Raw genomic sequence first — 110,695 nt, 5'->3', positions numbered from 1 at the left:
AAAGGATCCGCATTACAATCAGATAATACATCAGCATGAAATCGTGTTTTTGGGCTTTATATTGTTGGGCTTGGTTGTGCAATATTTTGACCGGGCTTTGACTTCAACACTTCTGAATTCGCCAACGGTGGCTTTCATTTGAAATTTGAAAGTTGAAAGTGGAAGCCATTGGATAATGGATAGCATTGTCCTGTGCTCTTGCCAGGGTGCGCACATAAATAATAGGACCCTATGCCCACAATGAACCTTCCCGATTGATGTATGCCATCTGATTTCCACCAGTCTTCATTTCATTTAGTCCATCTTCCATCCTCATCTTCATAAATTTTCACCAACGCCATCACATCAGTCTGTATTCTATAATTTATGGTTTTTATGGTGGTCACTCTGGAAAAACCCATGCAAAGGAGCAACAGGAGGAAACAGAGCTACGGCACGTGACATTTTCCACTCATGCATCGTCCGCTAGAGACTCTTTCCAGACAAAGCACGTGAAAATCACAGATGGTTACCCCAACCCAATGGCTGCTTGCAGCCTGGGAAGGAAGGCTTTGCAAGCTTTTTCATCTGGTAGTCACTGCATTGCCAATTCTTAATTGAATTACAGCTAAATGTGCGTAAACCAGTAGGACGAACAAGGGTGGCCGCAAGTGTGTCTCCAAAAGTACTGGGCTCGCAAAAACCCAGGCAACATGTCTTAATCATACTTCTCTGCACTAACCAAATTAAACCGGTAGTTTCAAAATTCAAGGTACACGTGTTCATCTCCAAAGGCACTACGAAAAGCTAAATAGGATCAAGTTTCAAGCATAATCAGCTTTTTGTTTTTTCTCTTGGGTTTCCTAGACTTGAATGAAACTCTAGCAGAGATTAGATAGGAAAGGTGAGGCCAATAAAGACACTGTACATATTGAAGTCTTTGCTTCCAAGTTAAGTTATATGCACAGCACTGAAATCTCAAGTTCCGTATTTACAGCTCAGGGTTCTATGGATTTAATGCAGAAGGATACAGTGACATTGTTTTTTCTCTAGCAAGTTATCTTCCTTTCAGTTCGGGACAGTAAAAACAAGTGTTAACTGTGAATAAGTGATTTGATGTCGTATGACAAAAATATATGGACTATTTTTGTTTCATAGAGCATAAAAATATTTTTCTAGAGTGCCCAAACTGGTCCTGAACAAGTCTGGAAAAGAAAAGGTCAAAAAAATGCATTTTACCATTTTTGTTTACTTGATTTAGGCTTAGTTTTTTTTTTGGTTGGGTCAGAAAGGTTCGGGCTCAGTTAAACATGTCAATTTAAATTTTGTACGGCCCGTGTTAAAATAGGAGGTAGCAAGTGGCCCAAGGTTTTCAAAAATAAGGGGCGAAAACAAACGAAACATGGGCCGAAAACTGGAAAGGACGAGGAGGGAGAGGAGTGACTTAAAATTTTAAGTGTGCCGAGCAGCCCGCCCGCAGACACAGCTGATAAGGACAAGATTGCTTTCAATTTTTCTAATTTTAAAAATGAGCAGGCTGCACATAAATGAGGTACCATTGTTGATTCGTTTTTGAAATTGAAACAATTGTTAATTTGGGGTTCCCTTCTCTTCCGTTCAAACTTCAAATCAACTTCTACCTATTTTCAAATGTTGCCAATCTTGACCATACTTAATGCCCACCAGTTTCAGATTCTGTCTCCTTCTTTCACCCGTTAGCTTTTTCTATCCAATCATTTAATACTTCGTTTTTAATATATAGAGCATCCTCTATGGCTTCCTCTTCTTTCTTATTCATTTTATTAAAGGCAAACACGTCACTATCACAATTTATCTAGTCTCAACTTCTCCCTCATTGATTATTCTGTCATGCCAGAACAATCCTGGCTCCTAGAACATCCACCATCTTCCAGCAAAACATAAATAGTCAATCGGTCTACAACCCATCACACGGTCAAAACCAGCACTTTCAAATTTCAATCACCCCAATGCTGGCTGCTGAGATGACAGACCCCACTCGAGTTTGGATCATATCAAGCGTTAACTCATGAAAAACGAAAATCACCCGAAGCGAATCTTAGCTCACAAATATTACTTCATAAATGATATAGGGGGAAGAAAGAAGAAGAGGAGGAAGAAGAAGAACACCATGTCATTAACAGTGCTATCAGAGTTCCACTTCCAACTGAATTGTTTTCGAAGGTACAACACGTTATATCGTGAGTGGACCAATTAATTGGTCGATATGGATGAGAAGCAGCCAAATTGTTGATTTGAATCACGACCCATCAGCTTTTTATGTAAACAAATAGAGGTAATTCGACTAGTAATATACCGCAGATTAACAATGACTTGCAAAGGAAAGCGGAAGAACAAATTTGAAGCTTGATAAGTATAAAAGTTATGTAATTTAATATGCACATATCAAGGGTAGCAGCGAAAATATGACTGGAAAGGAATATGAACAAGCTGCCCTCATACTTTCATCGTATTGTTCTGGTGAGCATACATTTAGAAATCAAGAGGCTAGTGGAGTAATTGAGACTGCACATTTTCAAGAACTCGGTAGACATCTGCTTCAACACTGGGTTGCAACCACTCTGAATCACAAGCAGAAGCTTGGGTGCCAAACCTGCCTCCACCGCCTGTGATGCACATTCTTCAGGGGCAAGCTTGTAGATAGCCCACAATATTGACAAAGCGAATTGAGTGCTGCTCTCTGATACTCTCATCATTAACTTCACCACATTGGGTATGATGTTCGGGCACTCTTTCAATGCCAGTCTTCCCTCTGGAAGAGTTGACAATACCTCTAGAATGTACAGGGCTATCTCTAGGCATTCGTGGCTTAAACTTGGAAGAAGCTCAATCAACTGAGCCACTGCTCCTAGGCTTACCATGGAGCTTCTGACTGATTCGTGGGAACAGATTGTCTTCAGTAACATGAGTCCAGTTAAGACCCCAGTTGGGTGTTTCTTATCCCTCACTAACCTCAGTAATCCGACCAAAAGACTCAGGCTTGACAAAATCTCCGTCTCCGACTCATTCACTTCCATCAACAATGCTTCAATCAATTTTGCACAGTTCATCTTTGTCTCAATCGTTCCTTCGTTCATAACATCGACCAACAAAGATATCTTGGCTGGATGCATCAGATTTCTCTTCGACTCTGAATTCAAATCCAGGTTCACTAGAATTCCTATTGCTTCCGACCCAACTGCGTGGGAAGTGAAAGGACCCAGTAAAGAAGAAATTAAAGACAGCCCACCATTTTCCACGACTCTCTTCCTTGTGGACGCATGGGCGGTGACAAGCTGCCTAAGATCCCGAAGAGCATGAACTCTGGCTTGACCCTTCACCTTCTTGAGTGTCCCTAAGAGCTCCAGAGCTCCTCCTTGCACATCCTGGAACTGCTTCCTCAATGAGAGGTACTTCTGCGAGAACCAACTATGGATTAATTGGCTGAGAGTCCTGTTCAGCGTCACTGAATCGTCCCAGAGCTCCTGCATCGTCGTGGGGCAGGTATTATGACCCAGAGCGAACCATTTGAGAATGTTGGATCTGTCGTAGGTCTGACCCGTGCAAAGAGTCACAGGCTCTCGCATAGGCTCCAACGAGATTGGACAGATGAACACCGACGGCACATCAACTGAGTCAAGCTCTTCAATCAACACCTTCAGATCTATTTTATCACCATCGCCGCAGCCACCACCAGGCAGCGCAGCTTTGCCGTCCAAAACCCCGCCTTTGACAGCAGTTTCTAGATCGAGCACCTCGGCGCCACCACCTGAAGACGACCGATGCAGAGGCATTTCTATCAGAGTTCCGGAAGTGACTGAGAGGAAAGTTGCAACAGAGCGGAAAATAAAATACGAGGCGAAGGCCCCTCAAATCCGCAGGATAAGAAGCGTGTGAGAAAGAAACAAGAAAGGTAGAGAGGAGGAAAGTCGGGGTTCAACTCTCAAGCAACAATGCAATGCCCGTCAAAGAGGCGCCTTTTTCCCCACACTTGTCTTTTTCCCTCTTTAACTGAGCCCTTTCAATGGTCAAAAAAGTATTTTACCCATTTGGCCAGTTCATTCATCATCGCCATGAACGATATGATTGACTCATAATTTCCTTCCCTGATGCCAAAGCCCTCTTCATTTAGCGGGTAGCCTTCCCTTAGCTTAGGCGTTAGACTCGGAGTTCGGAAATATGAAAATGCTTGCTTTTTCGAAAAAACAATATATATATATATATATATATATATTATATATATCCAGTAGTATCATTATTCTACTCAGTTAAGCAGCGGCGCTCTGTTCAACCGGCTCATCGTGGAGCGTCTTCCATCTTCAAGAGGCGACCGTGCACCACACGTGCAGTCATAATTTTGGCGGGGACCACATCTGTTTTGCTCTGTTAGTGAATGCTATACCCTCTCCCGTTTTAAATATAACGCCTTATAAAATTTAAAAATTGTAGTTAAAATATTATTTATAATTAATATATAAAAAATTGGTTATATTTAATTATTAGAAATATTGAATAAATATAAAAATGATCCATAAATAAGAATGTCATTACAAAAAATAATATGGAAGATAAAAATAAAGTATTCATATTTAAAATCAAATGAAAATTTTTAAAATATTTTATCTTTAAGAGTAGTGGGGGGGTGTTACAAGCAAGTGTTTAGAGTGTAAAGAAAACCAAAAAAGTTTGATTCTGTATAGAAGAGATGTGGGGTTTGTGGTCCTGAGGAGGGACAATCTTGAAGTTGAAGACGCAACCTGGGACAGATAGTCAAAAAGGGTAACAGATGCCACCAAATTTAAAGTAATTAAATACGGCACCTTTGATGCGGACTATCGATGACCACACCCAACGGCGTCGTCCCCTGTGACGCTGCTTTTTTTGGTCCAACCCCACAAGGTCACCTCCCTCTGTTCTCCCTTTTTGAGAACCAAAATTTCATGCTAAACGCAGCCGTGAGGAATCTGTAATATGAAGTACTCAATTTGAGTGAATGGAGAAGTAATACAGCATCGTTCTCCTATTTTAACTTGTAAGATTATTGAATTCAGAAAAAATTGCTGAAAACTCCTCATTTTAATTTTTTTTTTTCTTTCTAAAAAGGGTCTGGATTCGTTTTAAGGAACTAGTTGCTTCAAAGATTTTAATGTTAAATGTCCAAATTGCCCAAGGGGAAAAATTGCGCTTAGGACAAAATTCCAGATTTAAATTGCTTTTTGTTTTGGGCGGGGGGTGGGATGAGAGAGAAAGTTAAAATAAGTGAGGGAATAGTTTGGTTTGGGGAATAAAATAGTAAAAACTAAAAAGGAGAAAAGGAGTGGGCACAAAATTAGAGGCAGAAAAGCGATGAACCCAGACGTGGAAGGCAAATTTATAAAAGAACCAATAAAGGGTTGGGCAGTGCACGAGGGCTGGCTGGCTCCTTCTTTCGAGTAGAAGTGGAAAAAGGCGGACTCGCCACTCAAATCCCAAAACTAACCCAACCCCACAACGGATGAGTATCAAATATCAAACAGGGGAATGGTTATGGACATAAGGGGCCCAATGGCATGGGAGGATCAATCCGTCAATGCAGATGAAGGGGGGATCAGGCTGGGCCTCTGAGACTCCGGGCGAAACCATGAGTGGATCATATTCCTTACACCTGATTTCACTTCTATTCAGCCCAGCCCAACCCCAAACATCCCCTCACAAAACAAAATCAAGAATAACAGCACAGTCATAGATGACAGAGAGTCAGAAAGCAACCAGCGAACTTGACTAGAATAAAATTATTAATAATATATTTTTTACCAACATAATTAATAATACATAAGATAATATAATTAATAGATAATTAATATGTATATATATTTATAAAATATAAGATTAAATATGTTTATAAAAAAAATAACAAGATACATATCTTATAGGCTCTTACATTCTCCCCCTTTTTTCTCCAAAAGCAAAAAAATTTTGCTTTTTCCAAAACCATGGTTTTAGTTTTTGGGTGGGTGTTTGGATGATTTATTCCCCAAACCATGGTTTGGGGTGTCACCCAAACACAGCCTTACCAAACAGGAAAAGAAATTGACAAACCATGGTTTTAAATCAAAATCATGGTTTAGAGCTCAAAACTATGATTTCAGAAGAAGTGAACTCATTCTGCTTCTGGTTCAAATTAGAGAGTATAATTGTGCTTATTAGAATAGATCTTAATAATAATATGACTTTAACATCCCTCAATTATTTTTTTTATAAACATATTTAATCTCATATCTTATAAATATATATACATATATTAATTAATTATTAATTATATTATCTTATGTGTTATTAATTATGTTGGTAAAAAATATATTATTAATAATTTTATTCCTTCAAATTAAAATATATCATAAAATCTATTTTTTATGTAATTATCATATTAACTTATGCTTTTTTTAGTAATTTGTATATATAAAAGGTGCTTCTGGTAACAACTGTCCAAATACTCTCACTTCTCATAATCACTTTTTTAGAAAATCTATTATTCACAAAATCTATTCTCCCTATAATCTATTCTCCAAACCATGGTTTGGTTTCATCCAAACATCCCCTAATTCTTTACATGTTCGAATTCCCATTAAAAGAGGTGTCCACATTTAATACCTGATAGCGTCTTAAATAGAATTATTGGAAACTTGACTATTTCTTTACATGTTCGAATCCCTGTTGAAAGAAGTGTCTATGTTTACCTAATAATGTCTTTTAGATAGGATTATTAGAAAAGAACATGCCTATAGTTGTGATTTCTTTTTTTGACCAGCCTACACTCGTGATTATCCCCCACTCCATACGGCATCTTCCTCAAATGTTTTTTTTTTTCCCGCTCATATTTATATTGATTCGGTGCAGTTAGTCCACTTCGTTGCTTGTCATTGTCTCTGTTTTTTTGAATTAATGTGCGTCGGCTGTCTCTATTACCCCAAAATGCCGCATGCGAATAAATATTTTGCTACAGAATTATATTTCACATTTGTAAATTAACAACATTTGCTCGATCAAGCTCAAAATGTCTTGCTCAAAAAATATAACGCTGTAATTAATGGTAAACTGACTTAATTGAATAAAAATTAAATTGGGTAATGTAATTTATGTCTGGATTGAATTTTATAGAAGTTAGTTTATAAAAGTTAAATTAGATAAAAAGTTATTTAGATTATGATTAAATTCTTCCATCTGTTTCCTGTACATGCATACGTAAATTTGTCCCTTTACATTTACAATTGAAAACAAGAAATTCAAATCTTTTTTGGTCCCATGACTTTGTGTGTTTTTGGTCATTCCTCCTGGAGGGAGAAGCCCCCCCGGGGGGGCGGGGGAGGGGTTAATGACTTAATATTGATGGTGGACTGTGGAGAGGACAGACGTCGCTGTGAAATAGACATGATTAAATACAAGCATAAGTAAGGAAGGAGCAGCTTTTAAAAAGGTCAGATTCAAACGAACTTTTAGCCCTTAAATCATATGAACCAAACATTTCGTCAACCAGAACAATCAAAACCCAAGCATGCTCGACACTATAAAAGCCACTTATTTTGGATCCAATTGTGGATCCAAACACACATAATATCGTTTTGCGTGAGACTGGTGTCTGTGCATCAAGCTCAGAACATACCTTGCGTTTGTTATTCGGTAAAATTTGAACATGCCCCAAAAAAGCTCAAAATTCAGAGCCTGCATTTAACGAATCATAACCATTCTTCACTATGATCATTGTATATTGACCTTTGTCCCTCGTGATGAAGCTTATTCCTGTTTGGTTGGCTGATTTTTATTTTGACCAATAGTTAGCTAAAATACAAAGCGCGTAGCCTGATTAGATCTGTATGGACTAATTCATCAATACATATAAGGCAATTAAACTGCATGTGATTTCTCCCGGGAGTGAGCATGTTATGGAGTTCCTAATTGACCCGATAAAAATGTCAAATGATTTTTAATAAAGGAAGTTCATCATCAGGAACTCCAAATAACTGTAATAAATAATGATACGCGGTCAGTGTAACTAAGCGTCGACTAATTCGATGTTTTGTGAGATGAATCTAGTCCTCGCTGTGCTCCGGAGAAAAGTGATTCAAAAGAAAGCACTTTTTTACACCGCAAAACTGGATTACTACAAAATGTGATCGCCGACATTTTTTCTCCCGCGGCATGTTCACGCGACCATGTGACTTTTATCCAGCCCCAAAAAAATCTACTATCTGTTGCCAGCACGAGAAAGCTTTCTATAAATCTGATATATTCAACATATAAATAATGCTGTGTGTTTGTGTTGGTCATAATTATTTGTGAGGGGAGCCAGCTGGCCTGGAGAGCGATGCTAATGCGTACTCCCAACAAGAAGCAGTTAGCAGCTGACATTCAATATGATGCATCCAAGTATATTAAATTCGATAAATATAAAAAAAATTAATTAAGTTAATTATTTGTAATAAATATATATTGACTTTTTAAAAATATTTTTATTAATTATATGCATTGAAAGTACTCTAAACTATTTAACATGTACAATTATTATAAGGATTATTTGAAATAAAATAAATAAATATAGAAGATAAGGTGAATTAAGATCTTATATTTATGATCAATTTGAAATTTTTAACTGATTTTTATATTAAGGACAAAATGTGGTCATGACCTTTTTTTTCCTTCAAAACCACTATTTCATTTTCAAGATAATATAGCTTCCTTTCCACTGTGATTTTGTATTATTTGAAGCAACTTGGCACGAACTAAAGAGGAAGATGCTTAGTGTGACGTCTTGTTATGATGGTTTTTATATTTATGGTAGAAGGGAAAAAAAAAAAAAAGGAACATATATCGAAGACGGGAGAAAGTGTATATTTTATCTTCAACTGAAATTTCCCATGGACTGTCCTCGATCTATAACTGTTCATCAAATAATAACACTGTGACAACAATCTGTATGGGTTCCTGTGCCTTTAAAATTACCTTTCCCACCCTAGTCTCTAAAAGCCTTTGGATGACTTCGACTAGTCAAGAACATGTTTAGTTTCATATTAAAAGTCAACAAAATCATAGCTTTGAAGATTTCAAAATCTAATCTGAATATAACATAAAATACGTATGCACTGTCACTGAAACACAAAACAGTATGCAAGTATCATCTGAACCATTCCCAAAGATCGATGAAATCTGAGTAATTCCATGGAGTTTATTATACTCCTCTGATCCTAAATATAAAATTTTTATACACATTGGGGTTTTATATTTAGGATCGGAGGAGTAGATAGATTAATTGTTCTTACCACAGCCACGCCAATAATTAATCATTTATACGGAAACATTCCAACGGCATGTTTACCATGTTTCTTAAGTATTGAATGATCAGCTTTTTTGACATCAGCCGGTCGAGGGGATCATTTTTCTTATTTCCTTTAAATAATGCTAGAATCTTGATGTGTAGGTAGAATAACTCAATCACAATACCTATTGATCGTCATCAAAAAAATAATCAATTAAACTAACTATTCCGATCTCAACATCACCTCTTAATCTTTATTACTACCTACGATCCTAATTATAAGAATTAATTGATTAATTTGAGGAGATTAAAAAAAGAAGTTAAATTAATTATTTGTCATAAATAGATGTTGTATTTCATAAAATATCTTTGCTAATTAAGTATATTGGCTAGAACTACCATTGTTAGAAGGATTATCTTGAAAAAAAATACATAAATATTAGAGACAAAGTAGATTTGAGTCTTATATTTAGAATCAAAATAAAAATTAAATGAAGTCTTATATTAAGAACAGGAAGTAGTATTATTATTGTTGTTGTTTTTTTAAGGTAGCGTTTGAACTGTCCCTTGCTACGCAAATGTTTCCACGTAAGGGTAAACTCGGTTCGACCCAACTAAATTGACCTGGGGAAATTTCAGACTAATTTAAGGGATAGCACGTATGGCCCAATTCAATTTAGTCACGCATTTAATGAGAAATTTATTTGAATTTGTTTTTATAAAAAAAAAAATATCCGATCCGTTTTCAATAACAACTATTTTATACGGATGAATAAATAATTATGCTTTCAATTTAAGTTAAATTAAAAGAACGAAAAAGACGCTGTCAACCTTTTTGGTTGGACCAGAACAGAGTCGAATTTGTATTTTTAAATTTTTTCTGCAAATCGAATTCCGGACTTAGTAAAACTCAACACAATATAAATATATATGGGCTAATTAGTTACAAATTGGCATATTTAATTATAAACACGCCATCTCCGACTTTTATAATTTCATCTTTTTGTCGCCGTAATAATTGGTTCCCCTATTTCTGTGTCATCATGTAGGACGTGGCTCCTATTTTAAACCGCATTATTTGGAGTTGGAATTGGTTGAGAAGGAGATTGACCAATACGTAGTTACGTCCATCACGTTTCATTCACCGCCAGAGGGAAACAAAAAGTAGAAGTCACAACACAAAGCCGGTCGGGACGACCGAGTGAGGATCATTATTATTGTACATTTATTAGAACAAGTCACAAACTGAGTTGAAACTTGTGAGAGTAGTGAAACAGTCCGTTTAATCAGCCAAATTATTAAAAAGTCCCAAGGATCCATTCTTATCTTTAATTTCCCTGATTAATTTAATCAGGGCTTGTCTGAAAAAGTCCACGAGGAGCTTCACTTTTATACCCTCTTCCCTCTCCCACTACTCCTCCTCCACCCACTAGCATCAAAATCACTTTCTTATCATCTGGCCCCTCATATTTTCTGCAAATATCATTCACCTGCGAGCTTTTGATAGGATTTTTTTCTCGTTCCTTAATCTTCCCGGGGCAGCAATATATAGAGAGAGGATGAAGAACAAGCAGAGACAAAGCCAGAACATGGTGGTGAGGATAATTACTTCGCCTTTGAGAGTTCTGGGGAAAGCGAAGGACTTTTACATCAGAAGCATCACCAACTGCGGCAACAGCATGAACTACAGCAACCCCATGGATGTTGCCGGACGGTTCGAAGCTTTGCCAAGAAGCTACAGTGCGGCCACGACGAAGCTGGACGACCGGGAGGATTTTGCAGAGCTAATGAGAGCAGCTTCTGATAGGACGTTGATGGAGAAATTGGACATGGATTTAGTTCTGAAAAAAAAGGAGGCGTCTAAAGTTTTGCCCAAGTCTGTGAGTGCTGGGATGGGTAAGATTGACGAAGACAGTCCCTGTGATTTTGGAGACACGCCTCTTCCTGCTGTTCCTGACTTGTACCCCAGAAGTAGAAGCTATGCTGTTACAAGGACAGCCGTTGCTGTTTTCTGAAATCCCCCTTTTGCTTCTCCCAGACAAAAGCTTGTTCCTTTTTAATGGCCGTTAGATTTGCTAACTGGGTTGCTCGAGTTTATCTTCCTGTTTTACGTACAACCATAGCACTACCATTGTTGTGTTCTCTTTTTGGGTGGTTTTTATAATTCAGTAAATATGGAGCTAGATCGATCTCGGTGTGCCTGCCCAGAATTGGGAGTAACATTTATAAACATGAACTGCGCAGGTGAAACAAACTGTAATAACGACAACAGTTGCACAGTACACAATGTAGATTTATTTGTCAATCTGGAAGAAGTGAATTTGATCGGTCGTAGCATTTGGGAATTAGGCCTAAGAAGCCGCCCGTTAACGTCGGTCCTGTTGAGAATTGTATATGTAAGAAATCCGAATAGGGATGAAGTGGCACATTTTAAAATTGTTCATCAAATTTAGGAGAGTGATCATTTGCTGTAAAAAGGGGAATGAGTGCGTCACAAGTTCAATCAATGGCTACATGGAAACCGATTAATTAAAAAGTAAGTGAGGACAAATGATTAATAAAATGCTGACGAAATGCATTGCTTGAGGCTCATCCCAGCTGCCCCAGTTGATGTAAAGAAAAGAGAACAGAAAGCTATTTGATGGAGGCGTATTAACAGATGCTGTTGATTCAGTCTGAATTATTAAGAAGTTTTTTTTATGAAAAATTGTGATAATAATGTTTAATTGAAGTGTCATCAGTCAGTCACACCCGTCAGTCAAGAAAACACATTGCCTGAGCAGGTAAACGTCTCCTCAGGGCATCATTTACTTTTCGATGCCATACGCGCGGGGTAACTTGATTTTTTTTTTTTCTCCCAAAAACATTTAGTTGAGTTAGGTTCTGAGACTTATTAGGATTAGGACATATCTATAGATTTAGAGAGCATTTATAAAAATATTTATAAATCGCCTATTAATAACATTCTTATATCGGGATACGAACTTATGATTTTATGAGTTATGTACCGACTTCTTATCAACTGAACAAATTTTTGTCAGTAGGGTAGCTTGATCATAAGCCTTCACTTTTCGTCCTACCCTCTCCACGTGCTTCCTCAAGTGCTGCGCGGGCCCAATTCATAGCATCACTCTAAGACTCTACGCATAGAATAAAACATTACTTATGTATTCATACATATAAACAGGCCATATATAACAAATAAATATTAGTCCAGGTATAAAAGATGTCGGCACTGTAAACATTATATTCTAGGTTTGATCTTTAGAGTGGTATGTATGAAAAAAAATATTGTTAGGAGGATATTAACCTCTTAAATTTAAACCATTAAAACTATATTTAAATGGTATAAATTTTATTATAATGACCATCAAAACTGGTTTAAGAGAGTAATTGGATATTCCCTTTTGTTGGAGTCAGTCTAGCTCTGTTTTTGGAGATATTTGAGTAGAAACAAAACCATAGTTCTAAAAATATTTTTATAATATACAAAAAAGAAAAGAAAAAAAAGCTTTTAAAACGTAATTTTTCAATAATCCAAATACTGTTTTTTGTCTCCGATGCATCATTTCCAGAATATAATGAGGCCCGCACTATGAAGCCTTCAATGGGCTGAAGCACGGCAATAAAGGCCTTGTAAATGAACGACAAAGGAGCCAATATTAAGAAATTTTTTTTTGGCTATTAATGTATTTTCGTGGAGTACTGTAAATATAATAATTTAATGGAAATGAAAAGAAAACTACGTCGAAATTACTTAAATATCCTTAGTTACCGGGTAAAATGACAATATTAACCACAAGGCAGCGAGTTGGTCCCCCCAGTGCCTCAGTGGCATATACGGAGTGCTTCACCGGAACGGGATATATATCTTGCACAGTGACGGTCCCGCCACAGAGCTACGGGCACATCCACGCTTTTGGGCATACTTTCAGGACTCCCGTGGAAGAATAGGGGCTGTGTTAGTTGCCGTTTGCTGTCGTGGGCGACTGATCGGAGGGTGAAGCCATGGGGGCTGAGAAAGCCACGGACGTGTCGGACTTTGAGGACGAGGATGACCTCGACGAAGAACCCGGGGAAGTGATCGAATCGGCGCCTCCGCAGAAGGTTGGTGAAGAGAGAGAACTGAATAACTCCCGCCTCAAGAAGAAACTTCTCAAGCGCGGGCATGGGTGGGAGACCCCTGAATTCAATGACGAAGTAACCGGTACTCATCTCTCTGACATTTTGCTTTATACTGAAAGGCAATGATACAAACAACGTAAAATGCAGTTTTTTTGGCAAACTAGATGAGACGTAGACACTGTTCGTCTCGTAAAATATAAGGACAACGATGGTGTTGTTGAATGCAGTTCACTACGTGGGGACTTTGCTTGACGGGACAAAGTTCGATTCCACCAGAGATAGGGGTGAACCTGTTACATTTACAGTCGGTCAAGGTGAGTTTCAGACCTCTGGTTGACATTTGACCTGGAGTTGCTTTTAGAAATGCATGATAAAATTTTTAAGGGGCTGTTTGATTATTGGGTTGCTCATATATTGATGCCTTGATGGGCTTGGCAGCTCAAGTGGCTGCTGGGTTAGATCACGGGATTATCACCATGAAAATGGGAGAGGTCGCATTATTCACATTGCCTGCTGAGTCAAGCAATGAAGTTGGGAATTCCGGAAGTATTCCACCCAACTCAGTTGTCCAGTTTGAGGTTGAACTCATTTCGTGGATCAAAGTGGTTGATGTTTGCAAAGATGGCGGGATTATCAAGAAAATTATGGAGAAGGGAAACAGGAATGAGAGACCCTGTGATCTAGATGAAGTTCTAGGTATTGTGACACCGCATATATTTTTTACTTCCCTTTCTGTTGAACATATCAGTTAGATGATTTGTATCCATCCAGTGTTTTCTTTTGCTGATTTCCTGTATCTCTTTTGGTCGGTTTTACTTTTTTTTCGGGGCTGGTTCAATAATTTCTGATTCTTTTACTGTTGCAGTGAAGTACCGGGTGACATTAATTGACGGCATTACTGTTGCAGAGACATCAGAAGAGGGATTTGAATTCCGTATGGATGATGGTATCTGTACACTTGTTTTCCTTATCGGGAAGAAAATTGAGTCTATCTTCTTACCATGTGTCTGACCATTATCATACTTCTTGAAGGTCATCTGTTTCCAGGATTACCAAAAGTAATTATGACTATGGAGAGGGGAGAGAAGGCGAAGTTAATTGTTCAACCTCAGTGTATGTCTTCTGTTCTGTACTTCTGTTAGTCCTCCGAACAGTTCTGTGTTGTATGTTCATGTATTTACTATCTTGAGTCTTGTTGGGATGGAAGAACCTTGGCCAGTATTAACTCTTATAGCACTTTGATTTCAATGAAATAATTGGTCTGACTAAAAGAAGTCAGCTCATGGGACCAGGAGTTCATATGCATCCGTCATGAGAAGCCAAATGATGAATTGACAAATGAAAGTTAAGACTGATCTAGGCATAGCTATGTTTGTGAGTTAAGGTTCCATTTTCAAATCCTCTTAGCTATGTTTGTGAATTAAGATTCCATTTTCAAATCCTCTTAATCTCAGTGATTTTTACAGCTTCATCAGCTATTCTATATGTGGATGCCAGTTTTTAATTTCTGTTGTCTTCCTTAGCTTTGGGGATCATGTGGTCCAATGTCTGATATTATTTTGAACTTTGAAATTATGATATTTTTGTTTCCTGCAGATGCCTTTGGAGAGAAGGGGGGAGAAGCAGAAAGCAGGCTGGATTCAATCCCGCCAAATTCAGTATTGCATGTCGATATTGAATTGGTGTCCTTCAAGCCTGTCATTAATGTTACTGGAGACTCCAAAGTTCTAAAGAAGATACTGAGAGAAGGGGAAGGCTCCGTAACAGCCAATGAGGGTGCCATTGTTACGAGTAAGAAAATAATGACCAATTCATTATTTAAACTGAACAAGTGCTAATTTTATGTGTTATCTTACCTGACAAGCTTTAATAAGACTTGTAACATCAGCAGCATCAGTATATAAGGACTCAGAAAAGCATCTGTTAGATCTGCTCTGTGATGTACTAATGTTACTCTTTTTGTGAAGTTAGAAAGTGAACTGAGAATGGTGTAACTCATAAATTATGCAAGTCATATCTCTTCTATCCATTAATAGTCTGTAACAAAATTTCATCTATAACATACACAGATTCAGTGCCACTTTATGTCTTTGACAGATAATCATCCACAAATTTCTATTGGATCTGGGGAAAATTTTAAATTACTCACATAGTGTTGAAGGTATTGTTGTCAAAGGCGAAAGCCGCATTCAAGGAGCAACTGAATAGATATGTGTCTGGCAATGCATCATATGCTTCTATGAAATGTAGTGTTTAAATATATTAAATATCATAGTTTATGTCTCACCAGATAAACACTGATACAACACAAAACAGAACCGATACTTTGTGTTAGAAACTAGAAGATTAAGGATGGGAAATTTATGATACTTACTTTCTTTTCTTGGCTCACAACAAAGAATCACCTCTTAATCGTGATATGGTGAACAATATTAGCAGATTTTGAGTATGCAACTGATAAGTATAAGGACATTTTTCCCTTTTACCCGTATCCTTTTAATGGTATATGCAAGTTATATGATATAATTCGAACTATTTTTCATTGCACATCTCAATCATTTCTTGATCCACGGCTTGATTACCATGCAGTTAGTTATGTAGCTAAGGTGGAAGATGGCCCAATATTTGAGAAGAAAGGCATTGATGAAACAAAGCCTTTGGAATTCATAACTGATGAAGGCATGTTTATCCCTGCTGTTGCTTAACTTTGCTTTTTCCTTCATTGATTTATAGTTTGAGGCATCTAAGAAGCAATTATACTATTTTTTGTACGTTACTTCCTGTAGAACAAGTCATTGTTGGTCTAGATCGAGCAGTAGCTACAATGAAGAAGGGTGAGAAGGCCATTGTAAGTATACATCCTGATTATGCATTTGGAAGCATTGAAGCAAGATTTGATTTGGCTACTGTTCCCCCGGGGTCTAGTGTTGTCTATGAAGTTGACATGGTGGACTTTATTAAGGTAACATTTGCTTATTTTCCACTGAGGAAATATAGATTTCGGCTTCATTCTATTGATTATGAAGGAATCTTATTTCTTAGAGAAATGGGAAACAGAATTATAGTTTGCTTGCATATTCATTTATGTTTTGGCCTTCCCCCCCCCCCCCATTAAAAGGAGAAAGGACCATGGGAATTAAATAATAGTGAGAAAATTGAGGCAGCTGGGAAGAAGAAAGAAGAAGGAAATCTGTTATTTAAAAATGGCAAGTTTCAGAGAGCAGGGAAAAAGTACGACAAGGTACGTCTTGTTTTGAAGTGGCTTTGGTTGTTTGAAATTTCATTAAGGTACTTGTAGTGTTGCTAATTCCGTGTTCCCCTGTCTTCTCTTAGGCTGTTGATTATGTTAGTGAAGATGGATCCTTTGGGGATGATGAGCAAAAGCTGGCTAAGGCACTGAGAGTGTCATGCTGGTTGAATGGTGCAGCATGTAGCCTCAAACTTGATAACTTTTCAGAAGCAATCAAGTTATGCTCTCAGGTAAAAAGTCCATCAAGTATTGCATAAGATTTGAAGCAGCCACTTCAATGAGCACATTTTCTCGATAATATAACATTTTTGTGAAAACGAAGAGTGACAAGTTATACGCTTTAGGTCAAAGTACTTGGTAAATAAAAAGAAACACACTAGTTCTCATCAGAGTACTAGTCAGTTGTTAAGATTTTATTGAGATCTCTGATCAGCATTCATTTTCCAGCTAAATTGTTTCATGAACATCAGCTGTATTGATGGCCTCAAATGTAGATGGTGAGAAGGGACTTCAAAGTTGGTTGTGTTGAGATTCTTCTTTCCTGAATTTAACTTTTTATTCTTTTCAGGGGGTATTTTGTGCTAAAGGCACTGTTGACGCAATGTGATTATTGTCTGGAAAGAAATAACATTGAGTCCTGAGCGTCAAGAGAAATTGTTGTCTAACGTTTCATACTTTCTGCACCAGGTGCTTGATGTTGAGTTCCGTAATGTGAAAGCATTGTACAGACGAGCACAAGCATGTATAGAAACTGGGGACTATATTTTGGCAGATGTAGACATAAAGCAAGCTCTTGAGGCAGACCCACAGAACAGGTACGTGATAAATATAATCCTCAAACAAAGGGAACTACTTAGGTTGACTGTTTGAGTTTCTCAATGCTGGAACAAATTGGTCTGTTCATTTTCCAGGGAAGTAAAGCAGCTTCAGAGGAAATTGAAGCAACTTCAACTTGAGAGTGACAAAAGAGATGCTAAACTCTATGCAAATATGTTTGCACATAAAGAGAAAGACTCGCCTGTAGTAACAAAGGTGATCAATGCCAGAACTTGATTACTTTTTTCTGCTCGTGTTGGAAGTTTTTTATGTCTTCCCCTAAGTCCCACTCACGAAATATTTTGGGGGAATAGGTGCACATTTAACTCGCAATTTTAAGCTAGGACCTGGTGTGTAGAATCATTGATGTTGTGACAGAATCGATCCAATCTCACTCCTTTTAACTGGAGAGTGGTTCTGTGGCTGATGTGTAGATTATTGGGTTAGAAGAGCCAGAATGCTTGTAGATGAACTTGTGGTTTGTTCCTCTAGGAGTCCAAGCATTAAAGAGGAGAGTGGGTATGAGATTCTTAGTTTTGCTTTTGCATCTGTCAAATGGGGAGATTTGGGGCGTCTAACATTTGTCTTGGAATGCTTATTGATATTTGAACCTTATTTGGGTGCTGCTTGGAGGAGTTTATCTGCTCAGGTCGATGCCTTGATTGTTATAAGTCTCCCAATAAAATCATTGCATATGGGAAGCTTGGGAAAGGCCCAACCATGCTGTGCGAAGTTGTTACGGGACATTACATATTTTTTGCTTCTTTTTTCCCCAAACTGCACTTAGATTTTTCCCTAATTTGTCACTTTAGGTTTGGGAGTCGTATATTATTTGCTGAGGTTCCCAAAAATTACATTGGTCTCCTTTCGGCTTGCAAAAATCCACTTATTTCTGGTTTCGGAATTTCACTAATCTTCATTGTTCCAATGTAATTTTGGGAAAAATAACTGTTAGTATATTTTAGGAAAATCTAGGACCTGTGATTCTGTGAACATGACACTGATTTACTTCCTGAGATTTTTATGTTAGTAAGTTCTGTTCATTTCTGGGTTGCGACATTATTTGGTTACAAATTATTTCGCTGTAGTGTAAATTGTATATGTAACACAAACTCCTGCGTTACAGAGATTGAAGGTTGAGAAAAGCAATGATGAAAGGAAAGATGAAGAGGTCACTAGAATGGAAGAGGACAAAGTGGCTGACAGTGCCGCTCCCCCTGATGATGTAATTAACGATTGATCAATCCGTAGAACCTGTGCAATACAGAATAGCAAAGGGCAATGCTCAAAATTAAATGAAAGAGATTTTCGTGTCCAAATGCAAGCATCTTGGGATAATTTATGCTTCGGTTAGAGCCTCGTGGCTGGGGAAAGAGAATACATTTTGAAGTCATGGAATTGGATCAAATTCAAGGTGGCAAACCCTTAGCAATGTTAAACTTGATTTAGCTGGCGGAAAAATGATTGATCATTTTTGGGTGAAATCAAACCGTTCAATTCAACTTTAAAAGTTCAAATCTGCCGGTAATAATTGTTTTTTTTTATAAAGGGCAAAAAGGAAAGTTTTAATCCTTGAAACGCCAAACTCAAAGGCTTGTTCGGTTTTTTTTCTTGGTTGGTTATACGACGGAAAATAATTTTTGTATTTGTTTTTATTAAGTGTTTACTAGTATTTGCATGTAGCTTATGTTTATAAATCATGATTGAAAAATCATTTTTAAAGGCTTTGTCATTCAAGAAGCTCTGAATCGATTAACAGTTTAAACGTGCCTCTCTTACATCAGATGCTTTATTAATTAAAATAAATAAATACATGTTTATGCAATGAGTTTAGTTATTTGTTTTTATTTACTATTTTTGGGAACTTTTCTCCTAACATTTTCTATTATTTTCTAATTTTCTTTACATTCAAACATAATGTAAAATATAAAAAATTTTCTTTGTTTTTTGCCAACAAACTATAAAAAAATTATCCATGGATGCTTGTAACCATTTTTAAGCAAGGTGCATTGGGAACTAATGAAGATTTAAATACAGCGCTGATTAACTTATTTTAAATGGTTACTGTGAAAAAACGACAAGCCCTCGTGTCCTCTAAAATTTTTCATGTGCATTTCTAATTTATTCACCGCAAACCAGCTTGGAAAAATTGGAGTGCCGTTATCCAATGTAAATTGTGAAAATCTTAAAAAAAAATACTTGTAAAATTTTAAAATTTCCAATTAGTAATACTTGCAAAAATATGTTGTCATTTAATTTTCAGATGTTATCAATTATTATTGAAGTGTAATAAACAAAACTGATTTGAAATTTTAAAATTCTTCCATGTAAATTCGACATAACCATAATTATAAATAGTGATACTTTCTAAATATTCACAGACATAATAATGTGTATATTTTTAATCATTCTTTGTAACTCCAAGATGCGTTTAATGAGGCTGGTCAACAAAAAAAAAGATGCGTTTAATGAGATTAAATAAATCATCTTTATCTCATTTATTAATTTTCCTTAAAATAGAATGTTGTTCGAGTAATAAAAAAAGTTTTAATTAACTTACACTATGTTTGGTATGTGGTTTTCGGAAAGAAGGGGAAGGAAGTTGCTTCCCTCTCCTTGTTTGGCTCCTTGTTTGGCTGGTGCAATTTTTTAGAAGAGGAGAGGAGTAACTCTTCTCCCCTTTGGTTAAGATATTTTTTAAAGAGGGAATGGGTTCTTCTCCTTTTCTCTTCCTTTCTAGCCTCCTTTCTAAAAGTGGAGTTTTTTAGAGGGAAGATGAGAGATAATATTTTAACTCATCATATACCTTTTTGATTTGTTAACCTCCGTCGTAAACATTTCTACATAAGAGAGTTCTTTTGAACATTTAGCAAGAAGTTGTTGAGATAATGGTCTCCAAAATTAGTGAGCATTTGTAAATCTTTTTTTCCCCTTCTTCTTCCAATTCCAAAAAGGTTGTTGGTATTTTCTTTTACGTTCAAGGTCTTTTCTTTAATTAAAATCTATTACTCATGACTTTTTATCTTGATATTTTATAAGCGTGTGATTGTGTCTTGTAAATTAAAATTGGTGAATTGTATATTATATATAGTTATATCTTAACAAAATAAATAAGTGAGAAAATTCATTTAAATTTTATTAAGTTAAAATAGTCAATTTTTTATTAGAACAAAATAAGGTATTATTAAAATTGATCCCTCTCCTCCCCTCTGTAGCTACCCTCTCTTTTCCTCCCCTCCCCTCCCCTCCTCTTAATTAAAATCCCTCTCATCTTCTTTCTTCTGTCGAGTCAAACACACTGTAAGTATCAGGAATATATATGGTACTCTTCCATTGTTTCTTATAAAATGCTTTTAATTACTTCACATAAATTAGGAAATAACAGTTAATTTATTAAATCTATCTTAATAAATTTTTTCAACTTTATGAGGTTATGAATGAAAAAGAAAAATATAAACAAGTACATTTAAGAATTAATCAGAATGAAATTAATACGTGAGTATTAATTACTTTCTAAGAAAATTATATTAAAGTAGTTGGAGTTTAAAAAATGAAAAAAAAAAAAAAAACTCTACACCGGTCAACACGTGAAAACTTGAGCTGGAGAATTCTAACCGTTACATCATATAGATACTGCTGTAAATTTTAATGCAAATCAAGCACCGCTCTCGTTTGCTTTTGTTCATGTACGTACCTGACACTATCACCTCTGCGGAAATGTCAGGGAACAGCTCCGATCATCTTAGCTGCCATTATGATCAACGACCCTTTCGACACCTCGTAAAAATGCACATCATACTAACATCCATTCATCATTCCTTTCCCAAGTTAAATCCATTCTTTCGGACCATCCACCGCAGTTTGCAGGCGGTGCTCCTCGCATTTCCTGATCAGTTCCATAACCCAAACAAGTGAGCAGGATAGCACTCCGAATCCCGCAAATGGCTGATGCGTCTTCAATTTCCCCATCTTCTTCATCATTCCGAGTATCTCTGCTTCTTCTTCTTCTTCTTCTATCTTCACAGGCTTGCTTCACTTCAGCACACGCTCGCTCAGCTGTTAAGTTTCTTCCTGGGTTTCAAGGGCCTCTTCCTTTCCATCTTGAAACTGGGTATGTTCCCTTCCAAAGATTCTCTGTGAAAGCAGAAACCATACTTTGTGGCGTTTGTCGTTTTCTCTTTAACTATCAATGGCATTTAACAATGCATGGCGGACACAAAATACTGTTGAAGGTATGTGGGAGTTGGAGAATCAGAGGATGTGCAGCTCTTCTACTACTTTGTCAAGTCAGAGCGGAAACCCAAACAAGACCCTTTGATGCTCTGGCTAACTGGGGGCCCTGGTTGCTCTGCTTTATCTTCCCTTCTCTTTGAAATAGGTAATACAGGGATGCTCTTGTCTATTTGTCTCGGAACTTCATCGTTTTAAGATTATTACTTTTCTAACCCCACCAAATGGAGTTTAAGGTCCACTTCATTTTCGGATGGAGGAATACAATGGTACTCTGCCTACACTTGATTTAAATCCGGACTCATGGACGAAGGTTATTTCAAAACTTTTACTAACTTGTAGCCACTCTTCAATTTATAATTTCTATACTGGTTCATAGATGTTTTGCTTGCTGGTGATTGTTGTCAGGTTTCCAGCATAATTTTTATAGATTTACCTGCTCATACTGGATTCTCCTATACAACACTCCCCATTGCTCCTCAGCGGAGTGACTCCAAACAAATTCAACACGAGTACTTACCATCATTCTTTCCGTTTGCCTTTTTAGCATATCGATGCCTTTTGTTTTGAGTTCTAAATTTGCTTGGAGGTGTCTTTCTAGAGGACGATTTCCAGGATGAACTACCTTCCATTATTTTTTTGAAATAAAAAGGCCTGGGCAATTCGGGGTAGCGGACCCGCCTGTTAACCAGAGTTGTTGAGGCTGAGTTTCACTACTTGACCAATTTTTGACTTATTTAAGGGGGTCCATATTCTTCTTCTTCTTGCTCTTTTTTTTTTTGTTGGATACTAGAGGTATTGTCAGCATACTACATGTGAACACTTCTCTCTCAGAAGTTTTAGGTTTTTCTTGTTAGCCTCATATTTGTAATGACTATGACTCATATTTTTGCCCGTTTTCTCCATTTTCAACCAACATTTTTTACCCCTCCTCAAGCGAACAACATCAAGCTGTCGAACAATATTTGTACTCATTTTTATTTTTATTTTTAAAATTTTAAATTGTTGGTCAAGGATGACAAATTATTCTTAATACTTCCTTTACTTTCAAGTATAAGATGTAAATACCCCCGTTGAATGATTAAAAAATCTGGTTAAAATTATATACGTTTTTAATTAAATTGTATTACCCTTGGATATAATTTTCCTGTGTTTTTTTATATAAATTTTGTTTACCTACATAAATATCTCTGTTTAATTCGTTGGGGAGAGGAGAAAGTAAAAAGGGGCAAAGGGCATTAAGAAAACAAAATAAATAAATATGTGAGATCAATTGGAGAGGTTCTTAAAATATTCACTTAGCAGGTCTCTGAAGAGCTACAGTAAAGTAGTGTCGTGTAATTTCTCTCCAATAAACTGAGTGCGAAACTTTAATGAGAGGTCAACTTATAAAATAAATCTTTCCTAAAGTATCTTATGTTCCCCACAGAAGGCATCAGGTATAAGATTTATGCCGTTGATCTGCTACATTTTTTTAATTCCCGCCTTGATCCGCTTCATGCGCGTTTTTAATATTTTCGAAACAATACTACTTTTTGGGGAAAAAATTTGGATACTCACAACTCTGAAACAAAAACTTTGAAAATAAAATTGGACCTTAATCCTTTTGAAAAATTATTACGTTGAGGTTCATGTTTCAATTTTGATGATAATGTTCTTATTGTTTGATTAGTTGATCAGTCTTCATCATTGAAAACAATAATTTCTTTAAATTTTTATGTTAAATATTAAATTTGAATGTGTCCTTTTCTATTTGGGGTGAGGAGGATTCTCTGTTACACTACGGGTGTGTTTGGATAGAAACCAAACCATGGTTTCAGAAGTGCTTTTACGGATTACGAAGTAAATATGTGGATGAGATTATCTCGTTTTGCGGAAAAGTGCTTATGAAACTACGGTTTTGGGATACCCAAACAGGCCCGTACATCACATATATCTACTGGGCACACCAATTTGTGTAATTATTATATAAAATTATAAAAAATTGAAATAAATTAACATGATATAACGAATAATTAGGCAAGGTCATCGGGTGTGGCATCTAATTGAATCAAGACGGTGTTCCTGCTATTTTATAATTGCAATAGCTTTATGATTTAGCTTTTTTCATTTTGTGATCCAGCGGTTTGTTCTAAAAAAGCATTTTTAAATTTAGGCCCAATCATAATCACATGCAGGGAGGTGAGGAGGCGAGGCGGATTTCCATGACCGATGCGTATTATTATTATTATTATTATTATTATTATTATTATTATTAGTTACCAATATTAAATTGTTTGCTAACTCGTTTAATTTCACAGTATGAATATGTGATTGTGAAGGGGGATCTGAAATGTTTTACCTAAACTACTACACTTTTATCAAGTGTGGTGGCTATTTGCTTATTTTTTTAAAAAAAAAATAAAGGAAAAACACAAGTCCACGCTAGAAGAGACACACTGGTATATGATGTTTATATTTATTTTTAAATTTTAAATGTTCTTTTATGTGCTTTTATAATTTATTCACTGCAAATTTTGTCTAAACGCAAATCAACTCCGAAGGCTGTGGAGTGCCATCATCCAATCCAATCTAAATCTAATCTAAACTCGGTTCAATATAACCATATTTATAAAGAGCAAGACATTTAGATCCACGTGGATAGCGTGCGTGCGGATTGATACTGTTGGCGCCTAAACTCCAGTCGCCAAGTGAACGCGAACCGGAGAATTCCAGTGCTCGCATCACACAGACGTTGCTGTAAATGGTGACCAGTCCTTTCCAATTTTCGCCTCTTATTCATTTACGGATCTGACGCTATCACCTCCACCGAGCTCCGATCATCCTATGACCACAGACCCTTTCCGAAGTTAAGCTCAGAGTCCCGAATCCATTCTTTCGAAACACCGATCGCGGGCTTGTCGCTCTTGACTCTCAACTTGGATAATCGTTCTAACTTCTAACATTTCCTGGTCAACTCCGTAACCCAAACAAGTCAGCAGGATAGCAATACGAATCCCCCAAATGGTTGCTACGTCCTCAGTTTCCCCATCTTCGTCAGCATTCCCAGTCTCTCTGCTTCTTCTTCTTCTTCTGTCTTCACAGGCTTGCTTCACTTTTGCGCACGCTCGCACAACTGTTAAGTTTCTTCCGGGGTTTCAAGGCCCTCTTCCTTTCCATCTCGAAACAGGGTACGTTCCCTTTCAAAGATTCTCTCCGAAAGTAGAAACCAAACTCTGTGACGTTTGTCGTTTTCTCTCTAACCATCAATGGGATTTAACATTGCATGGGGAAACAATATACTGTTGAAGGTATGTGGGAGTTGGAGAATCAGAGGATGTGCAGCTCTTCTACTACTTCGTCGAGTCAGAGCGAAGTCCGAAACAAGACCCTTTGGTGCTCTGGCTAACTGGAGGCCCTGGTTGCTCTGCTTTATCTTCCCTTCTCTTTGAAATAGGTAACACAGCGGTCGTGGTGCTCTTGTCTATTTTGTTCCAGAGCTTCATGTTTTTAGCATTATTTACTTTTCTAATCCCATCAAATGGACTTTAAGGTCCAATTCATTTTCGGATCGAGGAATACAATGGTACTCTGCCTACGCTTGATCTAAATCCGGACTCATGGACGAAGGTTATTTCAAAACTTTGACTAACTTGTGGCCACTCTTCAATTTATAATTTCTATGCTGGTTCACAGCTGCTTTGCTTGCTGGTGATTGATGTCAGGTTTCCAGCATAATTTTTATAGATTTACCTGCTCATACTGGATTCTCCTATACAACACTCCCCATTGCTCCTCAGCGGAGTGACTCTAAACAAATCCAACACGCCGTTCAATTCTTCTGGAAGGTACCTTATACAAGTACCATGCATAACCTTTCCTTTTTTCCTTTTTACAACACACACATACTCACACGGAGAGGGACAACTACCTCTGCTGTACTTGGTATCTGGAAGTGTTCAACTATTGTTTCTTGTCCAGTGGTTGACTATTCACTCGGAATTCCGCTCCAACCCGATATACGTTGGCGGGACTCATATTCTGGATTGATTGTCCCTGCTGTTGCCCTTGAAATCTCGAAAGGTAAGCCAGCTTCTCATCTCCTTCACACGTAACGCCAAGACAATCATCGTTAATTTTCCATAAGACTCTGCACATGATCACCGGATGAAGTGTGGAACATTGTGTTAGATGTAAGATTGTACGTGCACCAGCTGAGTTCTTTCTTTTTAGAATGTTGAGACGTGATAAAAAATTAAGATGGCGAAGTTTTTGAATGCTGTGATTTTGCAGGATATGAGAACAGTATAGATACTGCAATTAATTTCCAGGTTGGTAATTAGTTTTATTCCTAAATTTCCTTCCCGAGACATAGGTTCCTTCACTGTGTCCGACATTTAGCTGATAATGACCTGGTTATAATCAAGGGATATTTGCTAGGAAACCCCGGAACAGACGGTGCTATAGATGACAACCATAAGATCCCGTTTGCTCATGGTATGGGGCTTATTTCTGATGAACTCTATGAGGTAATTTATTTTTAAAGACATCAATGGGCTGAATTTAATGATGAAATGCTGATTACTAATCAAATAAATCAAAAAGTCCTTCAGTCATTGAAAAGCAGTTGCGGGGGAGAGTATCAAAATGTAGATCCTAGTAATAAAAAGTGTGCCGGATATATTGCAGCCTATGAAAAGGTAGGCAATGATAATAAGTTGGTGTGTACTTGGGTAATCGTTTTTCTCTTAGTGATCTATGTAGTAATAATTATCTGCCAATTTTAAATTTCAGTGTGTCTCAGGAATAAATACTGCACATGTTTTGGAACGCAAATGTTCCTTTGTCTCCCCAAAACCACAAAAGTTCTCTGACAGAAGATCTCTCGACGAGATGCCTGAAACCTTACTCGCCTCATACTCTCAACCATCACTTCCTGATGTAACATGTCGAGTAATTCCACAATCTGCCATGCCTTAATTAACATGACAAGAAAAGATGCAGCTTCTGTTTAAGCACTCGTTTGGTAACTTGAATCATGAGTTGATTCGTAAGTGATGTTTACGTGCATGTAGACTTACGAAGGTTTGCTAGCTCAGCATTGGGCGAATGATGGTGCTGTTCGCAAGGCCCTTGGCATCCGTCAGGTATGAGAATGATAATATTCCTTCAGCAGTTGACCTTCACATTTTCATAATGATCAAGACGCAAGAAAACGCGTTTGTGATTGTAGTTTTGATGTAAAAACAGGGAAGCATAGGGAAATGGGTGCGATGTATTAGGACGCCTTATACTAAAGAAATTGGAAGCAGTGTTCCATATCATTTGGATTTGAGCGCTAAGGGTTACCGGGCGCTCATATACAGGTGAAGCAATTGGTCATACATGACTTGCATGTTCTGCCTCTGGAAAATTATTGGTGATCACTTCAAATTCATTTTCTGTCATTTGGTTTTTCATGGCAGTGGAGATCATGACTTTATTGTCCCGTTTACGGGAACTCAAGCATGGATAAGATATTTAAATTATTCCATCGTAGATGAGTGGAGGCCATGGCTAGTCCGGGGCCAAGTCGCTGGGTAAGCATTCATGCAAAAGCAACATTCTTTGTTTTATTCTGAATCCAAAAAGACGTAACTTGGAGCTGCTACTTGTTGTGCAGTTACACGAGGACATATTCAAATGGGATGACGTTTGCAACTATCAAGGCAAGAAACATCTTTTCGGTTTCACTTGAAAGAATCATGGTTCAGAACTGGGAAGTTCGTATTCATGTCATGTGTTCAAATAAATATGCAGGGTGGAGGCCACACTGCTCCTGAGTACAAACCTGAAGAGTGCTATGCAATGTTTGAGAGGTGGATTTCTCAAAAACCATTGTAATCTTTGAAGGACTGATCTGCTGAAAGTTCAAGCTCATCAATCTCTCCCAGCTTGTCATACTGCCCATTTCTTTATCAAGCAAACCCATTTGAAGGACATCAATCTGTCAGTTAATTTGAAAGTTCCTGAATCACTGAACAGCTTTATGTTTGCTTTTCTTTCTTTTCCGCAAAATTTGATCCCCCCACCATCTTCTCTATTTAAATCATTTTACAAGTTGACTTCGAATAATTATAAATGTGACATCCAATGCGCCCACTCTTGTTTTGGTTTAGAGGCTAGATTATTGTTGCTGACCTTTTCCTATGCGGAATTAGAAGATTGGCGGTCTTCATATTTCTACTTTGGTATTTACCATCATTCTTTTCCTTTGCCTTTTTGGTACGTCGATACTTATTCTTATATAGTCCTAAATTTGCTTGAAGGTGTCTTTCTAAAGAAGGATTTCTAAGATTATGTGGTCAATGGCTTTTGAGAGATAGCTGCTCGGCCCCGGATTTTTGGAGTTCCGTCCTTCAGACTTCAGTGCACTATCCGTTATCCGTTATATATACCAGCATTGCACTTTGAGCTGGCTCTGCGACTTTAGGATGAACTACCTTCCATTGTCCATTAAACCATAATTGAAAAAAAAACCCTATCAATTAGGGCTAACGTACCGACCCGTTAGCTGAAATGGTTAGGTTGGATTTCACAGGCTTTTTTGTGTGTTTGGACTTGTTTGGGTCAGTCCAAATAAACACAGCTCATTCCAATTACAAATAATTAATTTAACTAATTTTTTAATATTTATAATTAGCTATCTAGTTTTTTTTAGTAGGGATTGAAGATATATTTTGGACCAACATTTCCCCCCCTCAAATGCATGCAATCAAGCTGAAAGGGTCGAATAATGTTTGTACATGTTTTTATTTTATTTATTTTTAAAAATTAAATTATTGCAAAAAATGACAAGTTATTGTTAACACTTTCTTTACTTTCAAGTATAAGATATAAATAACAACTTCAGATATGTTAGATTGTTGGGTAAAGTTATTTTTAATCAGGCGAACCCGTTTGAAGGATGAAATACATTGCTATTGCATCAGTCTATCAGTTAATTTGTAAGTTCCTGAATCACTGAAGAACCTTATGTCTGTTTTTTGCCCCCGCAAAAAAAGATCTTCCACCATCTTCTCTGTCTAAATTATTTTACAACCTGACTTCTAAGAATCATACACGTGACATCCAATGCATCCAACGTTTGTTTTGTTTATAGGGTAAATGATTGTTGCCATGACCTTTTCCTCTGTATAATTAGAATATACTGCGAGTACTTCCCATCATTCTTTCTGTTTGCCTTTTTAGCATATCGATGCTTATTCTTTTGAGTCCTAAATTTGCTTAGAGGTGTCTTTCTAAAGGAGGATTTCTAGGATGAACTACCTTCCATTATTTTCTGAAATAAAAAGGCCTGGTCAATTCGGGGTGACGGACCGGCCCCTTAGCTAAAATTGCTATGGCTGAAGTTCACTATTTGACCAATTTGAGTGGATCTATATTAGGGGTACTGCTATCTTATCATATACTAAATGTGAGTATTTTTTTTAATAGAAATTTTTAGATTTCTCCTGTTAGCCTCATATTTGCAGTGACTATGACTCGTATTTTTGCTTGTTTTCTCTATTTTTGACCAACGTTTTTTACCCCTCCTCAAGTGCACAAAATCAACCTGCCGAATAATGGTTGTACTCATTTTTATTTATTTTTAAAATTTTATGGTAAAGGATGACAAATTATTCTTAATACTTCCTTTACTTTCAAATATAAGATGTAAATACCAACTTCACGTATTATTTTACTTGTTAAATTAAGCATCAGAAGACAGTTATTTCTTATATTTGTTCCTGTTGAATGATTAAAAAATCTGGTTAAAATTATGTACGTTTTAAAATTTAATTTGCATAAAATTTTAATACGTTTTTTATATTACCCATGGATATTAAATTTTTGTTTTCCTGTATTTTTTCACATAAATTTTGTTTACCAACATAAATAGCTCTGTTTAATTCGTTAGGGAGAGGAGAAAATAAAAGGGGGCAAAGGGCAATTAGAAAATTAAAAAAATAAATATTTGAGATCAATCGGAGAGGTTCTACCGTACAGTAGTGCTACCCTTATTAAGGTCTCATTTTATTTTTATTTTAGTTCTAAATATAAGACTCAAATATATTTTGTTTCCCATATTTATATAACTTTTTTCAAGGTATACGTAATTTCTCTCCTATAAACTGAATGTGAAATTTTAATGAGAGGTAAAATTATAAAATAAATCTTACTTTTTAATATTTTCGAAACAATACTACTTTTTGGGGAAAAAAATTGGATACCCACAACTCTGAAACAAAAGCTTTGAAAATAAAATTGGACCTTAATCTTTTTGAAAAAGTATTACTAAATTATCTAACGTTGAGGTTCATTTTTAAATTTTGATGATAATGTTCTTATTGTTTGACTAGTTGAGCAGTCTTCATCATTGAAAACAATAATTCTTTAAATTTTTATGTTGACTATCAAATAAATATGATGTTTATATTTGTTTTTAAATTTTAAATGGTTTTTATGTGCTTTTATAATTCATTCACTGCAAATTTTGTCTAAACGCAAATCAACTCTGAGGACTTGGAGTGCCGTCATCCAAAATCTAAGCTCAATTCAATGTAACAATAAGAAAAAAAAGACACTAAGATACTCTTAAAAATATTAAATAACAAATAAAGGTATCTAAATTTCAAAATCCTAATCTAAACCCTAAGTACTTTGTTGGAATTTTTAAATCTTATAAAATCACACAAATACCTTTTATTATTTTTTTTACTTTTTTTTAAAATACTGCCACCTCAGTAATTTCGGTTGCCTACGGGCCAACGGAACTCTGGCGATCGGTCATGGAAACTCCGATAACTACTTTTTCTTATATATTGACTACTCTTTTTTAACTATTGGCTACATTTATTTTTAAACTCTGATGACATGTGACTGGAAATCCGGTGACTGGTCACCGGAGCTCCAATAACTACTCTTTTTTATATAGTGACTATTTTTTTAGCTATTGAATACATTTACTTTTAAACTTTGATGACTACTTTTGTTAAGTTATTAACTACTCTAGTAATGCGATTTACTATTTTTACGTAGTCAATAACTATATAAAAGTAGTTACCATAACTTTGAAAACAAAAGTAATTAATAGTTAAAATAGAGTAGTTAATAGTTATATATAAGTAATCACCGACAGTAAGGACAATGTTGTCATTTTACAAGATTTGAAAATTCTAAAATGGTACCTGAGGTTTCAATTGAAATTTTAAAATTTATTCACTCTAACTTGTCATTTAGTAATTTTGAGGATGTTTTACTTTTTTTTTTCCTAACAATAATTATAAACAGTAAGACTTTTTTTTAATTATTATTTGTACTCAAAAGGCGTGGCCAGTGGGATTAAAAGAGTCAACTTTATCTCATTTTCAATCAATATAGCGTCGCGTGGATTGTTACAAATGGCGCCAAAACCCCAGCCGCCAAGTGAACGCGAACTGGAGAATTCCAATGCTCGCATCACACAGACGTTGCTATGAATTTTGACCACACCTTTCCAATTTTGATGCAAATCAGGAACGGCTCTTATCTCCCGCCACAAAAAAAGCACCTCTTATTCATTTACGTCTCTGACGCGATCACCTCCGCCGAGCTCCGATCATCTTATGATCACAGACCCTTTCCGAAGTTAACATCAGAGTCCCGAATCCATTCTTTTGAACCACCGATCGCGGGCTAGTCGCTCTTAACTCTCAACTTGGATAATTGTTCTAACATTTCCTGGTCAACTCCATAACCCACACAAGTCAGCAGGATAGCAATACGAATCCCCCAAATGGTTGCTACGTCCTCAGTTTCCCCATCTTCGTCATCATTCCCAGTCTCTCTGCTCTTTCTTCTTCTTCTGTCTTCACAGGCTTGCTTCACTTTTGCGCACGCTCGCACAACTGTTAAGTTTCTTCCGGGGTTTCAAGGCCCTCTTCCTTTCCATCTCGAAACAGGGTACGTTTCCTTTCAAAGATTCTGTGAAAGTGGAAACCAAACTCTGCGACGTTTGTCATTTTCTCTCTAACCATCAATGGGATTTAACATTGCATGGGGGAAACAATATACTGTTGAAGGTATGTGGGAGTTGGAGAATCGGAGGATGTGCAGCTCTTCTACTACTTCGTCGAGTCAGAGCGAAGTCCGAAACAAGACCCTTTGGTGCTCTGGCTAACTGGAGGCCCTGGTTGCTCTGCTTTATCTTCCCTTCTCTTTGAAATAGGTAACACAGCGGTCGTGGTGCTCTTGTCTATTTTGTTTCAGAGCTTCATGGTTTTAGCATTATTTACTTTTCTAATCCCATCAAATGGACTTTAAGGTCCAATTCATTTTCGGATTGAGGAATACAATGGTACTCTGCCTACGCTTGATTTAAATCCGGACTCATGGACGAAGGTTATTTCAAAACTTTGACTAACTTGTGGCCACTCTTCAATTTATAATTTCTATGCTGGTTCACAGCTGCTTTGCTTGCTGGTGATTGATGTCAGGTTTCCAGCATAATTTTTATAGATTTACCTGCTCATACTGGATTCTCCTATACAACACTCCCCATTGCTCCTCAGCGGAGTGACTCTAAACAAATCCAACACGCCGTTCAATTCTTCTGGAAGGTACCTTATACAAGTACCATGCATAACCTTTCCTTTTTTCCTTTTTACAACACACACATACTCACACGGAGAGGGACAACTACCTCTGCTGTACTTGGTATCTGGAAGTGTTCAACTATTGTTTCTTGTCCAGTGGTTGACTATTCACTCGGAATTCCGCTCCAACCCGATATACGTTGGCGGGGACTCATATTCTGGATTGATTGTCCCTGCTGTTGCCCTTGAAATCTCGAAAGGTAAGCCAGCTTCTCATCTCCTTCACACGTAACGCCAAGACAATCATCGTTAATTTTCCATAAGACTCTGCACATGATCACCGGATGAAGTGTGGAACATTGTGTTAGATGTAAGATTGTACGTGCACCAGCTGAGTTCTTTCTTTTTAGAATGTTGAGACGTGATAAAAAAATTAAGATGGCGAAGTTTTTGAATGCTGTGATTTTGCAGGATATGAGAACAGTATAGATACTGCAATTAATTTCCAGGTTGGTAATTAGTTTTATTCCTAAATTTCCTTCCCGAGACATAGGGTTCCTTCACTGTGTCCGACATTTAGCTGATAATGACCTGGTTATAATCAAGGGATATTTGCTAGGAAACCCCGGAACAGACGGTGCTATAGATGACAACCATAAGATCCCATTTGCTCATGGTATGGGGCTTATTTCTGACGAACTCTACGAGGTAATTTATTTTTAAAGACATCAATGGGCTGAATTTAAGGATGGAATGTTCATTACTAATCAAATAAATCAAACCGTCCTTCAGTCATTGAAAAGCAGTTGCGGTGGAGAGTATCAAAATGTAGATCCTAGTAATAAAATGTGTGCCGGTATATTGCAGCCTATGAAAAGGTAGGCAATGATAATAAGTTGGTGCGTACGTGGGTAATTGTTTTTGTCTTAGTGATCTATGTAGTAATAATTATCTGCCAATTTTAAATTTCAGTGTGTCTCAGGAATAAATACTGCACATATTTTGGAACGCAAATGTTCCTTTGTTCTCCCCAAAACCACAAAAGTTCTCTGACAGAAGATCTCTCGACGAGATGCCTGAAACCTTACTCGCCTCACACTCTCAACCATCACTTCCTGATGTAACATGTCGAGTAATTCCACAATCTGCCATGCCTTAATTAACATGACAAGAAAAGATGCTGCTTCTGTTTAAGCACTCGTTTGGTAACTTGAATTATGAGTTGACTCGTAAGTGATGTTTATTTGCATGTAGACTTACGAAGGTTTGCTAGCTCAGTATTGGGCGAATGATGGTGGTGTTCGCAAGGCCCTTGGCGTCCGTCAGGTATGAGAATGATAATGTTCCTTCACCAGTTTGACCTTCACATTTTCATAATGATCAAGACGCAAGAAAACGCATTTGTGATTGTAGTTTGGATGTAAAAACAGGGAAGCATAGGGAAATGGGTGCGATGTATTAAGACGCCTTATACTAAAGAAATTGGAAGCAGTGTTCCATATCATTTGAATTTGAGCGCTAAAGGTTACCGGGCGCTCATATACAGGTGAAGTAACTGGTCACACATGACTTGCATGTTCTGCCTCTGGAAAATTATTGGTGATCACTTCAAATTCATTTGCTGTCATTTGGTTTTTCATGGCAGTGGAGATCATGACTTTATTATCCCGTTTAGGGGAACTCAAGCGTGGATAAGATGTTTAAATTATTCAATTGTGGACGAGTGGAGGCCATGGTTAGTCCAAGGCCAAGTCGCTGGGTAAGCATTCATGCAAAAGCAACATTCTTGTTTTATTCTGAATCCAAAAAGACATAACTTGGAGCTACTGGTTGTTGTGCAGTTACACGAGGACATATTCGAATGGGATGACGTTTGCAACTATTAAGGCAAGAAACATCTTTTCGGTTTCACATGAAAGAATCATGATTCAGACCTGGAAGTTCATATTCATGTCATGTGTTTAAATAAATATGCAGGGTGGAGGGCACACTGCTCCCGAGTACAAACCTGAAGAATGCTATGCAATGTTTGAGAGGTGGATTTCTCAAAAACCATTGTAATCTTTGAAGGATTGATCTGCTGAAAGTTCAAGCTCATCAATCTCTCCCAGCTCGTCCACATTGCTTTACCAAGCAAACCCATTTGAAGGATATCAATCTGTTTGTTAATTTGAAAGTTCCTGAATCACTGAACAGCTTTATGTTTGCTTTTCTTTCTTTTCCGCAAAATTTGATTCCTCACCATCTTCTCTATTTAAATCATTTTACAAGCTGACTTCGAATAATTATTAATGTGACATCCAATGCGCCCAACGTTGTTTTGGTTTAGAGGCTAAATTATTGTTGCTGCCCTTTTCCTATGTGGAATTAGAAGATTGACGTTATTCATATTTTTATTTTAGTACTACAGTTCTTAATATAAGATTTAATTGACTAATTTAAGTAAATTAGAAAAGTTTGTTAAATTAGTTATTTATAATAAATAAGTATTGTCTTTTTTAGAATACTTTTACTAACTATATATATTATTTATAACTACTATTTTATTGAATATTTAACATGTACAACTACTATAGACAAAGTGAATTGAGGTTTTATATTTAAGATCAAATTAAAAGTCAAACTAACTCTTATACTAACTCTGGTTCTTAATAAAAAAAATTAGTTGACTAATTTGAGTAGATTAAAAAAACTAATTAAGTTAGTTATTTGTAATAAATAAGTGTTATCCTTTTTAAAATATCTTTGCTAATCAAATATATTAGTTAGAATTACTATTATTGCAAAAAGTATTTTGGAAACAAATGGATAAATATGAGAGATGAAGTGAATCAAGATTTTATATTTAAGATCAAAATAAAAAAAAATACTCTTATATTGAGGACGAAAGGTAGTATTAAGGACCCGGGCTAGTATTTACCATCGTTCTTATCCTTTGCCTTTTTGGCATATCGATACTTATTCTTTAAGAGTCCTAAATTTGCTTGAAGGTGTCTTTCTAAGAAGCATTTCTAAGATTTTGTGGTCAATAGCTTTTGAGAGATAACCGCTTGGTCCCCTTTTTTCGGAGTTCCGTCCTTCACACTTCAGTGCACTATCCGTTATCCGTTATACACTTTGAGCTGGTACTGCTACTTTAGGATGAACCACCTTCCATGGTCCATTAAACCATAATTGAAAAAAGCCGTACCAGTTTGGGCTAACGTACGGACCCGTTAAATGGTTAACCGTCCTCTGTAAGACTCTTTCAGGTCTTTATTATCAAGATTTTTTGACAAATTCACTTGTGTATATTGAGTACTACCTCCTATGTTTAATATAAAATTTTATTTGATTTTTATTTTGGTTTTAAATATAAAACTCTAATCTACTTTATCTCTTATATTTATCCATTTTTTTAAGATAGTCTTTTAATAATAGTAGTTATAGATAATAAACTTGATTAGCAAGGATATTTTAAAAAAAAACAACGTCTATTTATTATAAATAACTAACTTAAATAAATTTCTTAATCTCTCCAAATTAGTCAATTGGATGAGGTAATATATTTAAGTTGGTGTTTTTGCGAAGCATAACAAAAGACATATTAAGTACTCCTCCGGTGCTAAATATAAGATCCTTATACTAGTGTATATGGTTTTATATTTAGGATTGGAGGAGTGTGTTTTAAATTTGTACAAGATTCCAACAAGTTTTTAATATTACCCTTGAAGTTATTTAAACTTTTGTTCACCCCTATTAGTATCTCTCTACTTAATTGGCATACAAAATTTGTTTTTATTCGCATTTATAATTTAACATATAATAACAACAAATGTTATTGTAAACAGTGAGACTTTCTAAATATTCATAGACATAGTCATGTTTATTTTTAATATTTTATCTACTGAAAGATATGTCTAAGTTCCAATGAGATTGAAAAACAATATTTTATTTTATTTAGCATGATAAACTAAAATTTTGATAAAGTTTAGCTGTTAAGTTAACAATCAAATCTAAATAATCGTGTGGGCACACGCTGTCAAACACAGATAATTCGATGAGGTTACCACTGCACGGCACAGTTGAACTGCAGAAATTCGAATGGTTACATCATACACACTGCTATGAAGTCTAATGCCAAGTAAGCAAGGCTCGTTTTATTCGTCTCTGACGCAACCTTCAAAGAAAATGCCAGGGATTATATAGCTATTTAACGGCTACTAACTCCCAGTAAGCTGATCACTTTCATGACGATTCACGATTGACATTTTCTGGTCATAACAAGATTCGTTCGGGATTGCGTGCCTGCCTTTGCCTCTCCCAGGTTAAGCTCATTTAAGCCCCTGATCCATTCTTCCGGGCAACCGTTCGTCCATCTTAACTCTTTTACCACACAATCGTTCTCACATTTCCAGAGCAAATGAAGCAAATGGCTACTGCGTCTTCAACTTCTCAATCTTCTTCATCCTTCTGCGCATCACTGCTTCTTCTTCTTCTTCTATCTCCTCAGGCTTGCTTCACTTTTGCCCTCTCTCGCTCGACTGTTAAGTTTCTTCCTGGCTTTCAAGGCCCTCTCCTTTCCATCTTGAAACTGGGTAAGCATGTTCAAAAATTCTCTGAGAAGCTATAAACCATACTTTGTGATGTCTGTCATCTTCAGTAATCAGTGTAACTGTTAATAACATTTAACATTTCATGGCGAAAACAAAATACTATTGAAGGTATGTGGGAGTTGGAGAATCAGAGGATGTGCAGCTCTTCTACTACTTCGTCAAGTCAGATCGAAATCCGAAACAAGACCCTTTGATGCTCTGGCTAACTGGGGGCCCTGGTTGCTCCGCTTTATCTTCCCTTTTCTTCGAAATAGGTAACACAGGAATCCTAATGCTCTTGTCTATTTTGTTCCAGAACCTTAACGTTTTAAGGATTACTTACTTTTCTAACCCCAGTAAATGGACTTTAAGGTCCAATTCATTTTCGGATTGAGGAATACAATGGTACTCTGCCTATGCTTGTTTTAAACCCAGACTCATGGACTAAGGTCATTTCAAAACTTGGACCAACTTGTAGCGACTCTTCAATTTAAAATTTCTATACTGGTTCATGGCATTTTATCTTGCTCGTGCTTGATGTCAGGTTTCCAGCATAATTTTTATAGATTTACCTGCTCATACTGGATTCTCCTATACAACACTCCCCATTGCTCCTCAGCGTACTGACTCTAAACAAATCCAACATGCCGTTCAATTTCTCAGGAAGGTACCTACGACACACACACACGGGGTGATTCATGGGCAATAGTCCAAAGTCCAAAAGATATTATTTAATATGCATAACACGGGGGTATGGGAAACCTCTGCTATCCTTAGTCTTATAAATGTCTGACTATTGTTTCCTGTGCAGTGGTTGACTGTTCACCCGGAATTCCACTCGAACCCAATATACATAGGTGGGGACTCATATTCTGGATATATTGTCCCTGCAATTGCCCTTGAAATCTCAATAGGTGAGCCTGATTCTCATCCTTCATACACATAACACTAAGACAGTCATATTTAATTTTGAAATTAGTTTTAGTGCTTATCATATTAATAAGCATCTTAAACACATCAGACCTTAACTATTGAGATTTCATTTGAATGGTTCATATTTTAAATTTTTAGTTAATTATTTTTAAATAGAAAAAATTATTTTTTTGAAAAAAATGATGGTTAAAAGATTATCTTTATTTTATGTTCTATATCTATTAAAACAATTATCTTAAAAAAAATAAATAAAAAAGAAATTAAATCTGAACCATTTAAATGAAATTTAGATAATCTAAATCTGATGAGTTTAAGATGTTTATCCGTAACTGGTTCTGTTAATTTTCCTTAAGACTTTGCATATGATCAAAGGATGAAATGTAGAACGTTGTGTTAGATGTAAGATTGTACAATGTTGAAAGGTGATTACGAAATTAAGATAGCAAATTTTTTGAATTTTGTGATCTTGCAGGAAATGAGAATAGTATAGAGCCTTCAGTTAATTTCCAGGTTGTTAACTATTTATGTTCTTAAATTTCCTTCCCTAGACATAGGGTTTCCTTCATTGCCTCCAAGTTTTAGCTGATAATGAGCTGGTTATAACCAGGGATATTTGCTAGGAAACCCCTCAACAGATGATGTTATAGATAACAACCATAAGATCCCATTTGCCCATGGCATGGGGCTTATTTCTGATGAACTCTATGAGGTAATTTATTTCTAAAGACATCAAAGGGCTGCATTTAAGGATGAAATGTTCATTACTAATCAAATAAATCAATCCGTCCCTGCAGTCATTGAAAAGCAGTTGCGGGGGAGAGTATCAATATGTTGATCCTTTTAATAAAATGTGTGCCAGATATATTGCAGCATATGAAAAGGTAGGCAACGATAGTAAGTTGGTGCGTACTTGGATGATCATTTTTCCTCCTCATGATATATGTAGTAATACTTATCTGCCAATTTTAAATTTCAGTGTGTTTCAGGAATAAATTCTGCACATATTTTGGAACCCTTATGTCCCTTTGCTTCCCCAAAACCTCAAAAGTTCTCTGACAGAAGATCTCTCCATGAGATGCCTGAAACCTTACTCACCTCAGACTCTCAACCATCACTTCCTGATATAACATGTCGAGTAATTCTACAATCTGCTCCCCTGTCATTTCGTTTCTGATCCTATATCATAACTTCATTAACATGACAAGAAAAGATGCAGCTCCTGTTTAAGCACTTGTTTAATGGCTTGAATTATGAGTTGATTCATAAGTGATGTTTATTTTCATGTAGAATTACGAAGGTTTGCTGGCTCAGGATTGGGCAAACGATGGTTCTGTTCGCAAGGACCTTGGCATCCGTCAGGTATGAGAATTTTCATATTCCTTCACCTTCACATTTTCATAGTTATCATCTGTGAGTGTAATTTGGGTGCAAAAACAGGGAAGCATAGGGAAATGGGTGAGATGTATTATGAAACCTTATACTAAAGATATTGAAAGCAGTGTTCCATATCATTTGAAGTTGAGCGCTAAAGGTTACCGTGCGCTCATATACAGGTGAAGTAACTGGTCATACATGAATTAAGTGTTCTGCCTTTGGAAAATTATTGGTGATTACTTCAAATTCATGTGCTATCATTTGGTTTTTCATGGCAGTGGAGATCATGACTTTATCGTCCCGCTTTGGGGGACTCAAGCATGGATAAGATCTTTAAATTATTCCATTGTACATGAGTGGAGACAGTGGTTTGTGCAAGGCCAAGTCGCAGGGTAAGCTTTTAGTCAAAGGCAACATTATTCTTTTTGATGTTGAATCCAAAACTTGCAATAAGGAACTTGGAGTTGCTACTTGTTGTGTAGTTACACAAGGACATATTCAAATGAGATGACGTATGCGACTATTAAGGCAAGAAACATATTTTCAGTTTCACTTCAAAGAATCATGCTCCAGAGCTGGGAAATTCAGATTCAATGTTATTTGTTTGAATTAATTTGCAGGGTGGAGGGCACACAGCTCCTGAGTACAAACCTAGAGAATGCTTTGCAATGTTTGAGCGGTGGATTTCTCGAAAACCATTGTAATCTTTGAAGAATTGGTCCGCAGAAAAATGATCCTTCAAAGTTGTGCGCTACCACATTCATCTTTTAAAGGGATCAAATTTGATGCTAGGATATGGGTTTATCAGATAATTTGAAAGTTCCTTAATTGTTAAACAGCTTTATGTTTTTCCTTTGCTTTCTTTTCTGAAAAAAATTAATTTTTCACCATCTTTTCTATGTAAATTTTTTTACCTACTGACTTCTAGTAGTCGTAGTTGTGACTTCCAAGGCTTTCCCCCCCCCCCCCGGGGCTAAGTGATTGCTGGCATGACTTTTTCCTAATTCTGCATGGACGTGTCTTTGTAAAGAATGATTTGTAAGATTGTGCGGTGAAATATTTGAAGCTTGCCCTGAGTTCTGCGCAGCTATGTATGAGCATTGCACTTTGAGCTGGTTTTGCTAGTCTAGGGTGTTTGGAAGATCCAGAAGCACTTAAAAAACGTACTTTTATTCAAATTAAAAAATTCTTGTAGCGTATTTATTTTGGAATATGTAAAATCATTTTCAATTCCAAGAAATTGGATGCGGGGATGTGTCAATGATCATGGCGAGCTTCATGCATAGTACGGGTCGCTAGACAAAGCTTTCGAAAGCCATCTGTCAACTCGTGAAATCAAAAGCAAAATATCGATTTGTGTCTCCGCATATTGGCGAAAGGCCCCTTAGACAGCAAGAGGAAAATAGCTTCTTTAATTTGCGCTTACAGTTGCAGACAAGTTCGCAGTGGAACGACTTGGCGCTATCAGCTATGCAAACGCCAACTAACTTCTATGAAAAGGTGGACTATTAAATGCCTTTTACTTAAATCTTTACCGGCAAATAGTGTAATAATGCGCATTGATGCTATTTAATATTCATCTGATTCTTAATATAAAATCTAATTGTTAAGTTGATTTTGATTTTAAATGTAAGATATATTTTTTATATTTATCAATTCTTTCTAAATTACTCTTAGTGATATTCCCTCAATCATAAACAAGTAAGAAGGGAAGGAGAGATATTAAGGAAGATGATTATAATATTTTAAAAAAACATGTTATATTTTTTATAATTAAGTAATTTATCTAACTTTTTTAATCAATTAAGTTACTTAAATGGATCTTACATTAAGTACTGGAATATAAAATAAAAGGCTAATATAAAAAAATAAAATATTTGCAATGATTAAAATCATTATTTACACTTTATATAATTAATTTTAGTATTTCTAAGTTACTGTTGAGTTTTTTCAAAAAAAATAATAATACGTTTTAAATATTTTTCAGATTTGGATCCCATAGCTTCTATTCGAAGCTTCTTAGCCCCGTTATGGTCCGAACATACGACATGGGCCTCGAGTATATAAGACCAATCCAAGCCTTCGAATGGTAGTCCATGTGCTAAGTGACGCGTTACTAGAGGTACTTGTTTCTTAGTACCCAAAAAAAAAAAAATTACAATCAAGTCTCATAGAAGAAAAATAATAACAAAATAAGTTTAGAAGTTGTTATTCTTCACTGTAGGACTTGTCATTATAGACTGCTTAGATTGTTATTGGGACTTTTTAGTACTTATTTGTCTTCTGTGGGATTTGATTGTAATTCTCCCAAAAGAAAAATAAGAGGTACTTGTTTCATTCTTAAATACTACCTTCGATCCTTAATATAAGATATTGTTTGATTTTTATTTTTGTTCTAAATATAAGACTATAATCTTTTTTGTCTCTAATATTTGTGTATTTTTTTTCAAGGTAATCCTTCTAATAATAGTAATTCTAGTTAATACACTTGATTAGCAAGAATATTTTAGGAAAGACAATACCTATTTATTACAAATAACCAATTTAACTTATTTTTTTAATCTCTTTAAATTAGTCAACTAACTCTTATAATTAGAACATGAAGTAGTAGTACAGACCATTCCCTTCTAACATCGGACTCTCGCAACCTTCTGGTAATTCTACTTCATAATTCGGATTTTCGGGAACCTAGTTTTCTTTCCCTCAAGATTTTCAAACATTCTAGAATCTTTCATTCATATACGGTACGTAACTGCCTTTTGTTGGTTTTCAAGTTATACGTTAAGCTAAGGAATAGAGTACTTCAAGGGGGTGGGTGGGGATGAAACAAAGTTAAAATCTCCACACGGATCATGTGACGCAAAGTGATCTTGTTACGCCAAAAAGCACAAAAAACTCACGAAGCTGTCCATTTCAGTTTCAGCGGTCCAATTTGCTTAACAGAGACATATCCCACAAGGCGTGAATAATTAATTTCCTTGTCTTTTCCGTATATTATGAAACTTAGACATTGTGACTTATCACCCATACTCTAATTATGAGCACGGGATAAACCCTTCAATGAGAACCACACACCCCTCAGTTCCCCTGACGTGTTCTGCAGCGATTCCGTCTCCTCCATGCTGCAGTGCACCCTGCCGGCTCCTTTTATTCGGTATATACTATTTATGTAAAGTATTGAGCTTGATGCGAGGTAGCATTTGAAATGGGAAAACTCAGTTGTAATTATTACCTGAATGAGATTCTTCTTCTCCTTACTGTCCTCCTGTTCCACTTTTCGTCTCAGCCTGCAACATGCGGCTTCATAGTCAAATGTCTTCCTGGCTTCCAGGGACCACTCCCTTTTGTTTTAGAGACAGGGTAGGTCGGAGTTGATTAAACTGCGGTCTCCGAGATTTAGATGATTAGTGCTTCGTGTTGAATTTTGGTCAGGTATGTTGGAGTTGGCGAAACAGAGGATACGCAGCTGTTTTACTATTTTATTGAGTCAGAGAACAATCCCAGAGATGACCCTCTCGTGCTCTGGCTAACTGGCGGACCTGGTTGCTCTGCACTTTCCGGTCTCGTCTTTGAAATCGGTAAATTGTTGAAACACGCACCCTTACTCAGCAACTGCTAGCCACTTAATTTTGGAAGTGCCCGGCTGGTTCATGGCGAGTCATGTTTCCTTGGGCTTTAATAATCACTTTTGCAGGTCCACTTGGATTTCAGAGCCAGGAATACAATGGGAGCGTGCCGAATCTAGTGTTGAGACCCAATTCTTGGACAAAGGTGCCATTATTGTCATTCTTTGTCTGATTGACCATGTGCTTTCGTGCAAATTTACAGCTACTTAATCAAAGTTTTTTAAGTGGTCAGGTAAGTAGCATCATATTCGTAGATTTGCCTGCTGGTACGGGCTTCTCTTACTCCAGAACACTCCAGCAAGGTGACTGGAAAGCAATTCATCATGCCCATCAGTTTCTTAGGAAGGTAATTTCGTTAATTTACAGTGAGAGGAGGAGGAAGGGGATAAAAGGGACATGCTTGGAAATAAATGGCGCCTGGTAATTTAATAATCATGTTTAATGTTTATAATAGTGGCTGATTGATCATCCGGGGTTCGTGTCCAATAAAGTATACATCGGCGGCGACTCCTACTCCGGCATTCCTCTCCCGGTCGTTGTTGAAGAGATATCAAATGGTACAAAACTCGTGGACTATAGGCTACCGTTGAAATTATTAGTCGTTGTCATGAAAAGGTCGAGGTGCTCCTCGAGTCAGGTTTCTAATTATTATGCTCTAATCAAAGTGCATCTTTTCCATCTTATCGGATCTCCCGAAGGGGGACCTACGATGGCTTTGTAAGAAGCAGCTTCAATGCTTATCGGAATATGACAGAGTCTCTTTTAGCACCCATACGCAAATGAGGCGGGGGAAGAAAAAAAAAAAAACCTCCTCTCCCAATTTCAGTAGTATTCTATTTTTATTTTTATTTTAAATTTTGGCCAGCGGATAATATTCTGATTATCCGATAGCCTGATCACTCACCATACGCTCCCTTATCCGCAGGAAATGAAGCTGGCTTCCAACCCCGGATAAATTTGCAGGCTTGTTCCTACTCTATTCTCCTTTAATTTTCTTGATTTATGTTTTTACGTACGTTCAATTTCTTTTTTAACAAATAATACTCATTGGTTCCAATTATAGAGTAAAGTTTGCGGGTTTTATGATTTTTAAGAAGTGATGGTTGATATTTTTAAATCCGTAGAAAATGTATGAGTTTCTAATTTTGTTTTTCTATCAAAATCAATCGTTGCAGCAAAGTGTTTTCAATAGTTAAAAGCATGTCTAAAAAGAAATTGACTCCTACATTTTTATCCTGTATTTATAATCAGTTATGCCTTTAAAATACTGCCATATAATTATTAGAATGGAGGGGATTTTTTTTTTGGGCCAATGGAGAGGAGTATTGTTTATGAGAATATTTCATTTTATTTTTTTCAATCTTTCATGAGATAGACATATCCATGCGCTGACCAAAAAAAAAAATGATATATCCATGCACGTTGCTCTATCCGTCTATCCGGGGAGGGAGAAATAATTCAAGCGTATATAATGTTAACCTACCACGAGTTCCGTTCTCTTTAATTTATTGTCTCTTTCCAGATTATTGCGCATTAAATTCAAATCTTCGGTCCCAAAAAAAAATTATATCTTTTTTTTGCAATAAAAAAAAATATCTGATATCATTATTATTTGGATATGCACAGAATAAATGTGGTTGTTGGGCGCAAACAAATGTTGCGGGTAGTGCAGATAATGTCGCGCATAGTATATATTATGATATTACTATTATACTACTTCCAATACTTAATATAAAAATTAGTTTGATTTTCAATTTAATCATAAATATATATTGATCCACTTTATCCGTCATATTTATTAATTTTTTTAAAAAAGTTCTTTTATTAGTTGCACATATCAAATATTGCATCAAATTATAATTCTGGCTAATACATATGATTAGTAAAAATATTTTAAACAAACCAATACCTATTTATTATAAATAATTAACTTAACAAATTTCAATCTACTTAAAAAGTAGTTATTTGACTCTTATGTTAAGAATTGTAAGCAGTATATTTGGATCTACAATCTTGTTTTCCTAGGCGTTTTAATTCTCCTGTCAATCAATCGCAAAGGGGAGCTGCAACTCTTTACGCGTTTTTATTTTTGGCGGATAAGTAGATTATACATGGAATGCTCTTTTCTTCAGGGATACCTGCTGGGTAATCCGGTGACAAATCCACCCAAAGCCAATTATGGAATTCCATTTGCTCATGGAATGGGACTCATTTCTGATGAACTTTACGAGGTGCTTTTGTCATTGAAAATCATGAAACGATGGTTATTGTTAAAATCTGAACTTAATTAATTTGCTTTCCGAAAATGAGCAGTCACTTCAAAGAAATTGTGGAGGGGAGTACGTCAACGTAGACCCCAGAAATGTAAACTGCATCAGAGACATACAGTACTTCCAAAAGGTATATATATATGTATTGATTTAGTTTTGTTGGATCATACTGCTTCTGAGCTCCCCTAAACAATGGCGTTTCCACAGTGTACTTCAGGAATTAACGGGGTCCATATTTTGGAACCCGTATGTGAGTTCGCATTGCGAAAACCAGTAGAAATATCTTGGAGAAGATCTTTCGCTTACAAGACCAGGGCAGTTCTCGAATCCCATCTCGCAGTGCCAACCTTAAACTGCAGGGTAGTTCTTCTGTCTGTACCGTAATTCTCTAATAAACAAACCCACTTTGCTTTATCTCTCGAATATTTATATGGTTTCCCCATCATGGCAGACTTATACTTATTACCTGTGTGGTCATTGGGCCAACGATCCCGATGTTCGCAAGGCGCTCGGTATCCGAGAGGTACGTATAAGAATAATATTGCAGTTTTTAGAGATGAATATATACGATATATAGAGTAACAGATATACAAGTGGGCGTGGGTGCAGGGAAGTATAGGGAAATGGCAGCGTTGTGACTATGGAATGAATTACAAGTATGAGATACCTGGATCGTTGGAGTATCATATGAATCTCAGCAGAAAAGGCTATCGTTCGTTGATCTACAGGTCCAATTTTTGTTGCGTGATGTCGTCTTCTGACGGCCATATATTGAGAGTGAAGCTAATTATGTGTTCAAATATAATAATGCAGTGGGGATCATGACATGATAGTTCCTTTCCTGGACACTCAAGCGTGGATAAGATCTTTGAACTACTCTATCGTCGATGACTGGAGGCCCTGGCGTACCAATGGCCAAGTTGCAGGGTATATTTATTAATATCGAACTTCATCCAGTAACCCTAATATATATACTTGTTCAGAAGGTTATATGGCATGCAGCCTGACCTCCTCATTCTTCCATTTTGGGCAGATACACCAGGTCTTACTCCAATCGAATGACATTTGCAACTGTGAAGGCGAGTGTTTTTGTATAATTTAGCCTCTCTCTCTCTCTCTCTCTTTTTTAATATATATAACTTCATGTTTTGTCATGTGCTGGTGATGAACTTACAGGGTGGAGGACATACAGCTCCGGAGTATAGGCCTGAAGAGTGTTTTGCCATGTTCAGTCGATGGATATCTGATAGGCCTTTGTAGAAACATCAAGTTAAGCGGAAGGGGCGATCCATAACAGTACAACTAGCCGGATAGAGATTGTTTTATCTTGATAAGAAGCATAACACAAATACTAGGAAACTGAAAACTGATCAATAAAATGTCCCCATTTTATCACCATCAGTGCTTGCCCTTCTAGCCCTTATCCTGCATCTGCGGACGCTATCATATTCCTCGTAAAATATTTCACTTGCGAAAATTATATCTTCATGAGAGTAAACGTTGAGACGAAAATATATTTTTATCAACTAAGATAAATAGTTGTTTTTGTTCAGTTTTCATTTCTTTATCTTTTTTTTTTTTAAATGTTCTGTATGCTAATTGCTATCATGGGCTCATGGGTCATGTTCCATAAGGCCTGTTACAGGTGGGTTAGATTCTGGACTTGTTTGGATTTATTATTAAGACAAAACTCTGTTTATATATTTATTTCATATTATATAAATTATAATTAAAAAGTGTTTATAAACTATTCATTAGCCATTCCATACCAGTATTTTATATTTAAGATCTAACTGTTGAAATCATTTTAATAAAGAAATCGTTTCTATTTCAAACCCCCCCGGGGGGCGGGCCCCAAGCTGGGGCGCTAGAGGATAGGGATCGCAAACATTACCGTTGTTCTAGCTAGCCGAATTGATTATGTTCTCCATTCACTTCGCACAACAGTGGAGGGTGGTGGTGATATACTAAACTTACAGGATTTATTTGTGTGGAGTCTATGAATTCTTTAAGATAATGACAACCAAGAGCCATATTAAAAAAATTAATATCGTAAAAAAACTTTTAAAAAAATTTAGTGTTGAAATATAGGAAAAGGAGTGATGAATTTGATAATGTAAGTTATGATGAGATTGTAATTTGTTACTCTTCCGGTCCTTAATATAAGACTCATTTAACTAATTTGATTAGATTAAGAAAGTTAGGTAAGTTAGTTAATTATAAGAAAAGTGACACATTTTTCCTAAAATACCATAATCATCTTTTTTAATATCCTCTCTCCCTCTTCTACTTAATTATGGTTGAGGGAGTATCCATAGGGGTAATTTAGAGAAAAATAATAAATATGAGAAATGAGTCTTATATTTAGGACCAAAACTAACTCAAAAATTAGGTCCTATATCAAGGACTGGAGGAGTATTAACTTTCTTATAATGTTCTCATTATCATTCTCCATACTTTTGTTGCCAAATAAATTTAGAGTTTATGAAATTTTATTAAGCCTAAATAAGTCTAGGAGGGGTTTTGGTTTTGCATTTGAAGGATCCTATTTTATTTTCAGCCCATCTTTCAAAAAATCCCTTATAATGCTGCAGACAAATCCTGGTCGGTAGTGGTTAAAAGGTTTAGAAGCACAACCTATTCTCGCACATAATTTTGGGGCGTAACTTTCAACTAGGGATGGTTTTTCAATGGCAGCTGGCTTCTTTTTTTGGATATCCTTCTAATCTCCTGGCTTCTTTCAATGGCAGCTGGCTTCTTTAACCCACAGAATATACCGTCGAAGATTTGTACTCAAGTTACTTTCGGATGGTTCCGAAATTTTAAAATAAAAAATAAATGTATCCAAACAATTAAAATATAGGCTAAATAGTTTAGAATTACAAATAGCAGAAGACTTCCTTGTTTGAAGGAGTCCTCCGTCCTACCCCTTTAAGTACAGCTAGGGTTCTGAGAATAACCCCGAGGGCATTACCTTGTTTCTAAGGTTGTGTGGTCGTACGTTTATGAAGAAAGCTGTAAAGGGGGCCCACCCTTTCCTTAATTGATGGGTCATGCGGTCAACGGAATGTTGATGCTCTCTGAAGTCCGAAGTGGCTCTTTTACACAATTGGCGTGGCATCCGATGATCGCCATCGAAAGGCAACGTGTTTGCAGAATGAATTCCTCGATTATTGCTCTGTTCTTTTCAAGGGAACAACCAGTGTCTTCCTTCATCTTCTTTTCAATTCTTCTTCACCATTCATACCCAGCAATGTGTTATTTTCTTTTCAATATTTTCTTTTCCAGAGTATGCAACTGTACAAGAACAACCATATGCTATATTCCTGTAACTCTAATTTTGTATATAAGTTATATTTCTGTAAATCTCATTTTGTTTCGTAACAAATTATTTGGTTGGTCATTCAGCAGTCTTCTGGCGTTTTTGTATGGTTATAAATCTATTTTCAGGACAGGTTACGCAATCATCCTATCCATTTACTAATAGTTTGGGGTGGGAAGCATGATATTATTGTCCGTTTCCTGATATCTTAGTCATTTTGCTCTAGAACCATGTGTTGGTTGAGTCTGAGGATATAAACACTTGAACGCAGATTTTGTTGGATATTCCCAACAGAACACGATTCAATAATTGTACCAGGGTAACGATAACGTATGGATCACATCCTAAGGGGGCACCTATGGGATGTTGGTGGGGTTGCCCTGTTTGGACTATTGTCTGAAAAACGAAGCCTGCGTGTTGGTTACATATGGACATGTTGTCTATTTTGGGTGTCCCCCTAGAATACGTTCAACCAAAATGCAAATCCTGTGGGGAGCTAGGCTGGCAGTAGCCGAGCTTAATCTAGGAGCTCACAAGGCCTCCCTGCCTCTCCATTCTGACTGCTTGCTGACAACTAGGAAATTCTCGGACTTGGCCATTGAAAGCACCGTTATGTTTTAGCTCTCACCTACCAAGTTTTCTGCATCATAAGAATCTCACTTCTTTTTTATATCTTACCATTTAGTGTTATTGAATTTTAACCTAACTGTGTAGTATAGACGTTGTAGAACACCCACATGTCCCATGGATACTGGCCTGACGGCATCGTGACGAGAAAGAAATTAGAAATAGAGATCCTATTTTATTCTTTATATTCTATTAGGCCGGTTTTCACCAACTGCACTGGCACTTGGCACTTGGCACTAGCATTACAGCAATTTTTTTTTTCCCCAAAGGGACTGAAATAGTGAAATTACAATGAAAGAGTTATTTTCTTCCCAGAAAAGAAAAGATTAAGGAAATAGGTAAGGTAGTCCCCTCTTTGACATTGAATTGCCTCTGCTTGACATCTCTCTCCCTGGACATCAATGCTCCAACAACAACAGCAGAGACAAAAAATGCTACGTTTGATTCTCATCTTTCTGTTCGGAATCACCTAAACATGAGATATAAATGAACAAACAAATGAAAATTAGGAACTTGCTGGCTCTTTTATCTCCCCCACAAAAAGCCTCGGATAAAAAGTAAACAAATAAAACATGTACATGAAAGTGTATCACCTTGATCTTCAGAGGATTGTTTACCAGAACTTGAGCATTCTAACAAATTGAAGTGCTTCTGGAATTGAGGATTTGCCTGCAGAATTTAACAAAAATATAATAAATAAACTGTGAAGGTGGGTGACATGCATAATGTAATGAAACCTGAAACTAACATCTTAAGAAAACTGGATATCGTACCTTTAATCTTGTTGCAGAGAAACCTTGAGAAAGAGCCATTGCATTCTCCGCTGCACCTTTCCCTGTAAAACTCACTTTCTTCTGTTCGATGACAAGAGAACCCATCAACCAAAATATTTGTCGCTACTCTAACATCTCAAACAAAAGAGTATGGAAATATTATAATTAAATTACATGACTTGCCGTGGGAAAACTGTAAACAGGGGAGCTGGCAGTGTCATCAAGATGTGAAGCCTGTTGTAGATTTCTTCGGCCGCATTCTCTGACCTTCTTTTTGGGTAGGGAAGTAGACGGATGACTAGAGTATTTATCAACCTCATCATGATAATGTGGAGGCCCGGAAGAAGCATCAGACACCATGGATAAACCTTCCTCCTCCTCCTCCTCCTCCAGTCTTGCTTCTTTTCCCTCGTATTCCACACTCCCACGTCTCTGGAAATATTTATCCAAAAGAGAGGTTTGGTCTATATAATTGGTCCAACCGGATTCACTCACACTATTGTACCGTGAAGCTGACAAATCCATTCAACCCTTCTTTTCCTCTAGTAAGCACCCTAAGGTGGATTATCTCAAGCTGGATTCTCTACTATATCAGCGATCAGATCAAAAGAGTTTAGAGAAAAGACTAACCTGCTCTCGCTCTTTTACTCTTTGTGCTCGCTATGGTGTTCTTCTCAGTATAAGTAGGAGAAGATAAAGTAAACGAAGGAGAAACAGATAATCCATTAACAAACAAAAAGAGGACAGGAAGGGGGGGGGGGCTCCCAATATAACTCCTGAATTATGCAAGTCCTTACGTTCAATCCTTGGGCCTTCATTTTGCTATCATTATTTGAATGGGTTAATATTGCCAGTTGGCTTCGTGTGCGTGTATACAGAGTGTATTTTCTGCGTCCTGTGAGAGTAAATGAGAAAGTGTTTTAGTCACCACGACATTAACAATTATGGCATTATCAATGCCCCATAGAATGATAGTGCTGTCCCTTCATGAGAAAAAGTTTACCCTACTTGCTAAGGTCACAACTAATGACGCTTATTACCTTTAACTTTCTTTCTATTAATGTGTGGGACTAGAAGATACTCCCTTTGTTTAATAAGAAGTGTTAAAAAAAATCTAAGGTTTTGTAAAATTTATAATACCTTTCCCACATGCCCCTAGTATTCTTTAACTGAATACTACTATTTGCAACTAATAGGTGTATTAATGTGGGGCAAAACAGGAAGTAAAGTATTTAATACTTTCTTAAAATACGGATATAATACTTACTATGAGACATGGAAAAGAAATTTTTTGTGACCCTTGCTATAAAACTGAGGGAGTAAACTGCACACACACATGTAAAAGGCCTGCTCCCGCTCACCTGCCCTTCCTTTTCTGCTTCCCACAAAAAATTTAATGTTTGCAAATCAACTAATCTATGTCTTCAGCAGCGAAGTCCCTTTTGAGCACATTAAGAGCGAAACCAGACAGACCAGTATGTCTGATAAAGTAAAAACCTCAGTAGGCGCCAAATTAAATGGAAGCCAAAGTAAAGCAAGTATGCTAAAAAGCGAAAAGGCTGCTGGTGGTTACCACTTGTTAAACCTTAAATTCTCATTAGCCATTCCTATATGTTATTGACTTGTATATGACCTCCTTCCTAAATTTAGATCAGTTTAAGTAGGCATTTAACTCAGTTTACAAAGTGAACTGCTGAGGCAAGATAGTAGAGTACAGTCAAGATATATCCCATGTGCAATCTGCTCCTTTAGGTGACAAAATTCCCCTCACCCAAAAAGCTAAAAATCCAAATAGTACTTCCAACACAGCAAGGGCCCAATAAAATAGCTTAGGTCAAGGTTGCTATATCCGTGATATTCTGCTGGGAAATATACGTCTCATTACGAAGCTGACATTGGGTAATATTTGGAATCTAATACTGTGTATGCATATCGAATGTGGAATTGCAGAACAAGAACAGTAGAAATTAATCTGTGTGTTGAGAGATGGGAAACGTGGTAGTAATGTAATACTAGTATTAAATAATCTTGCTTTTCTATCTAGGTTTTGAGCTCGTTTGTCAGTAAAAAGTATTAATTCAACCCTTGCTTATACCAAGAGGTCAGTGACTCTAAATTTATTTATTCTCTCCTATTGTGTTTTATTTTCTTAGTTGAGCCAAGTGGCAATGAAATGCCACTTTGTGTAAGCATTGTGGGCCACTATGATTTTCATGAAAGTTGAGCTGGTCCCTTCCCTTTAATAGGTTTTCTCTTTGTTATTTTCTGATACTCTATGCTCTTTCAAGCACTCGGCTTGTTATTCTTAATCATATCCACCTCTATTCTGCTAAGGCAAACACATGCTACCCATAGGAATTCTAAGGATCGCAGAGGAATCTTACTTCAGCTCATTCTTTCTTTCCAGAACACTCCTCTGCTTAATATACTGCCAATCAGTGCTTTGATTATTTGTTCAGAGGGAAAAGAGATGGATGAAAAATAGTCAAAATACTGATATTTTCAACTAAGGAACTCTCTGAGAAGAAAAGCCATGGTGTGTTTAATCTAAGAATAAATACCAAGAAGGTTAGAAGGATAAGAATAGAGGAGAGACGTGAGCGATAAACCAGTTACGTTGCAAGAATGTAGGTGAGCTGTTGACATCAGGGATGACAATATCATTGTCATGCTAGTTATTTCAGAGCTATATTTATTGAAAGAAAATGACATTAAAGTATTAACACGACAAAGAAGAGAGTATGTCCAAGACCTTTAGAGTTGTAAGAGTATAGAGTATGCATAATAAGCATGAGGTTTTGCTGCAACATCGGAGTTTACTAATTGCTCGGATGGTCCCCTTTGGATGCCAATGTCAAAGATTGCCAAGTGAAACCCCCGACTATGGACTTCTGAAGTTTTTCCGGAGATTCCCCCTCCCTTTTCTGCCTGCAACCTCCTACCTCTTTCCCAACAAAGACAAATGACACCGTCCACATCATAGCTGCTGGTCTCGCTTTGTAATTGTAATGGAACTCGCGCGCGGTCTTGTCATAAAATTAATAATTTATAATGAACAAAACTATCCCCAGGTTGCCATTCATTTTACAGTCTCGGTACATCACATGATAGAACATAGCTAGTTACATTTTATAATTATGGAGAGGTTATTGGACCTGAAGATGTAGGGAGCACGAACCACGGATAGTTGGTTCCTCACCTCTGCCTTTTGGGCTTGTCATTTTTTTTTTTTAAACCAAAGACAAAATTTTTTTTATATATAATAGATACTCCTTACAAGTTACAAGAACTCAGTAACATTAAGAAAATTGAAGCTGAGAACTTGGTTAAAAATCACAAAAAACCAAGACAGAAAAAAACAAGCGAATAAGAGCAAGAATTTCCTGCCAAATATAATATTGCCATTCTGATGGGTCTGCTGCAGCAAAATATTAATTAGTAGTACTTTATGTGAAAGTGAAACGCACGAATGAGTTGTACATGCGCAGTTAGTTTGTTTTCAAGTCTTATGGTATTTATCCTTCCCAAAATACCATAATATATATATAGGAATCCAACAGATATTCCAAATATCAGACGTGTTTTCCATCCCTTGTATTTGTTGCATTTTTCATACTTTACGTATGATCACAAATTTTCGTAATTCACGCTGCTCAATATTGAGTTGAACAATTGAAAAAAAAAAAATCATTTCACTTCAATTCATTGCTTTAACCTTCTAGATTATTGGATTTAATTTAATATTCTGAAGTTATTTTTTAATAAATAAAGAAAAAACATTCTTTTTTATAAACGTGAAAGTTGAGACGAAACTATAAGTTTAACTAAAATAAAACCTATCATCCGTGGGTTTAGCGGTAGGAATTACATCTTCTCATTTAAAAAGGAGTGGGTTTGATTTCCTAGAATGAGGTATTCAAGTGCCTTGCCCTTAGCTTAGCTCACGTCGTCGTGACCCGGATATGGTAGGGGTTTCTGTCCAGTCTCCGCTCTATTTTTGAAATGCTCTGCTTTTCAAATTCCATTATGGGCTTGTGGTCATGTTCTACGAGGCCCATTACAGCTGTTTAGACTATAAATTCGAAAGCAACCCATCCAAATCATTTTTTGAATTAAAAAACAATCGTCATTCGTTTTTCTTTGCATTAGGGCAAGAGACGACGGGTATTGCGAACATTGCCATTCTTGTAGCTAGCCAAATTGACTATGTGCAACATTGACTCTACACAACAGCAGAGCATATAGTATGATTTACAAGAAAAGCTAAATTTTATATTTAGAACCGAAATTAGTACTAAATTTTCAAGATTTATTTGTGTGGAGTCTATGAATTCTTTCTCAGGAAGCAAACTACTACAAATCAATGACACTTTTTTTTTTGGGAAGAAAAGAGCCATTCCAATTAATGCAATATCAAGGGCGGGGGTGGTTAGAGTGGAATCTTGAGTCAAATTACAATTAGTGCATAATTACTGCAAAACTAACGCGCGTGCGTGTTCGTGTTAACTCACATTAGACATTAGTGGGTGCATCCAGGACTTGTGTTCTTCCCTGGGCCCGCAGTACTTTCAGACATGCATGAACATTATTATTAGCGTGGTTCCGGATATACTGCCTCTAGTTCTTGATATAATTTTTATTTTGATTTTAGATATAAAAACCTAATTCATTTTATTTTTTATACTTTTTTTTTAAATTGTCATTCTACCAATAATAGTTATAACTAAGAAATTTGATCAGTAATAATATTTTAAGAAAGACAACACCTATTTATTACAAATAACTAAGTTAACTTGTTTTTTAATCTATTCGAATTAGTCAACTAATTTTAAGATAAGAGGTAGTATACTTGTTCAACTTCAAACATTTTTCCACATGAAATATTTAATTTAAAATGCTTCCGTGGCTGCATCTCATGGCAAATCAGAAGTCGAATAGTGTCCCAAATTGTCAGTGAACCAATGATGCGCCTGGCCAATTAAAAAAAAGCAGATGAAACCAGCTGGCACCGTTAGGATTATTGCATGGGTCGCAAAAGCATTCCCTTCGGATGACGTGACCCTTTTGAACATATCCTTCATTCAAGATTGTAACTAACACGGATGGCTAGCAGTGCGGATCAAGGCACTCTCGTCTTTGAAATCAATAACTTTTAATTTGTAGCCAAACAAGACATATAATGCCGCCACCTCCTCGGTCCTCACATGAACATGCCCACTCATCACCACAGCCAGGAGCTAATTCCTATTCCTATTTCACGACAGAAATGGCCGCAAAAAAGGTCACCTACGGAAAACAACTCATATTTTATAAAATAAACGAAAACACATTCCTTTGTTGAGTAGAAGTGGGGAGAGCATTCATTAGGGCATATACTAATCAAACACCCGTGAGGGGACTTGTCAAGGCATTGGCAGAATTGGAGTAATGTGAAGAAAACCCTGGCAAGCTGCAAAACTGGGCTAAATGTAAAATGCAACCAGTGATTGAGGAGTAATGGGAATCGTGTGGGTTGAGGAGGGAGTAGCCACCAATGCAAAGGCCCCAATGAGATTCTAACTCATCCATTGCATGTAGAGGAAGGAGGAGGGGGCGACACGTAGAAAGCGAACAAATTTAACCGACTGAAGAGGGACTGTTTCGTGTAAGGGTAGAAAATGACGGGGCGACCAAACCAGCGGTGATAGGTGTTTTCACGCATGGCGGCCATCGCCACCACGCGTTATAATGCGAGCCCACCTTCTCGCTTTTCGTATAATTAGAAGCCAGGCAGGGTCCCTGATTGGCGTGAGAGATCGATGACTCTGCACTCTCCTTCCCTCTTCTCTTCCCAATTCCCATATGTCCTCCTCTCTGAGCCCCTTCAACACGTACCCACCCTTCATTTACAAGTGTCACTTTCTCCTCCTACTTCTCTTCACTGTGCCCACTCCTCATTGGCTATCTCTCTCACTTCTCCACCACCAATATTCATCCCCCTCTCCTTTTATAACTCTTCTTCTTCTCCCCCATTTTACGCCCTCTTCACTCAAGTTTTAATTTTGCGCCTTCCCGGCATCCTCATCAATTTGCTCCTCTCTTGTCTGTTAGAACAGAAGACTCTTCGCGGGCTTAAACAAATCTATCGCCATGATTAAGACTTTACATCCCTATTCCAACACTGCGAAAACTGCTGAAATCATGTCTCGGTATAGGCCCATAGCTCCGAAGCCTGAGACTCCGGGGAATTCTGTGGCTGATGGTTCCTCCCTTTGCCAAAAGATCAAGCAGTCTCCTTACCTTAGGAATCTCTGGCCACAGTTGCAGGCACGCCCTACCAGGACCCGAAAGAGAGGCCGAGCTTCTATGCCACTACTGCCCTCTCTCAAGAGGCAGAAGACCCAAGTTTTGGGCTTTTGTTCGCCTTGCCATGTAACCTCTCCTGCAAAGAACCTTTCTTTACAGAGTTTTACTCATAGTCACAGCCTGCCTCAACTCCCTCCTCCTCCTCCTAACCATGGGATGCTTAACTCCGGCTGGGAAAAACCTTCCAATAATACTCCAAGTTTAGTGACACTTCCACTTCTTCCGTGTTCTCCACCGGAAACGGCCACAGTCAAGGGAGGGAAGAGACTATCGATTTGAACACTACAGCAGAAATCCCAGAGGAAAAAGATCTCTTGCAGCAATTGCAGACGCCAGCTGTAAGCATTGTTATCGCACCTCGGCCAGTTCGCCCTCTTGGTTCTAGCATAAGCGTCGGGTGCATCAATGAAGACCCTGGCCTGCCCCCAGCATCTCGAGCCCCAAAAACACCAGAGGAGGTTGAACTAGAAGTTGAGTCTGAGGCCTTACCTGTTGTCATATCAGACTCAAACAACCAAGTTAGAATGGCAAATTCTGCTTACAAGGAGATGGTGGGTCAGCCAGAGTGCCCTTGGCTCGACTCGATGGTGACCGGTGATGGAAGACTCCCATGCCGCTCGTGCAAGAGGATCAGTGGGGAGGTGACGCTGCGTCTTTGTGATTCAAGCGTGCCAATTTCGTCAAGCGGCTTTACTTGCTGGGTGAGGATCGAATGGAAACCAAACGAAAAAATCAGCTCACTCAACGCTTTCTGTGACGTCCTCAGATTATCCTGTGAATCCAGAGACTACCTCTTTAAGTGGAGGTTTCACACTCGCACACCCACGAGAGAAGGTTCTCAATCTAGTTGCAATGTCTGAAATGTCACTATACATAGTCCATAGCTCTAAACCTTTAGCAAGCGCCTTGATTTTCTGTAATTATCGGCATATATATAGTATATATGAATAGGATTATAATATGTTAGGGATCAAGTAGTGGTTTTTGTTTCTAGTATTAACTATGTAACAAGGAAATTACCAGAATAGCGATCCTGTATTTATGCATAAGAAATTCGCAATTAGCATATAATTTGTTATTGATTATTCAGAGAGAACTATTATAACGGCACCTATGTAATAGGTAAATATAAAGTAGTAAAATTACTCTTTTAAAAAGTTATTAATACTATCAAGCAATTCAATTTAAGTAAATTAAATGAGCTATTAGTGATAAAATTAACGTCGAATTCCAAACAATCCGAATTAAATGTACCCGGACGGAAAAATAGTATTCAAGCCGGGAAAGCACACTTTGAGCAAGATAAACGCTGTTTCGGCCGGTGCGATAGTATATGATAGCCTGATCATGGCAAAAATTTAAATAGATGTTGCAGGTAAAATGAATGTTAATTAACACCACACGATACTTAATATTAGAGCTAATTAAAGAGTTAATTTAATCTAAATATAAGATTTCAATATATATTTTGTTCTTAGTACTTTAATAATTATGTCACGAATGCATATGTTAAGAAGTTTTCATTAGTCGTAGTTTAATGTATATGATTAAGAGGAGTATCTTAAGAAAAAAAAATCTATTCATTATAAATAATTAATTTAACTAATATTTCTTATATTTGTAAATTAGGTATTGAGTTTTTATATTAAGCCGCGGATAACGCATTGTCTGTTTTAGAAGATTTTGGCATTAATTTTCAGCAATGCATGAAGAGGAGGTAATCGTGAATAGAGTAGAACCCACCGAGAGGAGCAAATGAATAAGCAACATACTCAAGATCTCTGCAGGCTTCACCTCCTCTCGCCCTAGAGCGTGAGAAACCTTTTAGGTTAGCTCGACATGCTGCATTAGATTTCTACCAGCCACGAGGGTAAAGGGCATTATGGCCATCCCATAGTCTGGGCCCGTCATTTGTTTAATTTATGAAATAGCCCTGGCCCGCTTGAACAAACCTTGGGTCTGCCCTCTCAGATAAAACTCGGGCTGTCGGCCCATTAGATGTCAACGTCAGGGTCCCCGCGTTTGTACCCATTCCTTCCCAAATATCGGCTTTTTTTATTAAAAAAAAAAAATACCGGCTTTGCATTATTATATCCATTTCCAAGGTTCCCCAGTTGTCGTTTTGTTTGTTTCCCGCAACCAAATGCCATTTGTATCTCTGTTTACATCGACCCTTGTCGCTTTGTTCCTTTTAAAACCTTCTTCTTCTTCGTCTAAAAATGCTCATGCGAATTGCTCCACAGCAATGGCTCCCAATGAGCAAGAGCCTACGCTTCTCAATCTTGAGTCAGCATGCTCCGATTTGAAAGCTCTCCTTCGAGCTTCCAAGAAACTGGAAGATAGCCTTGGAAATATGGACACGAGATTCGATGGTATAGACGCAACTCTGTCCACAGCATCCAGAAGTGTGGCCCCTTTACAGTCTTTGGCCATGTCCACCAAGGCCCTCGATACTAGAATCAACAGAGCTGTTTCTCCTGCACTTGGACTCCTCGACAGCTTCAAGTTCTACGAGTCCCTCCAACAGAAGCTTCTTGATCTCTCATCCAAACTGTCGGAGGAGAAGACACGCAAAAACGTCTCCAAAATCTTCTCGATTACATGGATTGTGTTGATCGGCTTGATGAGGCTATCATTTCCATAAGCCAAGAGGGTGAACCAGTCATTCAGAGGCTTCAAGAGGTAGTTGAGTTTATAAGCCGAACAAAGGCGGCCGATCAATACAGGACACAGAGGTTAAGAGAGACTCTAATCACTCTCAAGACACTCTACGAGACAGAGGTCGATGCCATGAGGTTTGAAGGTTTACTGGACGAGGCGTTACTTCACATGCAAGATGAGTTCGAGAGTATCTTACTGCAAATAAGGCATCAGAACGTCGGAGATTTATCAAGACAGCAGGCAGAATATGACACCGTCGTCGACTCTGACATTGGTTCAGAGCTGGAAATTGAAGTGCTAAGACGAATTTCTGATACTTTAGCTGCCAATGATTGCTTGGATATATGCATTGACATCTACGTCAAGGTAATATTGATCATGATCATTCATAATGTTATGACTAAAAAGCATCAATCATCATTCTCCTATTTCAATGGTTGGTTTGACAGGTGAGATATAGAAGGGCTGCCAAGGCATTAATGAGGCTAAATCCAGATTACTTGAGAACATATACTCCAGAAGGAGTCGATGAAATGGAATGGGAGAGCTTAGAAACGGCGATAACACTTTGGATCCAACACTTCGAAGTTGCTGTGAAAAAGGTTCTCTTCTCTGAAAAGAAGCTCTGCTACAGAGTTTTGGGTAAAATCATGGCTGGACTAGTATGGCCTGAATGCTTCGCCAAGATAGCTGACAAAATATTGGCGGTGTTCTTTCGATTCGGAGAAGGCGTGGCCAGAAGCAGCAAAGAGCCACAGAAGTTGTTCAAGCTGTTGGATATGTTTGAGACCTTAGAAAAACTAAAACCCGTATTCTTGGAAATTTTTGACGGCGAAGCTGGGGTAGATTTCTGCACTCGGTTCCGGGAGCTCGAGAAGCTTATAATCGACGCGTCAAGCAAAGTATTTTGGGAATTTGGGCTGCTAATAGAAGGGAATACAGATGGTATTCCACCTCCACAAGATGGTTCTGTTCCCAAACTAGTAAGGTATGCCATTAATTACCTGAAATACCTTGCTACCAAGAATTACCGAGAAGCCATGGGTAATGTTCTCGAAACAGAGCAGATATGGAAAGCTGGGATCTTATCAAAACCTGATGCTGGCGAGGATTTACTAAAGGAAGCCATTTTCAACATCATGGATGCCCTTCAAAGAAACATAGAGTCTAAACGCTCTCGCTGCAGGGACAAAACTTTGATCAATATATTCGTAATGAATGCGTACTGGTATATATACATGAGGGTCAAAAACTCAGAGCTTGGTGAGCTGTTGGGTGACCAATATATGAAAAGGAAGTACAAAGCAGTGGCAGAGGAATCGGCCTACATGTATCAGATGCAAGCATGGGGAGTTCTGATAAGCATCCTGGATATGGAGGAAGTGGAGACACAGGGGAACGGCGTCATTGGAGGTATAGTGACAGAAAAAATTGAAACCTTTCTGAAGTATGTGAATGACACTTGTCAGAAGCACAAAGAGTATTACAACATACCAGACGAAGATTTGAGGGAACAAATAAAAGAAGCGAGCTTGAAGCTTGTGGTGGAAGCCTACGCTGAGTTCTTGGATTCCTACTCAGGATTATTACAAAGGAAACAGTATCCAAGTCCTGAGAGGTTGCAAGGCTTGATGAATAAGGCTTTTCATGGTGGTGATGTGAAGTTGAAGCGACGGACTTTGACAGATCGAATGGCCGGCCGCCTTGCCACGTCTTTGGAGGGAGGGATAAATGATTTTCAACGATCTAGATCAGAGAGTAGCGAATAAATGATTTTCAACGATCTAGATCAGAGAATAGCGATGTTTAAGTATTGATTTTCACTTCGCTGGACAAAAGTACAAAATCTAGTAGTTGAAATACTAAATGGAATTAAAATATGTAGTTTAACCAGCATAATGCATAAAATTTTAATGCATCGGTTTGGTCAGCTCCCCAGTGGCAAACCACTAGATGTCTTCACGGCAAGTTGTTTTTATTTTCACTTTCTTAACTAATTTTGGTTTCCCTGGCTTTTAGTTTGATTCTTCATGGGGCTCTATTTTCCGCTAAACATTAATGATTTATTCGATATCTGGGAAGTCTTATAATTTCCTTGCCCTCGTCAAAGTATCCCTCCGTTTAAGCAAGCAATAAGACTATTATTTGGATAAATGTAGAAACGGATCGGCAAAAACATGTTTTACTGGCTTAAATTTTACTAGACCAAGAGCCTGCTGCACGATTTCCCGTTTCATTCTAGTTCGTGCGGCTTGAGGAAATAACAGCATCAACATTGTCACCTTCCTCAATTTTAATCCCCAGATTATTTGGTGAGAGTTTAAAGTCAGGTCGGTTCTTTTCATTAGCACGGCACTCTTCCTTCAGAAGCCAATATCTCGCAAGTTTGGCTATTATAATGCACCGACTAAACTATCTATGAAGAGAAACCGACACTAAAATCGGATCAGAAGGGGGTTCAAAAACGTCCGACATGCAAACGTTTATCTTTGCCTCTTCCGATCAACAGTAGCTTGTTTAGTTGTCTTGTTTCCCTTTCTTTTTGTGTTTTAGTATTTGCAAAGAAAAAGGGCCTCTCCAAGTATTTTTTGTTACAGTAAATGCTTGTGCTGTTGATGATTTGGCGAAGACATACGACTATGCAGACATTCGACTCTGACGGAGCAAAAATTGGATTGACTCAAAACTCGGTAAATAACCATGACGACGAGAGTTTAATGAGGATAACGAAGCAGTTTTAACTTTTAAGATATCAATAAGCAAATGAGAGTCTTCATATGACCACATTAAAAGAGTCAATTGCTCTTGAGGTCTCTTTCCAAACCAAATTCAGAAACAAGATCCACACATTTTTTCCTACTAGCAGAACAGCAGAAAATGTAAGGGAAAACACGAACGGTGGCAGAGGATATAAAAGTTGAAAACGTGACTTTTCTGACTCTTCTATGTGAGGGCAGCAACTTGTTCATCAGTAATTTTATCATGCACTGTACTCCCGTCGCGGTCACCTTCAAGCTGGCTCAGATTACCCTTTTCCCTGATCAGCTGGGTATGGTGATGCTTGCAGTAGAGTTTGCCCTCATGTGCAATGTAGTTGGAAGGACTTATAACACACCCTCCATGGCAACATTTGAAACAACTCTTGTGGTATGGAGTTCCATTCACAGTAACCTGTATCATTGCAAAATATTGATCTCAACTTTTCCTGTAGTAGACTAGTAGTAAAAACTAAGATGCCTGTGTTATTTATGCAGAATGACAAGTTCTTTGTCATTATCAATGCCAGCGCCCAACATTTTTTTCACAAGATACCTTCTCCGTTGGATAAGCTGTTTTCTGACAACCAGCACATTTATCCCTGGTTCCACCAAACATACTTGACACTTTGGTCGCTACAGGCTTCTGATTTATAAACAAGTCAATGTTAGATGAAGGTTACGAAACTGAAATTGTTCTGTTGTGCATCAGCACATGGCAATAACACCTACACGTAGCGTTAAGTACCTCACTATCAATGTTTTTCTCCGGTTTAGCAATTTTTGGTGTCCCTAATCACAGTTCACAGGAAAGGACGTAGAATTTAGTGGCCGAGAAGAAAAATGTAGAGGGGCATATGATAATTTCATTCCTTATCCTTACTTACCTTCGAAGCTTTTCTCTAGGCTGCCGGTTCTTTTGAACAGTTGGTCGAAGTGTGGCTTGCAGTAAAGAACCCCCTCGAAAGAATTGTAGTTGCTAAGCTGCAGATTCATTGAACATTGGTCAACAAATAACTTTTTGCTTTTGAAAAAAAAAAATGAAAATTACAATGCCTTACGGCACCGACAGGCAAAGAGGTTCCAATGAAAGAAGCCGTATCAACTAAAATTGAGTTAGCCACGTCAATTGATCTATCTTACGAGTCAGACAATTGAAAGATCAAACCAAGAAGAAAGACCAAGATTGCAAGTACGAATCATGGTGAGTTTTGGAAACAAAAATTAAGACTAGATACAAAAGCAGAAATGACCGGAAAACTAGAAAGCATTACACTATTGTGAGAAATCTACAAGAGAAAGATACCTTGAGTGTCCCTTTGCAATGATGGCATCGGAAGCAAGCCTTGTGGTACACTCGGTTATCCGCAGTTAGCTTATCAACCAAATAAACCGTTTTCTCACAGGCCATGCATTTCTGGGTTGTCCCGGCAAAGGCCATACTGAAGCAGACAATCTAAGAGGAAGAAGAAAAGGAAGAGATTGCAAAAAAAGAGGATAAGGAAAAGGGGGAAGAGGAATGTGAGCTGCAGGAAATTGCGGAGACCAAGAGGTTAAAGTAGACTTGGCAACAATCATAAAGTCGTCATCCACAACGGTTTTTGTCATTATTTTAAGTACCCACTGCCATCTACCGGCTTTGCTCTCTGTCTCTTACTGTACTGTAGAGTGCAGACATACGTGAGTAAAAGCAAAGAGACAAGGACAGCATGTACTGTAATTTGTCATTTCGTAAATACTAGCTACTTAGCATCACGGCTGGGGAACGGACTTTCCTTTTGAAACATCTTTTCTCATCCATGTGCTTTGGCCCCCGGCGCGGGCATTTGGTCTAGTGGTATGATTCTCGCTTTGGGTGCGAGAGGTCCCGAGTTCGATTCTCGGAATGCCCCCCCTTTTAAAATTCATATTCTTCATTTATGGGCTTATTGGCGGCGCCAGAGAAGCTGAAGTGGCCCGAAACTTCCTCTCTCATTTATGTTTGGCCCAATTGCTGGAGTTATATTTCCACTATTTTTTTTTTTTTTTTCCTAGTTTCCAGTACCTCCCTCCTCCCTCCGATTATTGCAGTCTCGCCGGTTTGCCGCCATCTTCACGCTGGTGCTGCTCCCCAGTCTTCTTAATTTTATTTCCAGCGAGAGGAGGAAGATGGTGTTTGGGCAAGTAGTGATTGGTCCTCCTGGCTCCGGCAAAACAACCTACTGCAATGGCATGTCTCAGTTCCTGAAACTTATTGGAAGGTAACGACTGCTCTTTACGGCATCCATGAAAGGACACTAAAAAAATTCATAAATCATTGCTTTTCAAATGATGCTTTCTTTTGTTTCGGAGGAAATATGACAAGTATAACTATAAGTGCCATTTTACCAAAGCTAACACTACCTATAACTATTGCTAGTTTCAGTTCACAGTAACAATATTTTCGGGCTATTGTGTGCTCAGGACCTAAAATAGGATAAATTTGTTAGATAGTCCAGTGACAACTTTATTTTTAATGTGCAGGAAGGTTGCTGTAATTAATCTGGATCCTGCTAATGATTCACTGCCGTATCCTTTTCGCTTTTTCCTTCAAACTTCGTCACTCTTCTGACTGTCATTTTTATTTGCACAATTTGATTTGTAAGTTTACCCTTATATAGAAGATAGCTACGAATGCGCTGTAAACATCGAGGATATTGTGAAATTAAGTGATGTAATGGCCGAACATTCTCTAGGTCCTAATGGGGGTAAGCCTTCTAAAACTTCAATTTATTTGTTTTTCGGTTTTTTTTTTTTTTTTTTGGGGGGGGGGGGTATGCTTTTCGCATAAGTGGTTATGGAGAGGAATGGCTTATCGTTTTCTGATAGGCGCTTTTGAGAGCATACCCGACAAGAATTCTAGGAATTCACTGAGCATGTGAATTAATGCTTCTTGCGAATGAGACCTTGAATGTGCTAGAAAAACTGTCATAAGCTATCCAAACCTAACCAAGAGTGTGTTTTCTAATGTTTCCTCTGTTCTCTAACCAGGCCTTGTGTATTGTATGGACTATCTGGAGAAAAATATTGACTGGTTACAAGCTAAGTTGGAACCCCTTCTGAAAGGTTCGTGCAATATGCCTCCGTTACTAGATTTAGTGGCTTTACAGACAGACAACAATTCTTGTAATATCTTAAGCAGGCCAAATGCTATTTTTCTCTTGTTCTTACAATGGATTGATCATTTCAGATCACTATCTACTGTTTGATTTTCCTGGCCAAGTTGAACTATTTTTCCTTCATTCAAATGCAAAGAAGGTCATCATGAAACTCATTAAAAACTTGAACCTGAGGGTACTCTTCTGATCTCTACATATTGGTTGTGTGAGATTTTATATTTTATTAATAATTTTTTCCATGCTAGATTATTTATAGTTATTTGCTTGCTCATCTTATGCAGTTGACTGCAGTGCATTTGGTTGATGCTCATCTTTGCAGTGACCCTGGAAAGTATATTAGTGCACTGCTTCTGTCCTTATCGACAATGTTACATCTAGAACTCCCTCACATTAATGTCTTGTCGAAAATTGATTTAATTGAGAGCTATGGGAGGCTAGGTGCGCTGCTACTTACTTTAGGTCCTTGACGTGGACGTGCATTACTCTTAGTTCTGGTGGGTGACAGAGATCCATTCTAACAGTTATATTTTGATGGGTGCAGCATTTAATCTTGACTTCTTCACAGATGTGCAAGACTTGTCATATTTACAACGCCATCTTGATCAGGATCCTCGTGCTGCTAAGTACAGGTTTGATATCTAGAAAAATTTGCTGTTCTCAATGATGTGGAGAATCTCTGCTCTTTAACTGTGCTTCGTTTGAAACAGCATTGATTATGTTTTCTGTTCACAACGTTAGATTGCTTCCTTATTTGTGATGTAGCATTTCTTATTTTATAATTTTTTTCTAATACTTTTCTGCCCTGGATATTGAACTTGATATATTTTTTTGCTGCATCGATTTGTTGTTGACTAATTCTATGCTCCATGGTATGTGAAGGAGGTGGAAACACATATTTAAGTGCTTCCATTAAGAGTTTAATGAAGATTGAGTGATACTAACACAAGAAATTTCATCTTTGAGCATATTAGGTGATTACACTTGTAATTTTGTGTGCCATAATTTCTTGGTGTGGGTTTTGCCCTTGGTTGTGGGAGCTCAAAATGAGAAATGCTCTTTGGGAGAGGAAAAGCAATAATTAGTGATCTGCAAGAATGCAATAGGATCCACATTCCTCACAAGATGTTTGACCAATGACCATGCCAAATTCTGTGACGGCTTAGCTTCTAGATATCATAATTTTGAAAATGTTAACCTGCAAACTTATGTGAGCAAGGGTAAAGAGGTGGATTTAAATGAGTTGGATTGAATTACTTCTCCGTGTGTTTTATGATTGTGAACCCTTGTTCACATCCTATGTGAAACAAACTGATAAGTGTTTGGTGTTCGTGCCCTCTCTTAAGGTCCCCGGCTATTATTTTCTGATGCTTTCATTTATAGCCATAAAATAGGCATTCGTTTTTACCGAATTGTGTGTTAATACCCTGATGTTATATACCTGCACAGAAAACTAACGAAGGAATTATGTGAAGTTATAGAAGACTACAGTCTTGTAAACTTTACAACCTTAGATATTCAGGTACTCCAAATTTATCTTCTGGTCTTTGATGAGTGTGTCAAAATTTTAGAATTTTGTTATTTGTTGGTATCTCCTTTTCAGGACAAAGAAAGTGTTGGGAATTTAGTGAAGCTGATAGACAAAAGCAATGGGTACATATTTGCTGGCATAGATGCAAGTGCAGTTGAATTCAGCAAGATTGCTGTTGGCCCTGTTGATTGGGATTATTATAGATATCCTTGTATTGTTGCATGACAGAGTTACCTCTGTTCTGTAGAATTATGCTTTTCTGTTATATGCTGTTTTATACTAAAATTTATTCTGCTGTTGGGTAGCCTTATTGAGTGGTCATGATGATGAGGTAATGGTAGAATAAAAATAAAGGATAACACAATGGTAGAGTTCTGGCCTATCATTCTTAAGTTGTCTTATGTGATGGCATGTTAGCCTTTTTTATGTATCTTCCCATCGCTACAACTTAAAATGGGGTTAACACAGTTGGACTATGACTCAGAATTTCTTGCTTTTGGCCGTTGTATGAGAACAAAATAAATAGGGATACAAAATGGAAGAAATGAAAATGAGGAGAATTGAAATGCAATAGAAAAATGAATAAGGAAGGTGGGTTTTGATTTGCTGCTGTAAGCCTTTGTTCAGTGAATGAATTTTAGTTTTATTTATGTAAGAAATGCAATACAAAATAATCTTCTCCTTCGCTAGGATTTTATAAGGATCAAGAAGGTGAAAATGGGGGCAGATGTGAAATTACATATTTTTGCAAAACTGAAATCTATGAAATGATATTTTGAGTATAGTTGTGCTATTTTAGAATACTAATAGCTTATGCTCGGACTAATATGCATGTCTCAAATTCATTGCATGCTTCGCTGCTTCTCCCAATCAAAGCTTTATTCAGAGCATTCAATTCTTAGTTTCACCTTAACTCAACAATCCACAGTTGCAGCAGTGCAAGAGAAGTACATGAAGGATGGTGAAAACATTGATTATGATGATTGATGGGGAAGTTCAGAAACGTTTTGGGAGGAGAATGACACCCTAGTGAGTCTGTTGCTTACTTTAATCCTTGTACTGTTAATTTATTGTTGTGCTTGTGGGGATTGTCAAATAGTGCTGGACTCAACCAAATTGGTCTTGACCCCTATTGCAGGTATTAATGGTTCTTGCGAATACAATCAAAGCATCAAATTTGACAGTTTCTTTCACAGAATCACCCGGAACAGTTCAACTGCGAGGGGCGGCTGAATTTGTGGTTCGGGATCTTACTTTCATATGGTATTTACTACTAAGTGGAATATGGTTGGTCTTGAAATGAAATTGTCGTGTTCATGTAAAATCGATTTAATTTACTCATGCAAACACCCCAGCCCCCAAAAACCGGTGGTTATGTCCATTTTTGGACCATATTGGAATACAATGAAAGAGGTATTGGAATTCTAATTCTAATTTCACCGATATGGTATGCTGATAATGCGGTGCACCTGCTCATTTCCACTTTTTCTCACAATGTTATGACAGCAGATTATTTTCGCTTCCCTGTCGTTGGGCTCTTAACGCCATGACACTATTTTCATGTTCGCAATAATTATCCATTAAGCCCACACAATCTTCTTACTCAGATGGAAAGAAAGTCGGTGGCTAACTCATGGGGCGACAGGAGTGGCTCCTGCTCCAGCCACACTAACGAGACCCATTGCCAAGGGGCTAACAAAAAAGGGATGTGAGGATTCTCACCCAGGATTTCTTTTCATTCAAGGGAATCAGTGGTGGTGTTATTTGTTGAAGGAATGAGGTTTTCTTTTTGGGCCAATAACGAATGAGTAATATTTGAAAAACGAATTCTTGTTACACGATACTTTCCCGCGGGTTTTATCACAGCAAATTTAATATCCATAAGGAGCCAGGTGGAATAGAGAAGAAGGCACCCTCAGGGATAACATAAAGAGAGACATCTAGAAGCTGTTGCTGTAAACTTTACAACGTTTTTAAGTGGACTTAAAGCAGGTTGTTGCTCCTCCATTCTCATGCCATGTTTTAACTTCTCTTTCCTTTTGTCAGTCGTCAGCTTATTCTTATCTAGAAACTAAGGCGTCTTGCAAATTCGAACAGGTTGAGATGGAAGATATTCGAGCGTTTGTCAAGGTTCTTCAATGAAATGCTAAGATTGTTTTTAAAATGATTCAATCATGTTCACACGCACAAACATATATATATATATATATATATAGAGAGAGAGAGAGAGAGAGAGTCAGAATATCAAAAGTCAACCTCCATGCTAGTTCGTTAGCGTAATATTGTGACACGAAGATTGGAGATAAGTGTGCTAGTATTTTATAGGTAGAAAATGTGTTTAGAATTTCAGGAATTTCAAACTCGAACGAGCTGCTCTGTGTTTTTATAACATCATGGGCGCCGTAATCAGGAGGCCGATTGCTTCAAAAATAAATTCGGGTAAATTAATATTAAGTTTCCTAGTGATGATTAAAAAAAAAAATGATGATGAAAACATTCATATTTCATGGCCCAGCTGAGGTCAATAGGCGATAGTATGACACAAATGTCCAAACCTCATTATAAGAAAAATTTAGTATTTTTTTTTAAAATGAAAATGTAATTTTCATGTCACGAGCAAGCTGATATGTAATTTACATTATTTTTCCCAATCAAAATGATCACCATTATTATTGTCATTATGATTTTGATGTTGCTGCACTTGCTGGCACCACATGAATTAGCGGGAAATAGCATGGGAAAAAAAACCAAACTAGACCGACCGGTTTAACTGAAAAACCGGTGAACCGGTCTGGTTTAATTGGTGGACCGGTAGTCTACTGAACCAGTAAAACTGGTATTAAACCAGGTAACCCCGGTTCGGTGGGTTACCGAGTTTATATTTTTTTGCCTGTTAGAAATCTCAAAATGACAATGTTTTAATTTTAAAAAAAACTCCTTCTTCTCTTTTCTTGTCGAGTTCCCTCATTTCCCTCCCTTGATTCCCCTCTAGCTCATGCAGCGCAGGCTCCCCCCCCAAGCCAAAATCGCCTTCTCCAAGATCCCTACTCCTTGGCATCATTGACAGTAGAGTTCCTTGCTCAGCCTTTTCCTTTCGCCAACTCCATCGCTCATTTGTTGTCAGCAGCCGCAGCCACCACACCACCACTACCCTATCCTTCGGCTACGTCAGTGCATTCCATCTCCACTTCTTAGCAACACCTCATTCCGGACTAGCTCTTTGTCACTAATTTCGACTCGCTACTCAACTCAGACATGAGCCTCAACAATAATAGTTGCAGCAGCAATTGCAACAGTTACGGCTCGCCAAGTTCGCTGGCCACCTATATAACTCAACGGCCGAGCTTGATGCAGAGGAGCAAGAGCAACCACTCGCTCCATAAGTATGAAAATCGCAACCCTATTTCTACTCTGTTTGCCAAGTTTCTCAACTCCAATGACAGTCTAGTTCACAGAGTCCACAGTATGGGTGATTTGTAGGTTAATCCTCCACCCACAATCTCACACATGCAATCTTTGTTTTGCTCTCTCATGGATAAGCTGCCTTTCATCATACACACACTACGAAAATTGATGTGCACAGCGTAATCAAATTTTGGCTGTGTTGTGTAAATGGGTACAGAGGGCAAACAGAATGCAACAGAGGAATCAAATTTTAGTTATTACTATTTATGAATTTTGTTTTATTTTAACATCATGAATTAAATTACATTATTTTAATATGACCGGTCTGACCACAGTCCCACCAGTAACCCTTGACCCACTGTCTCGACCGGTTTAGTTCCGGGTCTGATTTTTTGTTCCTTGGGAAATAGGGAGATTAATTGACGAGAAATTCATAGTCAATTTCCTTGCGGCCATTGAGAAATGAGAATGCATTTTCTAGTAAACGATAGCGAATATAGTATGGTTAAGTCCTCCATTATTTTATTTTTTTTATCCCACACAGCCGACAGGTGTTGAAAACCCTGCTTATGTAACTTAACATACTCCTGTATCTTTTTAAGTAGTATTTAAAAAAAATGTACTTTGATTTTAATTTCTAGATAGTATGGGCTCCTCCACATGCTTTCATTTCTTTAATTAAATAATTAAATATGTTTTGGTCAATTGGCCTGTTTTTTTTATTTTTATTGTCATTAGAGTTCAGAGTCTTTCATTAATATTTCAAAATTTTAGATTACTGTTATCCTTCTTATTTTAGGCTGCACATACATCTGAAAAGAATACATATACATAGACACATCCGTATATATTAATGTGTATATAGTTTATTCCGACCTGACATATAATTTCTTTCAGACCGACATTGATTATCATCCTAAGCATGATTTGAAAATACAATTCAAAAGATGTCAAAAGAAAAAAAAAATACAATTCAAAAATGAGTTTTAGATTTTTTTTTTTTTGCCCAAAAAAAGGAAGTTTTAGAATGAAAAAAGGTATTATCACCTTTGAAGTCTTATTTTCGAAATTCGAATATAGGAAATATCCAAGTATGTCCTGCTTTGATGTAAGATTTGTAAGAATTAGTTTTCTTCACATAGACATATACTATTTATGCAAAAGAACTTATTTTTTTCAACATGATTTTAGTGCTGCGAATTTCTTTTATATATTTTGCCTTCCATTTTTATTGGACTAGACGTAAAACTAAAATGAATTTTATATTTTTTTTTAATAATACATTAAACACAATTATTTCGTTGGCAAGTAGCCAGCGAGATATATTTCAACTTGCTTCTAGAAGATATAGACATTCTGATGTATTGGATAAAACAGACTATAGCATTGTTTTGGAATTTTATACCAATGAATCATAGACTTGTTCATCGCCATTCTCCACAAGTAACATGTTCCATTATTTTCTATTTCTGAGGCACTGTTTGTTTTCTTCTAATTTCTATCCAATAAATCAAAGTCGGAAACTTCTATAGGATTAAATTAAAGCTCGTCTCCAAGTTCCTGATTTCTCACTCACCCCCTTCTCAAATTCAATCTTCTCCGTGGACTTTGAATAGCGCTCATTCTAAGTCTTCCCTCCTCTGTAGTCAATTAATCTAACCATAGTTCATATATGCCTTCCTTAAACATCCTCACGCCAAAACCTGTGCTTCCAAGTTCCTTCCACATGCTGAATCATTTGGTGTGCGGCAACTTTCATCAAGAAGAAGAAGATGAGGCTTATTGGGATAGTCCAAGAAAATCCAGGAAGAGCAGGAACAAAAACCCATATTCCACCCGAGGCTTGGACCAGTTTTCTGCACTTTTAGCTGATCTTGACAGAAAAAGGCAGGAGATTTACTCCCAGGCGAGGCCGCAGGATATCTCTTTTATTCGCTTCGTGTCCTCCAAGTCCAGTTCTAATGATTTCGTCCCGATTGTTATCAAAGCGAAAGGGAAGGACCAGAAGCACAAGAGTGAAGAACTCAAAGTACGACATGTCGCATCAAACTCCCAGCCAATACTGGAAGAGCCTGCTGCCGTGGAAGTGCCAAAACAGTCCAAGTTGGGATCTAATGAGAAGGCAGAGAAGAAGAATTTCTGTTGCAATGTATGGAGCCGCCCTTCTTTCTATCTACCGGTGATGTTGATTATGATTTTGGGGCTCTTGACGGTGTTTGGTCGATCAGTTGCAACTATTTGCACTTGTATTTTGTGGTACACAGCCACCACAGTCAAGGATAGCTCATCGTCAAGAAAGTCAATCATGAAGAAGAAACGTTATAGAAGAGGGCTGAGTGAGAAGGCTGCGGCTTCCGAGGACACGCCTCCAAGAAAATTTGGCCGCCAGAAAAGCTGGTGAATTCAACTGATCTCCTTTGTTCCTTTCACTTTTTACCTCCATGAGTTAGGATTTTGTTTGTGCGTATACGCGTTCGTTTTCATGACGACGTGCTTTGAGGCGGGGTTGAAAATTCATTCGTGGTCTTCACGAGCTGTAAATTATGGAATCGATTATGGAGGTAGAGCTAGATTGAGATGTTAATCCATCTCAGGTTATGGTTATTTGCCTAAGAACTGTGAAAATCAAGTAGTTGTCTGCTTCAATTATCGTTCCGTGAAGCAAGTCCCGGCTTCATCTCAGTTTAGAAATCATTGATTGTGCAGTTGAATCTAATGGGAGCCAGTTTCACTGCTTATCATTCTGATTCTGATGAGCATCCCAACTCATCAAATCCAAATTATCCGTATCTCATTTGAATCATCCAGATTTAATTTTTTTATTTAAAATAATTATTTTAAAATATATAAAATCTAAAATAGAAATAATCTTGTAACTATCATTCTTTCAAAAAAATAATTCTTTCTATTTAAAAATAATTAATTAAAAATTTTAAATTTAAACGAATCAGATATGAATGGTTTAGATCTAATAAGTTTGATGAGCATTGAAACTGATTCCAATATAATGCGGTGGTAACCTAGTCTGTCGTTTTCAAAGGAATAGTGGGGCAGGTAAGCCAGCGAAAAACATCGTCAATCCTCAGCAATTAATGAAGCTTAACCGAAACCAGTTCATCGCAAAATCTTTCCTCAGGTTCAACTTCGAGAAGAAGGGAGTCACGATACTTTATGTAACTCATTTCTCGTTTTTGTCCTGTAGTATTTAATGAGTAATCTATAAATGCCCTGCTAATCATATTCCAATCTAATACGAAAGTATTTGATAAGTTTTTGTTAGAGGTAAAAGCAGAAAGTGATGCAAATTTAAGATAAGTTTATTGCTTTAACTAACTTGTCTTGATTTTGTTCAGTTAGTCAAAAACGACTTAAGCCAACGGAGGCAGTAGATGAGGTAAGCTTTTTGAGGGAAAACGCAACTGGTAATCGAGAAAATATCCGAAGCCAATATACCACCCAATCAGAATTACCTAAAAACAATGTGACGTGCTAATTAAAAGGCTCCATCCAGCCGAGCCCATAAGTAGTTTCTGCGAGGACATGGTTAAGAAGCCGTGAAACATTGGCGCATCAAGATAATATGCGTCTCGATTAGCGTAATAAATATGTTCAATACACATTTTGACGAGCGTTATCTTAGACGTATTTAAGTGTGTATTTACAACTCATCAATTAGTCTCCACTTGGCAAACTTCTATCAATAAACGAGTTAAATGTGCCGTTTTATTAGGTTAAATTTCCAGTATAGTAGCCATGTCAATATCTAAAAATCCAATCTCACTCTTCTCCTTCCATATGCACTTCATCATCCAACTCCTTTCCCAACTGATTAATTGATTAGGCCTAGCCAAATTTGCGTAATATTATATGGATCAGCTGTCATCCTACCCAAATCGATAAGTTTCATGACCAATGCAATATCAGAAAGAACGCATAAACAGAAGTTCCTGGATCTAGCAATCTAGAATAAGGACAAGATATATCGATAGGAACAAAATGTGAAAATATCATCTACTTCACATTTGAATTGCTTTAACTTTCATCCAACCTGCGGCATGGATTTTGGCCAATCCTGGGGAAAATGTTTCCTTTTAGCAATAGCAATATCAGACAGAATGCATAAACAGAGGTTCCTGGATCTTGCAATCTAGAATAAGGACAAGATATATCGATAGGAACAAAAGGTGAAAATATCATCTACTTCACATTTGAATTGCTTTAACTTTCATCCAACCTGCGTCATGGATTTTGGCCAACCCCGGGGAAAATGTTTCCTTCTAGCAACAGCAATAATACAATGCACCCAGTAAAACCACGTCCTTGACTTAGACCCAGATAGTCCAAGTCTCTCTTCAAAAGAAAGTGGCTGCAGTCCACATACCACAACAATCCGGAGTCAAATTTTCCGTAGCTCAGTCCAAGATTAAAATGAAGATTCCTTATTCCTGCATCACATAAAGGGTTTTTAGTCAAATGATGGAACACTTGTAAGCTATAATCGATTTTACAGTAATTTAACCTTGAATCTCCTTGGGCGCACGGTCTCTGGACTGTGGCGGGAGCTGTAGGAGTGGCGTCGGGGAGCTTCACTTCTGTTATCCTTCTCTTGTATCTGATTCCTCGAATTCCGAAAAGGTGCATCTTTTTCCCACCCAACTTCATAATCAGCCTTTAAGTGTGACCCTTGCTGTTCATTAACGACTCAAATCATCAAAATTTAGTAAAATATCCCAGCTTCCATACTAGTAAGGTATTCTTCATGCAAAATGCTTCCTAATTCTAGTTTCAGTTACGGTTGGCAACATTCTTTTTGTTTCTTATTAGTGCCAGCGCGATGAATTGGACCAGTTATCTGTATAAATGATCCACTGATACAACCACATGAACATAATGATATTAAGTTTTAATGCCAAGTAATAAATTGGTTATGTGCGTAATTCACAATAACTGAAGAAAAACGCAAATAAAATTGCACAGAAGCCAGGCTAGTACCTTTTGTAAGGATCGGCCGCACAATACTCTTAAAGCATCGTAGAAGTCTCTGTATTTCTCAAACTGAACCACAATCTTGCAATAGAGGCCTGAAACTAGACCTTCACTCTCTTCATTTGCATCCTTACCTAGATCATCGTCCTCAGCAACAGTAAGATTCCTATTGCATTCAAGTTATAGATCAAACGAAGGATATACAAATTACAATAAGGAGATAACTAACAGTGCAGACAATTGAGTCGCAAATAAAGATATCGCACAAGCAACTTGGGTTTTCTATGAACCGTCAGGTTCTGTGGGTTATCATCTTAAACTGGTCTTGCAAAGGAACTACAGATTTAGAAAGCTCATAACGCCTATAAGCTTTGATGTTTTATCTTGTTCTTAGTCTTCAACAAGTTGTTCTTTCTTACTTCGCTGCCGGCGGCATACTTAGGATCTGAGGGTCTCAGAGGGACAAGCAAGGACCAAACTAAGGGATTACATCTGACGACCTTTGGCGCCTCAAGGAGGCTATCCAAACCACCAAGGAAAGCCATCAATCTGGGGTGGAGATTCAAAACATGGCTCATGTAGATGCAATACAATAAGGAAATAAAATAAAAGGCGCGAAGCAAAATATTCAATCCAATCTTCATCAAGATGCAATCTAGATTGCTTAGCAATATGCTCCTCAAAAATTCCTATTAACTTGTAAAATTCATTGATCACCTTCAAACTCAAGCATGTCTTCAACTTTTTTTTTTTTTTTTGGTAGCGTAGTCTTCAATAATCAAGTCAAAATGCCGAATTTTTTTTTATAATGCCGAATTTTCTCATTAAATCATATCCGAAATTTTATACAAGAAAATATTTATGTCAAGAGTACAGAGATCAATAATGAAACTCGGTCAATAACGAGAGCATGGACGATTGGAAAACTAACCTTATCTTGCCAAATCCCGAGAAGATCGTGTGAGTAACAAGCATGGAAGGCTTAGACGAAACCCTTGGCTCCGAAAACCACCGCGATGGTAGACCTCGAAGAGTAATTGTATCCGGTTCTTGCCTCCCTCTGGAATACCCTGCCAAAGTTCAATCATTTAAACACAAATTCCATTTCTTTCACTCGAAAGCACATTTTAACTGAACCGCAAACACACACCTCGATTGCCAAATGCATAAAACTCCTCCCACGATTTCTTCATACCCTCAAAATCATCTGAAACAGGAACAGATACAGAAAGCCTGAACTTAACTCCTTCCAGGTTCAACTCGATGCCTTCCATCTTCTCAACAAGATACTTTCTCCATTCCAAGAATTTCTTGTCCAAATCCTTCACGCCCTCTTCCTCAGTATCCTTCCGACTCCGATCGTCAAGAAACCCTAGGTCCCAGATGTGCAGTGTTCCTGTGGCAACTGGATCATCGCGCTTGCGCTTCTTCAGGTCTCTGAGGCGTTTGATGTGGACATCTTCCTCGGGAACAGTAATGGGGGTAGAAAGCGAGGTCTTGAGAAAGTCAACTAGAGCTCGCTTGATCTTCCACTCGTCGATGGGTTTGGTGACAGTGAAGCCAGAGGGATAGATAGTAAGATTGAGCTTTATGCGCGGGACAAGCGAGAGGCCGTTCTCAATGTCTAACGATGTCGTCGGACGCACCAAGTTTAACGGTTGTGTGCTCATATCTATGCCCCCGCCTTGCGTTCTTCTGGCTCCACTGTGTTATTTTAGCAAACTTGCGGTTGAAAGATTCGCCGCATATAATCCCGAATCCGCCCCGATGCCAGAACCTAGAAGGGAGGCCATTGGCGGCCAGGGAGGCGAAAACGGCGTCGCATAAGACCCGGATGGAAAACGACGTCGTAGAGAAGAACGGTTCGAGGGAGCCAGCAAGTTAGCTGCGTTGGGGGGCTTGAAGGTTGGCATTTAGGGGATAAAGATGGTACGTACGTAACAAACATAGGTAACGCGGAATGAATATAGCAAAGGAGAAACAGAAAACAAGGGGAAGCAAAACTGAAAATGGGAGGGAAAAAAATAAAAAGAAAGGAAAAGACAGATTTGTAGGGAAGGCAAGGCGACAAAGAGAAGAGAGAGAGAAAGGAGGAGGAGGGAGAGAGAGGGAAGGGAGACAGACAGGAACATGGGGCTGTGCTTTGGTTGCTTCAGCGGAGGCAACAAGCGTATGACAAAGGAGGAGGAGAGATTGGCCTCTGAAGAAGCGCGCGCTAGAGCTGCTGAAGCCGCCCAGAAAAGGCATTCTCTTCCCCTTCCTTTTTCCCATTCCACCTTCATCTTCTTGTCATCATGCGCCTTTCATAACATGCCTTTTATTGTATTCAATTCGTATTACTGTTTCATGGTTTTTTGGTTTCATAGGAACCCACCCACAATCTTCTCGGAATCTATCTTGTGTTCTCACAGTTATGCATCCAATTTATTCGCCTTTGAATGTTTCCATCCCTATTCTCTGTGCAAATATCAATTCGATTTCTTTTGATTGTTGAGCTGCGGGTTTATGTCCTGCATTAAAGTTCCAATGGTTGTTACTTTGTTTCTGAAGGTCATCTCTGCTTTCATGTCAAAATATAATAACGTGCTGATATCTCAATATGATTCTCTGTTCTGTTTTGGATTTTACCGGCAAGAGGGATCATAGATAACTTCATTATGGTACTTGGGGGGCTTATTGTAACGTAAATTGATGATTTTTTTTTTAAATGAGCGCTCACGTGTGTCATACATATATGAATGATATGTTTGCGGAGATCCTTCCCATAGGAATTATGAAATGCATGAAATGAAAGCAAGGGAGAAAAAATTTATTATAATGCTTTATATGTTTGCAGGCAAGAAAACAGTGAAGATTCTCCAGCAGGACGGGCTGCACAGCAACAAGGAACAGGAAAGCAACCTGAAAACTCCAATAAATAGAGGTTCGGCCATTCAAGATTTCATTTGTTTCTGGACCAGTATTAATTCATTTAATTGGTCATACTCTGTCTTAACATCTAATCCTAGGAGAATTCAGTGATTTTTTTTTGTTTTTTTGCCAGAGGAATTCAACCCTTCCTAATTAAGAGTTTATACTTTACACCACCTTTAAAATTTTACCTTCTACATAATTATTTCCATTTAGTTTTATGTGCTACTTCGTTGCGTTGCTCATGCACGCTGTTCTCGTAACACGTTTCGACTCCTTCTTTTCTGGATTCAGTGCAGATGGGTTGAGGTTGGACAACTTGTCTGTTGGGAGTCAACTGTTAATTGCATGTAAGGTGAATGATCTAAACATAAATTAGGCGGTCTATTATTTTGGTCATGCATTTCATTCCAATTTTCTAAATTATGTTCTCTGATCCTATAATCCACATGCTTCAGTTCAAGACAATCGACTCTGAATAATACACAATAGAACATAAAATAAATGCTCCATTCATCTATTGGACGGATTGTTTTGATCCTACCCGGGCTTGTGCTTGAATTTTTTGGACAAAATTGATTGAACAGGGATAGAGAAACCTAGCAAACCCACCTGTTGAAGCCAGGCTTGATTTTGCGTTTCTTCCTCCTTGAAACGGGCCATGAATAGTACTGACTACTAGGAACAAAGTCTGAGACAACTAAACTATATAACTAGCAATTAACAAGGCAATGATAAGATTTCATTTTGTTAACCTAGAAACAAGGCCAAGTTATTATTTCAGCCGTTTTCTGCACATTGATCATAATGAGAATATTTCTCTTGGTGTTGCAGTGAAAATATAGGTCGAGTCATAGTCCCTGAGCTGCCATCTTCCCTTGTTCCAAGGATGAGCAAATGGTCTTCATCGCTCTTGCCTCATCAGTCAAATTTATTGTTTTCCAGACCAAGATTGTTTTTGTTTGTTTGAAACGAACTGGTGGTGGAAAGGAAACAACTATCATTTCAGGATTTAGTCTGGTGCTCTTTTTATTTTCTTTTTTCTCTCCTGTTACTTCAGCTTCATCTTTGTTTTCTTTGATTGGAATTAACATATATGAAAATTCCATTATACGAAGAAAGGCTCCGATCAAACAAACGGCATACCTTCAATTGTTTACCACTATGGAGCCCAAACTTGTGTATCATCATTAATTGAACTAGTAAAATGTTAAGGACATATAGGAACAGAATGAAGCAGTAATTCTATATAGATATTACTTTCTGCTATGCATTTAATAACCAAGCAATGTTAAGGACATGCGATTACGTTGTTGCTCGATAAACCACACAAGTTCTCCAACTGCTATCCTTCTCTAGGGGGTTGGTGTCATCAAAACTATTGATTCTTCCATATTAGACCCGAGTGGAGTTTGCAACCTAGGAGGAAGGCTATCTAAATTTCTTTTGTAGGACAGCTAACCTTCGTGGACCCAGATTCCCCCGCTTGACCAGCGCATGCCACTGCTAATATGCGGTGACAGCCTCATCAAGAAAGCGTGCTTCGATTGATGGAATGGAAAGCAATCCAAATGCTCTCAAACATTCCTTGCAACTCAGACTTCACCACCGAGGATTCATTCCTATTAAAATGTTTCTTGCGTCGATGCCACGCTGAACCAGTTTCTTGGCTGGAATACGATTGCGGAAATTTTTTTTCTTTATTTTTTTTTTTGGCACAGACACTTGCAGAGATTTCATCGGAAAATTTTGTAAATCTACTGGTACTGGAGACCAAATTAAAAACTCCTGTAAACTATGAATTTCAAATAAACAATAAGCCCTGACACTGAACTAACGGCGTTGTGTCGAAGTTCTACTTCATTTCAAGTTGTTTTAGTAATTCGGCCATACATCGACGTACAATTCCAACATATGAGAGACGATTGATCTACACATCCTCAACTTAGGTTCAACCTTCCTATCTGTTTGCATTGCTTCTTTATAACAATGTTGCTTAATAAGTTAACAAGGGTAGAAAATCATTAAATCCTAACTAAATTCTATATATAATTATTTAGACACTTTCTGGTTGAGGCCATAAAATCGGAAAGAGTATTAATCACCAGTGCAACTTAAAATGAACCATTTGGCCAAGGCAATTCCCTATTAGATCAATAAAGCCTCAAGCCAACTTTTTTGTTTCAAGACTTTTTTTTTTGGGAGAGGAATTTCAGTTTCAAATTTTAAGCATTTCAACAGTTTTCAATTGAGAAAAATGGTTACTTATTTCTGATGACAACAGCTAAGTTAGTTCAAACAAAACATTTTTCACATTCGATAGTTCAAAAAATAGCAGGGTTCGCATTACTCAACAGCTCCAGAGGTCACATGACCCCAGACCTAGAGTGGTTATACTTGAAGTCACAAGATAATCCTTTTTTTGTTTGTTGTGGATTTCAGTATCTTTTTCTGGTGGATAAGTCACAAAATAATGGAAAAATAAATTGGCTCAAAATATTCTCTGCGGATCCTCTCCCCCCCCCGGGGGGAAAAGCTGCCTCTTTTTTTGGGGTGAAAGACGGAGGCGATACGACCTTGTTTATGAGGACGGGAAATAAAACGCAACCGGATATCATTGCACAACCAAAAGCATATTCAATCATATTCGCTGTGTCTTGACTTTAAGAAAAAAGGTATACAAGGTATTCATGGAGTCATTTTGGGGCAATCTACACGTAATGTCATCAGTCTGATCTGATCCCAGTAAATTATTAATATTCCAATCAAAAGCTCAAGCCTCCTCTTCAACCGCATTGACCGCGTAGTGGCCGAAGTTCCTGCCCTGTCATACCAGAAGGCACAAATAAATTAAAAAAAGGCACCCCGCTAAAGATCAAGACAAAATGTATATGAAAGTAGCCCGCATGATCGAAGATTACGCGGATAGCACACGAGGAAATAACTAAAAGCAGTATATGTCAACACAACTATGTTCGGAAACAAAAGCAAACCATAATAACTATTGTCCCAGCGGGTCTAATAAATCCCCATAACAGAGAATTTGAGAAACTTCCCGTGGATGGACCTATACCGGAGAGTCTAAGACTGCCGCCCGGGGATTGCACACGAAGATAACCACAAGCACAATCAAAGACTTTTCCCACTTTATTAGCCGAATAATCATGAATTCAAAGTAATTTAAGTGCAGCATTTATCACCAAGCACAGCAATATGCAGGTAAAGAGTGAGAGCTCTTTATAAGGGAAGGATATTCACCTCAGATAACAACCGCTGCTTGTTAAGTAATTGGGTCCTTGCCTTGTTCACAACAGAATTCGGAGACTTGAACATTCTCTGCAAGAAAAAATGGTGCAGATCAGAGGATGACAAGTAATATTGAACGAGTAAGAGGAAAACTAAAAACATAATGCAAAGGGTTACAGCTAAGTACAGCCAAATTGTCAAGAACTTACCTTTTCACCAACAGACATCCGATGTTCATCGTCAACAAGATTTCTTCTCTTCGGTGTGAACTCAAAAACATCATGAAGGAACTCATTTTCCTATTTCGCACAGAAAGAGGAAGATAAATATAAGCAAGCAATAACCATTTTGTCTAAAAATAAGCTTTACAGATAACCAAGAAGCTAAAGAAGAATAGTCATAGAATGACAACCTGCATGTGCCTAATGAACCCTCCTCCTAAGAAATGCTTGAAAAAGTTTAACTGCAAAATTCCAATGATCAGAACACTAATATGGAAAGAAAAACAAAGCTCCCTAGGTAATATTGAAAAACAGAAGAAAAACCTGTATCATTTGAGACCATGATGATGTCTGCAGTGAATCACCGCCAACCTTGGTCGTGATTTCAGGAGAATAACCATACTAATACAGTATCAAAAGGTAAGATCAGTACAAATCCTTGTGCAAGCAATAACTAGTAAAAACATTTCCACATCATAACATTAAAAGGCAACTAAAGTACCTCAAAAAAATCTGAGATATCACGAAACAAGTCCCTCTGAGTGTTAAGATCCTTTTTTGCAGAACCTTTTCCACCAGCCTCCACAGCAAGGTTTTTAACTTGTTTGATGACCTTCCCCTTCAATCCATGGATATGCACATAACTTTCATGCGGTTTGGTCTCTTCTTGAGTTGTGTCACTTGCACTGTTAGGACCAGCAGAAGATTTCTCTATAACTCCAACCTCAAATATTAAAGCTAAAGCTTCACCCGCTACGATACGCACAGACCTGTCTTCCTTGTCTAGAAGACTAGATAAATAAGTTATTGAACTGCATAAAAAATAATATAAAAAGAAATTGGTCAGATTCATTAGTAATATGCGACATAAAGAGGGATCGGCTGGCTATCCATGTTCTTTTTTAACTAGAATTAAAAATGCACATCTTCAAAACAAATTAATGCAGAAAGATAACAGAAACAGGGCACACAACGCTAAACTCTGCTTACTTTTGCCAGCTTTTGGAGTTTAGTTTCAGGTTGCCCACGGTGGAGAGGAGAAAGGACCAAGCAGATACCACAGCTGTTATTAACGAAGGTGAAGGTTTGACTGAAACAACCTAAAAAAAGTAATAGAAGTCAACTTTAAGGAGAAAAGGACAATAACGATATCAAAATAAAGAAGTCTTGTATTCATATTTCAACATTATGAAGCACTGAAAGCAATTAAGGACTAAATTATTAGTAGAAACAAATCATACTATTGAGTTAATCCTACTTACAAGGTTTGATCAGAAAACTTGCGAACAAAGCTTTGGGGGGGGGGGGGGACTAAAAACGCTCATAAGTATATTTGAAAGTTACACCTACATTGGAACCCAATTTAGGATTAATCAACCGCCACATTATGTCCATTGATTTCTCTGTTTCCTCTTGATCAGTCCCACCAACAAAAGTGGTAATAGCCAAGCATCGCACCAACTGTAAACACAAATGAACAAAGAAGATAAAATTCAAAATGAAAAACCCCAAAGAATCAGTATGGAAAATACAAATACATGCACTAGACCCAGCATGATTTTCAAATTCTTACTTACAGATGATATCTTTGAAGCATCTGAGCCAGACAGAGATTCATCAAGAAGACGAACAGATTCTTCATATATTTCACGTGCATTATCACCACATCCAACCGTCAACGCCAATAAACCTATGAAAGAAACAATGCAAATTGAAGTGAAAAAAATCGCCCCAAAACAAAAAAAAAAAAAAAAAAAGAGGTAAAATATAAGGATATCGAACACAGTTAATTCAACAAAGACTTACCGATGGCATGAGCTGCCAGGGCTATTTCGTTTGCAGATGCCTTTTTGGATCCTTTCTTAAGGGCTCCAAGACACTGATGCAACAAGGTAGCGAATCTGAAAGACAGAAGCAACTCAAAGCTACAGATCATGCATGCCGAAAATAAATAGGTAAATATATAACTGGGCTGGGCGTATTAAAACATTTAACTCATACTTGATATTAATACGCAGCATGCATATAACTTATCCAGGTAACACCGTAACTTTTAAAAAAAGGGGGGGTCATAAAAGTACAACATAAAAGAACAGAATCAGGGAAGAGGAACACACATTTGGTCACAAATGTGTTTAATTCAGAATTTTGGTTCTGACTTGATATCTTCTTTTATATTTAGAAAAAATAACTATAGCCTAACTCAAATTCAACCGATAAAGGCCAATTAAAGCTAGCCAGCAACTAGGGGCATCACCAACAAAATATATCGTTGAATTTGATAAAGCACACTTATATCAACCTGTCTTCATTGATGCGACGTTCTGTGAGTAATAAGAGGTCGAAAGAAAGCAGTCGTATAACAGAAGCTAAAAATCAAATGACTGAAATGCTTACTTCTTTTCGACGAACTGGTGCTGCATACTGCTGTTGAATGTATCAATGATCAGCGACAATGCTTTCTCCCTCGTGGAACCCCTATATCCAATTAAAAATATCATCATCTCAGCCCAAAACGAAGGAGAAAAAACGGAATGCTGGCATTAGCCAAGCAAAAACCGACCATCGAATTCTACAAGTTAGTCTAATCTCATCATTTAAAGGTTATACAATTTCCAGAGGGAGACATCATAAATGCCAACGGAAATACCTCTTTTCATCCAAAGCATCGAGAGCTTTGTCAAGCACAGTATCTTGATCAACGTGCACTTCTTCATTACCCAACACTGACGTGCGATCAGACCGGACAGTGGACGACGAACTGACACTACTACTTTCGTCATCGCTATCCATCATTGCAGCATTTTTACGTTGAGAATTACCTGAGGGATAACCAGAACATCATCATCCAATTCACACATTTAATCAAAGTCCTAAAAGCTTCCAAGAAGCTTGAAAATTGTAGTCCTCAGGTGTTAAGAATGCAGCAGCAGAACTTTAAGCAGCGCATAGCGCTGAAACTAACCCAAGAACAAATTGCACCCCGAAAGCTATAATTACCCTCATAGGTTCCTTTCAAGAAACAAATAATACGAAAAAAGAAGCTAATTCCAAGCCCCCAGCGACCAGATAAGCAGAAACCCTAGGAACGGAAAGAAAAAGAAGTCAGGTGTCATACGCTTTCCCATCGCGACGGCTCCTCAAACTGCAAGTTTTTTGTCAGACAATATTACGAAAATGAATTCCTATCTGAGAACCAGAAAGCTGCAAAAGTATGAGATCGATGGAGTAAAATCGAATCGAGGAGGGGTAGAGGAACAACAACTCTGGGGTCAAGTTGAATAGTGAACAATCCATTAAAATTCTAGGGTAGATTGAAAGAGTTCTCTCTCCGAGAGGAATCGGGATGATATATAAAAGAAGCAAACGCAGGAAAGAGAGGCTTTATATGAAGCCAAGATTCAGAAGCACATCCGCGAGGCGAGAGATTGGGTTTACAATTACAAGGGCTCTCGGCTACACCAGGGATAAAAGGGAATTATTCATTTTGCGTGGCGCAGAATATTCCCGTGTGTATAAGCAGGCGCGGTATGGCTGCGTGGCACAAAACTGAGCGTTAGCACCGTTGGATTTTGTCGGCGCGTGAATTCCAGTTGGAGGGTTATGACTCGTACACGTGGCCTGGATTCACTGCCGCGTTTTGGGTCAAGAACCACGTGAGCGAAAGGCTGCCTTTGCCGTTTCGACGCATGTTATGCCTTTGCCGTTTCGCCCCCGCAAGTTGCAATAAACCAGAAAGCTCATTTTGGTCACCGCATCCCCCCCCCCCCACCCAAAAAAAGAAACTGGAGGGCTCAGGCGTAAGCCCTTACGGAATTGAACACGCGAAAAGAATTCAATTGCCACGTGTTGATGGAAATTTAGGTCTTGCTTCGAATTTGGTAGAAATGGCTTCATAATGAATTAATTGCCCAAAACTGCACACGTCAATGGCTGCTTCCAGACGTCCTACAACCTTTTTCTTCTTTTTGACGTTTTTTAAGTTTTGCGCAGTCAATCTTTGTTCCTCCAGTTCTTTTAAATAAGTTTCAGCAGGATTTAAAAGATAAAAAAGTTGTAACTTTAAAAATTATTTTGATATTTATATCATATATCTCCTGGAGAAGCCAAGTTACTTGCGTGAATAAATAAAAATTGATTTTTTTCTCTTTTTTTGTTTGTATAGTAACATTTTAAAATCTGATCTTCTCTTGTTATTATTTTCGAGACGGTAGAACTTTTTTTATTGACTAATAATTCAACATGCACCGCCTACCTATCCCAGGTTGAGTTAGCAGGACTCCGGTAGGAATGGAGGTCGATTTTTTTTTTTTTTTGCAATATCTTTAGTTAACAATTATTGAGATCATATTTAATTTTGTGTTGACTACGATGATTTTCAGCTTAGAGCATGGTTACTGTCGAACCCAATAGCTACTAATAAATACTCTTCCGGTCCTTAATATATGACCCAATTCTTAAGTTGGTTTTGGTCCTAAATATAAGACCCATTTATCATATTTATTAATTTTCTCTAAATTACCCCTATGGATATCCCTTAACCATAATCAAGTAGAAGAGGGAGAGGGGGTATTAAGAAAGATCATTATGGTGTTTTAGGAAAAATGTGTCAGCTTTCTTATAATTAACTAACTTACCTAACTTCCTTAATCTAATCAAGTTAGTTAAATGGGTCTTATATTAAGGACAGGAGGAATGTTTATTTGTAACCACCTTAATTGCCGTAATCCAATGATTTCAAAGAGCTTACAGAATGGTGGTTAGGTAAAAAGAACGTGGTTATCTTTAAATAAGGCCGTGAGACCCAGGCCCAAACCCTAACTTGGTAAATGCTGGGCAATAGAAAAATTGTTTTAAAGAAATCCAACGAGATTTATTAACTTTGGTCTGATAATTGGATACAGCATGGAGATAAGTACAATTTGTCAAAAATGCATGGATGAAATATCACAATTAGCTTCCGTATGGACGGCCTATTAGCAGCTGACACGCTGTTAGCGTTACGCGTGCATGGGGACCCAGGTGAAGCTCGCCCGCTATTCTTTTTATGTCTTTTCGATACAAAGCTTGCCCATCATTCTAGGCTAATAGGCTTCACGTGTTCCAAGTAGACCGAACCGTGTGCCTTTCTTGGACTCTTGAGCCGGAAAGGGCGCATCAACTACGTTAACCGTGGTCCTCATATCCCTCTTGGCCCAAAAGAACGGGATGGGAAGATGGCCCCATCAGGGGGCACAAAGAAACCCGATACAGTTAGGGCTGCCCAGTTGGCCAAGCCCAAGTCGAAGCTGAAGATAATGAGACCTTTTTATTTTAAAATGATAAGCCATGCATTTTTCTGGGTACAGGATAAATCATGTACCGGAGGAATGAAGTGAGTTAGAATCGGAGACCAAACAGGATAAAAAGGAAAGGTAGGCAGGCTGAACTGTTGGTAGTGGGAGGCAAGAAGGTGAGGCTGTGGCGATGTTTCACTGGGAGAGGGGGGCAGGGAAATAACAAGGCGGGAGCGACGCAAGTACATAAAAGGTAAAAGTTGAAGTGAAAAGCGTGCCTCGCCTACCCAAAGCCTGTTGCTGTCAGAAGTGGGCGTTTGGCGGATTGAGGCGTGCCATCCGCAAAAGTAATCGCAGTTCATTCCCCCACCCCCGGCCCCGGTTCCCTCTTCGCATTTGCAGCTTTGTTGGCTTGAATGCAAGTTTCAGAGGTAGAGGGGCAGCAGCAGAGTGGGAGAATCTGCACTCTACGCATTCATAACACTGGAAAAACAATGCACTTCGCAACGTTTTCCAGTGGACTTCATCATTGTGTCCAAATTCCCTCCCATTATTTCTCCTCCCTACTCATACCTATTCAACAACTTTACCATATCATCTTTTTCTTCTCTTCTCTTTTTTCGCCTTCAGAAACCGCCGCTTATTATTAAATCCCCACTGTTATATTGCTTCATCAATTTAAATTTAGTTTTAAATACGAGACATCAGTCTATTTTACTTTTTATATTTATAATTTATCATCTGAAATATTGCTGTTCACCACACATATTAAGGAGATTTTCATCTAGAGTTAGTCATGGTCACAATAAGTATTTTAAGAAAATTAACTAATTCTTGTTACTAATAACTAACTTAATTAAAATTTTTAATATAATCAAATTAGTTAAGTAACTCTCATATTAACAATCGGAGATGATAAAGAGAATTCAAACTCATAACATTACTCTCAAGAAAAACTTAAGGAAAACGTTTGATGATATTGGGATATAAAGTCCTGATTGGTTTCAAGATAATATTCATGACCATATGTCCATGTCATACCTAAGTAAAATTCCTTTCAAATTATCTAAACTAAACATCTGTGCTTTGAAAAAAAAAAAAAAAAGCGATTACTTTTTGTTTTTGTTTTTCTTGATCTTAGTTTATTACTATCTCCTGTCTTATTTATAATACTCCTCCGATCCTTATTATAAGATCCAATTTGACTTTTTATTTGGTCCTAATTATAAGACCCAATCCATTCTGTCTCTTATATTTATGTATTTTTTTCCAAGATAATCCTTCTAATAATGATAGTTTTAGCCAATATATTTAATTAGTAAGGATATTTTAGGAATGACAACACTTATTTATTATAAATAACCAACTTAACTTACTTCCTTAATCTCCTCAAATAAGTCAATTGGGTCTTATAATTAGGATCGGAGGAGTACTTTGTTTGTAGAGTATAAATAAAGTCTTACAATTAGAATAATAGATAGCATATTATTCTTTTCTACTATTTTATGTATTATAAATTCTTTTATGCGCATGAAGGGTAAATTACAGTTTAACCCAAAGAGAGCGATTGAGATAAACTATTAAAGTCACAGTGAAACATCTGTTCACCCAGTTCATTGTGCCCGTGGGGGACCATAATTGGGCCAAGTAGGCAACGAGGATAATATATAAATAATCAATATGTAGCATTCGAATCTCATATCAGTCAACCACGACCACCAACTTTGGCATGTCATGACTCCTTTCATCAAGAAAAAAGAAATACCATCTTCATGCGATATTTCCGTGCGTGCATTTATTTTACAGCCGTACAAATAATTGGCTCCCTCTGAAGCTTTAACAATTTTTTATTCTCAGCCCGACAGTAAAAAGTAAAAACAGTTAAGTAACTTGCATCCAAAAATCAACCTAATTGGATGTGACTTTTAAAATAAAACAAAAATCAAATCTCATATTATTTTGTCATATGTAATTAGTCAACTAACACCAAATATTTTCTTAAGTTTTTTTTTAACACGAGGTTATAAATTCCAGTCTTAAAAAAATAATAATAAATGTCTGAGTCATGACAAAAAAAATAGATAATTTTTTACAAGATCTTAAATGCTACATCTCACTTTTATAAACTGAACAATTTAAGGTCATAAATAATTTATAATTACCAGACGACCTGATGGCTGATGCCTTGGCCGCCGGCGGCTGTGAATGCGAAACTCTTTATTTGTTTTTCCCAAAAAAAAAAAAAAGGAAACTTAGACGACAATTCACATGCCTACTTTTAAAATGTAAAAAAAAAAAAAAAAAAGCTTAATCGCATGATTCCATCATCTCTGGCCTCTGCTTTTTCAATTATACTCTTTCTGTCCCTTTTTATAAGATTATTTTTGAGTTTATCTAAACATTTAATATTTTATTATCTATTTTATTCCCACTTTAATGCATTTAATATATTTCCTTTCCTCATTTATCATACTATTACTCTCTCACGTTTACCTATTTATATATAAAGATATATTTAGAAAAAAATTATATTTATTATATATTAATTATTTTTAACTAATTTTAACTGTTTTTTTATACAGTCCAATATAGTTTTAAAATCTTGTAATAAAAGAAGGAGGAAGTAACCTTTATCCGGGGAAAATAGGGCAGCGGACACATTGGGGTTGCATTAATTAGAGAAATTGAGTCTTCCCATCGCTACACGCTCAAAAAAACGAGGCTTTTTTTTTTATATAAAAAAACTCTACCATCCGCCGATAAAAATTAATTCAAATTCCTGATTTATGATATGAAAACCCAGCCCAATTAAGTGAGCCGAACCAATAAATCCATAAACTAGTTCTCTGACTCGTCGGGTCTAGAGATTGTGATATGCTGACTAGGTTTGATTTTATTTTTTTCAATCTTGTGTTTAAGAAAAAATAATTGCACATCACATGTGTACTTCATTAACTATTTTTTATTAGATTATATGTAATTTATTTATATAATTTACAGTATAAAATAGATATTATATTTAGAACCGAAATATATATATATGAATATTTATATATTCTAAGTAGGGTATGCTATTCTAAATGATTAGTTTAACTCTTAGTGAAACACGGACCCTTAAAGTATATAAATTTATGCCAAGCTAAATATAAATTTGCATGCGTCGTTGGAAAGTTTCGGTCAAGCAGAAAAATAAACGGATAATACCAAAAAAATGCTTGGCTGAGAATCTATCTGATGGGCTGTATTAGCCTTGGATATCACCTCTTTTTTATGAGTCAGGCTTTAACACTGTATTATAATATAATTTTTTTGGCCGAAGAATATCATAATACAGGTTGAATGCATAGTGGTGTTTTAAATTTTTTTAGAATGTGTTCGTAGGCTAATAAGAGGCCTCATATGCAACCTAATCCTATAGGGCATCCCCATCAAAGTCGTAGAATGGAATTCCCCTTCAACTCTTTCCCTTTCAAGAATAACATGTCTTCCCATTTCGATATCCAAGCGCCATCCCTTTTCTTTCGTATTTGTTTCGTGAATTTATTAAAAATAAAATAAAACTAATTTCTTATTTACCGCATTCAAAATCCCTGCTCATGTAATGGCGTTGCTTCCAATATCTCCAGTTCTATCCAGAGTTTTTTTTTTTTACCATTTTTTTCCTAGTTTCTCATGATATTTCCTTGTTCACAAGAGGGTCCTCTCCACAGAATCCTCTTCTTGAATTTGTATTCTGAATACTTTATTTTTATATCCTTATAAGGCAACTATCTTTATTAAAAAGATATTCCTGCTCATATGTTTGGTGCACAAGTGCAAACTTAATCATAGTTTGATTTTTTCTGGGTCAAATAATTTGTGTAACTAAAGTGTGTATTTAATATTCACTGTCAATAGCGCCCAGCACCACAGTTTGCAGGTTCTACTCTTGACGGGTGAATCCCATCCGTGTGAATTTATGACACGCCAGTGTTTCTTTCTTTAGGGAGGAATGTTTGTTTAAATTGTGGTCATTTAGAAAAAACTTAGCATTAATTAGGACAAGATTCGCGTTTTCTGAGTAAATTGCCTGATTTCTACAGGCATGTTGAATTTCAGTTAATTTAGATTAAGGATAGGTGGAGGACGCAGGGTCACAGCTAAAATGCAGGAAATGGAGATAAAGAAAAAGTGAAAAGTTAGTTATGCATGGAATGGAATATGGGTGCTGGCTCTTCCCCTTGAGAGTGCTTTATTAGCTTTTGGAAGGATAGGTGATGATGGATAGGGCGCCATCAGTCCATCACCATCGGGATCGGAAACACAATAAGGTGGAAGTAGGCTCCGCCACTTAAGTATGTTAGCTGAATAAGCAGCATTATTTATAAGTACTTCTATATAAGTTGAGGGTTCAAGGCAAAAAAAATTTCATATAAAATTCTGTAATTCATAATTAAAAAATTACTTATAAAAAATTTTAAACAAATCAGCGGATGATGGTGATTACTATGCACATGTAGATATCGTGCCCACGCATTGCCTTTGCTAGTGTCGAAAATGGAACCATTCTCAGATCAGAAAACTACAATTCCGAGGCTAATCCTCTCTTTTGGACCCCCGTAACGTTCCCTGTCACGTCATTTTTTATTTTTCATTTGCCTACGTTCTCACCCAAATCCAAGTCCAACCCCAATCCGTGGCAACTCATATGCACTGTAATAAAAGTAGTTTCTTATTACCAGCTTATCGTTTTTATAGTAAAATCTAATAATCTAATAAATATATTAAAAAAACCCCATAACTTATTAGCAAGATGGCAAGTGGGCAGCTATAAATAAACAGCCTGCCAATAACGAAGATAACCGAAAGTGAAAAGGCAGAGTCTGATAGCGGAGAGCCCAACCCCAACACCGATCATCTCTTCCGAACGACTGACTCAGTCCCAGGAGGAGTCACCCCTCTCCTCTCAAAGCCATACACATCAGGCTCTCGAGTTCCCGAAGGAGGCAGAAGCACATGGGCCACTTCATCCTTGACGCGCTCAATGTCCGCGTGGAAGGCTCCGGCGACCAAATCCTCGTCCTGGCTCACGGCATCGGCACCGACCAATCCGCCTGGCAGCGTATTCTCCCTTACTTTACTCGCCGCTACACCGTCATTCTCTATGACCTCGTCTGTGCCGGCAGCGTCAATCCCGATTACTTTGATTTCCACCGATATACCACTCTCGACGCCTACGTCGACGACTTGCTCGGCATTCTCGACGCCCTCCGAGTTCAACGCTGTGCTTACGTCGGTCACTCTATGTCCGCCATGATTGGAATCTTAGCCGCCATTCGCCGACCCAACCTCTTCAGTAAGCTCGTCCTCATCGGCGCTTCTCCCAGGTAAAATCAATTCAATCCCGAATCTGCTTCTCGCCGGCTCAACTATATTTAATTCCCAACGGCGTTCCTCGAATTCGCTCTCGACTTCACGTTTTTCTTTCAGATTTTTGAACGACGTGGACTATCACGGAGGATTCGAGCAGGATGAAATTGAGCAAGTGTTCTTGGCTATGGAAGCCAACTACGAAGCGTGGGTCAACGGATTTGCTCCATTATCTGTCGGAGCAGACGCTCCGGAGGCGGTCCGAGAATTCACCAGGACTTTGTTCAACATGAGGCCCGATATATCACTGTTCGTGTCGCGAACCGTGTTTAACAGCGATTTGAGAGGAATTCTAGGGTTGGTGAAAGTACCTTGCTGTATTATGCAGACGACTAAAGACCTCTCGGTGCCGTCATCAGTGGCAAATTACATGAAGGAACAGCTGGGTGATCGGAGCACGGTGCGGTGGTTGGAGACGGAGGGACACCTTCCTCATTTGAGTGCTCCCACCTACTTCGCTCGACAGCTCGAGATAGCCCTCGCGCAGTAGCGCGTGGACATGGAGGCGCGTGTTCTTAGTCTTTGCTTTTTCGTAGCATAGGTACTGGCCCGGAAGCTAGAGGTCCAGGAAGAAGTGGTAAAACGAGCTCCAAGGCGGGACACCTGGCGAATAATATGTGGGCTTTGATACGAAGATGTGGGATAAGGATCGACGCGTGATCCTCACATGATATAAAGTCCTCAGGAATTTACTGCATTTTCCATTTTCTTTCTGGGCTTTCTTCCTTCCTTTTTAGTAAAATTAAAATTAGCTTTTAGTGTGTCATTGTGGTTTATGGCAGGTAGCATCTCTCATGGGTTTATCTGAATGAGGGGGGACAACTGAAAGGCAGAGGAAATGATTTTAATTTGTGTGACATGACTCTCGTACGGCAATCTCAGTGTTTCTTTGTCCTCTCTTTGCCCCCTCATAGATTGTGCTTCCACTCATCAAACTCTAGCGCCAGCAATGTTTTGGCTTTTGCCACTTCATTAGATGGTGTTAACTATTTTAGGTTTTGCCCTTTTCCTGACATAATATTTTTTACTGTGTTAGTTTTCATATCATACTGTGAATTAATCTAATTTCCCGCCGGTCTAATCATATGTCTCTGAGACACAGTGTCCCATCTGATGGGCCCTGGCCTTGCGTACAATCTGGGGAGGAGATATTTGTGCTTACGCCTTTAGAAACTTTTTTGGGGATGATATTTAGCAGTATTAAAATTGATTTGATGAACAATAGTATCTATTAACAAATTTTTTTTGACCAGCGTATCTATTAACAAATTGACCCTATGTCTTTGAGATTTTTAATATAAATAATCCTATTGCAGCGGCTGCATCAAAAATTGATTCGGTTGGGCGCAATTCATTTCAGGTTACTTCATTTTCTTCCTCGAGAGCTTTCTTGCTAATTAATGAAAAAGTCTGGCTATGGATCTGTTTGGTGGGAGGAAAATAAAAGAAAGATGGAGGGAGATAAATTTTTAATAAGTTCGATTTAAACAAGTTTGAGTTAATAAGCATGGTTACAAGTTTTTAATTAATTTTACTTGCTCTTTTGTTTTACATCTTTTTTATATCAAAATTTTATAATCCCATTTATCTAATTTCTTAAATCAAACTCATTAATTTTTTTTATTTATCTTTTTTAATTCTCTCGTACCAAATATGGGGTTAATTACAAGAACCAGCCATGATTAAAAAAATCGAATAAAAAGCAGAGAGGCTAAACATGTGTTTACTCTGCGCTGGTCAACACAAATATTTTATGGCACTGGCAACAATTACTTACATGGAGGGGAGAACCAGGCCAATGCTGCGCAACTGCTTGAAACCCAGCTTTTCCATTCTGACAATCAAAGTCTTCAACATATAATTACGCGCAACCTCCTTCACTGTCTTGCCTTCTATAAATAAATTGAGATTTAGCTACACAAAGGCGAATCAACCATGCTGCCATAGCCCAAGTTAACTTCAATCCAACCAATTAGTGTTATACGTCTCTTCAATATGCATGAACTAATCAGTGATTAATGAAGTGACAAAAAGTTGCCCCTTTTAGGTTGGTATTTGATGCCATTCCGACTAGTGATTTGGTCACAATATACATGATCTTCATCTATATACTGCTGGTCAAAAGAAAATCTTCATCTATATATTAACCCCCGCTTACTCTGTAGTTTCCAGGCCTCGTGTCACATTGGGCTTTTCTACCCAGATCTTCAAAAACCTTGTTTTTTGGCACATCGTGGATTGGACCGTTGAAACATCCCCATCTAAGTTATTTTTTTCAGGCCTTTCGTCAGGCAAAAACATTTGTCGTTTGGGTTTTCACGGTAGGGGCTGGCCCCTGCCCACAGCCAGATGCCTGCTTCTTCTGCCTCCTTGTTTGATTTGCAGTCTGTTTGCTGACAGTGCCGAATTCGTCCAAAGTTCTGACTGATTTGTGATTATTATACAAAAAAACATAAACTGCAATCAACTGACTAACTTCTGCTTGGCGGAAGGAAGGAAGGACGAACTTCCCCCTTTCCTCACAGTAAAATTCATTTCCAAATTAAAACAAGTAATTCTCTGTGGAATAATTAGGGAATTTGTACTTCTCATTGATTAAGAAATTAAACAAAACACTTCCAAATTTATACACCAGAGAGAAAAGACAAGAAAATAAAGGTTAATAAGTGCCGGTAAAGGTTATAAATTCAGAAAAGTTATTTACGGTGAAAATTAAAGATATTCACATATGTTCTTTTTTTTTTTTTGGGTGAAATATTCACACGTGTTCTTATACTCCCGCTGTCCATAGCACAACTATACAGATTTAGTGGCACAGCGGTATGAGTTTACACATCAATAAAGAAAGGAATGATGCATCTTCAATGCCAGTAAGCCACCAATCAATTTTATTTGTCTATTAATAACTACGACCATTGGTTGCTTTTCTAGTTCAAAGCAATTGATTTGATGCCTTCACCTGTCCTCAGCTTCGGAGCTTCCCAAAAAAAATAAGTTGTTACACATTCACAACTATACAGAGAGATTCGTGTTATGCGGAGTGGTTCTTTTTCCCCCCGATGCTCAGCACAGGTGGGGAAGCATGATGCCACCGACGGATGGAAGGTCCATAATGAATTGTTAATAGTGAACTGTAATTGTGAAGAAATTAAAAAGATAAAGTGATTTGATTAGTGAAAGTGAAGGAAGTGGCGCCTGATAATGCCAAGTGACGAAGAATGAACGAAGAAAGCAGAGTAAAATAGTCTTCACCGAAAAAAAAAAAAAAGCAGAGTAAAATAGTCCCAGTGAGGAGCATATAAGGATTAGTCCACCAGACGTGAGGCGAGGGACCCAGAGCCGCCGACAACGATCCTAGTCATGATGCGACCCAACGACTAACGGCTCATCGAATAACGGAATCCACTACACGTGTCAGATGTATACCTAGTTTAGCTGTTTCAGTTTCCAGCCCAAGAGGAAGAAAAATCAAAAATCTAAAGGAAACGCTACCCAACAACCATGAGTTGCCTACCTCTCCTTTTCAAATTGCTACTCTTCTACTCCATCCATGTGGACAGTGTTGAACATCACAGCCTCAATTCTTTTTGAAACCAAAGCCACCCAGCTGCACTAATCACTCTCTCTTTGCCGCCGTTCCTTCCGGCGCCTTCTTTTCCTCGTTCAGTATTCTAAACAATATTTTTTTCCTGGGTTGTAAACAAGACTTTTATTCCCCTTGGCTATAACTACTGAGGCTTTTCAAAATTCACAATGACATTTTCTTATCATACGGATCCTTTGCATGTTTGAAATGAATGAAATATCACTGTTAGACATCACTTAATTAAAAAAGGGATTTTGATAGGAACACTTTTTTAAAAAAAAATATTTAGATCAAAAACTTAAGAAGAGCCGACAAAAATGTTAAAAAGGAAAACTTATCTCAGCATAAATAAGATTTTTCGCCTTGGCCCTTGGCCCACAATCTCATATGAGTTCTAGCACTAATTTTACAAACATTTCTCCCTGGGAACGATATTTACAATATTCCTCTGTTCTTTTTTTCTTCCTGAGGGGGTGGGGGGCAGGGGAATGTTGTCCAACAAAGTCACAGAGCTGGGCAGAACATGATGGGGGCAGAGAGATTTATGCCGACACTTCCGAGGTTCGAGCAGCGACGTTGCCGGATCTCGGTTGCCGTAGAAGCTCTATGAGTGTCTCCGCCTGTTCGCATTTCCTCAAACAATTAGCGACAGAAAATGGATACTATCATTTTTAAAAGCAGAAACAGTTCTTAATTTTCATCAAAGACCATAATAAGGTCCATGCTGTATGTGTGGACATAAGCCAAGTCCTAAGCTAGTGGTAAATCAAGTAAGCATGCAGATAGGCTCGCTTTTAATGGAATGACAATAATGAAAGGCCCTTCTTATCAAGATGTGTTTTCCCTATTTGTTTTCTAGTCGGCTAGGGGCTAATCAATCTAATGAAAGTTCAATATTGAAGAGGGAAGGTGGAGCGTGCGAGGAATTATATTATTGGACCCGGAGTGGCAGAAGATGATGTTCCAACTCGATTGCCTATATGATTTTTTATGGGATGAAAATGGTCTGCCACGTCAGTGACAGGTCAAGTAGAGAATGAGAGCAGAGGGTGATATGTCACATTTTGTGATTCTGACCTTCTGTTTGGCCCGATTGGTGCCGGATTGGGACAATGCGACCAACGGAGGAATGGCTCCTTCGCGGGCAACCATTGTACGATAAGCCACGCTGTCCTCGCAAATCTGCAACAGTATCACCACTGCGATTTCCTTTTGCCTCTGTGAACCCACCTCTATTATTTCCACCAGCACCGGAATCCCTCCTTCTTCCACTAATGCTGTCCTCGCCTTCGGCACCGATACCAGCACGCTCAACACGTACGCTGACTTGTCCACCATGTTTGATCCGAAATCCGCCATCAATTCCACTAGCGCCCTCATGATTCCTGCTTGTACTGCTCTTATCTTGTTCTCCTTCACCGAACACAGCGAATACAGCGCCGTCGATGCGTCTTTCTTCCCTCTGAACCCCCCGTTCTCTAAAAGACTCACCAGAGCTGGAATAGCTCCCGACCTTCCAATTACGATCTTATTCTCCTCCACTTGCGACAGACGAAGCAGAGCGCACGCCGCGTTCTCTCTAGCCGCAGGTGTTCCTGTCTTGAGAGCTCGAACCAGAGGTTTGATCGCTCCCGATGAAGCTATAAGGTCTTTGTTCTCGTCGCATAACGAAAGATTCAGAATCGCGGTGACGCCATACTCTTGGAGCTGAAGGTCGGGGGAAGATATAAGCGAGATTAAGGGCCTAATTGCTCCAGCTTCGGCGATTTTGAGGCGATTTTCTTGTTTATTCTTGGCTAGTAATCTGATCTCCAGGGCGGCCTGCTTTTGCTCGTCAATAGAAGTGGAATGGAGATCGGAGACGAGCTGGCGAATAAAATCATCGGAATTCTCAGAAGCGCAGGCGATAAGAAGACGGCGGCTCTGGGAAGAAGCAGTGGGGAATTCACCAGATCTATCACTGTTACAGTCGCTGAAAGCAGAGGAAGAATTATCGTTGATACTCAATTCGCTGAGACTCCGTCCCAAGTAAGTGTAATTGGCCGGACTCTCTGTTCCCATGGCGACGGTTGGCGATCAAAAAGTCAAATCGTGGTAAGCTGCTGCGTGGTGAGGTGTGGAGGGGAGGTTGTGGTTCAGGCAAGATTCGAGTGTCAGAGAGAGAGAGGGAGAGGGAGAGGGGGGAGAGGGAGAGAGAAGAGGCGTTGTGTTGTGAGGACTGATGAGAATTGAGGAACACAATGAACATAATTGCTTGGTTTGAGGCGCGGCGTGGAGTGACACGTGCCCGTATTGAATATTGACCGGACCAAAAGCCAAGCAGGTGCGGGGGCTCTCTTTAAACGCGTGCGTGGAAGGATCGTCATTCGATGAGGAGCCAGTGTGTGGAAGCTCGCAAGTTTTTATTTAACCTGCTGGCTGGCTCACCCGGTACAGGTAAAATGATTCGCTACTGTGGCGTGGGGCATCCGGCTCACACTTGCGCCTTGTATTACATGCCACGTGGAATTATTAGGTTTCACATTTGGCCACATGCTTCCATCAATCATGGGAATCAGTACAGGTCAGGCCACGCCCCTGAGGGGATCATCATATAAATCTCCCGCCCCACCCCCTCCCTCTCTTTCGAATGGATTAAAGTCAATTCAAGAAAATTTCCCTAACCTAATTTCCTTCTCCCCTTTCATCACCAAATAATTGCGTCTACTAATTACTTGCATCTTCAAAACTTTTCAGCATATCCTACCGCATCTTGAGGTAAAAAACAAATCCTATATCCAAATCCTGCTTATATTTTTTTTTGGCCAGCAAATCCTGCTTATATTTTCACTGTAAACTGTTTTGTTTTGCCCACCAGAGTCATTGATCTGCCGCCAACATCAAACTACCTCTGATATTTGTATAAGAATTTGTTTAACTTTTATTTTGGTTTAAAGAACTGTTTGGACAGAAACGGAACCTTGATTTTAAAAGTAATTTTACAGTTTATAAAGTAAATATGCAGAGGAATTTGTTTCGATTTACGAAAAGTACTTTCTACAAACACTTTTATAACTTCCTAAACACCCCCTAAATATAAGATCGCAATTCACTTTGTTTATCATATTTATCTATTTTTTAAGATAACCTTTATAATAATAGTAGTTTTAACTAATACACTAGATTAGTAAGAATATTTTAACAAAGACAACAGTTATTTATTACAAATAACTAACTTAACTAATTTTCTTAATTTATTCAAATTAGCTAATTAAATTTTATATTAAGATCGGATATAATAGTATTTAGTGTGATAAATTCCAGTAATGAGCTATTCTTGTGAAATACAAGTTCTCTATGGTGCAAACTGGGACATGAGAAACATGGACAAGAGCTCATTCTGAATCCAATACTACTTCCGATTCATGATTATATATTTATTGTATTGCGGCAAGTGAGACGACCCTTAAAATTCAACGAAGGTCGAGTGTTGTGGAATGTATGCGACATTGCAAATGGAGGGCAGAAGAACCGCACATATCCCTCGCCCATGTGTTTCCCCCTCATACGCTCCAATTCAGCCTTTTTCAATTTCATTTTTATTCACATATTTTTAAATTTATAAATATTTACTAAATTCCTTTTGGCAAATGGCATGCATGTGTCCCGGGAATGTCTCTTATAACAATGGAGTGCAAATAGATATTACTTAAAAAAAGACTAAGGAAAAAATGCCCCTAAGAATTGCGGAGATTTATGATTATGCTCCGTGAAAAAGGTGGGATCACTATACGTGCTTTAGTACATTTTGATAAACTTTTACTGTTCAAATAAGAGAGAACAAACATAGTATTCAAAAGGTATGTGGGTCGAAACTCAAGATTATTTAGAAAAATAGTTCCTTGATAGTGACGATTGGTCCCAAAAGAGTTAGAGTAATATTAATTATTTAATACAGTATTTCACGAAGAAGATCGAGCTCTCGTAGCTCAGTTGGTTAGAGCACCCGTTTAGTAAGCGGGAGGTCTTGAGTTCGACTCTCAACGAGAGCAACTAATTGGTCTTTTTGATCCACGTTTTTCTTCACATCCTGTCACCGCGCAAACGTTAGGCCTGGGCCTCCTGTTTTTCGTCAAGACACTACCCTCCATTTTCCGGGTTTATACAGTAGCCAATTGATTTTTCCTCCTTCACTGGCCACTTTCCTTACAGATATTTTTATCCAGCTCTCTAAATCTTCGATATATAGCACCTTTTTTTCAGCGCTTCCCCCGGTCATAATGGTTTCAAGGTGCAATATCCCATCTTATATTTTTTCCTTTCCTCCTTGATACAATTGCTTCAAGAAACCTCTTACAAACTAGTGCTTGTTTGAAAGGGTGATAGAATTTTTCAAAATCAATTTTCAATCATGATTTATAGAATACTAAGTAAGCATGTGAAATTTTGTTTACTTCAAATCATGTGTAAGGTGTTCAATTGTGATTCCAAACAAATACTAGCAGCTGAAATGGAGCAGCGTTGTAACTGAAATGATTCCTCCATGAATCAAACAAGATGTTTACATTTATACAGGACATCCAGCCTCAAGCTTAACTACCCAGGATACCTTCTACGAGCAAAATCCTATACACAGCAGACCGAGTAGGAAAAATGGCCATAAAGTGAACTGTATCTACATAAACACCCCCACCCGCCGTTTTTTCTCCCGCTTTCCCTCCACATCTTTTTTCTCACAAAACAAAAATATCAATCAGAAAGAGAAAGTTAAGCAATGCGCATTTGCATTCTTCAGAGGGGGCCATGTGCCTTCGGCTTACATTATTACAAATACAACGAGGACTCTGCTCCGTGCTCCTATGAATGATGACAGCGATCATATCCACTCGAAGTTTGTTTCTTTCGGCAACACCAATCCAATGAGGCAATCAGAGGGGTCTGGTGCAATAGACAGCATAGAGCATGTTTCAGGCATGTGAGGGAGTATAAAAAGAAGCCTCGCCCACAAGGACTTGGAAGCTGGTATTTTAATAACTCCCGCACAATCCCTCTGCTTTAGGTAAGATATAAAATCCTGAAACTGAGCGGCAGATATGAAGTCAAGAGACTGCAGCTCTATTCCAACATGAAACTAATTCCAACTATCAATTAGGTGCACAGAACAAGAGAGAAAATACACACCCCTTTGTAGTCACTCGTGGATGACGGGATTAAACGACAAACTTCCCTCTGAAACAAATGTCAAGAACAGTCAAAATTAATTAGCTTTAGGCAGTGACAGAACAAATACAGGTTTGGGGGGGCAGGGGAATGGCTAAATAGAAACACCAGATTACAAGGCAGGAAAACTCTATCTAGTCCAATTGCTTTTGCTTGTCATTTACCCATCTTTATGCTCAAACTACTCATCACTGAAGATTTTATGTATATATGAAACAGCAATACATAAACCTGCGAATGAACTCTTTCAATGCATATATAATTCAATAGCGCGGAATCAAAAATAAATCAACAGTACAAAGATAAGCAAAATATCATGAGGAGTCACAACCAAAGGTTATTATTAAACTCACCCTGTGTTGCGGAGTGCCAGCGAATGTTGATCTTACATGCCGAAGATCTGTGCGTTTAGTCATATCTAATTTTGCAGGCCATCTACACCACAGAAACAGCAATTTCAGCTCATATTTCGAACAAAATATATTCAGATCAATAAGGAAGTAAAAGATGTAGTCTTACTCAGAAGGCTCAGGAATGGCATTAGAATATTTGCAGATATTTGAATCTGCTCTACATGCATATATTGTACAGTAATTAACTCCACTTTTACAAAGCACTCCCTGCCATTGATATTGCGGAGACTTTCCTGAACTGTCAGTATTGGGTAATTCCTGAACAGGCACCGGTGGAGGTGGGGGTGGAGGAGAACCAGGTGGTGGAGGAACTGAGGGTGGTTGAGTATGGGGTAGAGGTGGAGGAGGTGGGGGTGGGGGTGGCAAGGATGAAGGAGGCAGTGGTACAATTGGTGGGGGGATCGGCTGGTTGTAAGGAGGAACTGAAGTTCCCTGTATCTGAGCAAGTGGAGTGACTGAAGCAGGTATGAAAGGAGTTACAACAGCACTACCATGAAAATTATTTGGCAATGATCCTGTCTTGTATTGTTCGGCAGATAAATGATTACTAAATCCCCGGGCATCCCATGGACCATTTGGAGGAACATAAACAGGGCGAATGAAAGGAGATGACTGAATTTGTTGCGGTGGTGGGATAGGAGGCCCTTGTGTTGCATTGAGAATGTGTGGAACATTGCCTGTTGCAGGACAAACTCAGCGCCAGATTTCATAAGATAAGCGCATTGTTCAGTGCATAAAAACCAAATAAATAGCTGAGTTAATTATTCCAATAATATATAGTTCCTTCACAAACGTGGTAGGCATTTAAAGGATAATAAATAAACAAACAAATAAATACAGACAGAAATTTCATAATATATTACCTCCTTGATGAAGATCAGCTGGCAGGTTGTCATAACCATCAGGCTTCCTTGCCCCAGCTTCCAGCATCTCCCTTGAAGAAGAGAAGTTCCAGTTTGACTGAAACATAGGTGGAGCACATGCGCCACTACCCTGACTCTCTGACTTTACTCCAGGCGATACAAGCTCCAAAGAGTTGTTTTCAGGTTTAATTGAAAATGGTGCAGCATTAATCCCATGTTGGCTGTACAAAAATGGGAGAACAGTAATTATACAAAGCTGGAAGTATGAAGTCAATGACGACGATGATGATTGAAAAGCTATAATTAGTGTAAATATATGGAAAGTACGGAGATATGGCTCTTCATTGCCGAAGCAATAACATCTATAATTTTTTTTTTCCCCGGTGACACTAACATCTATAATATTATTATAACCTATATATACATCTTAGAGTACACATAAAAAGATAATTTCTGTTGTTTCAAGAAGCTATGGCGAGGACATAACATCCTTTAATTCAAACGTGATAGAAATTTTTATTTCCCAATGTATATTATGTGAAATTATCCAAATACTCGTTAAAGAAATCTTAGAACCACTGGAAGAGGCAAGAAACATCAGCCGCAACATAAAATACAAGATCAATTAACAGTTCCATGAAACAAGTTTACTTCATAACATCTGGCAACTTTTACCAAATCTGTGCATCAAAGCCATTGATGGATAATTTCTAATTGCATAGATCATGTTCACCGAATTTCCACCTTCAATGAAAATAACTTTTCTTGTTTGAGAGATGATTCTTGAAATTATGTGATGAATCGTCTTTCATATGGTATCTGATTGAAATCTAAGAAATTATGACCATTCGCAATTGCAAAATTATCAAGGCATACTATATTTTTCATTACTATTCTATTTTGCACACCATGATGCCAGTAAGGAAGACAAGTCAGACAACCTCATTTGACTGCTATCAGCAGGGCTCCCCGACAACGTTCGAGAATGAGGAGATCCTGCGATACCATTTGACAAGTTTGCTGGGATGTTGGCTTTAAGGTCAAGATGGGGAGGTGCGGGCACATGTCTTGCACCGTCCATATGAGCAGTTCCAATCGCAGCAAAACCTGGCCTTGGGCCAAAAGGTTGGTAATGATTGCTTCTTTCCCTTCGGAATTGTCTCAGATGCAACATCACTGAGGCAGCCTCTTCAGGAGTTTCAAATTCCATGAGTAATGCCCGCTCTTGGCTAAGATCAGTAACCATAAGTGGACCCTTATGGATGACTTTTCTTGTTTCATGTAGTATCTCATCCTTGACCCATTGGCTGGAAACACTTCCAATGTAGGTCAGTGAGCTAGAACCAACTGCAACGCCATTCATAGAACCTCTAGTTCCAAATCCTATATCCATGAATTTAACTCGGCAAGGAAAACTTCCAGGCAAATACTCACGACCTTTTATGGCATCAATGATGTTTCTGTATTCAACCAAGGCAAACCCTTTTATAGGAAAGAAAAAGAATTGTTCAATTGGACCAAACCTCTCAAGTTGAAACCTAATATGATTTTCGGACAGGTCAAGCCCTGCAAAACCTACCCAGAGCTGTTTTGAAGCAGAGACAATATCCATAGACACAGGATCCCCATCGAAACACCAGACGATTTGACTTCTTGTGGAAGCAACTGAAGACACAAATTTATGTTTAGGAGATGCCTGAATATTACAAACACTTCCACTAGAAGATCTCAATGGAGGTAAATTGAAATCCATATTTGAAACCTGACTTTTCTCAAAATTTGGGACGTCGATTCTTCCTTCAAAAGCATTACTCCTAAATTCTATTGATGTTCTTATTGCAGGTGAGGGCATCTGGTTGCTTACTGACTCCCTCAGTGCAGAACATTTAACTTGGGCCAGATCTCCCTGCGTCCCTGTCTCAAGGCCCATGTGCCTTGAGACTCCATTATCAAAATGACGTCCCAATTTTGATACGGATTCAGAGTCATGATTTACTGCAGAGTTATTAACTCTTGCATATTTATCTGAAACCTTATCTGTAAATCCATCATCAGATGAACTTACAAAAACTCTTAAATTGCTAGCTTTTCTAGATGATTCACTAATGCTTTCATGTTCCGCAGAGACCTTAGGCACCCCATGATTCCTATTCATGCAATTCATAGAATCAGGTTTATCCTCATCGCTGTCAAGTAAACAATCTTCCATACATGTTTCTTGCCCAAAAATTGTAAGGATTCCCTGCACTGCCGATGTAATCTCCAATGAAGCATTACTGAGTGAATTAGATAACTTCTTACACCTATACAACATCCACCTCCTCAACGAGGGATCCTTGTCTAGAACCTGCATAAAACAGACCCAGCAAAAAGTGCCAGGTAGTGTAAGTATATTTTTTGAGTAAATTCAAGTTTTAAACCTTGTTTACAGGAATGGTTAAACAGTTTTCACAATTACAGTAAGTGTAAAAAACCTTGAACCTAACTTTCAGATTTTTTGAGTAAAATTACAGGAATGGTTAAACAGTTTTCACAATTACAGTAAGTGTAAAAAACCTTGAACCTAATTTTCAGAAAGGAGTTTTTGGTATAAAACAGATTCCTTAACGTGTTAACAAGCATGGTATCACACTCCTACAAGGTAAAAACTTCTAAGCCTGAGTTGTGAACATGGCAAGATCACAATTACAGTAAGCGTAAAAAACCTTGAACATAATTTTCAGAAAGGAGTTTTTGGTATAAAACAGATTCCTTAACGTGTTAATAAACATGGTATCACACTCCTACAAGGTAAACAAGTCTAAGCCTGAGTTGTGAACATGGCAAGATCTGATTGTCTAAATGCAGTTCTCCAGTGGGAAAAGGGGAAATGTGCGTTAAGCAAAGCATAATCTGTATCTGGACCCAAAATAATGACAATATAGACCAAAAGTCTAAAGGCATGCAAACGATTTCATTTACAGCATAAAGCTTGTTGACCAGTATCAAATCTATAAAACATATACTGCCACTAAAATATTATAGTTCACTTAAAACAAATTGCATAATATCTACGCACAAAGACAACAATGGTGAGGTACTACCAGCGTGAGCAAGCAACTATTTTGAACAGATGCACTACCCTCAGAAACATGACAGTTAGCAGTTGAAAGCTCCTCTGCTATGTCATTGCCTTTGACACTTGTTCCTGTAGAACCTGCACATGATTCAGGTTCATCATTCGCTCTATCAAAAAGGTGAACCACATCATCCTCATCAAGCCTCCTAGTCACCTGGCTCACAAAATACTTCCCTCCTTTAGAAGCTCCCTCGGTTGCATTGGAGCCTAAAAGCTCCAAACAAGCTGCAAGAAAATACTTTGGGCAGGAGAAGAATATCCAAATCACAGATAATGCACAGAGCTTGGATAATTTAGCCAATGAAGGCTCGTCTTCATCTAAAATCTTTTGCTTCAACTCAGAAAAAACCTCAGGAGAATCTTGCATCCTTAGGAAATTCTTATCAACCATACAAAAGATATCCTTTTCACCAAATAATGCATCAAAAAAGGTTATCACATTTTGGAAAACTGCAGAGCAAATTCCCCTACTTACAGATGGTGTTGGAGTCACTGGAGAAGCAGCGCAACATATATCAACCAGACCCAAAATACAGGCCTTAGCAGTTTCAAATGCGATACCATCATAATCTTCCCGTCTCTTGATCAGTGTTAAACTCCAATTATGCATATTAATAACACCTTTAGCAGCAGCTTCCAAGGCAGTTGGAAAGTGACATGCATATCGAGGAATAAAATCAGCCACAATTCTTTGTACACTCATACAACCTGTCACAATAACAAAGTTTTACTTCCATTATAAGGAAATTTCATAGTGGAAATTATGTGAATCATTCTTTTTTCAATTAGCGGTAGTCAAATAAAGTTTGTGGCAGACTAAACACTAAATTTAGTAATAAAATAGTACTGTAATAGAACATGGATGTCAACCAATAAGATAAAATCCTAAAGTATCTTGAACATTCTGCCACCAACTTGACCTCGAATGAGAAAATAAGGACACCCCAAAAATGCTAGATATTATACAGGCATAAAATAAGTGAATTATCATTGTATATGGGGAAGCTGAATAATGAACATAGATGTGATTTGTCATCATTGTTTCTCCACTTAACGGCTTCAAGTAATATGATGTTGACCGAAGTAGTAAAGCTCCGGAATCTATTATCTATCTGTTTGTCGCAGAAAGAATTCCCGTATAGGAAGTAACATACATGAGCCAAAGATAGTTCATAGGGTGCAATCTTATTTAAATTTGTTCAATTCTGCCCAGCTAATGCAGAACAGTTGATAACGTACGATACTGTAGATATTGGATGTGATGATAATAGAGACTGATAAAAAATTGAACTTTATAATGAGTAGTATATTGGCAGGTAGATTACCAGCTAAACTATAATGCTTCAATTAATGTACAAGGCAAGATTAACCTCATGGTCGACTGATAGATGCTTATCCTTCTGTGAAGTTGGCATTTGCATTTATCTAAATATGAGAAGAGAAAAAAGGATAGAAATAAAAAGATTAATATAGGAAAAGGGGACTTGAAATGCAGAACCTCATCATCAAGTCATGCAGCTCCTCTCAAGTCATTACAAGCTAAATAGGTTGTTAGTTAGCTAAGATTCTAACTGCTCATCAGCTGGTTAGTTAGCTAAGATTCAGAACCTCATCATCAATTCACATAGCTCCTCTCGAGTCAGATTACAAGCTAAATAGGTTAGTCAGCTAAGATTCTAACTAACTAACCATCATAACAAAACATGACTAGTTACAACTATGACTACTTCTCATCCACATTCATTCTCCGAACAACATTATTCATCACCCTCGAAAGGACAAATCAGTCGCGAGTCATAAATGCATGTTTTAACTTATCAATGCAATTTTCACTATTGCCATTAGTATATATAGAATTCTGAGAGCAGTCAAATAAATGTGGATAGGAGCAACCCGTCCAAATTCTGAAGGACAGCCAAAGGGATAATATTTCAGTTGAATCCTCGGCATGAATCCGCTTACGCAAAATAATTACCATCAGATGCGTTATTATATCCTAATTGTCACGTAAATTATTATCAACAGATTATTGAGGCCAGTGGATAGGAATATGACAAAAGAGTAAAGGTGCTGACCTCTGGAAGCAGAAATGAGAGAGAGATAACTTTGCTCAAGTTCAGAGATGAGGGCGCCATCTTTTTGAGACAAGCATAATTTAATCCGCTTGTAGCATTCGTAAACATTCCGGATTTCATCTTTGTTCCTGAGCCTGATGTTAATCTGCTCCTGAGACAATGGAGGAGTTGCCGGCGGAGGTACAGAGGAGTGGGGCGGGGTTAGGGTTTTGGGAGAGGGTGAGTCTGGGGCTATTGATTTGGAGATTGGCGGTGGCAGAGGTGGTGATTCTGGCAGAGGCTCGTATAACTTCCGCTTCTTCGGAGGCTGCTCAGCCGTGGCCATGGCGAGCAGCGACTCTCAGAGAGTTCGCGCTCCGTGCGGTCGTTTTGTGTTTTGTTTTCCGGAAGAAGGAGGGGTTTAAGGCCGATGTGGACGTGTAAGAAGGGATGGGGAGAGAACAAAATTCAACATTCAGTAATCAGTACGATGCCAGCCCATCAGGGCATGAAAACAGTTTATGCTTTACAGTACAGTTTTTTTAGTCAGGTTTCGTTAGCTGGAAAATAAAAATGAATATATATTCGGTGTCATGATATTATTAATAGAACTATAAATCAGTGTAATTTTCCTGATGGCCAAAAAAAAAGAGTAGTTTTCAAATTATGATTGGAGAGACAAGAAATCAATTTTTGTGCTCATTACTAAATACTGACGCATGTTTCGAACATTCAGAGGTTGGAAAGTTGTAAATTTTGTTATGCTTAAAGCCCTTACATGATTGATAGCCATAGTTATGCCATGCCCTTCAATGACTTCATATCTATAGACACGTGGATTCGATTAAACCAAACATGGGATTGGTGCTTTGCCAAATGCCAACCCACGATGGCATATGGGCTTCGTCCTGGTTTCTTCAAGTGCCATGAAACGGTCAACGCCCCATCTTCTCACCGCAATAAAATGGCAAGCAAGCTCCAGTCACCACAAACTTTTTTTTTATTTCCATCAGCGAGTGCTTCGACTTTTTCCTCCTTATTGCGGCTAAAAAAAGATCTGAAATTCACCAGCACTTTTCCAAATGTCTATGAAATTAATATGCGTTTTAGAGTATCTACTTGCCTAGGAATAAAGATAAATTGTACCATTCTTCATATTGATACCAATGAGCTATAGGGTTACATAGATTTGAATTCGCCAGGTGAAATTATACGAATTGATAAGGTAAGTTAACAAATATGACACAATAATTCAGTATCAGAGCCCCCGTGTGTATCTGTGTATAAACGTGGCTGACTTGTTTAATTTCCCTTCACTTCTTTTCAGACAGTGATAACAAATTGAAACCTTGAGCAATGATCACACGCAAAACGAGCTCATGCAGCTAAGATTCCATATGGGGTCCAAACTGGGATGTCACTGTCGATCGCTTAAATTAGAGTAGCCCACTGCCCCACTCTTCTTTTCCGTCTTCTAATTTCTTGTATTACAGTACCAGAACGTGGATAGTCAGGCTGAGCATTTATTACACGTTAATGTTGTTAATTAACTGCTTGAATAACCGCACGGGTGGATTGTCAAACTCAGCATCAATTAATCTTTGAAAAAAAATCACGTGCTTCTCGTTGTTGTTTGTTTACTAATAGAAAAACAGCGGATTTCATTGACTAATTTGGGATCAATGAAAATGGCCCAAAAAAAAAAAAAAGGAAGTCCCAGTTCTTGCTCACCAACACGTCACACGGCAAAAGCTAAGGCCCTTCGCCAATATATTGTACATGCCTGTCCAGTGTCCAGTACATAGAATGAAATTCGTTGTCCACGAAGAAATTAACTTAATTGTGGGGAAAAGAATCTTATTCTGGATAAAAGGTGACCATCACGTGGCTACAATTCCTTCGCATCTCCCCAAGCAAATGCACAGCAAAATTTGTTTGTACACGTAATGGTCAAGTATGTTAAATAATGAACCGCCGATGTTGAAGTTCTGGGAAATATATACGATGTGCGGGCGTGGTTAAAGGAGACGCAGAATCGGGTGTTGGGGCGTTCAATCATGAGATACTAAGAAGTAACCAATCCCAATTCCTAATTCCTAATTCCTATGTAAGCCATGACTTCATCTCATGCACTGATGAATAACTTTTCTCACTATTTCCCGTGTGTTTCTTCATCTGTTGCCTCCGTGAATTGCATTTATCTGATTAGATCCATATGCGCATTGCTCAGCTTCTGATTGGGCACTGCACGCTAGTTGCGCCTTTGATTTTTTAAGAAAATATCATTGCAGGTTCAATTAATCTGATGACATCACTGATGATAGTTGTATCATTAAACCACGTGATTAAGTTCGCCAATCCTCCTCTTAATTTCCTATTTCCACCATCCTAGTGTCATCAAACAAGTATTAAACATGTATACTAAAATACTCCCTCCGTTCCTTATTATAAGAGACATTTGATGCTTATGGCATGTTCCAATATATAAGAGACACTTAAAAGTTGTCTCTATTTTTTTGTATTGATTTCTATTTAACCCCTATTTATTTTATCTCCCACTCATACTCTCCTCCCTCCCACTTCTCTTCTTTAATAATTAATTATTCTCTCTCATACTCTCTCCCTATTAATGGGGGTATTGTTGGAAAAAATATTATACTTTTTCATATTAATTGTCCTTAACTAATTTAACTGTTTTTTTGATCAACGTAAATTAGTATTTGTCTTATAATAAAGAACGGGGGGGGAGTATCATAAATATGTATTTGCACACTCTCTTTAAGGCGCTACTGAAAGCAAGGTGTTGATACTCCTATACACTCCTTTAATGCAATAATAATAATAATAATAATAATCATAAAGCAATGTTGACCTCGTCAACTATATGCATGCCATTTTGTGGGCGTGCCTGTGTTTTAAGAAAAGAATGCTTTTAAGCATGAAAAGGCAGGGTGTTTAAAGCGCAACGCAGTAGAAAGCATAAGCGGAACGTGACGTGGACGTCCATCGGTCATCAAGCTCGCGGCCATGCGGATAAATTTGCCACAGTCCTAATTATTAATTGAATCAAGCGGATCTCAAGGGCTATGGAAGGCCTCCTTTTATTAAGCTGCCTGATGATAAGATTTTGTCCCCTTGGGGATCGGTCGCTTTGTTGACGAAACACATATTGGACTTGCTCGGTAGTAGATAAGCATGAGGTTTGGCGCCCATCATGTTAGCAGCCAAAATAGCAGACACAAATTATAATAGAGAAATAGGAGGTTTTTTTTTAAAACTGTTAATTAATTTGATCGTACGCAGCATCAGAAAGAGACGAGGAAAGAGGTAAAAAAGGATAATGATAGGAGAGTAATGGTGTGATAAATAAGAGCATTAGAGGAGATGAATTGGTCCATTGGGATGCCCAAAATATTAAAATGGAATGCTCCCCACCACGACTCATCCACTACGCCACTGGATGCATGACACACTCGAGACTAATCAAAAACTAATCAGCCCGCAGGTAGACGAAAAGTCGGTCTTCTCCATGTGATTCCGCAGCCTGGTTTTAGTGTTTCACTCCCTTTCCTACCTCCTTCCTAACTTTACCGCTCTTCTCCTTTAATTCCTATCCTCATGAATCATATTCCCCTCGGCTATTCATCATTTCCCTCGTACCCCTGTCTGGTAGCTTCATTATCAACACGTTTATTCAAATATATAGTTAAATACTCCTAATTAGTATGTAATTAAAATCTCAACTCTCAACTAATTAAATCCCTGTGACGGGGATTTTATGTTTGGATGTTGACTTGGAAGC

The 110,695-nt window shown here is 37.9% G+C and overlaps 16 protein-coding genes, 2 non-coding genes and 2 pseudogenes across 20 annotated transcripts; 13 read left to right on the top strand and 7 right to left on the bottom strand.

The window, feature by feature from the left end:
* Positions 1-2,115: 2,115 nt before the first annotated feature.
* LOC114751600 (U-box domain-containing protein 30-like) lies at positions 2,116-4,024 on the bottom strand. Its single transcript, XM_028940260.1, has one exon. The coding sequence runs from the start codon at positions 3,789-3,791 to the stop codon at positions 2,463-2,465; it is 1,329 nt and encodes a 442-aa protein (XP_028796093.1). The 5' UTR covers positions 3,792-4,024; the 3' UTR covers positions 2,116-2,462.
* A 6,653-nt stretch (positions 4,025-10,677) lies between these two features.
* On the top strand, positions 10,678-11,475 carry LOC114751574 (uncharacterized). Its single transcript, XM_028940227.1, has one exon. It carries the CDS (start codon positions 10,846-10,848, stop codon positions 11,299-11,301), a length of 456 nt encoding a protein of 151 aa, XP_028796060.1. The 5' UTR covers positions 10,678-10,845; the 3' UTR covers positions 11,302-11,475.
* Positions 11,476-13,182: 1,707 nt separating this feature from the next.
* On the top strand, positions 13,183-19,055 carry LOC114751566 (peptidyl-prolyl cis-trans isomerase FKBP62). The gene is made up of 13 exons (XM_028940220.1): positions 13,183-13,493; positions 13,639-13,725; positions 13,850-14,107; positions 14,277-14,357; positions 14,444-14,524; positions 15,008-15,202; positions 16,001-16,090; positions 16,198-16,373; positions 16,530-16,652; positions 16,745-16,891; positions 17,349-17,476; positions 17,573-17,693; positions 18,604-19,055. The coding sequence occupies exons 1-13, from the start codon at positions 13,295-13,297 to the stop codon at positions 18,715-18,717; spliced, it is 1,800 nt and encodes a 599-aa protein (XP_028796053.1). The 5' UTR covers positions 13,183-13,294; the 3' UTR covers positions 18,718-19,055.
* Positions 19,056-24,428: 5,373 nt separating this feature from the next.
* LOC114751567 (serine carboxypeptidase-like 7) lies at positions 24,429-34,618 on the top strand (annotated as a pseudogene).
* On the top strand, positions 31,346-32,955 carry LOC114751570 (serine carboxypeptidase-like 4). The gene is made up of 7 exons (XM_028940223.1): positions 31,346-31,649; positions 31,769-31,914; positions 32,011-32,087; positions 32,183-32,305; positions 32,439-32,541; positions 32,753-32,790; positions 32,901-32,955. The coding sequence occupies exons 1-7, from the start codon at positions 31,483-31,485 to the stop codon at positions 32,925-32,927; spliced, it is 681 nt and encodes a 226-aa protein (XP_028796056.1). The 5' UTR covers positions 31,346-31,482; the 3' UTR covers positions 32,928-32,955.
* A 2,074-nt stretch (positions 34,619-36,692) lies between the features above and the next one.
* LOC114751592 (serine carboxypeptidase-like 18) lies at positions 36,693-39,866 on the top strand. The gene is given in 15 exon segments (XM_028940254.1): positions 36,693-36,834; positions 36,837-36,858; positions 36,985-37,130; positions 37,228-37,304; positions 37,400-37,522; positions 37,667-37,769; positions 38,261-38,298; positions 38,396-38,497; positions 38,583-38,669; positions 38,765-38,923; positions 39,076-39,147; positions 39,226-39,341; positions 39,441-39,554; positions 39,645-39,690; positions 39,783-39,866. Coding segments are annotated over 15 exon segments (1,431 nt in total).
* Positions 39,867-42,216: 2,350 nt separating this feature from the next.
* Positions 42,217-46,610, top strand: LOC114751568 (serine carboxypeptidase-like 11). Its single transcript, XM_028940221.1, has 14 exons — positions 42,217-42,522; positions 42,595-42,740; positions 42,857-42,933; positions 43,021-43,134; positions 43,243-43,345; positions 43,714-43,751; positions 44,921-45,019; positions 45,102-45,188; positions 45,266-45,418; positions 45,510-45,581; positions 45,668-45,786; positions 45,872-45,985; positions 46,092-46,137; positions 46,235-46,610. Exons 1-14 carry the CDS (start codon positions 42,368-42,370, stop codon positions 46,316-46,318), a joined length of 1,407 nt encoding a protein of 468 aa, XP_028796054.1. The 5' UTR covers positions 42,217-42,367; the 3' UTR covers positions 46,319-46,610.
* Positions 46,611-49,168: 2,558 nt separating this feature from the next.
* Positions 49,169-50,503, bottom strand: LOC114751573 (uncharacterized). 2 transcript variants are annotated; one of them, XM_028940225.1, is made up of 4 exons: positions 49,955-50,503; positions 49,781-49,861; positions 49,601-49,676; positions 49,169-49,476 (listed from the first exon to the last, which is right to left on the bottom strand). In XM_028940225.1, exons 1-4 carry the CDS (start codon positions 50,303-50,305, stop codon positions 49,442-49,444), a joined length of 543 nt encoding a protein of 180 aa, XP_028796058.1. In that variant the 5' UTR covers positions 50,306-50,503; the 3' UTR covers positions 49,169-49,441. The 2 variants fall into 2 exon arrangements, with proteins under 2 accessions (XP_028796058.1, XP_028796059.1); XM_028940226.1 differs by having other exon boundaries at positions 49,964-50,503.
* Positions 50,504-55,633: 5,130 nt separating this feature from the next.
* LOC114751575 (uncharacterized) lies at positions 55,634-57,189 on the top strand. Its single transcript, XM_028940229.1, is given in 2 exon segments — positions 55,634-56,383; positions 56,386-57,189. Coding segments are annotated over 2 exon segments (1,074 nt in total). The 5' UTR covers positions 55,634-55,909; the 3' UTR covers positions 56,986-57,189.
* Positions 57,190-58,313: 1,124 nt separating this feature from the next.
* LOC114751565 (exocyst complex component EXO70A1-like) lies at positions 58,314-60,732 on the top strand (annotated as a pseudogene).
* A 767-nt stretch (positions 60,733-61,499) lies between these two features.
* Positions 61,500-63,100, bottom strand: LOC114751571 (LIM domain-containing protein WLIM1). Its single transcript, XM_028940224.1, has 5 exons — positions 62,849-63,100; positions 62,430-62,526; positions 62,291-62,334; positions 62,099-62,188; positions 61,500-61,957 (listed from the first exon to the last, which is right to left on the bottom strand). The coding sequence occupies exons 1-5, from the start codon at positions 62,981-62,983 to the stop codon at positions 61,730-61,732; spliced, it is 594 nt and encodes a 197-aa protein (XP_028796057.1). The 5' UTR covers positions 62,984-63,100; the 3' UTR covers positions 61,500-61,729.
* A 262-nt stretch (positions 63,101-63,362) lies between these two features.
* Positions 63,363-63,434, top strand: TRNAP-UGG (transfer RNA proline (anticodon UGG)). The gene has a single exon. It is a non-coding gene; the product is annotated as a tRNA-Pro (tRNA).
* Positions 63,435-63,574: 140 nt separating this feature from the next.
* On the top strand, positions 63,575-67,652 carry LOC114751569 (GPN-loop GTPase QQT1). The gene is made up of 11 exons (XM_028940222.1): positions 63,575-63,782; positions 64,045-64,089; positions 64,189-64,268; positions 64,552-64,626; positions 64,751-64,854; positions 64,961-65,117; positions 65,221-65,308; positions 66,126-66,198; positions 66,280-66,410; positions 67,134-67,236; positions 67,346-67,652. Exons 1-10 carry the CDS (start codon positions 63,691-63,693, stop codon positions 67,192-67,194), a joined length of 906 nt encoding a protein of 301 aa, XP_028796055.1. The 5' UTR covers positions 63,575-63,690; the 3' UTR covers positions 67,195-67,236; positions 67,346-67,652.
* A 3,381-nt stretch (positions 67,653-71,033) lies between these two features.
* Positions 71,034-72,258, top strand: LOC114751582 (uncharacterized). Its single transcript, XM_028940242.1, has one exon. The coding sequence runs from the start codon at positions 71,285-71,287 to the stop codon at positions 72,011-72,013; it is 729 nt and encodes a 242-aa protein (XP_028796075.1). The 5' UTR covers positions 71,034-71,284; the 3' UTR covers positions 72,014-72,258.
* A 1,316-nt stretch (positions 72,259-73,574) lies between these two features.
* LOC114751581 (A-kinase anchor protein 17A) lies at positions 73,575-76,331 on the bottom strand. Its single transcript, XM_028940241.1, has 5 exons — positions 75,749-76,331; positions 75,530-75,668; positions 74,605-74,764; positions 74,132-74,299; positions 73,575-74,057 (listed from the first exon to the last, which is right to left on the bottom strand). Exons 1-5 carry the CDS (start codon positions 76,266-76,268, stop codon positions 74,052-74,054), a joined length of 993 nt encoding a protein of 330 aa, XP_028796074.1. The 5' UTR covers positions 76,269-76,331; the 3' UTR covers positions 73,575-74,051.
* Positions 76,332-80,103: 3,772 nt separating this feature from the next.
* Positions 80,104-84,434, bottom strand: LOC114751580 (interferon-related developmental regulator 1). The gene is made up of 13 exons (XM_028940239.1): positions 84,094-84,434; positions 83,626-83,797; positions 83,373-83,453; positions 82,782-82,876; positions 82,553-82,665; positions 82,326-82,436; positions 81,966-82,075; positions 81,478-81,787; positions 81,300-81,377; positions 81,167-81,217; positions 80,964-81,053; positions 80,767-80,844; positions 80,104-80,332 (listed from the first exon to the last, which is right to left on the bottom strand). Exons 1-13 carry the CDS (start codon positions 84,101-84,103, stop codon positions 80,282-80,284), a joined length of 1,350 nt encoding a protein of 449 aa, XP_028796072.1. The 5' UTR covers positions 84,104-84,434; the 3' UTR covers positions 80,104-80,281.
* Positions 84,435-91,020: 6,586 nt separating this feature from the next.
* LOC114751563 (strigolactone esterase RMS3) lies at positions 91,021-92,741 on the top strand. The gene is made up of 2 exons (XM_028940217.1): positions 91,021-91,617; positions 91,721-92,741. Exons 1-2 carry the CDS (start codon positions 91,247-91,249, stop codon positions 92,148-92,150), a joined length of 801 nt encoding a protein of 266 aa, XP_028796050.1. The 5' UTR covers positions 91,021-91,246; the 3' UTR covers positions 92,151-92,741.
* A 2,821-nt stretch (positions 92,742-95,562) lies between these two features.
* On the bottom strand, positions 95,563-97,579 carry LOC114751564 (U-box domain-containing protein 4-like). Its single transcript, XM_028940218.1, has 2 exons — positions 96,324-97,579; positions 95,563-95,866 (listed from the first exon to the last, which is right to left on the bottom strand). Exons 1-2 carry the CDS (start codon positions 97,305-97,307, stop codon positions 95,789-95,791), a joined length of 1,062 nt encoding a protein of 353 aa, XP_028796051.1. The 5' UTR covers positions 97,308-97,579; the 3' UTR covers positions 95,563-95,788.
* Positions 97,580-99,203: 1,624 nt separating this feature from the next.
* TRNAT-AGU (transfer RNA threonine (anticodon AGU)) lies at positions 99,204-99,277 on the top strand. Its single transcript has one exon. It is a non-coding gene; the product is annotated as a tRNA-Thr (tRNA).
* A 427-nt stretch (positions 99,278-99,704) lies between these two features.
* On the bottom strand, positions 99,705-107,349 carry LOC114751590 (uncharacterized). 2 transcript variants are annotated; one of them, XM_028940251.1, is made up of 9 exons: positions 106,915-106,995; positions 106,165-106,264; positions 104,805-105,547; positions 102,663-104,068; positions 101,722-101,942; positions 100,965-101,535; positions 100,799-100,880; positions 100,407-100,454; positions 99,705-100,305 (listed from the first exon to the last, which is right to left on the bottom strand). In XM_028940251.1, the coding sequence occupies exons 3-9, from the start codon at positions 105,540-105,542 to the stop codon at positions 100,102-100,104; spliced, it is 3,270 nt and encodes a 1,089-aa protein (XP_028796084.1). In that variant the 5' UTR covers positions 105,543-105,547; positions 106,165-106,264; positions 106,915-106,995; the 3' UTR covers positions 99,705-100,101. The 2 variants fall into 2 exon arrangements, with proteins under 2 accessions (XP_028796084.1, XP_028796083.1); XM_028940250.1 differs by lacking the exon at positions 106,165-106,264 and having other exon boundaries at positions 106,915-107,349.
* Positions 107,350-110,695: the final 3,346 nt, after the last annotated feature.

Source organism: Neltuma alba, unplaced genomic scaffold (genome assembly GCF_004799145.2).
Source record: "Neltuma alba isolate B1F8T4 unplaced genomic scaffold, ASM479914v2 tig00006987_pilon, whole genome shotgun sequence".
Taxonomy (NCBI): Eukaryota; Viridiplantae; Streptophyta; class Magnoliopsida; order Fabales; family Fabaceae; genus Neltuma; species Neltuma alba.
Note: the sequence above shows the minus strand (reverse complement) of the source record. Positions and strands in the feature narration are given on the sequence as shown.

Excerpts from the sequence above, each read along its gene's own strand:
- LOC114751600 (XM_028940260.1), bottom strand. The coding sequence starts at position 3,791 with ATGCCTCTGCATCGGTCGTCTTCAGGTGGTGGCGCCGAGGTGCTCGAT.
- LOC114751574 (XM_028940227.1), top strand. The coding sequence starts at position 10,846 with ATGAAGAACAAGCAGAGACAAAGCCAGAACATGGTGGTGAGGATAATT.
- LOC114751566 (XM_028940220.1), top strand. The coding sequence starts at position 13,295 with ATGGGGGCTGAGAAAGCCACGGACGTGTCGGACTTTGAGGACGAGGAT. Across the intron at positions 15,203-16,000 it reads TGAGGGTGCCATTGTTACGA|TTAGTTATGTAGCTAAGGTG; the intron begins GTAAGAAAATAA and ends ATTACCATGCAG. Across the intron at positions 16,374-16,529 it reads ACATGGTGGACTTTATTAAG|GAGAAAGGACCATGGGAATT; the intron begins GTAACATTTGCT and ends CCCCATTAAAAG.
- LOC114751570 (XM_028940223.1), top strand. The coding sequence starts at position 31,483 with ATGGTTGCTACGTCCTCAGTTTCCCCATCTTCGTCATCATTCCCAGTC. Across the intron at positions 31,915-32,010 it reads TTCCCTTCTCTTTGAAATAG|GTCCAATTCATTTTCGGATT; the intron begins GTAACACAGCGG and ends ATGGACTTTAAG. Across the intron at positions 32,791-32,900 it reads ATACTGCAATTAATTTCCAG|GAAACCCCGGAACAGACGGT; the intron begins GTTGGTAATTAG and ends GATATTTGCTAG.
- LOC114751568 (XM_028940221.1), top strand. The coding sequence starts at position 42,368 with ATGGGAAAACTCAGTTGTAATTATTACCTGAATGAGATTCTTCTTCTC. Across the intron at positions 43,752-44,920 it reads AACCCCGGATAAATTTGCAG|GGATACCTGCTGGGTAATCC; the intron begins GCTTGTTCCTAC and ends TCTTTTCTTCAG. Across the intron at positions 45,020-45,101 it reads TTTCTGATGAACTTTACGAG|TCACTTCAAAGAAATTGTGG; the intron begins GTGCTTTTGTCA and ends GAAAATGAGCAG.
- LOC114751573 (XM_028940225.1), bottom strand. The coding sequence starts at position 50,305 with ATGGATTTGTCAGCTTCACGGTACAATAGTGTGAGTGAATCCGGTTGG. Across the intron at positions 49,677-49,780 it reads TCTCTGCAACAAGATTAAAG|GCAAATCCTCAATTCCAGAA; the intron begins GTACGATATCCA and ends TAAATTCTGCAG. Across the intron at positions 49,477-49,600 it reads ACAATCCTCTGAAGATCAAG|GTGATTCCGAACAGAAAGAT; the intron begins GTGATACACTTT and ends TCTCATGTTTAG.
- LOC114751571 (XM_028940224.1), bottom strand. The coding sequence starts at position 62,983 with ATGGCCTTTGCCGGGACAACCCAGAAATGCATGGCCTGTGAGAAAACG. Across the intron at positions 62,527-62,848 it reads ATTGCAAAGGGACACTCAAG|CTTAGCAACTACAATTCTTT; the intron begins GTATCTTTCTCT and ends ATGAATCTGCAG. Across the intron at positions 62,189-62,290 it reads AGAAAAACATTGATAGTGAG|AAGCCTGTAGCGACCAAAGT; the intron begins GTACTTAACGCT and ends TTTATAAATCAG.
- LOC114751569 (XM_028940222.1), top strand. The coding sequence starts at position 63,691 with ATGGTGTTTGGGCAAGTAGTGATTGGTCCTCCTGGCTCCGGCAAAACA. Across the intron at positions 64,090-64,188 it reads CCTGCTAATGATTCACTGCC|CTACGAATGCGCTGTAAACA; the intron begins GTATCCTTTTCG and ends TATAGAAGATAG. Across the intron at positions 66,199-66,279 it reads TTACAACCTTAGATATTCAG|GACAAAGAAAGTGTTGGGAA; the intron begins GTACTCCAAATT and ends TCTCCTTTTCAG.
- LOC114751582 (XM_028940242.1), top strand. The coding sequence starts at position 71,285 with ATGCCTTCCTTAAACATCCTCACGCCAAAACCTGTGCTTCCAAGTTCC.
- LOC114751581 (XM_028940241.1), bottom strand. The coding sequence starts at position 76,268 with ATGAGCACACAACCGTTAAACTTGGTGCGTCCGACGACATCGTTAGAC. Across the intron at positions 75,669-75,748 it reads TTATGCATTTGGCAATCGAG|GGTATTCCAGAGGGAGGCAA; the intron begins GTGTGTGTTTGC and ends GAACTTTGGCAG. Across the intron at positions 74,765-75,529 it reads TCGGGATTTGGCAAGATAAG|GAATCTTACTGTTGCTGAGG; the intron begins GTTAGTTTTCCA and ends TGAATGCAATAG.
- LOC114751580 (XM_028940239.1), bottom strand. Across the intron at positions 82,666-82,781 it reads CCTGGCAGCTCATGCCATCG|GTTTATTGGCGTTGACGGTT; the intron begins GTAAGTCTTTGT and ends TTTCTTTCATAG. Across the intron at positions 81,054-81,166 it reads GGTTCATTAGGCACATGCAG|GAAAATGAGTTCCTTCATGA; the intron begins GTTGTCATTCTA and ends TGTGCGAAATAG.
- LOC114751563 (XM_028940217.1), top strand. The coding sequence starts at position 91,247 with ATGGGCCACTTCATCCTTGACGCGCTCAATGTCCGCGTGGAAGGCTCC. Across the intron at positions 91,618-91,720 it reads CTCATCGGCGCTTCTCCCAG|ATTTTTGAACGACGTGGACT; the intron begins GTAAAATCAATT and ends TTTTTCTTTCAG.
- LOC114751564 (XM_028940218.1), bottom strand. The coding sequence starts at position 97,307 with ATGGGAACAGAGAGTCCGGCCAATTACACTTACTTGGGACGGAGTCTC. Across the intron at positions 95,867-96,323 it reads CCAATCGGGCCAAACAGAAG|GCGGAGACACTCATAGAGCT; the intron begins GTCAGAATCACA and ends AAATGCGAACAG.
- LOC114751590 (XM_028940250.1), bottom strand. The coding sequence starts at position 107,239 with ATGGCCACGGCTGAGCAGCCTCCGAAGAAGCGGAAGTTATACGAGCCT. Across the intron at positions 105,548-106,914 it reads TCTCATTTCTGCTTCCAGAG|GTTGTATGAGTGTACAAAGA; the intron begins GTCAGCACCTTT and ends TTATTGTGACAG. Across the intron at positions 100,306-100,406 it reads CCACGAGTGACTACAAAGGG|TTTCAGGATTTTATATCTTA; the intron begins GTGTGTATTTTC and ends TCTGCCGCTCAG.